Here is a 142565-nt window from a genome sequence, read left to right as displayed (position 1 = left end):
AGGGGGTGGCAGAGATGGCAGTAAGGGGAACGGAAAAGAGAGAGGCCAGACTCATTCCACCGCTTTCCCTAACAGGGTATATTCAGTGGATGAAGGGTCCTTTTTTAAATGAGGATAATTTAAACTGAACTAGACAAAAGGAGAAGAAAGAACACTTGCTAGAACCAACGAGATTATATTACTCGTCGTTGCTTTAAAAAGTGTTTTGCTTTTAATAGGGCTTCAAAGAAATAATTTACTAGAAACAATCCAAAACCATCCACAGAACTGATACGTTTTATGTCTTCGTTGCAGCTCGTGACGAACCCCAAGTGCATGCCGAGAATGCTTTCCAATAAAACTGTTTCTTAAATATTCATAACTTATAACCACAAACCGCCAGTGTATATCATATACTTCTATATTTATTTATTTATTTATTTATTTATTTATTTATTTATTCATTTATTCATTTATTCATTTATTCATTTATTCATTTATTTATTTATTAATTTTTTAAATTAATCACTTCATTCTTTAAGTGTATTCTACTCCCTTTTTTTTTTATCTTCTTCTTGTCTTACTCTGCCCTCTTCGATTAGCTTTCGTAACCAGCGGTCCAGTGTATTCAGTTAAAGAAGTTGCATTTCTCTGTATTCATACATTTAATGTATTTATAAATTTAATGTGTACTTACTGATGAAATAATCAGTAATAATGATTTTATATATAATTTTGTGAATGAGCATCGAACTAAGCCCGTTATTTCCGTCACGCGTTACTTGAGATACAAATTTTGTTAATTTACCGCTGTCAAGTTAAGATTATTCGTGCGTTTCTCAACTGAGCCATTCCGATCTTTTTTTTATAATTACTCGAGTGGTGGATTTTTGGAAAGAAAACATGCCTCTGGTAGAAGAAAATTGGCAAACAACAAGATCCACCATCAGAGAAAGAACCATGTTTGTGTTCAACAACGATCTCTTCAGCGATATGAAGTTTGTGGTTCGTAAGAGCGATGGTGAAAGTGAAAGTAAGCAAGTGATTCCCGCTCACAAATTTGTGCTGTCGATTGGCAGTCCTGTGTTTGAAGCCATGTTTTACGGTGAGCTAGCGGAGACTAGAGACCCTATTGAACTGCCTGACTGTGAATACGAGAGCCTGTTGGAATTGTTTCGTTACATGTACAACGATGAAGTGAGTAATGTGTTTGGAGTGTTATACTTGGCGAAGAAATACATGGTGCCTTCACTCGCTGATAAATGCACGGAATATTTGCAAAATAATTTAGATCCATCAAGCGTTTTCAGTATTTTACCATCTGCGCAGAAATCTGAAGAGGAAAACCTGGTGGATCGATGCTGGGAACTGATTGATTATCAAACAGAAGCGGCATTTAAATCGGATGGATTTGCGACAATTGAGTGGTCCTTACTTGAAACGCTGGTTAAAAGAGATACTCTTGATATCGCAGAAGTGGAATTATTCAAAGGAGTCGTCGAATGGGCGACAAAACAAACAGAAAAACGAGGTATAGTGGCAGATGGACAGGAAATGAGAAAAATCGTCGGAGAGCGGATTATCAAAGCAATACGTTTTCCAGTGATGAAGCAGGAGGAATTTGCCTCTGTGGTCCTGGACACTAAAATACTCACATACGATGAAGTCACTGATATAATCAAACTTTTCAATTCAGTGACGAGCTCCCCTGTAGGATTCCCTGCTTCAAAAAGATCCGGACCTTTTAGTGAGTTAATGCGCTGTCCGACGTTTACATGGTGTTCACATGGTTGGAAGAATGAGCAAAAACAGTTGCTATGTTTTTCAGTGGACCGTGACATACTTTTTCATGGAGTCAACTTGTTTGGCAGCAAGAACAATACTTATTCAGTCGCTCTTACACTCTCAGTCTACGTTCGGGGGTTTTGCACCATTTATGCCTCTACAGCCGGTACATTTTGTTCGTTGCCCAACAGTTCAGGAAAGTTTTATGCTTTTGATGTTCCGTTTGAAGAACCGATACCTATATCGAAAGGTGAGGAGTACCTTCTTACAGCTCAAGTCACTGGTCCTGAATCTTGGTATGGTACCCAAGGACACCAAACAAGCAAATGTTCTGGCGCGTCATTTACCATGAAAGACATTCTAATGTTTTCTACAGATCCAAAGCGGACTAGTCCAGAACGAGGACAATTTAATGAATTCATATTCAGCATTAAAAAGTGAACATCAAATCCTTAAAGACAGCCGCTCTTTTTAACAGCCGGTTAACTTTTTTGGAAATGTTTGTTTTAATTGAAACAAAGTTACAGATTTGCTTAAAATATTTACTTAAGATACAAATTCCATCTACAAATTCAATTGAATAACAGAAAGGTTGCAAAAGTAAAAGCACAGAACGTTAAGCAAAATAAATAAATAAATAAATAAATAAATAAATATGGACACTATAAACTTTATGCAATGATACACTTGAAAAAAGGGCACTAAAATATCTGTCTGTACCTTGATTTTTATTTAAGATGATGTTTAGAGTCATACACCCAATATCAAACATAACATTTTCTCTTTCCTTAGAGGAAAATTTGCTTCAAAGAAAGACTTCATCATTCGAGTACAGTTGTACATTGTCGCTCAGTGATTTGGTCTTGATGACGGAGTACTGATGCACAGCAGAACTCGTCTCTTCCTTCAACTCTAATGATCCCAAAAGTTACCAATTATTTTAGTTTTAGCATGACATTTTGCAGTATAATAGGATATCATCGCCATGCTCAAAGATGACCTGAGGCCGCATAAAGATGATCCTTAGCAAGTGAATATGAAATTCCAACATAAAGCCATCTATACGGTAGTTTAGTTTACGAGACCCATGTATTGACATCGCCGCACAGAAAAATGTGGCGAGAAATGAAAAGAGAGCTTCGAAGACGTTATTGACTCGATTGTACCGCGACTATTTTGCATATTAAATATCGGCTAGTTTTGAAATAGGTGCAAACACGGCGTGAAATACACTGTTTGTGTTGGATGAAAAACCAAAGTCGAGTGTCGAATAAGTTCTGTTTGATTTGAAATCGAAAAGAAATGATTGTAAAGTTAAGGTAACTTGCGATGTACCAGATTAACAGATCTTTAACTATTGAACAATTAATCAGGAAGATCGAAGTCTGTATTGGTTGATAATGCGCCAAGATATATTGCAGTGAGGTCTGAAAGGGGTTGGGAGGGGGATAAAAATAATGTTCCGGACTAAAATTTTGAGGGAGACCCCCTTTTCTCTAACCCTTGAGATGAAGGTTGTAAGCCAAATAGGGCGTTGCTGCTGTTTGTAAATGAACTCATGATTGATTGTAAAGAGAAATAATGAATGCAAATACAAAGTGAAGTCAATATTTTAACATTAGAAGCAAGGTGTTTATAATGACAGATTTTTGTGGCGTTATTTTAAGAGCGTTAGATTTTTAACGTATGATACATATTTTCTTCAAGTGAAATTTATATTCTACGCTGAATACATTGTTCGCTTAGCCGCAGTTATTAACAAAAATGCGCGGTTCTTGCTTGTGAAACGCTATTTGAAAATTGTAGAAGAAAAAATAACAAAAAAGAATTAAAAGTGTGAAACGGTTTATCATAGAGTGAAGTTATGTTATCAATTGAAAGCTGTAGAAATGTTGGCCATCAAGCCATTTCTCATTCATTGTGAGTGTGTAGGGGATAAATAAAGATAGAATGGGACAGGAACAATAATATGGGAAGGCAAGAGGCTAAAGAAATATGACAAAAAAAAAAACTTAAGATTGCCCGAAAAGGGATAAGTATTTGGGGTTGCACCCTGTCGCCCAACTGTTCATGTGGTTCACGAACATTTATGAGTCCACTAATGACGGCAAAACGGAAACTCTGGAAATTACGCTTGAAATAAGGGAACTTACTTTTGGAATGAAAACGATCAATTTGGTATGGGTAATATCTACTGTAGTGTGAATAGTTTCGACAGCTGAAGAGTAATCAGAGTGGTACTTTAAACGGAAGTGGAACGGGGAGCCAGGAAGAAAACAGGGGGGGGGGGGGGCGGAGACGGGAGTAAGAGGGAAAGATAAAAGGCCAGACCCACCCCTCCCCCTTCTTCAAGGGCGGACGGTGCCTCCTACAGGAGAGGTATTTTTGTACATTTTATGACTATGTCAGAAACGTTGATCTGAGCAAGGGCTGTTGAAATCCAAAGAGAAAATTGGGGGAACCACTTATTTTCAGAGATAATTAAGGTTTAAAAAAATATGTCGTGCATTGTTATGTATCTAGGGCTTTCTAAAATTACATACCTCTTACTAACCGAGTTCGAGGTCGGTACTGTAAGTTATGGACCCAGTTCTTCCCCGTTGATTTATGGCCCCATTAATAAAAGGGGAAAATCGAGGATCCGTAACTTACAGAGAAAATGAGGTTAGTAAGATATTTATTATATCCGTCTTAGGTTATTATAATCGGGCGTGCGGGAAAGGAAACTTTCATATTTCGCGGGCCATACAGTGTAATACGGCCCACAAAATTGACTTATCACCCTGCGCTTACTAACGGCTGAAAGAGATAATAAAGTTACTTAATTATCTCTGAAAAATGTGTGGTTAACCCCAATTTTCGTATTTTCATTTCGATGGCCTTGAATATAAAGACCTCTTTTCCAGCATAATCATAAACCCGCATAATAAAACCTTTAAATAGTAGACGCCGTCTTTATAAATTAATTATGGTTCACAGACCATCTTGAGATGCGCAGTAGCCAAAGGAAGCATTAAAGGAGGCCGGTTAATACTCAAGCAAGAAGACTTTGGCGAATTGGTTATTTCGTTTAAGAAAAAATTGCACTGTAACGAGAGAAAACAAACTCGTAACGATACTGAACTCGAATCGACAGCTGTATTTAGTCACCCGTAGTGTCGACGTTCGTATGGAATCCTCTGCTTCAAAATCTGATACAGTGTGACGGCCTGCCAGGGGTTTTCAGAAAAAAAAGAAAAGCCTAATTTTCCTCTTAAGGCTCCCAGTCACACGGCAATTACGTAAACCAGTTACTTTTTACTATAATATTTTTAATGTTTTTTTTATATTGTACTGATGATTTTCCGTGTATAAATAAATAATTTAAAAAGCTTAGTTGATAAACCGCACTGAAAACAATTGAAAAGTTGTCGGAAAGAAAACTTCTTGTCACTCACAAAGAAGACAAGTTTGCGACAACGAGAAACGTTTGTGAGGAAATACGCCCACAAAGAAACGTTTGCCTTGTTATTTAGAAAACAGTTCCAAATGTTTTCATGTGCATTCGGCCGTGTTCCTAGAAACTTTGAATTGCATGAGCCTTTAAGCTATAATTACTCTCAAACTCGTTTTGTTGTTGGCTATTAGCGGATGTGAAGTGCGGATTTCGGGTTAATTAGTGTACAAGTATCTTAGTGCATAAATGGAGGAAATACCGACACAACACAATTCATGGCAGTTATTTACACTTCGCTGATAATGCGGCCATAGATTTCGCGGTTATTTCTTCTTTGAGTGTTTTTTCTTTCTTTTGATATTATTTTCGTTGTTTCTGGTGATAATCCTTAATTAAATTACGCCGCAAATTTGTTCATAAAGAGATGAGAAGACAAACTTATACGTTGCTGAGAAACAGTGATTCACCTTCGTTCTTGACAATTTTCGTGGCACAAGAGGCGTTAATCGTAGTTACACAATTAAAAACTCCGGCCTTTCATATGATTTAACGCTTCGGCTGAGAAAAACGTTACTAATGTGAAAAAAGTGTAATTCGTAAGAGTTTTACACGAAGAAACTCAACTGAGAAGCGCTGGAGTCTTAAGCATAGCCCTCTCTTTTCGTCTTCTATACGGAAAACATGCCTTCCTTCTAAGCGGCCGATTCACGGCTTCCGTCGTGAAAATTCCTTTAAAACGTAACAGACAAAAACTAAGCGACCATAGTCTGATCTTCTGAAAAGTGCGATAGTTTTTCTGTTATAATTAATCGCGAGCTAAACATCGGGAAAAAAACTTTGACCCTATCCAAAATTGATCAAGACCGCCGCCAAAATTGGCGAGACTGATAGACCGAGAATTCAAACTATTTGAGAATTCGAATGGATAAACTCTCATTTCTACATCGAATCTGCACCGCTTTTTTATCTTTACTGTCATTCCCTTTCACGGTAAGGTGATTATTTGTTGTGTACTGTGTTTAAGATCTTTTGCTGCGGTTTTTGCCATTTTCGAGATCTGAATTAGATTCGGATCCGACGAAAGTGCGATAATAAATTTTGGCCTAAGACTCCATGCAAGCACGTGAGGATTGGAGAGTAAACTGGCGAGGGATTGAACTCTGCTTCCTTCTTAGGAAAAAGAATCGAGCAGATTTTAGCCTCTTTGTAAGTCCTGGCCTCTCGCTCTCTGTCACGCAGCTCACGACGCGGTTGCGTGACATAGCGGAGGGGCCAGCACTGGACCATGCAAGCCCATGAGAGTTCCTCGACATTTGGTAATCAACTATCATTGACATTTGCTGGAAAACAAGCTTAAAACGTTTTTTCTCATGCAATTTGCAAAGCCTTGTAATAACAACTAGGTCCAACTTGGCTTGCGTTCAAAAGGGTTACACTAACTTGATGACGTCTTTGTGGAAGCTCCTTTGCTTTATAGAGTCCCCTTTACTTTAGGTATCGACGACAAGAATCACTTCATTCCTTTTCTTCCCTATGTGCAAGAGATTCTCGTATCTCGCTGCAAAGAATGCTTCTTTGTTGTACTTCATTCCTTCGCCGTCCAAAACTCTTCGCAGTTTGACCACTTCGTCGTGCCACATTTGTTCAGTGGCGAACCCGTCAAAGCTTGACACGTAGGCGAAATGTTCCGGCATTTCCTGAACAAACAGCCCAGCTTCGACGGGAGCCGGTGGCCTGTTCACATTTTCATAGGGTAGATGAAGCGAGGCTACCACATCCTCGTCGCTCCACGGTCCGTATGCGTCTTTCCCAAAATGAACCCACAGTTTCATCGGGCAGGTTAAATCCATGTCCTTATTAGGACCATTTCTGCCGTTGAAGTAGCGAGCTAGGATTTTTTCCCCTTTGCTTAGCCCCTTGTTGAGGTGCGCGCCTTCAAACCGCACGCAAATCCAAGTGGATCGTTCATATTGCCTGTACTCATAATGACTGGTGAAGTTTAGTACACGAAACTTAGGGCCATCGCGATCTCGGTAGTACCTAGGTTTGAAAAATGTCACTTCTTGATCATCATCTTCTTCGTCTATGTTTGCTGACAAACAAATTCCCATTTCGAATATGACTGATGAATTATGAGTTCAGCTACGTTTCTTGGCTAGCCACTGATGCTTAATTACTATCAGCTACTTCTGGCGAGGAATGAGAGGCGCTGGCTGAGTCCGCCAAAGTCTTGAATTCGCGTAACTAAAAACAAGTATTTCCATATTGAAATGGCAATTAACGCCTCGAGCGGCCGCGACCAACAACAGACTACAATAGATGTTTCTAATGTTTTATTAATAAAAGAACAGAAAACGGTTTCAGTGTTTCTATGTAGAAGATCTATAGCAACTAGTTTACAGAACGAAATTCTTGAAGCTTTTGGTAACTCAACACACATCGGGTAGAAGAATTCGGTAACACACCCAATTTCCTGGCGGACTGAATCATTCGAAACAGATCATGATATAAGCGCATCATATTCACATTGTTTCCACCCCATGGCTTTTGTTTACACCACAGCTAACTGTTCATGTTTTGGATTCACAATGATTCTGGATTTATCAAGAGCAAACAATGCGGATTAAATCGCAAGCGTTAAGGCGTTCGATGACGATTCTGGTTTATACTTGTCCTGCAAAGTTGATAATGCGCACTTCTAAACAGTACGTAGCTTACATTAATTTTCGCCAATTTTCTGTTCTGGTAACAACTTGAAGTTAACGTTAAAAGTGAGGATAAAAAAAAACTCAGATCGACTGTTCGAATTTCATACGTAGTTGTGGAGGGATGATGGAAGAGAATAATTAATATAATTGTCCTATTGAGAACTCGCAAGTATCGTGCAAAGAATTGAAAATGTAGTGGAAAGAGTAAAAGCAAGTTTAAGGACATGCAAGTGATATCAATCATTCAACCCATCGATCTGTAAATATTATATAGACTGCGGCAAGAAAATCCCTCTGATACAAAATTTCTTGGTACAGGTTACAATATCTCACTTACAATTTTGGTAGAGACTGTCTTGTTCGCTGCAAAGAGTGTAAACGTTCTATTTTTCCCGTATACCCATTCGTCTCGAATTCATAAACCTTGCCAGTACATAGCTGGAAATATGCCTTTCTCTAACGAGGAATTTTCAGCCAAATAAGTATCTTTTCATTGTAATTATATCCCATCGGCCGGGTAATTCCGTTTAGTGTAAAGAAGCCTAATAAGTTTCATAAAATTGAAAAGATTTTAGCACTGACTGCCTAGTTTGCAGAATCGATGCGAACTGAAGAAATCATGTACATGAGACACTTTTTGCGTCCGACATGTTTGCGATCTATTGGAGTTCCATTGGATATATATCATAATTGTTGTAATGTAAGTTGTTTACAATTAGTTTAATGCATGAGTTTAAGTATCGCCAAAGTTGCCAGAATCAATCGTTTCTAGTATAGATTTTTCTTAACTCATTAAAAAGGAATATTAGCAATCTGAACAGTAAAGCCAACTTCTTCAGAGCACCGGCCTTAGAGACAATCGATGGGTGGGTTGCGGTTACCTATCTTGAGGGAATGAAATTTTTTTCATGATAAATTATTCACATATAGCTAATTAGTATGGCGATCGTGAAAACAAAAACCGCAGCAATTTTGAACTTAAAGTTTTCAGCACCAGTAATACAAATTATAAATCTGAGAAACGAAAAACAGAGGTTCAATCATTTATTTGATCTTTCAAAACGAGTAGGAAGAAAATACTGCAGTTTCATTGCAAATTCGTAAAACCTAAGGATACAGTCATACGCAATCTTTCAAAAAAGCTGAGCTAATAGGGAAGCTATTTTTTTTGTAAACCCAACACAATACAGCTCATTATGCCAGCTATTGGCCAATCAGAGGACTGATATGGTAATTAGATACCGAGTTGACCGCGGTCAAAAACGTAAGCAAAAAGAAAGAAAAAAGAAAAGAAAAGAAAACCCTCCGAAAATTTGCTGTTTACTTTGATAACTCAAAGATAATATTTGTAAGTATGTGAGTTTACCGAGTTATCTTGCGATTTGCTAAAAAAAAAAGTCTGAAAGTTTTAAGTCTTACTTTTTTTTAGTAAATTATATGGACACTGGTGCGCGCGCTGTTTGTCTTTGTTTAGGCTGTTTGAATGTGCGGCAACTAGAAAACCATTTTGCTTAATGATTCCACAAGCCTTTTTTAGTATTTCGTGAAATGATTTAGAAACTCAAAGACTCACAAAAAATTTACCAAATTTGAGTAACGGATTTTTTTTTAACCGCGGTTAAGATGCCGTTTTTGACGGGGTTAGTTCCATTTTGTACCACGCGTGAAGTGAAGAAAAGAAGGGGGTTGATCAAACGTAGGTATTTCAGTGACATGCCAAACAGGACTCCCTCTCATCGCTAAATGTACCTTATATAGACCCCAGAATAGAGCTCCCCCGAGTACGCTTCTGAGAGATTTTCCCTCTTGATCAAAATGTGGTAATAACGTTCTGTTCGAATGGTCTCGAATAGTATTGAACTTTTGATCTTTCAAGTTCATGAAGTGAAATAGTCTAATCTAGCTCTGTAGTATCCTCGGAGGCCCAAGGGCAGATAGTTGGGTCAAGGAGAAGTCAAAACTGGTACGGTTTACAAGAACGACTCGCTCGTTTCTTGTAAACTACCAGTTTCGGCTTGCCCCTGACGCAACTATCTGCTCTTGGGTCTCCATCTCCCGGATGGCTCTGTAGTAGCATTGCTTAGGTTTATCGGCTCAGATTAGCTGCAGGACTTCTGATATCGCTAAATAAATGTTTCTGTAAAGACTTAGGATCTGTAGCTTTCTTACTCGTGATTTCATCATGTTTAAAAGCTGTTAGTCTTACTGTTAACCTGCGGTAAGATAACAGGATGTTTGTTTATCACGGTAAAGAGAGTCTAATAGATCCACGCCTTTGCAAAGTCATTGTTGTCTCTCAGTATCAAGAACTGATCTGAATCCGGTGTATTGAAAGCTTCGCCAGGTGTCGCAGTTCCAAAATAATAACAAAGGAAATGGGCAAAAAAGGGATAAGGGTGTTTTCAAGGTGTAGACTTTGACGACATACCATGTCAATTAATTTTCAACCCGAAAAAATGTTTAGAATGGGCATCAGTAGAATCGGCTCTTAAGTTCTCGGATGTGTTTTGTTCTTGGCCAGTCTAAGAAACAGGTCTTTCATCAAACCAAAAATTTATATGATATCGTTTCGTAGTTCCAGCTAATGAGCAGTACTTGCCTGTGGTGCTGTTTACTATGCTGTGCCAGGTGGTTCTAACTTTTGAGCCTGTGGATCGGAAATCCTCAAGTGTGATCATCATTCAAATTAAAGCCAAAGAGCAGTCCTTTCCTATGATTTTGTGGTTTTAAGTTTTGAGTCTATAAATGAAATCCTGATGTGTTAACCTTCAAATAAAAGTTTCTATAAGTACTACCAGCAGATTCTTTCCTGTGATGCCGTTTATTACGCTTACACTTTTGCGTCTGTGGATGAATCCCTGTGGTGGGACCATTCAAATTTACGTTATGGAAAATTCTCGGACATCTTCCGTTGCAAAACGACAACATTGTTTTCACTGTTTTCGCTTTTGCTTTAGATTTGACGTATCAGGATAAACACGCATCCGTTTCGTCTTCCGCTGCTGTCAGCTAACCAGTTTGAAATGTTATTTTTTAAAGCTTTACGTCCCTGTGATATGTTTTACCATGCTCTCTACAACGTGTTCCTGCCTTTTGGACGATAGGCTTCTCGATACAATGTTCCTAGGAAGTGTCAAAATGTAATGCCGCGACACATCCGGGAACTTTTCAAGTACGCTGGAGCTAAATTTGAAAGGCCCTTCGACAAAAGAGAACCAAACAATAAGGAGAATGGTCACAAAACCCCTACTTGCGCCTACGTTTTTCTGTTTTACCCTCAAACTAGTTGCGGTAGCCATTTGTGAGGATATGGATTTTGTAGAAGAGAGTTCAATAAACAAATGTATACCAAAATTTATTTTTTGAGGTTTCTATTACGCCTTTTTTGACTGGATTGCTTGGAATCACTATAACTTAGCAGGCTGACTTGGGGTCTATTCGCTCTGACGACGGGCTAAGATCTCAGATTTCAGATTTTTTTATTTATGCACTATTTCATTAGTTTACTACAAAAGGAAATTACGATACATCACAAAAGTAACATAAAGACAACATTAAATTACATAAATCATCAAAGGTAAAATGTGCGCAGTGACCAAAGGAGCTTAGGCTTTCGAGTTGGTCACTGCCACGAGCAGCTAACTGGCGTATAATGTGCAACTAACTAAGTAGCACAAAACAAAGACAAGATCTAGAAAATTAAGAGTGCATAAAATCATTCTACAATTTTTACATAAAACACAATAGAAATGATAATTAAAAGTGAGGGCAGAAAAATCAAATACTCATTGGGTATTTAAAAGGTGCGATTTGTATTGCTTGTAGAAACTTTTATATGAGAGTTTTAACGCTCTAAACGTCAGCACTCGAATCTCTTTACGGTGGCCAATCTACCTTTAGTTATTAACTCCGTTGATGAAATCGAACATTAGGGACCTTAAGCAGTGACGACGACGACGGCAACGAGAACGTAAGAAAACAATAGTTTTAATTAGCAAAACACTGGCACTGCACGTGCGTTATAAACTTTGGTACATTTCTTTGTCGTCCTCTGCAAAACAACAACGTGAAATGACCACATTCACGGTTTTATGGAGAACGTGAACGCATGATGATTAATTTTCATTTCCACTTTCTGGGCCCAGTTGCTCGAAGCATGGTTAGCGCTAATCCGGGTTAAACACCATGACAACCTATAGGTTTTAATACCTCTTAACCAATGGTTAGCGCTAACCATGCTTCGAGCAACTCAGCCCTGAACGTTAAAGCCGCCCCTACGGCGTAAGCTTCTGGAGAGTTCGGCCACATTACACAAGCTTAATGAGTAGAAATTATCGCGAATTGATTCAGAAAACGCGAATGTAATTTTTCAAGTTCCGTTTTCGTCGACGTCGTCGTCGTCTCTGCTTAAGGTCCCTATTCACTTCTACTCGCCTTACGGCGCAGTCCACAGTTTCTTTTGAAACCAGCCCTGTTATAGACTTAACTGTCAGCGCCTACTTAAAGGGGAAGTATCACGCAAATTTGCTGTCATTTTAAAACCCAAAAATGTTTGTCTGTCAGCAGAAACAAAGAAATATAAATTGTCAAGTTTGTTATAAATTATCACCCCAGTGCAATAAAACTGTCGATTAGTGCCTCTGGCCAGAGACAGAGTAGGCCGGTATGGATTGAAACTTGAAGAATGCTAGGCTAATGTTTTTCAAGTTTTCGTATTTTTGTTTCCAAAATGCGCTACGGCTCCTGGTAGTCACCCAGTCATCCCAAGTTCCACTTCCCACCTGTTCAACTTGTACCGTGGCTCCAAATAGACCATTCAAATTTACAGTTGTGTGATTAGGCCTTGGGGCCTTTGAGATGCAGCGAAGCTGAAATTGAGTTTGATCCAAACTTCACTGCCTTTAGTATGAAAATCCTGCTTTTATTATGCTAACGCAACTAGCCTGCATTTATACATGAAGGGCACTGAGGTTTGCATCAAAAAAAAAAATCAATTCAACTGCAGCCTCGCTTTCACTCAATGGCCGGGTCACTAAGCACAACAACAAAATAGACTATTGTCTAAGAAAGCTAACATAACATAACATAACATAACATTTCAAGTTATTTAAGAGGCTTCAACACAAATACAAAAAACATCCTGAATAGGGAAATCGTGAGGTTAACCCTGTAAAAAAACAATTTCCTTAACTAAAAACTTCTAGAACTAGATAAAATTCGATGGCTACTGATTCAAGTGAATATTCAAGTAAATTTTAAGTCTACTCTTATAAACAGTTAACGATTCGGCATGTACAACATATCCTGACAAGTCATTCAATTTCCTTACAGTGCGAATAAAGAAAGAATATTTGTAGCTATTAGAAACCGCCCTTCGCAGAAGCAAAGCATTTAAGCACAGAGAACGAGAAAAAATTCACTGTTATCTGCCCTTGCTTCCCTTGAAACTCTGAATTTGATCATTCTCAAGTTTCTGTTTTGCAGAGGGCGGCAAAGAAATTTATTAAAATTATAGGGCTATTATCTTGCTCATTAGATCTTTTGCCTTTTGACGTTCTCATTGCCACAGTCGCCTCCCAATTTGCCTCGGGTCCTTTTTTTTTGCCAGACTGACAGCTGAGACCCTATGCAAAGACAGACAGATTATATAAATTAAACGGCTGTGTACGCTTCACAATCCGGTTGAGAATCTGCAGGTCTACGGCAACGCTCGCGCAAAGTTTGCCGACTTCGAGTCAAGTCAAAATTACCTCAGAATCTGAATTCCTAACCAACGGTAAGAATTTCTTTCTAAATTTATAAAAACAAAGATTTAAGAAAGACCCAAATCTTAAAAATATATGAAATACGGGCCATACGGAGGCTGAAATTGGAACTTTCTCGAAGTACTTTCCTGCGACACCATAGTCAACTCCCTTTATTACGGACCCCTCGGGATCGCGAGTTAGTGTCCTTAATAGCGAGATTCCGTAACAGCGGGAACTTATATCAGTTAAACGTCTGTAATTTATTTTTGCCGGGGATTTAGCTGCTGTCCGTATTATCGGGGTGTCTGTAATAGCAAGGTGTCCGCAAGGCGAGAGTTCGACTTTTGTTCTACAATGTAGTTCTTTGAATGAAATCTTTAATTATAAATGTGACCGTTCAAATGAAAGCTTCTGAGAAGGCATTTGGGTACTCGTGTGCGGTTTATTATGCCGTGGAAGTTGGTTCTAGCTTTTGAGTTTGTGGATGAAATCCTAACTGAAGTGTGACCATTCAAATGAAAGCTACTGAGCGGTACTTTCATGTGGTGGTGGTTATTACGCTGTACAAGGTGGTTTTGTGGATGGTATTCTAATTAAAATTGTGTCCATATTCAAATGAACGGTCGTCCCGGTAGTGTTCTACTGTGGTGTGTTTAAGTGTGATGTAGAAGGTTGCTTTACAAAGTGGCTCTTCCATCCACAATTTCCAGATCAAGTTGGAATTTTGAAATGTTGCTCAAGGAACGTTTGCCGGGACAGGAGACTCATTTTCCAGTGGAACCCCACTGACCATCCCGCCTGAACGGCAGACCTGACAATTTAAAAGAAAACAAATTGACAAAGACACTACATCAACCAGGGCTAGCTGTCGAGGATTGTATTTTTTAACTGATTTTAACAATCGATGCTTGACCCTTAATATTGTAGATCGGTGCTTGTGTTAATCTTGTCTAGCTTCTGACACTCTCAACGCTCTTTCCATCCAGACCTTATTATTAGTTAATATCGGCCGTCTAGCAAATGTTGTCGTTACGGACAATTACAGCTTGTTTACTAGAATTTTGAAAGAACGGAAAATCTCACAGATATACATGCACGATGAACATATCAGCCAACGAAAACATGGCCGCTTTCAAATCTTCTGTTTCGGGAAATTTTCTTTCTACTCATGCATTTATCTCGCCCTGAAAAGTTAGAATAGTTTTGAGTATAGCGACCTTTCCAAGGCTGGATTTCTTAGTCTTCTTGTAACTGAGGCGTCGTCCACACGTATCCGATAATTTGTGAAAACGCAAATTTTTTTTTACGAATACGGCTTGCGTCCACACGTATCCAGCGTATTTTTCGGCCGTATCCGGAAATTTTTGAAAACGCTCTCCAGAGTGGAAATTTTTTTATCCGATACGAATACGTATACGTGTGGACGGTCGTATCCGGAAATTTTTGAATACGCTTTCGTCATTCTCTTGGATCCAGTCTTCACGGCGAGCATTATAAACAAACATGGCGTACAGCAAGCCGGGTTGTAGCTTCTTTGTTAGTTGCTCTGATTTCTAGTTTGATATCATGCGTTCAGATAAATGCAGCTGTGATAGATTTACACAACCAATACGTTAGAGATCGACAGGATGTTTTGAGATTGTTATTCTGGACGCGACCAGGAAGGACAGGCGCATTGTGGGACAATTTTATCAATGGCACAACGATCGAAGAAGAATGGAGAGAGAATTTTAGAACTGGGCTCTAGAGCAAATCAGAAAATTTCCGGGTACAATCGGATACGTGTGGACGGCTGAAAACGATTCGAATACGCTGCGTGTGGACGCGAAAATTTTCGCATCCGCAAAAAAATATTTGCGGAAAAAAAAATTTCCGGATACGTGTGGACATGGCCTGATACTCCTAGTCAGTAAGCGAATTAAAATTCGAACCGCATAATGAAACAGGCAGATTACTCCTTTTTAATATTTACTCCTCCCAGTATTGAACGTTTTTCAGTCAAGAAATGAGTAATAAAGGAGGATGCTTTTCAAAAAGGACAAACATCATCGGATGCGTCAAACAATATGTGGCAATTTGTGGCAACGCTTCGAGCCAACAGACGCTTCCTTGCATCCTTTGTATTTCAGCAGCCGACTGCCGGCTAATCTCCAGACAAAGAAAGGTGGTTCGATCGCATGAAGGAAACTAAACGGCTGCAAGTATCAGAGCCTGCAGGCTAGGTAATGCCACGCCCTAAATGGAGATATTTTTAAGCCTCAACCCATAGACAATTAGATACGTTCAAAGCCCCTCATGCACACGAAGATAGACAAACAGATAGACTAATGGTCCGCTAGAAGTTTAGACACTGTACTAAAGTTTTTGATTGATTGGACTTCCGGCTCAACTTCTAATGGTTTGTTATTGTGTCAACTGCTAATCATTTATCCATTTGTAATTGTATCAACCGTCTCACACACCATTTTTTTTATTTTTGTAACAGCACTGTAATAAGAAAGCCTTATTCGATCTATATGAGCCCTATATGGTTTCTCGTAGGACACCCTCCCTCGGCTTTCGTTTTCAGCTTTTCTCTTCGTAAGTTTTTGTAACTTATGTGTGGTGAAATAAAAAAAAATTCAACCTAACTCAGAGACCCGGCGTAAAGGTTAGAATGGACAGCTGAGAGCCTTTTATATTATCAGCGAAGACAGACAAAACACAACAACAGGTGAAACTCGACTGCCTCGAGCTATAGGCGCAAGCTTTGTTAGGAAAGGTCCTGGGGGCCTTTTCATATATTGTACTTTGATTCTTTGAAAAAGGTAAAACACAAAACAAGGTGTTTGCCGGATATGCAAAGCATGAACAAAGATTACGGAACCTCTTGGTCGTTCCAGAAGGATAGAGGTTTAAATCCACGAAGTTGTCTTTTTATTTTCATGTTTCTGAGTTCCGTTGCTAGAGATCTAGATTCAACTTCTGACTTTGTAAGCGACAGAAACCATTTACAACGGAATAGCGTTTTTAAGAAGAGGGAAACACCTTAATTGAGGTGTTTCGATACAGTTTTTTAAAAAGAAATTTATACAAGGTATTGGCTTTGGATTGAAGATTGATATTGCAGTAAAATCGATACTACTATAACAACGATAAAGACATCTCGAAATCAGTAAACGGTAAATTTTATTTGTTCCAGACTCGAATTCAGTTAAAATTTCCTTGCAGTTTTTAACTTTGTGTGTTTTTGCAGAAATCTCAGGAATTCGTTAAGATCCTGATGATCTGAACAATACTATCCCCATGTTTTATTGAAATTGGTTGTCCGGAACAATTTTCAATTGAACGACGAAGAGGACATCTCAAAAATAACGACGGAGTTTAAGTTACAAAGGCAACTTCGAGCCCTGGAATACAAGACTGACATTAGGTGAACCCGTTTTATCATACTTAAACTGAATAATGGAAGACAAATCGGCACTTGCCTCAAATCGAAAAAAAAATTTATTACCACGGAATTCATCAACGACAATGACGTCCTTCATTTGCTTTGCTTATAGTTTTACTTCAGATTGTCCCATCCTCGGAGACCTCGGGGTCAGTTAGTCCGGTAGAAGAGATTTTCGTTGGCGAAAGTTTACTGTAAGAACTGGAGAGCATTTGTTATTCTCGTTTTAGCCATATAAATTTACAATACCTTCGATACGTCCACCGTGGAAATTTCTCGGTGAGTGTTTGTTTATAGCTGTGGTCATCATAAAGTTTGCGATTTCCTTGACTTCGCTGAATTTTTGTCTGAAACTCTCGTCGAGAACATTCCCGTTGAACAGTCCAGGCAACTGTAGCGATCGATGAGGAAAACAACTTCGTGTATTAAAGAAGGCACCAAAGTCGCCCGGCTAGTCCTCTTCGCTGATTGGCTAGAAAAATATTTTTCTGGCCAATGAAAAGTGGGGAATTAAAATGCTTCTGGAACTGGTTTGGTAAGAGTAATTGCCCATGGGCTCTGCCGTTCTGCCGTTCGCCCGGCAATGGAATTGCACCCTGCATTACGCCGCTCATCGCGTCTCGACCGCCAAACTTTTCATATTCGCGCGCGCACAATACCGCCAGCTACGTAACTATTTTCATTATTAAAACATCGATTTTTAATAATTTTTAAAGTACGTTGTTGAAAATTTTATAAGATTAATTAACACATTTGGCTAGTTTGCACGAAAAACTGCCGCCAACTTGATAGCCACCCTGGAAAACTCATTTGAAAAAAATGTTTTTTGGACGGAAAACTCTTCTGTGAGTTTTGAGAAACGGACCCGGGCCTAATCGAAACAGGAGTGTAACAGGAAGCCAAAAGGTTAACAAGTATAAAAACAAACAAAAAGCGATTTAAGTGAAAGAGTAAAACGCCATGTCAAACGGGCCTGTGACTTGAGGCCACTCCTGTCTAGTTTCTAGACCTCTCTCTGTCTTTCATTGCGGTCAGTCCGTTTCGAATCACTTGGTACGAGCGAAAAAGCGAGGGCTTTTCCTGTCGGTTACGTCCCGAAGCGAATAGACCATTTCCGAGTTGCGGTGAACATAATTATGAAATTGAGGCTATGCCGCAAAGCTTTTCATATTTGTTTTGTTTGCATATGAATGAAAACTAGCCCTAATTTTCATAATAAAAATTTAGCACTTAGCCTCGCTTTCGTAACGAGGTTTAACGCAACTCGGAAATGGCGTATTATTCAGGTTATTCGTTACTGCCTGGGACAAAGCCGTACAGGGGCAAGGCAAAGGTCACTGGTGAAGTTACATTTTCAGCTGTTTGAGCGACTTTGCAATTTTTTCAAGTTTCTTGTTCCTATCCATGAAAGAAACAAAGCAAGTAAACGTGTAAAAGCAAGATATAACGTACTATGTGAAAATGTGGTTCACCGGCGAGGACTCGAAGCCCGGTCTCCTGCATTCAAGGCAGACGTGATAACCACTACAACTACACCACAGGCGAACTTACAGTGACAACGGGCGAAATAGCACAGCTTATTCTGGTTTACCTTGAATGCAGGAGACCGGATTTCGAGTCCTTGCCGGTGAACCATATTTTCACACAGTACGTTATATCATCGCAACTGGTTCCTCTCCCGACTCTCACGTGACTGCCCGTGCCACCGTTCGTAATCTTCGTGTTTTTTATTAGTGTTCTCATTTGTAATTTTTACTTGATTTTTCTTAGGTTGGGGATGCGCCTCGCATGGGTATCATGTCTCGTTCGCGCTAACCCTTTTTGGTCTCTATTTTACTAATCATTTATTTATTAATACTCACTTGTTCGTTTTGTAGTTTATTGTTATTAATTGACCAATAAAGCTGGAAAACATCTTGCTTTTACACGTTAATTTTCCCGGCAAAACCTGCTTTCAGGCCTGATATCTAAAATCGATAACTGCACCGTTTTTCAAACTTTAGACAAAATGTTATAACAGGAGCCGGGCATACCTGTATGGCCAGAGGTACCCAGGCTCAATATAAGAGAATGGTACCCAAATATTAGGCATAGCGGTATTTGTTACAATGATTTGAATTGCGTTAACACGGTCACGGTTAACTGAAAATATAACGATTTGTATGGGATTGTCATAAATTGGTCGAAGGACATAGAAATTGAATAAATCTCGCAGTAAAAATGTCTTTCTGTACTTCCATATATGGTGTAGTTCTTGCTGTCTTTGTAAACATTTTGCTGATTTAATGCGTTTTGGCGAGGGTTTTACTTTCAGTTCTCCCTCTACAAAAAGCTACAAAAGAGAAGGATACGGCCTCACACTGCCGGATGACATGGACAGCTCGCCGAAGCAAAAAATCCCGAAAATCACATCACTCACGTGCCTCAAATCCAAGAAAAATCCAAGCGTAGTTTTCAACTTGAAATGAAACGGTAACATTTGCGCTTGGCGTTTTCTTGGATCTAAGATTTTCTGATTCAGTATTGATTTCGTTTCAATAGATTTTTCTGGGTAGCGTTCTCTTATATTGAGCTTGGGGTGCCTGTGGTATAGCATATAGCGTAGCGGCTCCCACTCCCGGGTTTTCGGACCAATACGACAATCCCGTACTGGTATTAAAAACCCCTAGCGATACGGGACTTTGCTACAATATGTATTGGGTCCCCACCGATTTCCTGCAAAACCCTTTAATGAGACTTTCGCACGTGCTCCTTTCACGTGCTGAGTACTGTACACGCGATTGATGTCTCGTGTGTGCGGGGGCGAGTAAATGACTGGCTTAGCAAAACAAATTAAACCAACCAAGCCTTTTGGGTCGAACAGAAATTCAAAGCTTTCTCGGAGTCCGAAAATCTGTTAACCAGGTAAGCTTGAGTGAATCTTTTTTGTAGAGAATTCCATAGTACCCCTAGTCAAATCCGTTGTACCATGTAAAAACCAGTTACGGATCGGAAGATAGCTTACAGGCTGCTAGGTTGTGTCCATGTGTGTTACGCCGTTCGGCCCACTGGTAAAGCAGTGCTCAGGTAGCTTCCTGGAACTTGCCGAAGCAGCTGTGTCCTGCGCTCGATTCGTCGATCGCCGTGCTTGAAATAGCCTTGCCTTAGCGCGATTTTTACTTTTGACAGATTCAAAAGACAGGCGGTTGCGAAAAACAGCATTCGTTTTGTTTAGTCTAATGCTGAGCGGGTTGGAAAACTGATTTGTTCCGAAACATATAAGCTTACATGATAACTAGAATGAGAAAATGCTGGAGTATTTTCTCGCGGAGAAATAATTAAGACCGCCTATTTTGTGCATTAAAATTTTGAACCAAACGAAGCTCCGTTGCCGAATAATTTTCAATGAATATTTAAGCTTACTGTGAAACTTCATTACGAAGTATTCTACAAGGAGTCAGTTTTGATTAATAATTCCTTTGATCTTGCAACAGGTTTGTTAAGGTTTGAGCATGTAGCCGATTAGACTTTTCTGAAAAACTGGGTCTGTTTTGAGTTCGCCAAAAGCCAGTAATGGGCCTTTTTCTGATCTGAAATGAAAGTCAGTAAAATAAGCATAAGATGCGGTTGTTTTTTGGCCACAAGTTGCCTTTTGACATTTAATTTCCCTCATTTCTATTTTTTACTGGCTGCCTGCACGCTAGGCAGTGAAAATTTTCGTACTGCTCGTCCTGTATTATAAAATATATAAATATATATAAGCTGAAATCAAAGATGCATGTAATACAAACTCCGAGCGGATGTAGTATTATATTCGTATTTAAATTGTATTAGGTAATTTCAGGTAAAACTTAAATCTAAAATACACACCAAGTTTAATTTTATATAAAGGACTCAACCGAAAACGGCTAAAGCCGTGAGCAGGTAAAAAAAAAAAACCAAATATAAACAGAATCAAATAACAGGCCGTAAAAGTACGGTCACCCGACATGCTCTCCCAGCAAAGGATGCTCACGTTTTTGTCGTCAAGTCGCGTGCCGTGCACGGTTTTGTGCAACCTTCTACAACATTACTTTTTCATGTTTTAACATCAAGTTTGAGCCAGGAGCCATAATCAGGCTGGCTCCATTTATAGGCACAGAAAACTGTGTTTGTCAGGAATGGTGCGAGGAATACCCCGCATTTTGGTATGATAGGATAGGAATTATTGTCTTTATGCAAAATTAGCATAATCCAGCCGGTCACGTTTGTCTTGCTTCGCCGTCACGTTTCTGTGTGAAACTCGTGTGCCGGTAGCGCGTTTCTCTCAGTTACGTAATGGCCCAGAAGACCTTCGACAACAACGCTCAGTGTTAAGGGCATCGCGTAATACTTTTGGCATCAAATTTGACGATAAAAACGGCTGGACGTCTCATATTGAACAAGAAGTATTTTGTCTTCGCAGTGGAAAAGCAGACCTGAAAAACTGCCTTCTGCAGAAAATTTGTCGTTGTTGAAAGGTTTGTTCGATCGCTATTGAATAATCACAACTGATGTTACTGTACGATGTATTCTAGCGGCCGTCCTATGTATTTAACCTATTAATAAGCTTTTGCCTGAGTCTTCAGCTGTTACCCAAAAGCGTAGCTTAGCGTCCGGTGGAAAAACCACTGCTCGTAAGGGATCAGCTGTATTCTAGATCAAAATAAACTACAGTATTTAAATGCACGGTTCAGCTATTACAGAGTAACTTAAGCTTAAGACTTAAGTTTTAAAGCATGTTTGATCCTAACTTTTTGTATTGCGTCTCGTCTCAACGAAACTGTATTAAAGCTGAAGTCGAACGAAGACAAGAAAGTTAAGTTGTAACGAAGTGACATGTCTAAATCTTTCATGCACCGGCACCTTACATTCTAAAGGATTTAATATTATCTTATTAACTTGTTTCGTTCTAATAACAAATATATTTTAACAGGAAGCCCACGTCACAAATGTTCTTGTTTTTTTAATGGTTTGCCCTCGATTTCTTTATACAGATATTCTTAATGATGCTCTATCTTTGAACGCTGTTACAAGTGACTGTATGGCGGAAAAATTTCAAGACACCAGAAGCCAGTTTCAGGTTAGGAAAGATAAGCTTAATTCCATGACAAACAGTAGAACATGAAAGCACTTGACATATTTAGACTATATAGCAGGGTCGCAGATGGGCTGGAGGGGGGGGGGGTCTTTTAGACCCCTTAAATTTTTAACATGGATTCCAGAGCCCAAAGTCCTTCTCTTCTAGGGGCCCAGACAAATTAAAAATGATGATTTTGGCTCATTCTCAGAGGCCCACTATAGGGAGATAGTCGGCACGGGATGAAGATTTCACAGGTGAAAGTTTAAAAGACTAAAATGGAGCTCTGGAGTAAAGTCATGGTGCCCTGGAGCCCCGACTTTTTGGTCTTAAGTGCAAAATTATTCAAGTGCCGACTTGAAGTGGTACTGCAACAAAAAATTTTATGATTTTTTATTTCACCCCTTCCCATACTTCAATCCATCAATAATCACCATCCTTGATTGCACAAAGACACGTATTTGAATATTTCAAAGAACGTGTGGCATAAACACGAAAACTGCGCTAAAATACCTTTGTGTTAGTAGTAGCCTGGGATCGAGATCATTGAACACACTCCCTAAGCTTTGATTATTACTAGTTAATTGAAATTAATAATAAGTGATTCTTACTAACTAATTGATTGGCACAATCCTATTATTTCTAATGACTGAATGTGGAAATTACTGTATTTCCATTCAATTGATTCCCATCGGTCTTCATTTAGAAAATTCTTCCTGATGATCATACTTTTTGGTCACACAGGGTGACGTGTTGGTTGAAAGATCCCCACCACCAATTGTCAATGGTATTAACCACCACTTAGTGGGCAGCAGTGGAAACGCAAAGAACAACAATATGCATTCTTCATCATCCAAAGATCCACCACTGGCTGGAAGTAACAACCATCACCACAACCACAATTATCATCATAAACGGCACCATGGCAAGGGCAAGGTTAAAAAAAATTATGGGAGCAATGCAGATCGCTTTGGTCGAACTGCTGCTGTTTTACGTCATGCGGGCCTGATGAAACTTACGCTTCAAATCGCGCAGCTGATCAAAACAAATGAAGATCTTCAAAAAGAAATTGATGAACTGCAGAAAGAAGCTACGGAATTTAGTGAAAATTTAAAAAAGCAGATTCAGCAAAAACTATCAGAGCAAAATGATACTTAACTTTGCTTCATGAAGAAAAGCTAATTATGTTAATTAAGTGTTTTTACTTGTTTTTATCTGTAAGCTTTATTTCCGTGGAATTCAATTACTCTGACTAGTCATTTTCTTGTATCATATTTTTTTTCTAATTTATTATTACTCTGGCTTGTTGAAAACTAAAGATTATGTATCAGGATCTCGAAAATGCACGATTGTTTTTTTTTTCTTTTACATGTATATATTGGAGATTGAATTATTGTCTTTCGTCTTGAAACTCTGTCAGTAGAAGAAAATAAACATAGGCAGTCATTTACTTTTATGAAAGTGTGTACCGTAGAAACCAAGGATTTGTGATTAAAATGACTTTCGTCTGGGTTGAAAGCTATACATAGGTCAAAGTTAAATAATAAAATGAAAAACAACACTGGTCATGGCAATTAAGTCTGTTCAAAGAGGACCCACCTTGTTTAGGGTAGGGGGTTTCTTGAAGACACCACCTATCTCATGAACATATTTAGTAACAAAATTTAAGTGGCTTTAAAATTTGAGCTGATACAGAAACATTCAGCTTGCAAGAGTCAGAATTGTTACATAGACAAGAAAACTGAGGTTTGAATCTCATCGTCACTTTTTACTGCTGGGTAGAGGGGTGGCTATATGCAATAAACACACCATCGTTTGAGGCTGAGGAAAGGGGTGCAGGCAAAGACCAGGTATTTTGTGGTTTGGTGGGTCCTGTTTGAGTATAGTAGTTTTAACCACTTCCCTAAGCCCAGTGTTCATACAGAGAGTTTGGAATTTCTTAAAAAAGTATGGAAATATGCAAACACAGTTTCCAGACCTTGCAGAAAAGTATGGAAAATAAAGGTAAAGTCTGGAAAAAATGGGAAAAAAGTCTGGATTTTTTCTGCTAAGTTGAACCTTTGTCAGCTAGCAAATTTGATACTCATAACGTTGAGCCTGCAAAAAAGAAAATAATGGTTTGGAAAAAAGTCTTGAATTTTGCATACAAAAATGTGTAAGAATCCTGTATGACTAAAATTTAACGTGGTGCAAGCAGTACCCTTATGGTTAATTGTTTTACTGTTCTAACTCTATGTCAAACGTTGTGTGAGGATTCAATAAATGCAGTGATGTTACACTGGTGTGTTGATTTATAATTATAATAAAAATGTAAATAGTTAATGTTTTTTTTTAGGGGTGACAAATGGTCTGAAAAAATGTGGTGCAAATATTTTCACAGTGACGGGTATCAGTCTTGTGCAAAGCCATCTCTGAGTTTTGATTTCTTTTGCAAGGTAAAGAAAGTCTTGAGCTTGTAGAAAAATGCAAGCCTCGGCAAGTCTTGAATCAAAACCATTTTTTCAACCATTGTTTTACCATGCACTGCTACTGAAAGAAAGCACTGAATATTTTTTCAAAGGTATGGGTTGTAATCTTCCACACAGTTCGTTCAACATATCACTGAGTTTAAGGGTTGCCAGAAGTTCAGAGAATGTTGGGGCCAATTTATAGATGTTATGACTTTACATTTGACTGTTACAAGCTTAAACTTTTGTAGCTCACACTATTTTGCTAGACAGACCAGAGGGCAACATTTCTCAGGCATGGTGTAATGGCTGATATCTCATGGTCACTAGGCCAATCAATACTCTGGAATTGTACTATATCCAAAGATCCAGTTTTTAATAAAAATAAATATAACGACACTAACTTGTTTGAAAAGCTCACGTTTTTTTTTAAAAAAAAAAGGACAAAAATTCTACTTTGCTTCTCTAGCTTTCCTTTATTTTCTTTCAAGTAACATATTTTGGCATTTTATCCTTTTGTTGGTACTTGTTTAAGTTTGGCATCATAAAACAATTTTTAAACTATGGTGTATAACTCAGTGCTTACCTACCTCAGCACTCACAAAGCTCCGAAATATGGCAGAGTTAATGAGGTATCTAAACTTAAAGCTTGGTGCCCAATGACCAGAAAATAGTAAATATGATGTACAGTGAAGAAGTCTTACAAATGTACTATTAATTGTCTACAGATATTTGTTATTTCCTCAATAAAATATTTTATATTCTTTGATTTGTTCCCTGCACTGACCTATTTGAAATATTCCTGCCCTAGTTACGGCGCTCTTTCTAAACCTGTTTTGTTTGCAGTGAGATTGCGTGACAGTTATCCCTTCAGTACCAGGCAGTCATTCATTCAATTACTGAGGGGCTGCCATTTCTGTTTGTTGAGGAATTACAGCTCAGCTGATTGCCTCGCGATGTCTCGCAAGACAGTTTGCTCAGCTCTTTCCTCATTAGTCAAGTGTGCGGCAGGCTTAATATCACAAAATAACGTCGCCTCAGCGCAATAAGATCGCGAATTTTTCACCTTCGAGCCTCTCCAGAAAATACCTTCTCAAGCCTTTTCAGTAGGCTGTCACCTCGCCGAAACTTTCTTTTCTCTCTAGAAAAAAGTGCTTCAAGAGCTCTGCTGTGTTGTCTTTCATGGTTCAGGTCTTTCAATTCGATTTCCTTGTTGTAGCTAGCGTAAATTTTTTGCATTTTCTTTGTTTTGACGTAAAAATTAGAGCCAAAAATTCAAATAACCCGCCCCGAGAAAAAATTTCGCGTGCGGCGGGATATTATGGCTACAGTTTGACTGAAGTGAGAATTTCTCTTTCAATCAGCGCACGATTTGTACTTTATCCGTTTACTCTCTCCAAGAAAATGTTTGTATCACGATAAAAAACAATACGGAATATATTTTTCTCCCAACGCCGTCGTTATAAGGGACTTATAAAGTCGTAATGTCGTCTCAAAATCGAATTTAGCTTAAAATAAATTACCTGTGTTTTCGCGGACAGCAGACAACTTCCCGTGCTGTATATAACTGATGAATGGTGTCTCTCGAAAGGTCTCCTCCAGTAAACTCGTCAGCAAACGAATTTATTACTTCCCTGGATAACCAGTATCTTTCTATTATTTCTCTTTCTTCTATTTTGTCTAAAATCGTTCGCTCTTGGTAAGCACGTGGCCTCTGCCACGTGCACGTGCCCCAGGCCATCTTGGTAACCGAGATGGCCTCCGGCGGCCATCTTGTTTTGATGCAACAAAATATTGCTTCCCGTAAATTACCGGGCAAGTTACCGGGAAAAATACCGGGATTGAAAATAACGGGAGATTCGAGAGAAACAGCCGTAAAATTATCGGGGACTTTTACTTTATACCGGGCGGGTTGGTACCGGGACTTGCCCGGCACTTTCGAGAAACGGGCCCCTCCAGTTCCCCACTTCCCCCCGACAAATAAAAATGGCGTCTGTCACCGATGAATTCCCGATCATCAGTAGCGGCAAATTTCTGGAACGGTCGGGAAAAAGTGAAATCCCCGATAGCCTGGGATTTTCAAGACATATGAAAACTACGCTTAAGATCGCGACTTACTATAGCTAGTATGGCCCTGGTTAGTGGTATCAGCTAGTATAAGTAGAAACTTGCGATCGCGACTTTATAGCAACTTACGAGGGCAAAAATAGATGTGCCCTTTAACATGATGGGCCAGCTTAGCTTCAGTATAAGTAGAAAAAAAATAATAAGGAAAACAAGAAAACGCCTGGTAGCATGTGTAAATTTTTTAAGAGATGTATTAGTTAAAGATTGCCCGAGTTGCCTGTGGTGTTAACTAAGTCCGCCTCCATACTGTAAGTTTCATTGCACGTTTCGGATGCACGCGGACCAGCATTGTTACCTGCACGTGCGGGCTCCACGTGAATCGCTGCGCTGAATACATCGCTTCCATAGTCGTTACATTGCAGGCTACGTGCCACACACAATATTTGCCAAAGCAAAATAGATTTACTGTAATAATGATATCAAAGGGATTTACTGGCACACGAAGAAATCCAACAGTTACGGGTAGAGATGTGTGAAGTTCTCAACGAGACAACACTTGACGGGGCAGCCAAGACAAGCGAATGGCTTATGAACAGTAATTTCGCTGCAAATAACAGCGATCAAACCTCGACTTCCTCAGAAGAATTGCCCGTTAAAAGGCCAGCTGTGAAGGTCCGAAGGAACAGTACAAAACTTGTAAAGGCGAGTCTCAGTGGACCTTCAGCTTCTCGACACCTCAGTCGCAAGCACAAAGGCAAAAAACATGATCATGTCGTCGGCAACTTCGAGAGATTCAACAACACGGTCGAAGTTTTGCGGCTCTCGGGACTGTTAGAAATCACACACAGCATTTCTCGGCTCGTGAAAGATAGCGAAAACTTGCAAACTGAGATTGACAAGCTGCAACAGGAAACGAAAGAGCATGGCAAACAGTTACAAAGACAATTACAGAAGAAACTTGAAGCCGAGAACGAGGCGAGGGGCTCGTCCAACCCCGAAGGTCATAAATTGTTAACAAAACTCTCTCAGTCTTTACTCCAGTGGGACGAATGACAAATTTCTTGGATTCAGGGAAATAATACCGAACTCGATATATACCATGTAAAGTAGCGTTCCTTTAAGCAAAGGAGGCGGGTGGTGGGTGGGGGATGGAAGGAGTTAATACAGTCAATTTACATCACGCGTGACCAGTTTGAACGGAGTTTTGAAATCACCTGTCACTGATGTCAGTTTTGAACATCCCCAACGAGATTTCAGTTCCCGTAGAAATTTTCTTGACGGTGTAAAGCTATAAATTTTTCTTTACATTACCGCATTAGCAAGTAAAAATGAACTATAAAATCGAACGACGGTTCGGAGTCGATGTCACGACACTGTATTCTATATATTTAAAAATAACAATTGTGTCGCGAATATTTTAATTTTGTTTTCAGTTAATCCGTCCTTTTCGAAAAGATTTTCATAAAAATCTTCAAGATTTCAAAGAGGAATTCGAATGTTCATTTCATTTTCGGATATACTGGTCTCATGCGTGACGTAGCGTGACTGCAATGATTGCGTTTGTCATTTGATCATTCATCGCGGCCAAACCAGTCTGTCATCATTGTAAATTATAAATGGAGGTAAATTGAGTTTAGCCTGTGAACAGGTTCTCAAGTGGGGTATAGGGCATAGAAGAGAAAAATCGAGCTTGAGGAGGGAGCAAAAAAGAAAGGACTCCCTTTCTTTCTTGCCCCCATACCGCTCCACTTGCCTGGCTTGCCAATGTTTCTTTTTGCCCTATACCCCTCTTGGGAGCCTGTTCACAGGCTAAATTGTGTTAAAAGAAAAGAGAAACATCTGTAATGGCCTCAACTCAGACTGAAAATTGAGTTGGATGTGAACAATCTTTGCAATTTTATCTCGCAAGTAGGGGAACACAAAAGTTCAAACTTTGCAGCAATTTTAACTGTAAATAATTATATTTACAAAAGTGATCAGTACAAATCTTGTACAGGTTTGGAGATAGTGAGGTAGGGGCCATTTTAGGTCCTGATTACCCAGTTAAAGAGGCCCAATTAATGCAATTTGGGTGCGTTAAATTGTGGCCTAATTTGTTCATTTAACCTCATACCATTTAGAAGAGAGATTTGTGAACAACTCAGAAATACTTAGAGATGAAGGTTAATATAGGACGTGTCTATAATTTGTTCACATGTAAAAGTGTTTATAATTTACAGTGCGACACGCCATACCATGGCCTCCCGACACTTTTTTTACAAGTTAGCCAAATCGCGTATCCTGATTGGCTCACTTGTAAAAAAAAAGTTTTTTGTATAATAATGGTGGCCGTGGTTAGATGCGTCGCACTGTGAAAATGTCTATCAACATGCATATGAGAGTTATTGTTTCTCTCCCTAAAAAAAAACAATCTTAAAAGTAAATAAAAAATAAGTATTGAAGGACTCAGGGTATTGCTGACCTATATGCGTATCAGAGGTTTTCTAGAAGGATTGGTTAAATTGAGAGAAATAAGAAATATTGAGGAATTAGTGAAGTTTTAAAATTAGAATTTGTAGTTAATAATTAATAGACGGACACCATATTAGTCCACTAGCAACCTGGGGTGCTCTTCCGTGGGTATCAACTGTTTGTTAGTGTTCCAAAAATCATTTTCTTTCTTTTATCCCTTCTTAATCCTTTCCTGCCAAAGAGTGCCATATGGCACAAGACACAATAATGAGCTCAGTATTTGGTCAATTTGTGTGAAATTTGCACAACCAAAAGATCTTGGAAAGATCTATGAATTGAAGGCATAAAATCATGACCCCCCTCCTGTATGATTTACCACCCCTCAAACTTTTAGATATTTCTTTTGTACGTTAAGGGTCCAGTTGATACCTTACAACAAGCAGTGCACTGAGAGCTGTACATTAAGCTATAGTTTAGGGGGATACCCAGTATGTACATCGAATAGGAAAATTTTCAAAGTTTTTCTTCTTTCGTTTTGGACTTTTCTCACTCTAATATGTGACCTCTTCCATCTCTGTTGGTGTGATTTATAGCACACCCCAGAAAATACCTTTTAAATTATATATACACATGTGGTCTTCCAGTTCATAGTTAGCAATTTAGAAAATTCGGCATTTCCCTCGGGCAGGAAAGGGTTAAAACCTCTTCAAATTTCATTCAAATTTAGGTTAAGTCCCCCCTTAATCAAGGCCACATGCAAAAACTGTGGTGAATCTGGGATAAAACAACAAAGAGTGATCTAGAATGCATGTACTCGGTTGGTTATATATGCTCTGAGCCCAATTCAATTACTTGAAAAAATGTTTTAATATTTTTTGTGGAAAATAATCTTTTATTTAAAATCCATCCATTTTTAATTATTGTAGACACTATTCAGTATGTACCCTCTTCATTTAATTCCTAAGGCCCATTTACACACCTTTTGACGCAACTTTTGTTGCACTATAATCACTGCATTAAGTTTTCTTGTGCAAGGCTGCAACTTAACAAATCACACATGTAAACCACCTGCAATTTTTAGTGCCAATATCATTGTTGTATATGTTTTCTGAGAAAAATTCCTGCAATATCATGGTGATAATTAAATCAAATTGAAGATAACTGCCAGTTAATTTACCTGCACAGTTTAAAGCTACAACTTTAAAATAAGCATAACAAAATATTGCACAAAAATAAGCATGTGTAAACAGGTCATTTATTATCAACATCATGGACTGGTTCTCCTGCGAATTTTTAGTGGGGTGGGGTGACCAATTTCAGCCCCAAATAAATTATTCTTTTATCCATAGGTTTTCAAGCCTGGAAATTAAAAATAATAACAATAATAATAATAATGATAATTATTATTATTATAAATAAAACCATACCTGCTGTCAGGTCTGCCATTCACAAATTTGAACTGGCAAATTTAACCTTTCTGATGTGGAATGATACTTTTTTTTCCATTTGTTAATGCTAAGAACAGCATAAACAATTTCTGACCAGAAAGCTGACCCCCACTTAGTCATAATGCCCAGGCCTTTGTGTCTGAGGTTGTTTGAACATTTACTTTAGTAATATTACTATTGTTAAATTTCCAACATATTTCAAAATACATTTTCTTTCTCATTTCGCTTTCTATCGTCTCAGAAAACTGTCATAATCCTATTTCCCCCTCATCTTTTCCCTTGAGTTCCAATCTTATACAACCTCTGTACTTCCTATGGAGTGCCATTTCCATCAGAATTATTGTTTTGTTACCATTAGGAACTAGTATGTTATTATTAGGCTTTATTTTCTTTCACTATTAGGCACAATTTTCCAATATTAGGCACCAGTTTCTCATTATTGAGCATTTTTTTATATTATTATTATTATTAGTAGTAGTAGTAGTAGTAGTAGTAGTACCCGACGATATCAATCAATCAAAATCAATAATCGATGAAAATCAATATAATCAATAATAATCATTATTAAATTCTCAGCCTCGTTCACTAAATCTCGGTTATCAGCTCATATACCGTAGTTTGACCTTATATGGAAAACGAATGCCACAGGTGTCGGTAAGCTAAATTTTTTTTTCTGCGGGAAGCGAAAGTTTCTTCGGAAATATGTACAGAAAAAAGAAAAAATAAAAGAAAGAAATACCAAAGAATGCCATCTCAATATAACAACAATAAAAGCCACAAAGTTCGGTATGACACTATTTAATGGTACGTATCTCTGAAGTTTCCTTTAAAATCTTGAAAATTGCAAGGTTTTACGATTTTTTAGATCACATAACAACAACAATAACAACCGGTTACCTTCAAAAATTTCAGGATGGCTTGCAAATCCTGGCGGTAAGACGTAAAGCCAATCGAAGAAATTTCTCAGGAAAAGCTTCATGCCTGGCTTTTATGTTTTTACGAAGGACTTCAGATGGTTCATCTATGAAATCTGTACGGGCGGCGGCCATAATGTTCGTTTCCGTCGCTCGGCACCACTCAGCAAAACATTTGCACTAATGTGCACAGCTCTTACGCTTCTCAAATAAGCTTGAAGTTTAAAAACTTGCACTGAATGCTTGTCTCAGTGAGGTTGTACCTCGTACACTTGGACTTGCCTGAGGTGTTTTAAATCGTCCGCGAGGAATTCAGTTCAGCATAAAAAAAGCCGTCCTTGCCCTGATCTCTTCGATTCCCACACAGCAGAACATTTGCTCAAACGTGCACAACTATTACGCTTCTCGATGAGCTGGAGCGTCAAAAGCACTTGAATGCTAGTGTCAGAAAGGTTATAATTTGTACATTAAAATGTATCTTGAATTTTACATGTCCGACTGTGTCCGATTTTCTTCGCTTTCGATTTTTCATTCAACTCCGTTTGCATAGCGCTGCGCGTGACATGTGATCATTAGGTTTCGCGCGTTGCCTCAACATCCGATCGTTTAAATTTGAAAGAATTTTTTTCTTAAAATATAAAAATTCAGTACACTTCAACAGCAATGTCCAAACGCGGAGAATTTAATAAAACAATTATTCCATTCGCGCTTGTTGAAGATGAGATCAGTTATAGCCAACTCGGCGCTTCGCGCCTCGTTGGCTATTTTAATACCATCTCATATCCAACGCGCGCTCATGGAATCATTGACAAATTGAGTGAGTTTCGATTTTCATTGATTATGATCGATTTGCATTGATTAGTATTGATTATCATTGATTATTCAAATCTCGGTTTCCTTTTCAATAAAACGCATCACATGAATTGACAAATAATTTTAATAAGTTTATTTGTTCAAATATATATCATAACTAAACGTATCCTTTAATTTTAGCATCATATTATTATTTATTAATTATTTAAAATGAGTGATGGTCTCAAAACAACATTTTTATTCCCTTTTCCTATATTTCTTCCCCGGGGGGGGGGGGGGGGGTACTTGGGTTCAGTTTTGCTGGGTATGTGCCGCTGGCCTCTCAGAGCCCCTACCCCATTATAGTCTTTTTTTGTGGCCAGTTATAGACCCCATCTTAGTCACTTTTTGGGAAAATGTAATTTTCGCGATCCCAACTAAGTCATTTTCTATTTATTTTTTTTTTCTTACCCCAAAAATCCGAAAATGTGCGAACCCATTGTAGTAACCCTACTGAAAATGCAACCCCATTCTAGTCAATCCAGTCGTGAAAATGCGACCCCATCCAGCGGCACATCCCCATTAGCCTCTTATAAGGGAGTACCCCCCCCGGGATTTCTTCCTCCAACTCAAGTGTAGTGCAATCGGAGTACCACAGGGTGCAAAATTCCGTCGTATATGTATATATGACGTGTGACGTGCATACGTCGTTAGATCAATCAAAGGTCAGGTTTTACTCAGATACCGTTGCATAACCAATTATTGATTATCTATAAAAATCAATAAAATTAAGACGTGTCGGTGAGTGAGTTTCGATTTCTATTGATTGGTTGAACCAATCAATATCAATTAATTATTATTGATTATTATTGATTATATTGATTGCAATCAATGATTGATTTTCATTGATTGATATCGTCAGGAGTAGTAGTAGTAGTAGTAGTAGTAGTAGAGGTAGTACTACTACTATTACTTCTACCACGGCCACCACCACCACCACCACTACTACTACTACTACTATGGCACACCACTGACTCTATTGCCAGTTGTGCACTTGGCTGGGACTGGACCCCATCCAGGGGTGGGGTTGGGTTATAATATTATTATTATTATTATTATTATTATTACTTTATTAGTAGAAAAACAAACAACAAATACAGAAAGGTGATTAAAAATAGCGGTATCGGAAAAAAAGAAAAACGCTTCATAATTCTGCAGTTCATGCTAAGAATATCTATACAAAAACTTTTCGCAGACGTCGGATCGATCAATAATATATACAAAGTTAAAAATTAAAAAAAAAAAAAGGCAATAGACCTTAGAAGCAAGGTATGTCATTTTTGTTAAGAACTTTCCAGTATTTGTACCTCCTAAACCCGATCGTTAATATTCCCATACAAACTCTTATAATTGCGCCGTGACCGCTATTACGTAAGATGATCTTCGCTCATAGCTTGAACTTGGGGCACCTGTGTTCATCGTAACTGCGATCACGTTCTTCTCCCTCGTGACTCTTTACGTGACTGGAGCTACTGTTCTTTTCATTGGTCGAGACCAGAAAAAGGCGCGCAAAGTGTTGATAATGAATTCGGAACCCGTGCGCCCATAAGCAAAATCCATAAATGACCCAATAATGGAACAACGCGTAATATAAATACGAAATAATGCTAAATAATTATAAAGTAGTAACCAAAAATATGAGATTGTGCCTAATGTATAATAGAAAATAATGTCCATGAATAACACGCTAGTGCCTAATTATAACACGTAAAATCAAATGTACTTAAGGCTGATCGGGCCAATTTTCGGTTAGACAAAACTAACGTTCTTCAGGGGCTGCAAAAAGCTAAATAAAAATCGGAAATAAACGGTTACAACATTCAAAGATGATACAAATGAATAGCAGAGACATGATTGGCTGACAAACACAGAAAACAGAAACGTGTGTAGACGCCATTACATGTATTAGATTTCTTCTTATTCAAGAGTTACCTAATAATAACACACCAACTCAAACGTAAACTGAATGAAACAATAATTTTGGTTGAAATGGCGCACCCACAACTTCCTGCACGTGTACTAGCTATTTTTGCACACGAAGTGTCCTCCAATGGCCTCTTGAGTCTACGGTGGGAAATCTTATTGGTAGAACAAGCCGAACTAAGAAAACAAGCAATGTTTTGACTATCCAGTGTGTATAGATATATCTTCTATTCTCTCTGCTTCATGAAACACGTGCACGCTTATCGGGGGTTTACTGATGAAACCAAGACCCAAGTAATGGCTTTGCTCGCGAAAGCGTCTCACATCAAAGTAATCTTTTGTGTCGGATTTTTACAACTCAGATCTCGGATTTTTATCAGTTAGATGTCGGATTTTCAAAGACTTCGATGTCGGATTTCCAACAACTCAGATGCCCGTTTGGCACCTATCGCGAGGGAGGGAGGGGGGGGGGAATCTCATATGAAAGGGGCGGGGATGCTTGTCGTCTCGCTTAGGGGTGTAAATTTCGGATTTTGATCTCACTTAGGGTGTTCTGGGTAAAACGCCATTATATTTAGCCGAGAAGGTCTCGTTTAGGGTTGCACGCGAAAAGTTCCTGTATTTTTTATTTGTCTGTGTTTTAAAATGGTCTCTTTTAGGGGGTCAAAAAAGTTTGGGCCATGCCCAGATTGGTCTCCTTTAGGGGTTTAATTCAAAACTTCCGATGAGCATCCCCGCCCCTTTCATATGAGAGTTCCCCCCCCCCCGGGGGCAATTATAAGCTTCCGTAGTACGACATACCCGTGATGCAAGACTCGTGCTTTTCTAGTCACTGGCGACCCAAGCTCAAGCTGTAAGCGATGATCATCTTACGTAATAGCGTGGCAAAGAAGAGTTTGTATGGGAATATTAACGATCGGGTTTAGGAGGTACAAATACTGAAAAGTTCTTAATAAAAATGACATACCTGGACTCTAAGGTGTATTGCCTATTGTCTGTTTGCTATTTTGTGCTAAGTGGGAAACCTAGGAAGTGATAACTCGCTAAAATGGCCCCAAATCAGCACAAAATAGCGCCGTGACCGCTATTACGCAAGATGATCATCACTCACGTCACAGCTTGAGCTTGGATAGACGTCCCCCAAAGGAGGAGGAAACGCGTGACGAACCCCTAAGGACGTCTGCATGGCAGGCTAAAGCTTGGACTGCCTGTACTAGAATTTTTAAAACGATCAGACAAAGTTATGCCGTTGATAGATTGACACCAGATGAATCGATTGTTAACATGTGTGGAATTTCGACACCAAGCTAAGTTTGTCACGCTGACATGCCACGTGGATCATACAAGTCTGAAATTATTTTTTCAAAATTTATATAGGTTACAAAAAACAAACATTGATTGATTGATTGATTGATTGATTGAGTGCTAAAATAAAGGCTCTCTGTCTGTCTGTCTGATTGGTCGATCCAATGGTTGGTTGGCTGGTTGATTGATTGATTGATTGATTGATTGATTGATTGATTGATTGATTGATTGATTGATTGATTGAACACACCGATCGCGATCGTTCGTTCAGGCGAAACACCCAGCTAAGAACATGAAAAAAGAAGCAACTGCTCCAGCTGTCCAGATACAAACGGTCGGAAATTGTGGTATAAATTTTCATAAGTATAATCTCGAGTGAACAAACACTACTAGCTACTGCTAACAGAAGCTCTTCTACCCGAGAGCAATGCAAAGGCGAAACACCCGACGCTGTGAACACCTAGATAAGAACAGTACTGGGTGTGTGTGGCTAACGTGTTTTGTACTGGAAATGCGTGGATGGCAACAAAATAGTAATAATTATGTAAATAATTATACAATTCAGCCTTTTGGCTGCCATATGATTATCCATAATAAACTATCTATAAGTATCTATCTAATTACAAGAAGCTGTAGAGTCAGTCAGGTAATACTCGGGAGGCCTTTAACATTGGTTCTTGTACCTTGTCAGCGAAAGGCGAAAAGCGGTTACCTGATGGCAATGAGAACTGAGTATGATATCTTAGCCAGCAGAATTGTTAGTTAAGGTGATCCCCCAGAAATTAAAGTTGTTGTGAAAATTTTCTCAAACTTTCTGTGATTGTTTACTACTTATATGTACTATTTCCAGAAATAAAATAAAAAAGATTAGTCACTATGTCCGCGAAGGAGCTACAATGTACCCAATTTACCCCATACATCGCTTGCAATTTGCGCTTCCAAAAATGATTTTATTTGATCACTGAGTTATTGCCATGTCTGGTGCAGGCCCGTAGCAGGGGGAAGGGGGGGGGGGGGGGGGCTTGAGCCCTCCCCCAGAATTTTTGGAAGTGAAATAAACAATGTGCCAAAAAATATATAATTAAAACAAACTAATGTGCATCGAATCAGTCTTCAACTCTGACGCTGTAAGTGCCTTTTCACAACCGTCAATAATTTGTTTACTACCTGTCAGTTTCCTTTGCTAACAGTTTGTTTTTATATACAACAGCAACAAAGGCACTCCTACATTGTGAAATCGAAATCGAAGTCAACCAATGTCAAGCCTTGAAAGCTGTTGAACTAAACTTCTGTTGAAATAAACTACTTCTTTTTCATTGATAGTAATCAAATGAAAATGTAGTAATATAAATGCCCTTAGTTTATAACAATTTAGTCATTTCGTGCGTTGTCGAAAGCCACACAAATAAGTCCTCTAAGTGCCAGAGGAAAAAAATTCTCCTGCGGTCAGATTCTTGCTGCCTGATTCCAAATTTAAAAAGAAAAAGAAAAATTTGTCGTCGTTTGTTTACGTCCCCCTTCAAACGCAAAATTAGGAAATTTCACGTGGTAGCCCGCGGAAAGAAACGGCAACGGAAATGTACCAAAAAGTGGCAGGTGCAAAGTGCTTTAAAGTGACGGGCCAGGGGAGGGGTAGTTTTGTTTGACTATTTTGCTCCCCCCCCCCCCCCCCGCCTCAGTTGTTTTAGCCTTGCTAAGGGCCTGTACGAGAAATTCTCCCGGCTCTGGTCCAATCACAAAGAGGACTTTTTATTTCGACCTTTACAATCTTTATTTCTTTCCTTTCCCGATGTTTACAATCTGCAATCTTTTTCTGTTCTGTTTCACTATCTTAGACGCTACAATCATTGAATACAGAGAACAATACAAACGCTCTATGTTGACAGATAAGTCTAGACAAATTCAAACATGTCAATCAAACTTTGTCATTCTCCCTAATCTGTCTGCTTTTGAGTGACGGGGCGGGGAAAGAATAGTTTTGTAACAAGGGTAACGAGGGCTCTGGGAACGAGATTGTCGCCGCCCCCCCCCCCTCCCCCCCTCACAAGTTGTTTTAGCCTTTCTAAGGGCCTGTGGTGGTAACAGAAGTTACATACTTAGATAAAGTTCAACTTTGAAAAACGTTGTACATAGAATGTATGAAGCATAATCGGCAGCTAAAACATGATAGGATCAGTCAAAAGTACAGGCCCCAAAATTGGACGAAGAATTATTGTTTGTGAAAGTAATGTAATCTTCATCGATTATTTTACATTTCTGGTACCTCAAGCAACCTATGATTTCTGCAGGAGCCATAATCAGGGATGGAGACCGTAAGCGTGGGGTCCACGCGTCCCCATGTGTTGTACTTAACAAATAGATCCCAAGTTGCCGTGCGTCTGTTCAGTAATAGATCACAGATGACGTCAAAATGTGGTAAGAACAAAAAAGGGGCACACGAGCCGCAGGCGAGTGTGTCACTGATGTTCTTACCACATTTTGACGTCTTCTGTGATCTATTACTGAACAGACGCACGGCAACTTGGAATCTATTTGTTTTATACAATGAACAGAAAGGAAACACGACAAACTTGCCTCGTAGTGCTTGACTGTTCGATTTGTGCCAGTTCAGGCATTTTCAAAGTCACCAACGCTACTTTCCGTGTCGGCTTCTTCTCTTCTTCTTTATCGTACTCGTAAACAGCTTCCTCTTACTTTTTTTCCGAGGCCTTCACTTGCTCAAAGCAGAATAATCTAGTAAATATTTTCAAAACTGTGAGCCTTTTCGTAACGCTAACAGCTGTTTTGAAGATTTGTTCCAGTTTAGGCATTTTCAAATTGACAAGAACACTTTCGCCTTGGTTTCTTCTTTTTCTTGTTTGTAAACAGCTTCTGCTAAACTTTTCTCGAGGCCTTCACTTGCTCAATTCGAATTAATCTCGCAAACATTTTCAAAACTGCGCGCCATGTTGTACAAAAGAAAGAAAACAATTTTTCCCGTGACGTCATCCGTGTGTCTGTACTTTAATAGATCATGGGCAACGACCAATCACAGCACGCGTAGTATTCAGCGCATTGTATAACAAAAAATAGATATTTTTAGAAAAAATTGTACGCCACCTTTCACGTCATAAACCCGCGCGGATAAACGCAAATTTGTGTGGGGCTACTAGCAGACAAACGACAAGTTTTCATGCATGTCCGCGGGAGTGAAAACAAATATTAAATGACAGAAGAGATTTTTTACCTTATTTTGAAGTACGCGGTCTTGACTAAAACTCAGAAACCAATCCAAATGTTTCAGCTCGGTGTCGGTCACAGTCAAATGCATCCTCCTGGCTCCACTGAACTGTTTTATATCCCGGCATCAGTAATAGGCTTTGTTTATATAGCCAAGAAACCGGCTGCGGTTTTACGAATGTGAGAATGTAGCCGGTTGTCGTTTGCTTCTTAATAATGATAATAATCCTTTGTATGGCCACGGAACTTGATTCCAAGCAGCAAAAAGCTCTTTTTCCAGTTCAACATGAGCAAGAAAACAGTGAAAGCTGACAGGTTCAATATGGAGGTTGCGAAAACTGCGTAACAACTTTGCAGCATCATAACTTTCCACAACTGTTTAGACTTTCTCCAACAACAAATAACTCAGTGAACTTTAGACATTTTCGGGTACTATTTGAACCATATCATACCGGCAAACGTGACACGGAACTGAGCAGCTGAGAAAAAATTCACTAAAGTTAAGTACTTACGTGTATGAGTACACATTCGTAAATTAAGTGTAAGCTTCTTTCATTCATTCAACTGTAGCGCCATCGTTTTGTGAGTCATGTGATCAATTTGCCACTTATTCCAACTCTCCCCGTCTTCTTTCAATTGTTACCTTTTCGTTGCGAGAGTCTAATTTTTTCATTGTGGGCACCGAGGATATAGTCCATGGCAGAATTTTAAAATTTGTACGCCATTTTGAACTGGTAGAAAAAAATTTCAATTTCACCACGCGCGATCCTGGCCATTTGCACGCGTGCGCGCACGCGCGTATGGCGCATTTTTTTCTAACAATAGATTTTTTGGGACAACACATGGGGACAGGCCCACAAGTCAAAATGGCATCTTGTTACAGTCTCCATCCCTGATTTATGGCTCCTGCTTTAGCTATTTTATAGCCAGTCTGCGTTTTATACGCAGTCCGTGGTCCCGTTGTCCATGTTTTATACCTCAGTCCGTTTTCAATGCCCTTTTTGCGGTTGTTTCGGTGTAGCATCGCTGTACTCGTTGTTTGTATTTTGACTGGCCCGCAAAATGCTACACACCAAACATCCTTATGTGTACTGGGAAAGAAAAACGCTTGGCATGGGACTCTGGTACACACATTTCCTAATTACAAAACCTGAAAAACAGGTTCCAGGAATCGCGCCAACAATCCCCCAACAACAATACATGTCATCGTTATGAAGCATCATGTAGGCATGTGAAATCCCGCTTGTGGCGTGAGTACTCTTCCAAAATGGCGAGGAAACTTGTGTGCAGTAGGGCATTGCGATCTAAGATTCTCTTCAATGGAAGTCCACCGATTGCTGCTCGGTCTTTGCTTCTGGCAAGAACAAGTAGTCAAAGCGTTGCGGAAGCTACAAGGACAGATCCGATGCCGGCAGACATGTATCAATTGGCTGCCGATGGTTCACGATTAAGTCCATCTGCGGAACTTCCCGGATTTACTTTCGACGATGGGAAGAACGCCTACCGATCGAAGACAAGTTGGGAGATTGTCCGAGCCTTGACAGTCTTTAGGCTATGTTCTTTCGATTTTCTTATCAACAGAAATAAACAGGTAAGCCGATCAAGTTACGTCAAAACTGGTACTCCTTCGTCATAATTTTGAATGTGTTGTACCTGCATGTGCCAAAGGTTTGACAATTGCGTAATATTTTGAGAATGCTATGTTCACAGATTGATTTTGTTGTTGCAGTTATGTCCACTTAAAAGGTTCCAGTTGCGAACTGTCTTTACAAATCTTGAAAACATTCTTGCAAGCTTATATGCTTAATAATTAAGCATATTTATAAGCTTGCAAGAATGTCGTTATGTAGCTTATAGGATGTTTTGCTTATTATACCATTGCAGTGTCGCCCTGGCGTTCAACGTTTCAGTTGGTTTATAAAGAAGTTATTTTATCAAGTTAGAAATCGTATCGCTTTAAAATATGTCATGTGAGCAAAATTGATTGTGACTCGCTGAACATCTTTTCTTTATTTTCTTACATAAAATTCAAGTTCGCCACTTGAAATCTTACTGAAAAATTTGTTTTTCATTTCCGTTTACTCTGCCAGACAGCTGTGCATGCAAATTGAGTGTTTTCTTTTAAATTCTTGTCAGGGTTCAACTATGCTTGCACAAGTGTGACCAGATACGTGAGGGGATGTCTGATGTCCTGACATTAGCTTGACATTAGGCAGGGTTTTTATTGGCGTCAAAAGCTGAGCAAAAACATACAATTTTAAGGTTAATAATATATTAAATGAAAACGGGCAAACGAAAGCATAAGCGAAAGGGCAATAAAAGGGAAAATTTGTTGATCATTATATGCGTTATTCACTGCTTAAGCCTCGTTTTCATATGTCAGGAAAATCCCAGACAATCGGGGATTTCAGGTTTTGCTGAGATATTGTGAAATTGCCAGATGTCTGTCCCAGATTTGAGGCATTCATGGGTGACAACCATTTTTATTTGTCCGGGGGAACTGGGGAACAGGAGTGAAGCGATTTAGAGGATTGGTAACGAGCTAAAGCCGTCGCCAATGACCCCGACAGTAGAAATTTGAGTTTTCATGAGTCGGGAATGATCACCCATGCACCATCACAGAAATCTGGGATCGTACATCATGATAATAGAAACACTCCCATTTTCCTGATTTGTCTGCGACAATCCCAGACGATCGGGGATGTCTACAACTTCCAGTTTTCATCAGTTGGGAAGCAATGTGGTTATGTACCAGTCAAATCCAAGATTGCCATCTCCATCCCCCCCCCCCCCCCCCCCGAGCAAACTTCCGAGTACTAGACTTTTTTGAAAAGTTTTGGTCAAATTCTCTACTATATTGGCAGTTTAACGGTCAAATGCCACACTGGTTAGGGCTTCACAAAGCATCAAATTCCCCACTCTTTAGATATGTAGGTAGATAAACCACCCATTGAAATAAAATTTTTCATGTTTTAGATTTAATATTCAAACTGTTGCATGCTTTTAAATGTAAATAAATAATTAATCACCATTAGTGAAAAAAACAAGAAAAAGTGCTGAAAAACCAGAGCTGAGTGCGCAATGATACTATTGGCCAGGATTATAGTTAGTGTCCTTCTTTTATAGTTTTGTTAAATAATTATTGCGTAAACACTGTTATACAACCACTTTTAATGTGTATTTTAAAAAATCTTTAAAGCCTGCATATGCATAATGAAATTATTGGAACTTCTTTCATTTTCAGCTTCTCAATCTGGGCCAAAAGATTCTCGGCAAGCAGCTGTTCAGGAGATTGATGAAAGCCACCTTTTATGGCCACTTTGTTGCTGGTGAAGACCAGGAAACAATAAAACCAGTGATAAAAAATTTGGAAAAGTTTGGTGTGGGAGCAATTTTGGATTATTCTGTGGAAGAGGATTTGTCTGAAAGTGAAACAAAAGGTCACATGGGTGAGGATGGTGAGGAGTCATCTGATCCTGCGGATGCACATGCCCGATATAAACCCCACGTAGAATTTGCTGACAGGAGAAAAGGTGTTTACAGTGCCAGGACATATTTTTATGAAGGTGAAGAAGAGTGTGACAAGAGAGTTGAAACATTCCAAAAGTGTATTGATGCAGCAGGTATGAACTATTAAACTTTGTTTCCTTACTATGAAAGGTTAATTAAAATTCCTTGTGCATACCATAGGACAGCCCAGCTTACACAGCTAGATGTTATAGAAAGCAAACTCGTAAGAAAGGTCATTGCCTTCGACATAGCAAAATAAATGCACTCCTAATACAGATTGGAGTGGAGATTGTATGGGACGACCTTGATCAATGAATGGATCTTGGGATGTGTATCTGGCATCCCCCGCAGATTTTGCATGGGCGGATTACATCATCACCAACTTGGCAAAGGAGAGACTGCCTGATGACGTTGAACATACTCCCTAATCTTTGATTATTACTAGTTAGTTTATATACATGGCAGGATGGGCTTCTGCAAGTTAGTCTGGAAAAATCTCTCTTACTGGCTTACAGAGATGACAAAGGAAATTTTTTTTCTTTTTCCTTTTTGCCTTTAAGGGCCAACCACTCTAAAGGCTCCAAACAATTTTCAAAATTAAAACTTCGTTAAAAAATACAAAATTTTTCAAGAAGCTCAACCTTGCTGAGGGAACAGCTAAAAATCTAAGCGGTGTAGGATGCGGAATAAAATGCAAGTGAGGGCCCTTATTCAGCCTTTATGGCTTATATTCTGAGTCCTGTGCCAACCAAACACAATGCCAACAATGTTTTATACCTTAGATGCCACTATTTACTTCAGTCTGCATTCACGAGTTGGCTCACAGGAGCCTTTGATTATGAATTTAGATTAAAATACCATAATTCCCTATTTGGCAGCATATCTATGTGTGGAGACCTATACTTGGCAGCTCCCCCCACCCCCACCCCATGGAGGCCAGACAGCTCAACAGCTCAAAGGTTGTTTCACCACATACATCTGACTATGCCCAACTCTCCATCACCAATGTGTGTGTGTGTTTCTTTTTGTGATTTTTACCAATGTGGGTGGGTGTAGTACTGCTCAACTTGTGCGTGCCATTATCTGTTCAGAATATAATAAATAAGATATTTTAACAGGGAGCCCACGTCACAAAATGTGGTTTTCAGTGAGGCCCTGCATAAATCTAACGTAAGAATACAAAAAAAAAAATTACAAATATAGCTATCTAAAAAATAAAAAGTAAAAAGGATAAGATCGATAAAAAAGTCTACATGTTTCTAATAAGACGTCTAAAAACTAAAAAATTGGAAATGTTCCTAATGCCGTCTGGGAGAGCGTTCCAGTCATCTACCGCATGACAAATAAAACGATGCTGTCCCCATGAGCGCTTTGATTGTGGTTTACAGATGTTATTACTAAAACGAGTGTTATAATCATGGATGTCTTTAAAATGATTAAAATTAAAATTCCAATCAATCAAACCATTCAAGGACTTAAAAACTAAAAATAGGCGATGAGATCTTCGCCTTTTTTCCAATGTATCCCAACCCAGTAGATCAAGGGCTTCTGTTGCTGATGAATGTTGCTGATGAATGTTTCTGATGTTGAATGTATCTGAACAAAACCGTCATTGATTCCTTTCTAACCATAGGTGCTGCATCTGACGATGGTTTTGCAGCCATTAAAGTGACAGCTCTAGGAAGACCCCAGATACTTGTGAGTTATAAGTATTTACCATTTACACAAACCTCAGGGACCCTAGCCTGCAAGAGAAGACGTCTTTTAGCGCTTTTGTTGTCATCAAAAACCCAGCCCGAGCTTGGTTTTGCAGGTGCTCTTTTCACAGTGGGTGAAACATTAACCAGAAAAGGTATCTGCTCTCGCCAGCTAACCTGGATCCAGTTTGAAATTTACGTATTATAGACGTGAACATGAAATGGAGTCATTGAAGCACAAAAGTCCCAACATCTCACTCCCAAATTGCAATAAGATGCTGATTTTTGGCAAGGAGGCATTTTTCATTATGCTCTTTGCAAACATCTTATTAATAAATCTCATAATTTCAAAAGTTCTAATAATTGTGATGTCATACTTTAGTACTCTATTTCAAAGTAATTTAATCCCTTATTTGTTTTAGATGAGAATTTCTGAAATCCTGAATCAAACGCAATACTTCTTTGACCACCTGGCCGCTGATTCTGTGAAGATGGACAAGATTGGAAACATTGTTGCTAGAGACAAGTTCTTTGAGGGCCTGGAAAGACTTGGGGTATGAAGTTAAATAATTACAACTAAGTTTTATGGTGAGAATGATGTATTATTGAGAAAGCGACACAGGCATACTCGGAAAAAAGAATTTTTTTTCCGAGTATGCCTGTGTCACTTTCCAGAATAATACATCATTCTCATTCATTCACCAGGCTTGAAAATTATATACCATCACATTTATTTCATAAGTTTTATGGTGTTATAAATAATTACTTATCAGCAATTATACATGCTGCCTTGGAGTCACTGTACATGTGAGATGTTCAGTAATTCTGGGGTTTCTGAGTTCTGAAGACACTGTCATCCAAACACGATAATTTAACTCATGCTTTTCTTTGCAGGTTGAAATGAGCCTCGAGGAAGCTAACAGGATATTTGAGTTGATTGACACCAACAAATCTGGGTAAAATAAATTTTACGATTGATTCCCCCTGTTGAATTGAGAGACTAGTCAAGGCTGTTGCCTAAGAAAAATTTCAAGGAGCCAACAAGGTCAAAAGCGGAGAAGTTAGGAGCACAACATGTAAAGTGTTAGGTGCTGTACTGTTGCAAAACATTTAGGCACCCAGAGCATTTTCGTGGGTGCCCCAGGCTACCGGGCATCTGTTAGGAAGCAGCCTTGCTAGTACTTGACTGTGTGATAGCTAGCAGAAATATTTTGTGCCATTCTTCATTTTACCCTTTAACCCTAATTTCAAAGGACAAATTCTCTTATCTTGTCTCCACACTTTTCTTTTAAAAGTATTGGGGAGAAGTTATTAATTCACCTTGGGTGTCTGTATGCTTAATTCTCATGGCCTCAGGGGTTGAATATATAAGCGTTAATATTAGAAGGAGAAATTTGATGCTGATTACTGTTAGGGTTTAAAGGGTTAGTTGTAAAGACATACAACTTAAGCATCCAAGACCATTTAGTTCAAAGCAGGGTTGGGCTTGTCTAGTTGTGCATATAATATTATAGGTTAATGATTGAAGTAATTAGCATTGAAAATGCAACTTTATACCAACTTCTATCAGTGCTGAACATTACATCATCATTTTCAAAACCTCTTTCTCCCCCCAAGTTTTGAATTCTCAATGATGTATAATTATAATAAGTTCCTGGTGAATTGTGGCATGTGGCACCCTCAGGTTCAATCAGCTCACTTCAGTCTGTGCCACTTTGTGCTAGAAGTTGTTTCCAGCATCAGAGTGACAGAACATTAATTTTAATGTACTTATATATGCTTTATACTGCTAGGAACCAGCTCAAAGAGCTGTCTTGACAACTAAAATTGACATCTCTCCAGATGAGAGTATCAAGTTTCTAAATGGTCACTAATAATAATATAATAATTAATGATATTTGTCCATTTTCAGTGACATTGATGTGATAGAATGGCATGAATTCCTAACCCCACAGCTGAAACTGTCTGAGCTCTTTAAGGCCAAGCCAAAGGGAGATGTAAGTCACATCATGTTTACTTCTGTACACCAGTAAATAAAAAAAAATTGTTGCTGAGTCCTTGTGGAATGTAAAAGATTAAAAGTTACTCTGTTTGATACATTGTCTGCTTTTATTTATATTCATTTTAATGGCAGGGAAGATCATGTTGACTGCTAATTAAAATCTCGTCAAATTTATCGAGAAATTCGATCCTGAGATTTCTTTCTTTTTTTCTGCAAAGGTCCAAGGGCGGAAACTCATCATTGTGTTGTGCGTAACATACACATAATTACATGTATTTCCACTTCCAATACCCATTATTTCGAGGAAAACAAAGGATAAGTCCTGCCAATTGCCCCACCCAAACTAGAATGGGAAAAACTGTTGTTTTGTAGACAATTGTGAATGCTATTTACGCGGGATGCCCTGAGGGGGCATACCGTGTCTAAAAACGGGTCGATTTCTTTTTTTTTTTTTCTTCGTCGTAGCTACAAATCAGTACATTAATTTATTCATTAAACTCTCCCCTCTCCTACTCGGGATGTATTGTTCTGATTGTCTTCAACAACAGCCGTCCAATCAAAATCCATTCTTGTCGCTTATATCGCTAGGGAGGGGACCCACTCACCCTGACCTGTGTGACGTCAATGCATCATTTAAATTCTTCATTAAAACTGCATTAAATTGTGGCGCCATATTGTTAACATGTTCTGGACTCAAGTGTGCCGTTTTCAAACGGAAATTTCATTTTGAAGCGGTAAATCAAAAGAATAACTTCTAAAAAGCACTCGACATCTAAAACGGTGGAAATCGGAGAGTTCCTGGCGAAGGAATCGTGCTTTCTTTGACAGTCTTAGACCACAATTGCAGACAGAAAGGAGGTCATTGAGAAGCTTACGTTATCGCAATGGAATTCCCGCAATTTCCCTTGAAACCCTGAGTAGCGTAACACAAGGGAAACAACGTAACGCGATCTTCATGACTCAGACTATTCCATTGGCAAGGATGGTTTTATAAATCTGCAAAGCACACAGTTGGAATAAATAAATCAGCCACAGCATCTCTCGTAATGCCAGTATAGCAGGCATCTTGTTTTTGCAAGATTCAACTTTCATTCAGTTAATTTATTTGTTGAATTTTAAGGAGGAGTTAAAACTAATTAATTTTGCACTTCCTCATTTTTTAGGATGGTTTTAACATACATGTCCTTGTTAATTTCAGGAGAAAACAGGAAGGCCAATCATTTCAGTTCTCAAGGACGAGGAGCTTCATGAGATGAACAACATGTCAAACAGACTGACAGTTATTGCTGAGGTCTGTATGGAGTGGCTGACGTATCAGGGATTGAAATAGCCAATTCCAATATGGCGACAACTTGAATGACTAGAACCTTCCCCCTAGCCTCTACCCCCTCCCCCCACCCCTAAAAAATTTTAAGTTGAAGTGCATTTCTATGGGGAAAATTTTTGGATGTTCTGAAATCAAAATAGATTTGAGATTCTTGAGGCACATCTCACTCCAAAATTTTGAAAGAAGTTACAAATACTATGGTTAAAGTACTTTTACTGCATGGTTGTTTGAAAACATAATTTTCTGTAAATCCTAGATATTAAGCACCCCACTGCCCCTACCTTTTCCTTCACAAACAAATTAATAAACAACAGATGACATTATGATTAATTTCCAGAAAATGTGACTAAGGGCCTTTGCTTGAAATGTTAGACCATCTCATTCCGTACTACTTTAATTTTACCATAATTCGGACTAGTCTTTTTCCTCTTGGTACTGTTTTTTGCTAAATCAAGTAAGCCCTCATCCCCTGGGCACCCCCCTCGAACATGCTTGCAAGAACTATTGAAATCCAAAAAGACAATATTATTGAGGGTAACCACATGTCAATCAATTCTTAAAAGCTTTAAAATATAGAACAATACATGGCATTTTTCATTGAAATTGGAGCTTAATTATCTCTGAAATTTGCTTGGTACATTACCCCTTGTTGGATTGGGCTTCAATAACCCTTGCTGTGATTTTCTTTTCCTGCATAGTCATGACTAAAACCACTCTAAAATATTTAGTTTGAAATGCTAGGCACTCCCCTTAAGAAATCAGAGTTTTGGCCGTGGACTGTACCAAGATGTACAGAACATATGTGCTGTAGCAAAAGGTGCCCACCTTCTTTAAATGATTTGTGAATCATATCTGTGTTGATTTTAGCATGCCGTGAAAAGGGGAGTGAAGCTAATGGTAGATGCAGAGCAGACATATTTTCAACCTGCCATAAGACACCTGACGTTAGAACTGATGAGGCAGTTCAATAAGGAGACGCCACTTGTCCTCAACACATACCAGTGTTACTTGAAGGTAAAACATCTTTCTTTTATAACTTACACCAAGCATGCCACACCTAATCACTATATAGTGTGCATCCTGTGCATTAAAAAGTCTTGGGAGGGGGGTGGGGGAGAACAGTGTAAAACAACTATTTGGTAACTTAAGCAATTTGAAGGTTGACAATAATATTGAAAGGCTTCTCTCAAAGGAGCATATTTTTTCGCAGGATTTCGCTAAATCATTACATACAGACAAGTTTGTATTGACATGAAGAATGTGGTTTCAGTGATTTTTTTTCGCTGTTTTGTTTTTTCTGCCGACTCCATTTTTTGGCCTCGTTTAGCAAAAAAAAAAAAAAACAGCGAAAAAATCACAGAACATTTTTATGTAAAAACAAGTGTCTGTATGTAAAGATCTAGCAAGATCCTGCGAAAAAAAATCGAAATTTCACCAAATAAGTCATCTATGCCCAATTTGCAAGAACCCCTTCAATTGGTACAAGTGTACATTTCTTGTTTCCTTCCAGGACACCTACCGTAAAATTCAGACCGACATGGAACTGGCACGACGGGAAGGCTACATGTTCGGTGCAAAACTAGTCAGAGGAGCCTACATGGAACAAGAACGACTAAGAGCAAGCTCTCTGGGTTATGAAGACCCTGTCCACCCAAGCTACAAGGCAACAAGCAAATGCTTCGATGAAGTTATGAATGCAGTGTTGGAGGAGACCAAGAGAGGAAATGCCAATGTTTTGGTTGCTACTCACAATGAGAATTCCATACAGGTTGCCATTAAGAGGTACATTATGTCTTATAATCAGCAAGAAAGCTTTTTAAAGGGCTTGAGTGAAAAATTCCAAAACATCACGTTAGGTTGTGGCAGAACTGCTTCAGAGGACAATAAACTAACACTTGTGATAATAAACAGAATGGCTTTGATGTTTATGGAACTCTGCTGGTCAAGCTTGCAACAAGTTCTTGCCATGTCCTCCCAGGCCCCTCCGACTCTGGGGTGGGAGGCCTAGCTGGTCTAGAATGAAAATTATTGTACAAAACTGTAAAACACCAAACGATTAAAACAGTAAAATTGAAATAGCCAGACATCACGTTCTCATAATTGTATGTGTTCCTTTTAAATGAAATATCTTTTCATTCAGTTGTATATAACAGGAAAACTTTTGCAGCTTTTTTTCCTTTTACATCATTAAACGTTTTTGGTTTTTAAAAATGATCTGCCAAAAATACCAAAATTAGACTTGAATCGAGGTGGGGCTGAGTACAAATACAGTTGGATTTATAAACCCCCTCACCCCTAAAATGAATACAATCAACAGTCCCTCATGTAAGTAGTAAAGGGATGAGAATGGCTGATTGGACCCAAAATTAATGGTGATAAAGTTTGTATACTAATTAATTTTGATGTTAACTTGCAGGATGCACGAGTTGGGAATTTTACCAAAAGAAAGGAAGGTCTTCTTTGGACAGCTTTTAGGAATGTCTGATCCAATCTCATTTACACTAGGTACGTGAAAAAATATAATTCATGAATTCTCTTGAAAGTGTTTTGAACACAATGGTACCATTTAACTGCAATCACCAGAATTGTGGCACCTACTGGGTAGAAAAGGCCACCATATACATGTGGCCTAGCACAAATAATTTATTGTAAACCTGTACATAGCTGTGGGGACAAGATATCAAGCTTAATATTAATAAGCGGTTTTACTCAAGATGGATTTACAGGAATAAAGGGCAGTATCTCCATGGTTTGGAGACATTTGGAAGCTTACTGAAATTTTCAAATTATTCCAATAGATGTGGGCAAAACCAAAATACACGTTAACAAAATTCATCTTAAGATACCATTAATTTCTTCAGTTTTTGCTGGTAATGATGTATATTTTTCTTGACGTTCTGGTTCTTTCTGCCCTGTGAAAATATCTGGGTTCAAACATAGTTTGAGTACCTAAGTCCTTATGCTTTGCTATAAACACCGTTGCAACTGTTAAACCTCATTTCCATGGCAACCATCCGAGGATACATCTGTTGATTCCTTCACTCCTAGCTAGTTTCAAAGCAGGTTTGTCCAAATTTCGCGCACGCCAGTAAAATTTCACTATTTTTTTGTGGAAAGAAGAGAGAAACTCCAAAGTATCTCCTTGTAAAGTCAAAACAAATTCTGAACATACGTTTGGCCAATTTCTGCAATTTTTTTTGCCATTTATTGCAGTTGTCCATGTATAATTCTCCCTAAGATTTTTTGGAGTACAAATACCAGCTAAATCCTAACATCAAGCCAATTTTCAGAAAAATTCACGTTGAAAAACTTGTTAAAATAGCTTTACTTTTCAGCCTAAAACTGGCCTCCTTTTGCATGCCAGCATAATGATTTTCCCCGTAACAGTAAGAAAACTGCGCGTGCTCATACCATTTTAGTACCCAGTTGCCACACGCCAAACAACTGTATGGAGTCACCTTAAAACAGCAAATGCAAGAAAAATTACTCAGAATTAAGTTGGTCAAAATGAAAAATTTCTCAATTCTTGCAAAATAGTTCATAGTAATTACTACCATGGAATATGAGTAGTCTAGACAATAGAAATTTAAAGACAGGTAATTGGAGTGGAGTTTAATAGTGGAAGGGGCTTAATATTTTGTAAGTGGGCTGATACTTGCAACTAGTCAGAGAACTGTGAATACTAAAATTAATTCCCAACAAATTTCCTTGAGTTCTTAAATTCTGTTTTGACTCAGGTAATGAGGGATACGCCGTGTACAAGTATGTTCCATTTGGACCTGTAGATGATGTACTGCCGTACCTCTCCCGTCGAGCCATGGAAAACAAGGGCCTTCTCAAGGGAGTGCTCAAGGAGAGGAAACTTCTGTGGGGTGAACTGAAAAGAAGGATTCAGGAGGGAGAGCTGGCTTATGACCCTGCAAATGTTGAAGTCCATTCCTGAACTTCTTGATGCCAAACTTATAGAATTCAGCTGTGTTTATCTGTGAACACAGTTGAGATAAAATTTACACTGTAAAAGGAGGTAGCCTTAAGGAAGGGGTGGGGGGGGGGGGGTTGGGTGTAACTCCCTTATATAACCTATATGGGTATGTGCTGCTGTGAAGGGTATGGTTTTCAAGCAGTTTAGTGTGGGATAGGATATACAAATCAGCAAGTTTTCAACAGTTACTAGAATAGGGTATCATTTTTCAGGATATTCTACTGCTCAATTGTTTGAATAATTTAGTGTAGACTAGGTTTCCCAGGAATTGACACTTATAAGACGTGTTTTAGTTGCAGTTGTACATGTAGATGATTGTTTTCGTTGGTCTGATAGTGACTTGAGTTTCTGAAAAATAGCGAGTCTGGTGGGGGATTTTTGGTCGTTAGTCTAGGATTACAAAATGAAGCTGAACTTGGTCTGGACTTAAGGGTAAGAGTTTCAGAGTCCCAGCGGCACAACCCCAGCCAAAAACCACCCCAGGGAGGTAGCCTCCAAATTAGTGTTCATCTAAGTTTATGAAATGAGTCATTAAAAATTCCCCCCCCCCCCCCCCCCCTTCAGCACCAACCCTCTGGAAATTCCAGTTTAGCTTCACACTTTTCTTGAAACTTTGGCTTAGATAACACCCTCTCTCGCTCCCCTGCCCCCCTTCCCCCCCAACTACCTATTCCCCTTGGAATTTCAAAGATATTTTCTGGAACTGCAAAATCACTTAAAGGTGCTGGGTCATCTTTCTTTAATACCACTTTGAAAGTCAAACAATACATTTGCATCAATAGAAGCTAAAAACATAATGGTGTTACCACATACATTTTAAAATAATACAATCAAGGAGACATGATTACATTTACGACATTTAATTGTGTTGTACAGTTTATGTAGGTTTGAACTGAATTTATTATACAAATTCAATAATTTTAATATATAGTCTTTTTAATGGATAGTGCTCAGTGTTTCAGGGCAATTATTGCCAAGAGTCAAGTATTTATTAATGAGAAAATTGTTGTCAAGTACAAAAATTATTTAACTTGTTTTTAATGAAAATTTTTTTGTAGTGGCTTGAGTAGCATTGTCATGTGAACACAATGGGCTTGAATTCTACCCATGATGAAAATACATGCGTGAATTACATGAGCAATCATTCAAAACATGAAGCTCATATTTTTTTTTTACACCCAAAACGATGGGAATTTTGTTTCTATTGAACTTTTTTTTTTGTTGGTAGTGTCTGGGAACAGTTTTTCATTTATGCCAGGGTTCATCACTGTGAATTTTTCGTTTTTATGTAGCAAGACTGGTGTTAAATCAGTTATTTTGCAAAGTGGTGTATTCAAAGGGCACAACATGTTGAACATTATTATTTTGGTTTTAAGGGATGTAAAAAATGCAGCTGGCTCAATATCGTTTTTACACAAGCTCGGGTAAATATTTTGGTTTTTAGCAATAGGTACAAGTCTTCTTGAATTCAAGTCAGAATCAGTTCAATAAATTGAATGAAAATAATGCAGTAATGAAATAAAAATATTTACAATAACACAAGGTACAGGTCAAAATCTTTTTTAAAGAGTGCACCAATGAATTACAATAATTATTAAGGTAATGGATTACAATGGCATGGAGGACCCTTCTGTAAAGCACTTTGTGACTTAGGCATTCTCAAGAATGATTACAATTATTATTAATGTGGGTAGTTGTAAAGGGTACTCTTGCAATTTTTCTGGGGTTGTTGCAGATTTTGTTTGGAAGAAAAATAGGTTTAAATTTATTCACAACATATTGAGAAATAATGCAAGTAATTATACTGATAGGTGATTGTCATGATGACGTTATTTTACTACAAATACCAGAATCCTCTTCATTTTTCCTCTCTTTTTTTAAATTTTGTAATGCCAGTGAGGTTTACTGGATAACAACAATCCTAATTTGCAAAAGAAAACAACAGACCGAAGGATTCTGGTAGTTGTAGTGAATGAGGCCATCATGCAAAATTGTCCATTAAATATTTGCTGTATTTGGTTACAAATTCAGTATCAATTTACTTTTAATATTTTGTGACTCGACAACCGTGTATAAATAATTTTGTAAGCAGTATTTGTAGGGGTAAGTTGTGATATAAACAAAATTGTAAGTGGGCATTGGTTGTTGCTGGCAACAACATGGAAGAATAAATTCATGCACTACAGCTGCATGACTGTGATTCAAGTTTACTCAAGAATCTCTTGTTGAGTTGATAGAAAGCAAGGTTTCTGTTTCCAGTAATTGAAAGGCTGAGAGTAGAACTGTCTTACGTTGAAAATTTGGTTGATTTTTCATCTCCCTCAAAAGTGCCTAAATTTTTGTATGTGGCATTTTCTTGCTGCATAGTATCTTTTTTTCCGCTTTTTTCCCTCTTCTTTCACTGACTCAATATTTTGGCCCTGGTCTTGCAGGTAGCCAGCACCAAACACAACCGAGGCTACATGTGAAAATTCAGACACTTGAGCAAAACGAAAAATCAGCCTAAAATTTGACATGAGACGATTAGTCGGTTATCTCAGCCATCCAATTCACACACTGGCTCCCTGTATCAGTATGTTGGGTGGGGGTAAGAAGAAGAGGAAGCAAGGGTTAGTAGGCTCTGGTACATTATACCGGCAGAATTTCAAGCATAGTACTTACGGCTTCAGGAGAAGAGGAAAAGTAGGAAACAGAGGGAGCCAGCAGGTACAGATCCGAGCAGTTACCACTGTTTTATGAAAAACTATCAGATCATTGATGATAAATCCATAATTTTAGAAAATAATCATTTTTAAGTATGATAAAAGAATGTCAAAGTGACTTTAAAAACCCAGGAAATCACAAATTGACAGGAGAAGTGGAGGGGGGGGGGGGGGGTTGGGGGCTTCAAATGACAGCTGGTTTGCAACACTTTGAAAAATAAAAATTCAACTTTCTGGGCCTTATTTTCGTTGACAAAAAGGAAGGGGACTGACTGACCATGCAAATAGCATTTCTTTCTACAGAAGAAAAACTGAGATTGCCTTTCACATGATTGTTTTGAGAATTTGGTTGAATAAAGAAAATTGTGAGTAAAAGGAAGACCACAACAGACTTCTCCAGATAATGATCATTAACAATAAAGATAGGTCTTGGAAGCAAGCTTGGTATAATTTTATTGGAAAGTGGCAAGGCTCTTGCTGTTTATCTAATGTTAGTGTACAAAGAAGGCTTATTATTTTGCTCTTTAAACAACCAAATTGTACATAGATATTTAAATACACCTTCACTTTTTTCTTATACATGTATAAGCTACATAAATAACTACAGTAACTTCAGATTCTGTGTTTGGTATTCTGTGTTGTTGAGAACATCTGTTTTCATAAACTTGACAGTTGAAACATTCATCTAGAAGGTCAAAATAAATAAGCTTTTATTAAACCTTTTAAAACCATCAAGGGAATTCCCAGTTATTTTTTGTTAAAGAAAACATAATTTGCAAGGAGTAAGCAATGTGAAAAGATAGATGTTAGAAATGAAGAGGTACAGTGTACATACTTAACAAAAGCGGACTGATGACATGCTCACAGGATTCTTACAAAAAAAACCTCTAAAACACTTGCAGACTAGGGGAAAACAAACAATATGAGGTGCGATTGAGATGACCACCACAAAGTTGAAAAATTCATGGGTTTATTTTGCAGTGTTGGAAGGTAGAGATGCCAAATCCATCAGATGGCCCCTGTGCCTGTTTTGTCATCATATGTGACTCAGGCAGGGTTTTTGCACCCTGCTTTGCATAGCACATCATCATATGGACATCAACAGAAATTTAAAGACATGACCTTCAAGGTTTTGAGGTCCAAAGAAAGTGCTTTCAGATCTATTTACATCCTTTAAGTTTATCTTAACTTTAAGCATATTGACAAGAAAATATTAATGGTTTGAACAGGAAGCCAGGATAATTTATCAATAGATTAGCTTGCATATTCCTGTAGTCGTTTTGAGCCTTAATTTGTTCTTCTACAGGTGGAAAGTGGTTTGTCTGGCATCTGGTCTATTTTCTGAGCCAGTGAGAGCAGACGCCTTTTCTGGCCTTCGTTAGTAGTGGGTGAAACAAAAGCGAAGTCTTTTCTTAGCAAATCTTGGAAGGATTTCAAAGCAAGATCATTAGAGGCAATGAGAATTTAGACTCTTGAGAGTGAATGAAAGTCAACAATAGCAACTTAAATAGATTCTTAAAAATTTCAGCTAATCTTAACCCTTACAAGCACTGCTGCTGTTGTACTGCCCTTGAGTGCTCATTGACTCCTTGAATTATTGGAAGCTGGGTTATTGGGAACATTACTGAAATTACTTCACATGAAAAATGAATGACTACAAAAAAAAAGAAAAATTATTTAAAAAAACTTACAGATCTTGCAGCTTGCTACTTAAAAAAGGCCTTTTCTTCATGGTAGTTTATTCAGATGACTTGGCACCCGCTAGACAATGAAATAGGAATGGAAATAAAAATATAAATGATACCAAAATGAAACTCATTTTTATTGGGATTAATTATGCATCCACACACCATCCACACACACTTAGCTGTGCTGTGCAAAAAACAACGCAGTTCTTTAGCAGGAACCTATTAATAAAATATATGCCAAACCTGTTGCTCAGATTTAAAAAGCTCGTTTGTGAAGCCACACAGCATATTCAGCACACAGTGGTTGATCATCATTGCAACAGGAAGTATTCCACAGCGACAATAAAACACTGAAATGACACTTTTGTCCTAACTGCATTGTGCAGCCTTCCCATTTCCAACACCATGGTTTTTATGGTCATTTTCCAATTTAGCCAAAACTACTGGTGGTAATATTGTTTGTAACATATACTGCACACAACATTTTTAGGGAGTTTGAAATTCACAATTTCGGACTTTTTTAGGTAGAAAATTTGGCTAGTATTTGTTAGGTAGTACAGTAGAACCCCGCCTTACGACCACCTCGTTATTACAACCACTTTTTTGTGCCCTGATTGAATTGAAAGTCCAGTCATTTCCTTAGTTTTGCAACCTCGTTAATCCGACCATCTCGTTATTACAACCACATTTTCACGGCCCAAAGGTGGTTGTATTAACGGGGTTCCACTGTATTATTTTACCAGGGATTTTTTGGGGGTATTCTGAAGAATAGGAAGATTTGCAGTAAAAAATTGTCATGGTATGTTAAGCTGATGTTAATCATTTCTGAGTGTTTTAATTTACAGTTTGGGGTTTAATTTTGGTCCAGGATATTTATTTGGGTGTTAATTTATGACCCCATTTGCACCTCCCTGTCATCTCCCCACCCCGTGGGGGAATGGCCCAAAATATTGTTAAGGTCATTCCAGAACCTCTTAGATTACATCAAGAAAAAGTTACATGATTATGGCAATGAAAACAAAATTGTCCACTTACAGTACTTAATTTATACAATACAACTGAAAGACTTAGAACGACAAGAAAGAAAGAATTACTTTCACTAACCTAAAGATAGAGTGTAACAAGATTGTAAAACATTTCCTCTTTTTCTTTCATCTGAAAATATAGCAAAACAAAACAAAATTATGGTTTCAGGAGCCATGAAAAGTAAATCACCTGCAGTAACAGTGATTTATTTTTTTGCTACGGCATGCTCAGACTAACTTGCGTTAAATGTCTTCATGAGTAAAGATCAGGTGAAGAAATTCATACCATCACTGCATGCCAGAAAAGGATGAAGCATATTAAACACTTGCTTAGAATATCCACAGGCAGTAAAGTGCTCCATGCCAGTGGTATATCCTTTACATGTAAGCTCCAATGCAACCAGCATCTAATTTCACCTTACAATAACACTGCATGATCAAAACATACTGGCCCCAGTTGTTCAATGAGTGGATAACTTTATCCAGTGGATAAAATGTATTGGTTGGAATACATTTTATCTGCTGCCATAGCGATTTAACCACTGGATAGTTGTCTATTTTTTGACCAACTGTAGCCTGGGTGATAGAAAAGGGAAATGATCACCAAAAATAATAACTTAAGTCTTGGTAATGTTTTATAATAATATTTACAACAGAGGTTTACAACTACTACTGTGACCCGGGACTGTGACAACTATATGGAGAACAGTAACAGTGTGCAGGGTGATATTGGGACTGATGAGTTAAGCATGTTATACTTTATATCAGAAGTTGGGAGGGTCGTGCTGGTCTCTGGCAATATAACATAGCAGAAGCCCTCCCGCCCCTCTCCAACCAAAAGTCCAAGAACACCCAAAATGCTCAATTGGGATAGACAAAGTTTCCACCAGACAAATTGTCCTGCTGTCAATATGATTTTGTCCTGCATCTCAAACAAGTTTATTTCTCCAAATTGGTTTAAGTCACACAATGAACCAGCACTAAGAGCACAGATCTTGCAAAATTTCCTATCCACATCACCCGATCACTTGGTTCCACTGTGCCCCACCCTCCTCCCAGGATGGAATGCTAGTCCATCGCAGGGCTACCCCCAGCAGTATATCACTAGACAGTATCCATTTCTATGCCTGGCCCCTGTTATTGGAAGAGCAGATAACTTTATCCAATGGATAAATCACTATTGAGTGGATAAAATGCACTCCAGCTAATACATTTTACCTGCTGGACAAAGTTACCTTCTCGTTGAACAACTGGAGTCTGGATGAAGGGAGGCAATGTCAAACAAGTTTTCTTGTCTAAGGCAGCAGAGGCTAGGTGTCAAACCACAGGCCTTCAAATCTGACATTAAAAACAGTAACCACTGCACCACTGTACCTTCACAAATGTGTTTTTCTTAAGTACAAATAAGTTAAATTTAATAATTTAAATTACCTTTCTGAGAAAATCAATATCCCTGCTGGTCAAACAATCTTTATAACAGGCTCCATTTATTGTTAGCAATCTTGCTACCGCATAGCACCTTGGGTAGATGGGCTGTGTTGATTTGAACTCCACAGTCAAGTGATTCACTACCACACATTGTAGCTGTGTTTTTTGAAGCAACAACTGCCACATTTATCCACTTCCTCGCATTCCTAGGATGAAAACTTGTACATTACTTATTATAGAGAATCCAATTGAGTCACTAGATGAACTACTACTGGTGGTGATTCAATAAATTATTACCACATAAACACCACCTGGTTGACCAAACAAAGTTAAAGTAGATTGTAAATCAGACAATTGAAGGGTTTTATGCAAAACTATCGTAAGTGACGATTTTGGCCGTTTTTTAAATGTCACCCAAATGAGCTGAATTTTTGCATGTGGTCTTTCATTTAATAGAAAAACATTGCCCTGTATTTTTTTTTTCGCAAATTTCTGCTTCATTTTGAAGAAAAATCTTAAGCAAAAAATGCGTCGGCGTTCATTGCATTCTTTTATTCAAAGAGGAAACAAAAGAAACCAATTAAGTTTTTTGTTTCGTAAAATCAACATTGTCCAGTTTTTTTTTTTGACGATTTGTGTTTAATATTAGAGAAATAATGTATGCAAAAACTGCGTTTATTCGTTCCGTGAGCAGTGTTTTGCAAATTGCATCACGTCTTCTTGGCTCAAGGTTTAGCTCTTGTTCTCTCACTTGAGCGTTGAAAATAGCCACAATTTTTCTACGAAGCAATTAATTTTGCTCAAGAAAACATAACAAACCATTTTATACACGCCTCGAAGTCGTATTCATCCAGAGGAACGAGGCACACAGCGTCAAAAAAACCATGAACTAAAGAATTTATAGTAAAAATTTCACACTATTTAATAACGTTTCCTTTGTGGCACACGTGTAAATTACTTGTCCCAGACGCGATGTACTTATGAGGTTTTTTTTTTCTCTTTAACCTTTGTTTATATACCATTTTTCGCACATTTAATTTGATCTAAATGACCCTTCGCTCTGCAAAACTTATTTGGCTGGTATTTGAGTAGAATCGATTCAACAGCATCAGTCAGCTTTACGGAGCGTAACCGTTCGAAATCAGTTAAGCCCTCCAGAGAAAGCCGCTGTTTACATGTCTTTGTCAATAGCAACGCGAATGCCTTCTGCGTTAAAGTTACATAATATTTACACTGTTTTACAGCGGTTTTGCCAACGATAAGCTTCATAGTTTCCTTCAGGTCTCCTCGCCATTGTTACATCTATTTTTTTCTATTTTTTATTGTTTACATTGTATTTGTGGTGTGGCAAAATAAATAAATAAATAAATAAATAAATGATTCAACACAATATTTTCTTTTGTGCTTATAAATAATCTTTTGCAAAGCAAAGCTATAACGGGAACAAAGTCAAAACAACGGGAACAAAATCTGTTCTTTTCGGAACAGCGAGCTGGTCTTCTCCGATGGTAGAGTGATAAGATGCTGATCGATCATTCCTAAAATTGAGCTGATTTTAGTTCACGGCTTACCTCCTACATTGTCGTATGCCAAGCCTAAATGCTACACCAGATAGAAGTTACATGGGTGCATGACAAAGACATCGAAACACTGTATCGAATCCGTCGAGATTTAAAACACAGAACGCCAATGTTTACATTGGGTTGTTCCAAAAAAAATCCACTCCCCCTAGACGGATGGCATTCCGGAAAATCTCACGGGAGGAGGGGTTCAAGGGGTTTGGAAATCCAGACGCGAGGGGGGGGGGGGGGGGGCGAAACCTAAAATCCATGTCTTCGGGGGTTAATTTTGAGCGATCAATGTTTCGATGACTTTGAGATATTCGGACCACTTATCTTCTTTTCAAATTGTATTATCCTTCGAACTGTTCAATGCTTACCGCATTTTTTTTAAGTTTCCTTCCACAGGATCCATTTTTAACCTCATACTCGAGAAGGAAAACCGAGAAGAAAAACGAATTACTTTGCCAAGTGGATACTCGAAGTGTTCAGCGTACGCAATTAACGCCTGGAACTTTTTGATGTTGTACCCAGGCCACTCGTGCGTAGGCTCAATTACCAGCCGCTCGATTACCAGTCAAGCTTTCTTATCCGATTTAGATTTTAGTTTTACAAATAATTTTGTGAATTTGTTTTGTTTTGAACTAAATCGACATAATTTGGTTACCGCGAGTTCTCTTCGCGCTTTGCAAATCGATAGCCAGGAAGAGGTTTAGCTCAAGTTAGAGTTTATAACTCTTAACGACGGTTTATCAAGATGGCCGGAATAACACATGAAGGAAGCTTTACTTGCATTTCAGCTTGAATATGTTTTCTTGCGTCGACCATTTTGGCCGTCTTACTTTGAAAAAGAAGATTAAGAGTGTCAGTTGACCTATTGACCCTTTGAGGTAAACAATTTGAGTTTTGGGCCAAAAGAAAAATGATGATTTATTTACATCTGTCTGATGACTTGAATTGCCGTGGGTTTATAAGCTGCATAATTTTACGGAAGGTCTAGACAAAATTCTGCACTCATTGTTCTGTTTTCTCAAGTAGTCTGAAGCCTTTTATTGTAGTTTTTGACACAAATATCACTTGGCCCTGAACCTGTGTGTTTTTCGTGGTCTGAAAAACAACAAGAGAAAAGAAGTTTACTCCGGCTTGTAAAATGCCAATGTAACACGATTCAACACAAAATTAATGATGTTAACTTAAGTTCCGTGCAAGGATGCACTCAATACGCATTCCACTCTGAAGAAATGGCTAAGTTTTAAAACATGATGCTTTAAATCCTTTGTTTTTGTGAACCAAAATAACTCATTTGAACGACAATTTAAATACGCCGAGTACGATATAGTGCGCTATCGCCCACATTTGAAATTTTAATATGGCGTTTTTGACATAAAATATAGCTTAGCTTTCGCGGAAATCGAGGGTTAAATAATAAAAACAATTATCTAAATGCATTTACGAGTCTTCTGCATTGACTTTATTCAAAATTACCACCTCAAGAAATTTCTGGAAATCCAGACGGGGGGGGGGGGGGGGGGGGTCTAGCGGCCCTGGAAATCCGGGTAGAAGGGGGGGAGGGTCAAAAAAGCATGCCATCCGTTGGGGGGTGTGGATTTTTTTCTGGAATAACCCATTTGATCACGGCTTTCTTCGTAAGTTACAAAATGAACTTTTCAGTAAAAATTAATTTTACTGCCCACCAGCAATCCTTTTTAAACCGATTCAATGTAAGTAGCTTTTTGCTGAACGTTTGCGTGTTTTGTTTAATCGAACACCCGAAGTGGAACTCAAGCAATACATCTTCTTATTTAAAGAGCGCCTCTTTTTTTTCTTCCTTCCTCCTTTTTTATACGCCTTAAGCTTCCCTTTTGATTAGTACTTTCAAGTGAACAGGCCGATTTCTCTTGCAAAATGGTAGAAAATATCGTTTTTTCTTTGAAAAGTCTTCCCGCGATGAAAATTAAATTACTGCCTTCTGCGTATAGTTACCAAATAAATTTGCGCGGTTTAAAGCTGACGATAACCTAATCTTCTAAAGAGAATGATTAAAAACTAAGTTCTTGGAATATAAAGTAAGAAACACGTTTTATAAGATCGCTTGCTTTTTAAATGCCTGAGTGAATGCAAAATCTTGTCATTCAAGAGAAAGTCACGCACGTAGGTGGGAAAAATATAAACAATGAAAAGTTGACCAAACCACTCGCAAAATTTAATGTTAGGATTGTTAGCTGAAGTGAATTTCGGGAGTGCTACTTCAATTACTTTTGTACCCTCGCCTTTTTTTCCATAAGTCTGTCAAAATCCCAGTGTCACATGGTTGCATATTGGTGATTAAATTGACAGAATCGGCACCGAGTATTCTTAGGGCCTCATTATATGACCTTTACGTCGAAGCGACAATCGTCGTAACCGGGTAAAGTCGGTAAACTGAGGTAACTCGAGCCTCCAAGAACTTGTTATTGATTTTCAACACCATTTTCACTTTTTTTCTTTTGTTTGTGAGTTCGATTTTGTTCGATTACCGAACTCAATCGTACTCTTTCCGCGGAACCATCATTTCCAGGTTTAGTGTGCGCAAGGACAGTAGTTGTAATGGACCACCTTTGTAACAAGTAAGAGTGGTCTTTAAAATCAATTACAGGAGTTTCAACCTACAAAATTTGCAGTGCTTGACTGTCCTTTTTCAGGTGGCTTTGAGTTCTATTCAACGATCATTAATTATAATGTAAATTAAACACAACTCACCCAGTGCTCAGCCTGCAGAACAAACTTTATTTATATATTTATTTATTGCGTTTTTCAGGCGAGCGTTGGCAAGCGCGCACTTCATGCTTGCCTCCGCTTGCCTGAAAAAAAAAAAAAAGCTTCTTCAGCATGCTATTAAAAATTCAGTGCCGGCGGGTTACTTACCACCTCTGTATGTAATCCATGTCTTGACGAGTCTGAAATATGAAAATGACAACGATTGAGTTATTTATCGATTGCGCAGTGTTGTGGGCGTACATAAATTAAAAAAACTAAACAAGCTTAATAGCTAACTCTACTCACCTGGTCAAGGACCATAAGCATATTTTGTAGGAAGCTTATCAGCTCCTCCAAAAAATCTCTGACTTGATCATCATGTACCTCGAGCTGATCAATAGCAACAGAAATAAACTTGCATTAATTTTATAGGTTGTTAAAGGATTACGGCTTGTCAAGAAGTCTTGCTAAATAAAAATTACCGTGAACAGTGTTGAAGGCGAAGCCATTGCTTGACATACGAGCGATGTGTTGTGATATCTGTGAAACAACCGTAACACGCATGAGTTATCCTATGCTGTCAATGTTCTAATAGGCGTGATTTCCTAATGGACCTCAACGCGTTGTTTTCATAGTTTTGTTGGTCACGTTGGGACATAGGCCGCAAAAATCTTACATTTAAGCTACATACTAGCAGTTATCATAGATTATGTAGAGTGTTCGGCACCTTAAATTGAACAAAGTTGGCAAAAAGGTGCACTCTTTCATGTTCGTTTCAATGGAGGTACCCCAAGCTTTATGAGAGATGTAGACAGTGACCTTTACATGGTTACGTTTTCAGCTATAAGAGTTTGCTTGTTTCGAGGTGCAGTAGTGATGTGGATGGTGAATTTTGCAAGGTCTGTGCTCTTAGTGCTGGTTCACACTGGTGATAGAATTGAAGAGGAGTCCAAATTGGAAGCATAACAAAGGAACCTTCTGTTCCACTAAGAATGACAAAATGGAGATGGAATTGCAATCGTAAGCTTGACAGAATCAGAATTGCAAGGATCACAATGTTTCCTTTCACTTCTGATTCCGTCGCTCATGATCAAGTGTTAACTGTTTCATCAGAATTGGAAGCACAAGCCAAAGAATCAAGCTCATTCCCAATCCCTTACCGTGAGATTTAGAACGGAAAAAATGGCGACTTTCTGCCATGTTGAACAAAAGCGAACCTTCTGTTTCTGCTTCTGTCGTATCGATTCACACTAAGTCGGATGACTTTTCTGATTCCAACTCCAATTCCGCTTCCTTCGCTAGTGAACCAGGTTTTCCTGAAAACCTTGATTGCAGATTCTATCACAGAGACACTGTCAGCGACTTAAATACAGAGAATCACTCTGCACTGTCACACGAGTGACATGCAGTCAACACCTCTGCAGTGTCTCATCACCCAGTGTCACAAGTTTATTAAAAACAGAAGCACATTGCATTCATCAAATTTGCCACGTCGTAATTTTTAACACTATGTACACAACCTACAGGGCAAAAAAACCAACACCCCTTTGATCTAAAATAGTTATAATTACTAAAATTATGGAATAAAATACACTAGTTGCCAATTAAAAATTTTCCAAAAAAAAAAACTTGAAAATATAAATTTAAAAAAGTTCAATGAAATTTGATCCTTGCGTCACATGCCAAAATTTGATCCATCTCGAGGGCATGTGTTTACCCAAGATTACACAGTTATCACATTTTATCCATGAAAATAGAAAGAAAAAAAGCAAAAAGCTTTCCAAAATGAAAAATTTATTCAGAAAACGCCTAAGATAGAAACGCATATAATTCTAAATGCAAGACGAGGGACGTGCAAGCGACTTGAAGAAACTGTAGACAAGTTTATTTCGAAGCCAATTTATCAACTCGTGCAGAGCATGTTTTTCCAAAACACTGTGAGGAATATGAAGAACACTGTTAGGAATACGAAGAATCGGTCAATATTAGAGTAGTATTTCAGTACAAATTCACAATCAAACCTGTAGTTTTTTGGCTGTTGAATTCCGAGAAGTTTCACAGAAAGTCTGTGGCCTGTATAACAATTTGAGATGTCTGCTTCCTTGTCGCCTGGATAAAACGACAATTTGTCCTTGAAGCACAATTTCTTCAGTGTTGTTTCTCGGATTTCTGCTGTTAAAACTGTTGATTATTCCTTAGCAGTTCATCTTTCGATTTACCATTTCAAAAAGGTGAGTGTTCTCCTTCTGAAAATGCGAAAATCGGCAACTAAAAATTTAGGCGTCTGGCCCACGTCGGCAACAAAAACTGAAATTTGAGATCGCTCTGCGTAGACGAAAAAACTCTTTTGCCTAGGCCCCCCTAAGATCTATAAATATATGCGAAGAAAGTGGATTCTGATTGATCAGTCCTTTCTGAAGACAATGAGAACAATAGAGGACAAAAAATTCCGTTCTATGGGAGGCAGGAACCAAACGTGAACCAAATGTGAGCGTCAAATATCATAAAACTCCATCAAATCCACATACCCTATAAATTAATTCAAAGTCGACATATTCTCAAAAAAGTCAACCATGCCTCCCCAGGATATTATCTTGCCTTACGATACTATGAGCTGATGAAACATGAGCTCCCCTGGAGTCAACTATAATGGAAAGAAATTTGTGGGAAACTGATCACATTGCTGGCACAATTTTATCTCAAATGTGAATGGTAAATACCGCAGCTTAGTCCTCAGCTATGGGAAAGTATTTTTGATCCACACGGCAGGTATAAAATATACACAAGCATAAATGGAATACCTTGCCATTCTCACAAGATACATGTCATTCCCTAAAGAGCAACTCATCAAGCCTTTCCCTGCATTTAATAAGATCCAATGGAGTATGGAAAACTTGGTCTTGCCTATTTATTTAAAGATGCACTAAACAGACTGCTGGCATAAATAAAAGGAGGAAGCTATTGAGCTCCCACAACAAAAAACTCACATAAGCCATTTCTGAGTTGCCGTGAACCTCATTATGAAAGCGAGGCTAAGTGCAAAAACTTTTCATATGAAAATTAGTTTTGTTTGCATATGAATGGAAACTAATTTTCATAACAAAAACTTTTCACTTAGCCTCGCTTTCATAATGAGGTTCACAGCAACTCGGAAATGGCCTCTTATATTTTACCATGCGGCTTACCACTGAATTGAATGTTTCGGCCTACTCCTCTGCATCTGAAAATGGAATTTAATAAAATGGACAGTAAGTACTTAAACTGATCATTTTTTTTATTATAGTATTGACATGATAATTTATAGATTAGTCACATCCACTGTTCAGAAACTTTCAGTATTCATCATTGAGTGGGGTAATACTCAATTCATACATTAAGCCTTCTTTTATCATCAGTACAGTGAAAAAATACCTAACAACTCAATAAAATACTTGCCTATAGTCAAGCTGGCTACACAATAACTAATTAATTATTATCACAATCTTGGCCTCCTACTAAAACTGCAAGCAAATTTTGTTGGTGCATAGCACATGCATGTACACTTGGTAGTTATTCAGGTAATAAGGAAAACCGCTTCCAGGAAGTCCGCCATTTTAGAACTCGTGTGGAAAATAAAAAAATCTAGTTGGGTGGGCGATTCTCTATCATAAGATTAACCTTGTAATAAAATTATTATTGTAGCAGGCAAACTAAACAAACAATGGTATAAAACAGGGGGCTCACCACTGAAGAGCAAGTAATATGGCTTCTTGTTCTCCATCTGAAAAAGAAATTATTTTTCTATTGTTTATTAATAGTTGCAATAGTATTATAGCATTAGATGCTGTAAAACATTATCTGGTTTGATAAAGAACGATGGTAAATCTTGCTGTGTGTTTTCTCAGGATGTTGTCACTGCTCAGTACCTTTTGGTATTCACTGTTAAGTGGGGTAATACTCAACTCATACATTAAGCCTTCTTTTGTCATCATCACAGCAGCTACATCACTTAATTTACTTTACACAAACCATGCATCTACTCTTTAAAATAAAAAATTAAAATAGTCATACATGTATATTGAAAGAGCATAATGATTGTTTGATGTTTAAAGTGAACCTTTTTCTCGCCTGTTGTTAAATTCATTCTCTTCCCTTGAGATGCCATGGTAGATGCTGCATTATTTTCAATCAAACACTTTATGCATATTTCAGCTGCCATCTTGTGATCAAGCCCTGACAAAAGATGAGTTTGCAGTTGTGAAGTACACGTAACATTGTTTGGAATACACACATGCGTATTAGAAAATTAGGGCGTAACGTGTCGATAATTTCGAAAGTCGATAAACATCGATTGTTGTCGATCAAATTCAATACCTATCAATCGACAAATATCCGAAATCGATAAAATTGATCGCAAGATTTCTTGTGATTATCAATTTTGATCGATTTTCAGTGTTAAAATTAGATTTGATCAGACAAGTCTCCAAATATGAAAAAGATGCCGGCAAAATGGTGCACTCTTTCATGTTCGTTTCAATGCAGGTACCCCCCGCTTTATGAGAGATGTAGGCTGTGACCTTTACGTGGTTACGTTTTCAGCTCTAAGAGTTCGCTTGTTTCGAGGTGCAGTAGTGATGTGGATGGTGAATTTTGCAAGGTCTGTGCTCTTAGTGCTGGTTCACACTGGTGATAGAATTGAAGAGGAGTCCAAATTGGAAGCATAACAAAGGAACCTTCTGTTCCATGAAGAATGACAAAATGGAGATGGAATTGCAATCATAAGCTTGACAGAATCAGAATTGCAAGGATCACAATGTTTCCTTTCACTTCTGATTCCGTCGCTCGCGATCAAGTGTTAACTGTTTGATCAGAATCGGAAGCACAAGCCAAAGAATCAAGCTCATTCCCAATCCCTTTACGTGAGATTTAGAATGGGAAAAATGGCGACCTTCTGCCATGTTGAACGAAAGCGAACCTTCTGTTTCTGCTTCCGTCGTATCGATTCACACTAAGTCGGATGATTTTTCTGATTCCAACTCCAATTCCGCTTCCTTCGCTGGTGAACCAGGTTTTCCTGAAAACCTTGATTGCAGATTCTATCACAGAGACACTGTCAGCGACTTAAATACAGAGAATCACTCTGCACTGTCACACGAGTGACATGCAGTCAAAACCTCTGCAGTGTCTCATCACCCAGTGTCACAAGTTTATTAAAAACAGAAGCACACTGCAACTACATCATTCTGCAGGATTATCTTGTTCCCGGAGGTTTTTCAAGCATTCATCAAATTTGGCAAGTCATAATATTTAACACTATGTACAGCAAATAATACACAACTTAAAAAAACCAACACCCCTTTGATCTAAAATAGTTATAATTGCTAATTATGGAATAAAATACACTAGTTGCCAATTAAAAATTTTCCAAAAAAAAAACTCGAAAATATAAATTTAAAAAAGTTCAATGAAATTTGATCCTTGCGTCACATGCCAAAATTTGATCCATCTCGAGGGCATGTGTTTACCCAAGATTACACAGTTATCACATTTTATCAATGAAAATAGAAAGAAAAAAAGCAAAAAGCTTTCCAAAATGAAAAATTTATTCAGAAAACGCCTAAGATAGAAACGCATATAATGCTAAATGCGAGACGAGGGACTTGCAAGCGACTTGAAGAAACTGTAGACAAGTTTATTTCGAAGCCAATTTATCAACTCGTGCAGAGCATGTTTTTCCAAAACACTGTTAGGAATATGAAGAACACTGTTAGGAATACGAAGAATCGGTCAATATTAGAGTAGTATTTCAGTACAAATTCACAATCAAACCTGTAATTTTTTGGCTGTTGAATTCCGAGAAGTTTCATAGAAAGACTCTGTGGCCTGTATAACAATTTGAGATGTCTGCTAGCTCGTTGCCTGGATAAAACGACAATTTGTCCTTGAAGCACAATTTCTTTACCGTTATTTCTCGGATTTCTGCTGTTAAAACTGTTGAGTATTCCTTAGCAGTTCATCTTTCGATTTACAATTTCAAAAAGGTGTGTTTTCCTTCTGAAAATGCGAAAATCGGCGACTAAAAGTTTAGGCGTCTGGCCCACGTCGGCAACAAAAACTGAAATTTGAAATCGCTCTGCGTAGACAAAAAATCTCTGTTGTCTAGGCCCCCCTAAGATCTATAAATAATGCAAAGAAAGTGGATTCAATAGAGGACAAAAAAATCCGTTCTATGGGAGGCAAGAACAGAACGTGAAACGAATGTGAGCGTCAAATATCATAAAATTCCATCAAATCCACATACCCTATAAATTAATTCAAAGTTGACATATTCTCCAAAAAGTCAACTATGCCTCCCCAGGATATTATCTTGCTTTACGATACTATGAGCCGATGAAACATCAGCTCCCCTGGAGTCAACTATAATGGAAAGAAATTTGTGGGAAACTGATCACATTGCTGGCACAATTTTATCTCAAATGTGTATGGTAAATACTGCAGCTTAGTCCTCAGCTATGGGAAACTATTTTTGATCCAAATGGCAGGTATAAAATATACAAAAGCATAAATGGAATACCTTGCGACTCTCACAAGATACACATCATTACCCAAAGAGCAACTCAGAAATCAAGCCTTTCCCTGCATTTAATAAGATCTAAAGCAGTATGGAAAACTTGGTCTTGCCTATTTATTTCATGAATGATGTACTCAATAGACTGCTGGTATTAATGAAAGGAGGAAACTATTTTGATCCCGCAACAAAAAAATAACAGTTACCATGCAACTTACCACTAAATTGAGTGTTTCTGTCTACTTTTCTATATCTGAAATGGAATTTAATAAAATGGACAGTACATAAACTGATCATTTTTATTATAGTATTGATTGTTCACTACATGATAATTTATAGATTAGTCTCATCCACTGTTCAGAAACTTTTAGTATTCACCATTGAGTGGGGTAATACTCAATTCATACATTAAGTACAGTGACAAAATACCTAACAACTCAATAAAATACTTGCCTATAAAATCAAGCTGGCTAGACAATAACTAATACTAATTTTTATTATTGTTTTTCTGATTAAGTTACTAAAACTGCAAGCAAATTTGGTTGGTGCATAGCACATGCATACATACTTGGTAGTTATTCAGGTAATAAGAACAAACTGCTTCCAGGAAGTCCGCGATTTTAGAACTCGTGTGGGAAATAAAAATAATCTAGTTGGGTGGGCGATTCTCTATCATAAGATTAACCTTGTAATAAAATTATTATTGTAGCAGGCAAACTAAACAAACAATGGTATAAAACAGGGGGCTTACCACTGAAGAGAGACTAAAATGGCTTCTTGTTCTCCATCTGAAAAAGGAATTATTTTTCTATTGTTTATTAATAGTTGCAATAGTATTATAACATTAGATGCTGTAAAACATTATCTGGTTTGATAAAGAACGATGGTAAATATTGCTGTGTGTTTTCTCAGGTTGTAGCCGCTGTTCAGTACCCTTTGGTTTTCACTGTTAAGTGGGGTAATACTCAACTCATACATTAAGCCTTCTTTTGTCATCATCACAGCAGCTACATCACTTAATTTACTTTACACAATATACAATAAATAAATAAATAAATAAACACAAACCATCTATTCTTTAAAATAAAAAATAGTTATACATGTATATTGAAAGAGCATAATGATTGTTTGATGTTTAAAGTGAACCTTTTTCTAGTCTGTTGTTAAATTCATTCTCTTCCCTTGAGATGCCATGGTAGATGCTGCATTATTTTCAATCAAACACTTTATGCATATTTCAGCTGCCATCTTGTGATCAAGCCCTGACAAAAGATGAGTTTGCAGTTGTGAAGTACACGTAACATTGTTTGGAATACACACATGCGTATTAGAAAATTAGGGCGTAACGTGTCGATAATTTCGAAAGTCGATAAACATCGATTGTTGTCGATCAAATTCAATACTTACCAATGGACAAATATTGGAAATCAATAAAATTGATCGCAAGATTTCTTGTGATTATCGATTTTCAATGTTAAAATTAGACTTGATCAGACAAGTATCTAAATATGAAAAAGATGCCGGTAAAGCAGGAGATAAGACTGCAGTCGAACGCAGACTAACAAAGCGAGAGCCGATCAGCCATAGCAAGACTTCATTAAACCGGAATTCAGCACACTGTATTACAGTAGAAGCTCAAACAAAAATGAGCAGGGGTTTAGCAAAAAAAGCTGAACGAAATAATGTTCTACCTTGAATAACAACAACTCTAATAACAAACCACTTGGTTGCTCAGTTTTACTTTCAAGCTATCTGATTATTGGCTTGGTTAATTTTGCAGCCGATTGAAAATTGGCCCAATTTCTGTTGATAACAATCGAATGTCAGTTTAAAATCTTGTGATTATCGACTTTTATTGACAAATTAAACTTGTTGATCAACAATTATCGATAAATAATGAGTACTATCAACTTATCAACTACGTTTTCTACGATTGATTTCGATCGACATGTTACGCCCTCAGAAAATGCAACCCTTTACTTCACTGGTCAGATTTTAAAACAAATTTCATTCATTTCTGATGTCAGAAGAACGAAAGTTTTATTTCCTCATCATTCCAGTGTTTAAAAGAAGTGTATACTCCCTAAAATTGGCCCTTTTAGGGTAAATTCGACAACAATTGCTCTGTTTGGTTTATTAATTTTGTGACCATAATGGACCTCTATAAACCCGCAGTCTGCCATAGAACACACACTATATACACTCGTATGGATGGCCCTGTATGCGTGAGATCGAGATCGATACTTTCCATCAGCAGGCGTGAGACCGCCTCATGCATGCATGTTGTTTGTATGCAGGAATGATAAAAGCCAATTTCTTCATTTCAGTTCTCATCATAAAGACACTGACAAAACAGATATTGTTGTACAGACAGATCGACAGATACCATAAATATTAGGTTCAAAGTTTCGTCCAGCTTTCCACTTATCTGTGGCAATTAAAAATTATACTGTCGGCCATCACAACACTTATATCACATACATCTTTGTAGCGCACCTCATTTACCATAAATAGGTTGAGAATTCATCCCCATCGGTTAGGAAACCTTCAAACTACAATAACAGAGTAGAAAAACGCACAATAATTCAAGAAATTACCACAAAAACTGCACCAACCTCCACGACCTGTTCCACGTGCTCTTTGAGACCAAGGGTTTACCTGACCCAGAATTCTTTGCAAGATTATTTAGGCCGTTGAGATCTGGGGCCCTCTCGCAAATAGCGCAGCGTCGGGAGGCGTCGAGGGTACTGGGACCTTCCTACAGTACAATACGGATCATTCTCGTCCCCAGAGCCTCCTGTCCCTCTTAGCCGGCGGGGCCTTCGCGGCTAAGAGGACCAGGCGAGAATGAATACGGATTATTATCAACGGCTTATGCACTAGTCAATTGAAACCCCCACCCCCCTGAACCCGGGACAGATAGGGGGACTTGACAAAGGCCCTGATAAAATCATACCAAAACCTCCAGCCCCTGGGGAAAATCTTGAGATCAAATTCCCCTCCCCCTGGCAACAGATTGGCAAGGGATTAAAAAAAAAAACCCAAACCAAACAAAACAAAACAAAATGAAACCGTTCACACTGAATTGATCAGGAGCAAAATATACTTTAATAAGGCAATAGTTTTTCTTGTAACACATCTTAACAAAACTTGCTGCAGATTATTAAATTTTGCAAGAATATGAATTTCACATTGCAACAGAGCATTTCTGAACAATGATAGCTTTGAAAATGTTAAACAGCACATTTAGTGTAAAGCCGCTTTTCACTTGGTGCATCCACAAGTCCCACGCATTCGAAATGGAACCACTCTATAGGGGAGGCAGGATTATCACAAGCAATCATATTGGGTACAAGAGTAACAGGCCTGCACGGCTCCCTAGCGCATAATTTGGCTCTCACTGGCATATCTTTGATTGACCGCCCCCTCAGTGTAACATATGAGGCGGGCAGGTCTTTGCAGATTTCTTTGAGCAATGGTTGTTGCTCTATTAAATGCCAGTCTTTCATGACTGCTGGGTGGTGTTGTGTAACGAAAGGCAAGATTCGTTTGCTCTCCTTTGGGTTTTGAAGGAGTGCTAGTTTCCTGTTTCCAAATTGCACTTCTGAGAGGGTCCTTTGAACAAGGTTCTTGGGATGACCTCTTTCCTGTAGGTTGCTTTTCAATTTCATTAGGTAAGAGTTTCAAGTCTGTTAAAACTACACGTACGTCGTTTGAGAACGAACGTCCACTCCCGGGGGGGGGGGGGGGGGACTCCCATATGGAACAGACGGGGACGCTCCATCTGGGCGTGGCTAAAGCTTTTTGTGACCCCTAAAGGAGACCAATCTGGGCGTGGCTTAAGCAAATTTTGACCCCTAATGTAGTAAACAAAACAAGATAAAAAGAAAATTTGACTTCTGTTTCTCTTCGCATAATTCTGTGTTTCTTCACGAAACCTTAAACGAGACCTTGGCGGCTTAAAATATTGGCGCTTTGCCCGGAACATCCTAAGCGAGACCAAAATCCAAAATTTACACCCCTAAGCGAGACGACGAGCATCCCCGTCTGTTTCATATGGGAGTCCCCCCCCCCCCCCCCCGGGCGTCCACTATGTTGACAAATTCTGCGACATCGACCACAGGCAGACCACCCTCTGTTTGTGTGGTGTAATAACTGTTTTGAACTTGAGACTTTATATTCACGCGACACGATCGATTGAAATTTTTACTGAGTGGAGATATTTCAAGTCTCCTTTTACCTTTATATTGAAATAACGTTTCAAGGAAATGTTGATTGAGTCATGCGTGGTGCTTTTTTGCCATTCTGAGCCGTAGAAACCGTTCTCTGGCGAGGTTACTGTTCAACAGTGTTGCCGGCCATCTCAGCATGTGCCCGTAGTAGACCAAAAATCTGGAAATACTATAAATAAAACACTTAGCTACTTTTTCCTTCTTTTTTGAGTTAGAAAAAGAAGGGTCGAACCTGGGTCGTCGGATTCCCAAGACGAACTTTACCACTAGACTACCGACGACTGACTACCGAAATTAGCAAGTTTTGGGCTAGGTATCCTTACCCCAAATATATAGGCTAACTACAAGCTATCTGAGCTAAATTAGGCTAAATTAGTTATCCATTATCTTGAAGTGGGCGTAAAAAAAATTACCCGGGCGTTGAACTGAGGTGAGGTGGGCCAAGGGTCGTGGGGCCGTAAACTCGGAAATGAGGGGGGGGGGGGGGGACAGGGGGCGGGAGCCCGGGAGAATAGGGGGCGGGAGGGGTACGGGAGACGGGAGAGGAAAGGGTGGGAGGCGGGAGTTCTAAGAGGACGGTAAGCGGGAGAGCAATACAAAACGGTGAATTTCTTTACTCATTAATGCGTTAAAATACTATCAAAAAAAGAACTTAACAATGTTGTACAATGTTATTTGTCTTCCATTTAGCGTCCTCCGAGGCTTTACACAATATTTCATATCCGAGGACACACGAAAATTCGTGTTCAGGCGATGAACAGGGTTACTTCCGGTGAAATTTCAAGCGTGGCATGTGTACACATGTGTGAATGCCGCGCAAGTTTTTAGAAGCAAGGCGAGCAAGTACGCGTCTTGTAAATTTAGTATCAGAGATTCAATGTCGTCAAAGACCATTTTAGTAGTTCTTAGTATTTTTCAGTGCGGTAGTGAGAAATCTGGGGCATGGACGACCTCTCCTAATGACTGTCAATCGGACCGTACTAAAGATTTTGCTGCATGGAGTATGGGAATTTACTAACGGAATGCTGTTTCAATGAGCACGTGGAGAGTGCGGAGTGGTTCGTTTCACGACACCGTTTTTCGTTTTGGACAAGACAAAATCGATTCCTATTACAATAGGCAGCCAAACAGCATGGGAAGCAATCAGGAACGACTTTATAGAAAAGGGGAGTAGGATTAGGAGTAGAAGGAGATCAGTGCAGCCTCCTCGGCACATTGATCAAGACTTCTTTTTGATGAACAGTTTGTCCGGCCTAATTTGCATTTAATGCAGTAATTCTTTCATTAGAGCAGTAGCAACGAACTTAGAATTCACCACCAGTAACCCACAGATTTAAACCTTGGATTGAAAGTAGGTCCTAAAGTTTCATTTTACCTTTTCTCGAACTAAAAGCAATTTTTTCACGCAGTTTTAGGGAGTAAGGATATCGAGAAAGATATCAAGATTATAATTAGTGTATCAAGTAAACGCGATGGATTCGCAATAAGGCGCCGAGAATTAGGGAGATGTACCGAACTCTAAACTGGGGCGTTTGGCTGCCAGCTCGCCATGTTCTACTTCCCTATTTGAATAACATGATCCCAAAAAATGAATAATTAAGAAATTCAACAACTATTACACTGCACGATGGACTAAGACTGAGTGTCACTGAAAGAATGGTTAAACCGTCAAACAAGACGAACATGTTAGTCAAAAATTAAATACAAACAGCGGTGATAAACATAATAAACTTGCGCATTTTAGCTTGACGTAGCCTATGAAACGTCAAGGTACATAAAATGCGCAAGTTTATTATGTTTATCACCGCTGCTTGTATTTTATTTCTGATCAAGCTACGAGGCAAAGGTACGGGAGGCGGGAGGTTCTGACCCCCCTGTTCCCCCACTGGGAAATGGGCCGCGGGCCGCCTTAAATTTTAGCAAAACCCGTGACAACTACAGATTTTCTTTGAAACTAAATCCGGATTTGTGACGCAGATTATTCATTAAGGGTGACCCCGTGCATTCCTAAGACGCTTACCGGAAATTTTTTTCCCAAGTTCTATTCACTGAACTTATGACCTCACCACCTCTAGACAAAAAGAGAGACAACAGAGCTTTTATTCACAACCAGTCATTGTGGAAGAAAACTGCTTCAAGATGACAAAAGCGGACCGTTCTAAGAATGTGCCGTCAGATATTGACAAGAATGCTAATATGGAGGTGGAAGTTTCTCGGCAAGACACTGAAAACACGGAATTGAAGTTATCGGCTATCATCAGGAAGGCTAACAAAACCAACTCTGTCTTAAAAATAATTTGCACTCTTCTCGCTCTACTGTCTCTTGCTCTACTCATCACGGTAGGTGTGTTGGCAACGAAGAACAACACGGGGCCCTTGGAAAATGAATCGTCCGACGGAATTAAAGACTTCTGTCCAGAAGAAACACAGTTAACACCTTCACCAGCACTGTCGGCAGGTCTTTACGATGATTTATCAAGGGAAGAAATCCTAGCCGTACGAGATTACATTCTCAGTCAATCCTCGCTGAATGTTACACCCTACCAAGACGCCGCCATCAACGACAACTACATTTACCTGATCGAGCTACAGCAACCGCCCAAAGATGAAGCGCTTTATTTCCTCGACAATGAAAACGCCCACAAGCCTGAGCGCACCGCTAGAGTGGTAATTTACAATGGAGGAAAAGTCAACCCTGACGTTAGAGAATACCTAGTGAGTCCTGCAGCGAAACCCACTCAACAAATAGAAACAAGCGGCCCTGGACAAACGTACCCGATTCCATTTGACGCTCGCCCATCAGATAGTAAAGAAGAAGACCTTATGGACGGCTTCATCGTTAACGTGACAACACAAGTACGTGACTTGTTGCGTGACAGCTACGATGGGTACACCTACGCTGACTGTTCGGATAGATGTCTAACATATTCCTTTAGCGCGCCAGGGGAAAAGGGTGAACGGAAACATTGGGTGTGGTTTATGAGGGACTTGCCAGGCTTCTTTCTCCATCCTGTGGGTTTTGAACTGTATCTCAGCATGAAAGGAAGTGATGTGTCACTATGGAAAGTGGAAAAACTCTTCTATTTCAACACGTCTTTCGATAGTGTGGAGGAATTGATGCGTGCTTACAACAGCGGATCTCTTCATAAAGTCTTCCTTCCCGCCCCATCTTACTCAATTAAATCGCCCCTGTATTCATCCTATGTCCGCCGCGGGAAACCCCAGCCGCCAAAACCGTTACGACCGCCACAGATGGTTGAGCCCGATGGTAAGCGCTATACGGTCAGCGGACATCACGTGGAATACATGAAGTGGAGTTTTGACTTCCGGTCCAGAAGTTCATCCGGTTTACAGCTATTTGATATCAGATTCGATGGACAAAGAATCGTGTATGAGCTCAGTTTGCAGGAGGCCGCAGCTTTTTATTCAGGCTGGAGTCCCATGCAAATGTCGACAGATTATCTGGATACCGCGTGGGGCTTGGGAAGCAGTAAATTTGAGCTAGTGCGAGGTGTGGACTGTCCCAGAACCGCTACTTTCTTTGAGACGGTGCATTTTGTGGCTGCGACAAATCCCTCCAAGAATAGAAACTCGATCTGCTTGTTTGAGCTTGATCTTGGCCTTCCGCTGCGCAGACATTTTAGCAACAATTTCGAAGGTGGTTTCAATGTCTATGGAGGTATGCCTGGGAGCGCGCTAGTCCTGCGCTCGATTTCCACAACATACAACTATGATTATATTTACGATTACTTGTTCTATCCTAACGGTATCGTCAAGGTGAGGGTATCGACGTCTGGGTACGTGCAGGCGACATATTGGGCATCCAACGAGGCTCCGTACGGTAACCAGATCCATCCAGGCGTCGCAGGTACCATCCATGATCACTTGATCAATTACAAAGTGGATTTAGACATTACTGGACGCAAAAACTCTTATGAAACCATAGACATTAAGCTTGAAAACATCACAAATCCTTGGTTTCCTAAAGCGAAGCGAGTACAGAAGGTCATTAGTCGCAACTTAAAGATGACCGAGAAAGCAGCTATTTACAAACAGAACTTTGAGCATCCCAAGTACCTGAACTTCTTTAGTGAGGGAAATGTCAACAGGATGGGCGTGAATCGAGGATACCGCATCCACATCCGGGATATGATGAATCAGATGTACCCGAAAGACTGGGGACTAGTGAGAGGGGCTGATTGGACCAGAAACCAAATGACTGTCACTAGACGGAAGGAAAAAGAGGACAGAAGTTCTTCAATGTACAACCAGTACAGCATGTTAAATCCAGTCGTCGATTTTCAGCGATTCACAGCAGACAACGAAAGTATTGTAAACGAAGACCTGGTTGCCTGGGTAACAGTAGGCGTGATGCACGTGCCTCATTCCGAAGATATTCCGAACACTGCGACGGCTGCCAACTCGGCCAGCTTTTACCTACGACCGTACAATTACTTTGAGGAAGATCCCTCCATGGCTTCCCACGATGCTTTGATGATTTCACCAACTGAGGAAGTGGTCGCAGTCGAGAGGTTTGGAACTCCCCAGGGACCTGCGTGCGCAGTGAAAAACAAGCCTATGGACTTCAAAGGGACGTATGGAGATATCTAAGTCGAGATTCGGAATTAAACGTGATTGACTTTAGCGGAAATCATTGATTACCTTTTAGATATTATGTTTTTACTTTTGTATGTATCATTCATTGCCAGCTGCAGTGTCCATTACATCCCTCCCCTTCCCGGGCTGATCCTGGGGCATTAACATTTTTTGTAAACATCCATGCAAATGCGCCCATGGCGGGGTCTGACGAGCTGTTCAAATGCCCCACAGTAGCACACTACAGTTAAGAATAATTAGTCGATTCTTCGTTTCTGGAGTTACCTTAATTCTAATGAATGTTATATCATTCAGGCCAAAACCTTACTCTCAGATAAGTCTTATTTTTCTCAGTATTGCACTAGTGACTGTGGATCTATCATCTCATTTTATTTTTTTTGTTCCCCTTAGGCATACTTAATCACAATTTTTCGACGACCTTATCATTGAAAGAACGTGACAGTGTGTGAGGTAAAACACTGCACGAAAAAACGCCTTTGCGCACATCAAATGTGTGGTCGGAAGACTGTCAAAGGCCGCCTTTGATTCGAATCACAGGCAATCTCGTCCCCAGAGCCCGCGCGCGTTTTAGGCCAGCGGTGGCCACACGTCCACGAGCTCTGTGCTAATCAGAAACCGGAAGCAAGGATCCTGCTTCCGGTTTAAAGGGGGATACTGCTGACCGAATTAAAGACAGCCACTGGTAAAGAGCATCGAAGGCCAAAAAAACGAGTGAAAAAGGTGACAACCTCCATCCCTCCCGTTTGCCAGTGATTGTCATTCATGTGAGATTTCCTTGAAAACAAAACAACCGAAACAAAGGCTGCGTAAAATCTGGGTTTGGTTTAAGGATTTTCGATGATTTGCCTCTCTCAACCACGACAAATGACAAATTCATTTTGCACATTTTCAGGTCGTTAAAACCCAAACATTTTCCATAGACAGGGGCAAAAAAAAAACAACAAACATATAGGCTATGGCAATTAGAAACCATTTGTTGTACTATACTCATTTGGAATTAAATTAAGGCGGGGGTCTACCTGAAGGCCGTTTTCACGCCGCTTAAAATCGGTTCAACGGAAATATCTCGTTCGCGTTTCAAGCAATACAAAAACCCTATGCTCATGACACAAATCAATGTTTTGGGGTGTTTTGTAAATTTGTGGGTGATTTTTAGGTATATTTGGGAGGTGATAGTTTTTCTCAAAAGAGTAGTAAAATTAAGAGAAATAAGAAATATTGAAGATTTAGTGAAGTTTTAAAATTAAAATTTGTAGTTATAGACGGATATCAAGTAAGTCCACTAGAAACCCGGGGTGCTCTTGCGTGGGTATCAACTGCAACCAACAAATACCTTTAAAATGGGGGTGAATATTCGCAGTCTACGCAGTATCAGATAGCCAAGTTTTTTCATGACACCGTGGTAAAGTTAATAGCCAAACGAAAATAGAGCCTGTTCGGAGGTTATATAAGCCTTAACCCGAACTAACTAAAACAGGGTAAAGATTTTCAAACAACATTCGAGAAACTTCAGCAAGATACCGTTCCTAACCTGATTGCCGTCGACGACAAATACCAACAATTGTTTACAAATGTAAGCTTATTTTTTTCCGCCGTGAAATTTACAAAAGATAGGTTTCACAAGATCAGTTTTTGCTTACCCAGTTACCATGATCCCAGAATAAATACAATAAAATGGCAGAAGTACATTTAATAACAGGACACAACTCTGTAAACGTTAAACTGAAATAACCAGCAACTTGAAAATCTAAGCTTACCAGAAAGATCGCGATTTTTTTTTTCAATTCACACACTCAGTGTATTAAAGCTTAAGAAACTCACCCTGAAAAAAAATATATTTTACCTGCATTCGATGTGGTTTATCAGTCCTATAAGCTGCAAACTTACAAAGCTCAAAAATGAACTGTTGTGTAAAGAGTGACAACGATCGCTATTTTTGTCTTTCTGTCCGTCCGCTTTCTGAACCACTTTTTGGGCCACGCATTCTTGAACACTCAGCTTTTAACGCAGTGGTAACAAAGGCCGTTGGTTTTCCTTGTTCAAGTTCAATTATGTTTCTGCTGGGCTGCTGAAAGAATGTCTGTTCCTGTTCAACAAAGTAATCCCTCAATAAATTCTGCTCCAGTCAGATCAACTCGCAGACTCCGCGGTGCGAATGGATTACAAGTTTGGTTCTTTCAGTTCCTTCAACAGCACGAGAAAGGCTGTTAAACTCTTATCCGCTTTAAACAATGTTAAGAACGATTTTAAACGGCCATCATTGACTATGAACCACATTTCAGAGTCGATAATTAGAGGAGTTTTTCCGAAAATTGTCAGGTCCATCGCTAACTCGACCGTCGCAAGTGTCAACTGTCATTCAGCTTTGTCAAACGCTGCAACATATCGCAGAGGTTTTCGCGCCTTTTCCGTCTAGTCATGTGATTTGACTTGCTATCTTTTTCGTGCTTACTCACGGCAAAAAAAAAAAAAAAAAAATGGCGTGTGAAAATTTAGTTGCATTTCGATTCTCAATGGCGGTTTTTGCTTCGATATCTTTGACAGTCTATTTCATTTCTTGTTTTGAAACCTCCGATCCAGTTCAAAGACCCTTCCGGTAAAATGTATTAGCCAATCAGATTTCGATTTGCTGGATTTTGACATTGATTAGCCCAGAGGTCTTGCTTCCTTGGTGCTGACCAAAAGGAACGCAGCCTCTGGGAACGAGATTGAATCACAGGTGACAAAGGCCGCATTTGATTCACGCGCGTCAAAGGTGGAGTCAAATTTGATTCGAATCAAAGATATCACATATTTGATCCACCTTTGATGCGCGTCATAGGCGGAGTCAAGGTTGTTTGATTTCAATTTGACGCGCGTCAAAGGTAGGGTCAAAGTTGTTAATACATTTGAACTCACTTTTGATTTGAGTCAAAGGTATATGCAAAGGCGTCACATATTTGATGCGCATCAAATGTGTTGTCAAAACTATTATTATATTTGACCTCATCTTTGATACGAATAAAAAAAAGAGCAAATCCAATTTTTCGTGAAGTGAAAATCAGGGCCGGGTTGTTCGAAAGCCGATTAACGCTAATCTACGATTAAAAGCTAATCGATGTTTTCACCTCGCTCTTTAAATGTGGTTTCAAAGTCTAATTTCAAGGTAAAGGTAATGGAAGGTATAAGTCCAAACTGAGGGACAAAAATGTTTTGGACGAATCTTTACCGACTAGTAATTAAACTAGAATCAAACTTCACGTTAATCCAGGATTAGCTTAATCGGGCTTTGAACAACTGGGCCCTGGGCCCGTTTCTCGAAGGTCCCGGTAACTTTCCGGGCCCGATAAGTATATTTTGAAATGTTTTTTCTCGCCGATTACACAGTGATCACAGACATGGTTCTTGGCTAATGTGTTCATAGAATTATAAGATTTTTAAATTTGATATTCAAAGCTAACAAAACTTGACTTCATTTCGGAAACATTTATCGGCACCAAAGACACTTATCGGGCCCGATAAGTTACCGGGTCTTTCGAGAAACGGGCCCCAGGAGGCCTTCAAATATCCTGGGTTAGATTCATGCCCAATGCCTGGGATTAACAGCCTGGAATTGAAAAATACCTCACTAATGCACCCCCCCCCCCCAACACACACACACCCACACCCGAAGGAGGGATGGGCACTGCGGGAATCTCGGGGTGGACTGATGCACTGCTTACTCATATCAAGCTCAAATCAAATCAAATAACTTTATTTATCCACGGTTTTCTCATCAGTTACAATTCAAGTACATCAAGACATATTGGATAAATCAAAACACTATTTACAAGAATTCATAATACTGTATAACCAATCTAAAACAACATATAAATAAAGTAAAACTGCTTACGTTTCAATATTTGCTTTTTGACCTATCACTTACCTACCTACTTAGCAGCATCACTTACCTACCTACTTACGCTATTTACAACGTTAAAATGTCATGCGAACCTTTTCCTTTCTTTTTGATGTATCAAAGGCACCTTGATAAAATTACCTTACGAAAGAGCGGTTACACGCGCTAAATGCAATTTTCAATGGCAAAACGGTCTTTTGCCGTGGTAAAAATGTCCCGTGCAACCGAGATATTATGTATTGTGCAGCTCCACTAGCGTATTCTCTGGATGTTATGGAGTGTAGGTCGCATCAACTCGAGCACCTTGCGCCGCGGCCTTCCTACAGGTCTTTATCCCGTTATGATTTACGGCGAAATAACAAGAGAATTCTTCTTCTGTTACCACGGGGGATCGATCCTTCATGGCGGCAGCTCCACGGCTTTGGAACAGTCTTCCCATAAGCATTAGATCTGCTTGCAGCACAAGTGATTCAGTTTAAACAGAAACTTAAGACATTTTTATTCAGTAAGGTATTTTCTTAGTACAATTAGCTTATAACAAGCCTTTTAGCTTTATATAGTTTTCTGTAAATTACCTTTCTCATAGCCACTGTAAATATTAACGTATATTAACACTGTAATGTTAACGGGTTCTTCTTGTTCTTCTTTTTTTTTTCTTTTGGATTTTATTGTAATGTCTGTTATGCGCATTTGATTATTTTTATAGAAAATTCGCAATATAAATATTATTATTAGGTCTTTCTTGAAAAAAACCCCACAATGCTGGATAGTATGATCATAAAACAAACAAAAATACAACGTTTTCCGACATACCTGTGCACGGTTTAGCCACAAATTAGAATTTTGGCTCTTTTCGATTACCGTAAAATGTTTTGGACGTTAACAATTGCGAACAACTGAAACTATTTTCGACGATTTATTTTCAACGTTGACGCTGTCGAGGCATTTGAGCCGAAAATGCGTCACATCACTCTGCAGCCTCGCTCCCGAGGTCTAGGGAAACGAGGTTTGGCCATTTCTGAGTTGTTGTGAACCTCATTATGAAAGCGAGGCTCAGTGCAACTAATATTAATATCAAAAGCTTTGCACTTAGCCTCGCTTCCACAATGAGGTTCAAAGCAGGTCGGAAATGGCCAATTTCCACGCATAAAGTATATAGGAAACGCTAGCACGCAGGGGTTTATCAGTATGATCTGAACATGCAATAACAAAGGGAACTTGAATTTTATTGAGATTGTTCTCGAATTGAGAGCCATGCATTTCAGGCTACGCAAGGGCCTACGTAATTTTATTGCAACACGAGAGAGATCATGCCAAAAGCGAACGTGTCATGTGCGGAACGACAACGCTGAATTTCATGTTGTAACAAAGTTGGTTTGTACGGAGAAAGAAAAGTGTTTCACCAGTCAGGCCAACTGTTTGGAATTTCCTGAGAAAAATCTCAACTAATGCTATTATTTGCCGTCATAAGACTAACACATGTTCAGGGTGTTATGGAAAGGAGAATACAGTGGAAAATTAAAAAAAAGTCGTTTTGTTTTTGAATTTTTTATTATTATTATTAAATGTTCAACTATTCGAAAGTTTAACGATTCAGGTGAAAGAAGTCGAGTACTACTTTCCTGTGGTACTGTTTATTATGCTGTACAAGGTGGTTCTAACTTTAGAGTCTGTGAATGAAATCCTAAAGTGTGACCATTCAAATGAAAGCTGCTGAACAGTACTTTCCTGTGGTACTGTTTAGTATGCTGTAAAAAGTGGCTCTTACTTGGGAGTCTGTGAATGAAATCCTAAAGTGTGACCATTCAAATGAAAGCAACTGAGCAGTGCTTTCCAGTGGTGCTGTTTATTACACTGTACAATGTGGTTCTAACGGTTCAGTCTGTGTACTAAATCCTAATCTACAAAGTAGGACGTCCCTATCGCGCTGTTCGCATTTCAATTTCTGTAAACAAAGAGTTCGTCTAATTTGTGCTTTGTCACTTGCTAACCATCAAAAGCAAAGAATGAAGAAGATTTGCCGCTGAAGTCTCTTTCGCGTTTGACAAATGATGAGAATGACGAAACACAGTTGCCAATAAAATGATCAGCTCTGCCCAGGATAGCCAGGTCCAACTGAGGTAACCACGGGTTAAAATGGAAAACTTGCACCTGAAATCAAAGAGGAAATAGTGCGTCATACTTTAGAACAGCACCTTCTTTTGCTACTGCGCATGCATTCTGCGCATCTTGGGATGGTCCTCTCTCGTCCCCAGAGCCCGCTTTTCTTTTGGTCAGCACCAAGAACCCTTCCCATCGTCAGTCATGCGCAAAAGGGAAGAGCTCTGGGGTCAAGAGTGCTCTGATGACATTTTACGCGGTTGGTGACTCTGCGACAAAAGAAGGTCTTAGCAAGGGCTTTTGAAATCCAAAACGAAAATTGAGGGTAAACCTTTGTCTCAGTTTCAGCACAGTTGGAAACAAAGAAGATAAAAATCCCGGTGATATAGCGCCTTTGAGGAGATTTTTTGACTTGAAAATGGCCGCACGAGCTGATTTGTTCAGGCCAAAACAAAAGTGAAAACGAGGTAAACTCGTTCCCAGGGTCTCTCTTCTTCTCACCCCCTGGTTGTCGTAACGTGCGGGCGAAAAGCGCGGTTTTCACTCTCACTGAAAATCTCTGAAATAAACGACTAAGAGCGATTAAAATCATAACAAAATCCTTCTTTTGGCTTCTCGAAAATACAAACGTTGTGTATACGCAGAAATGGAAAAAGTACGTGAGAAACGTTTGCAAAGGTCTCAAAGATGGAAAAGGAAAAAATCCATAAGAATACCCGGCAAATTTTGTTTCCATCGTTTTCTAGAATCGACGCTTTATACGTTCAGCTTTTTACTGCGCTGTAATCATAACTTACAATAATCTCATGGCATTCACTTACATTCAACCCTTTAAGTCTGAACTTCAATTCGTCTAGCATTGGATCACTATCCGTAGCAACGAACACAGCCTTGGCTCTGTGTTTCATCACAGCTTCCTCGGTGCGATTAAGAATGTCTTGCTTGGGTGGAAAACAAAGATCTCTTGTAACGGTTCTGTATCGCGAGTATCCAAGGCACTGTGGTGAGGCCATGAAACGGTGGATTCCTTCCGTATGTTCACAAGCATTTTTCTTGGAAAAAGAGAAAAAAAAACATCATAAACATTACGTACAGAATTGATATTGGTTGACAGCTTGTGTGGAAAATTTTTCGATATACCTTTCGACCTGATTACATTAGGCTTTTTTTTTTCTTTCTGTGCACATGTGCTTGGTGTCAAATATAGAGTTAACGGTTAAAAGTAAGATATGACATCTCAGGTGTGTTGCCGCTATTAACAATAGTTTTAGCTAGGTCAATTTTCAGTCAAGCTCTGGCCGACATCGCTGCCAAAATGGAGGAGAACGCCAGTGTTATGTGGTCCTCTTGTCTCTGTTACCCAGTCAATTCCATTGCGCAGGTGAATTCCAACAAACGGTCCCACTGGCAAAGTGCTCTGAATATATTCGTCTACTTCTTTGTTAATCTTGTCAGACCACTTTAAGAAAGCATGTGCTTGACGATTCTGCTCTTCCACTGGAAAACTAGCCGGAGCACCCCTGAAGGCGAGAACTGGGTGCTTTGATGGAGGAAACCTGCCTCAGAAGAAGAAGTGAAATATTAAAGATGATTCTAATCAAACGTTTGAGTCTGTGGATGAACTGTGCTAAAGTGCAACAATTGAAAGGAAAGCTACTAAGCATGACTTTCCGGTGGTGCTGTTTATTTTACTGTAAAAAGTAGTTCTCCTGTAGCATAATATGATTATGTAAATGAAATCTTAAAGTAAGATCATTCAATATACACTTTTCGGCAGTACTTTCCTGTGGTGCTGGTAATGTTATGCTGTACAAGGTGGTTCTAACTTAAGAGTCTGTGTATGAAACCCTAAAGTGTTGAAAGTTAGTCAACTTAGTACTTTCACATGGAGCTGTTTATTATGTTTTACAGTCAGTGTACGTTACGCATGACCAGTATTTCCTTGTAATGTTCGACATTTGAATGGGATCTTGAAGATTTCTTTGGAAATCTATCTGAAAAAGACGTATTTATTTAATAACTAACCCCTTCAAAAAAATCAAAATACTTGGGAAACAATATTTGAGAAATACTTAGTTCTGTATTGTAAAGACAAATTCAGTACTATACCGTAAATAAACCTGAGGGTAACGCCTGCGTAGGAACTCTGAAATCTCGTTGGCAGTGTTCAAAACTGGCATGTTAACGTCAAAACTACGTTCAAATTTCAAAAATGCTGGTCACACGTAATACAGATTGATTGTAAAGGGTGCATGGTTATAACTTTCAGTTTTATGATCTCAATCTTGTCAGGAAAAAACAACAACACGGACAGCTTGTGTCCTGAGGGGCTTTTCAGTATTTTTCAGACGAAGACAACTTTTCAAAGCTTGTATGAATCAAAGACAACAGGAAATATAACGCATTACAATACCTCAGAATACAAAACTGAACCATTATTTTTAATTAATATTTTCACTGAAACAAATATATTTTCTGCCCTTTGAAAATGACACAAAAACTAGGTGACACAATAGGCCGTTGTTGAGAAACAAGATAAGATACATCTTAACTGAATGCAAATATATGAAGCATATATTAAATTTTGAACTGCGGATGAAAGATCAAATAGAAGAAAGATCCTCGCAGTTACTATGCAACTTAACCCTTTAAGCCCCGAAGGAAATGCCAAATTTTTCTAAATCAGTAACTATGAACCAAGAGACCACATGTGATATACCATTTGAAAGGTATTTTTTGGGGTATGCTATAAATCACACCAAAAGAAATGGAGGAGGTCACAGATTGAAATGACAAGTGCCCAAAATGAAAAAAATAAAAACGTTTAAAATTTTCCTGTTCCTTGTACAGATTGGGATTGCCCCTAAACTATAGCTTGATTTGCAGCTCTCAGTGCATTGGTTGTTGTCAGATATTAACTTGGCCTAAAAAGTACAAAGATAAAAAGTTCCAAAAGTTGCAGGGGTGGTAAATCAAGTCTTATATAGGAGGGGGGCATGATATTATGCCTTCCATGTGATGATCTTTCCAAGATCTTTTAGTTGTGCAAATTTCACGCAAATTGACTGAATACTGAGCATGTAATTGCATCTTGTGCCATATGGCACTATCCGGGCTTTAAGGGTTAAGCAGCTACGAAAAGAAAGCCTGAAAAAAATTCAGGCTTAAACGGGATTGAAACCCATGATCTCTGCGATGCTGGTGCAGTGCTCTACCAACTAAGCTCCGGCATCGCAGAGGTCATGGGTTCGAATCCCGTTCAAGCCTGAATTTTTTTCAGGCCTTCTTTTCGCAACTGCTTAAGTTGCGTAGTAACTGCAAGGATCTTTCTTCTATTTGATACATCTTAACTATTAAGGAGGGCTTCATTAAACTGGCCCCAGAACAGACCAGTACAATAGAAGAGGCTGAGCATTTGCCAATGAATGCAAGTGATTTAAGACATCTTGCCTGATACATTTTCCTCAATTATCCCTGTTAACTAAGAAAATTTCCCACCCCCAAAACAAAACAAAAATTGTGGATATCGGTAATAATAATTGTTACAATTGGGAGAGCAAAGTGGAAGGGGTGAGACTGTTAGATGCACGAGACAAAAGATATTTTAAAAAATGTGCATAATCAAAGAGAACACTTACTCCTTCACCCACTGGTCTCTCTCGTAAGGGTCCTGAACTTGAATCCCAAGATGGTAGACTATTTTCTCATCAAAATCAATTCCAAGTTCATCCCAAAATGGTTTGAAAGGATTTCCTTCCTGAATAATAAAGTAAAGTTAGAAATGAAAACCTGAGAGCATGACCACCCTATATATGACAAATTTTAGGTAGTTTTTTCATTTGGCTCATTAAAGTGCTTAATTTTTGCAAGTAGTCTTCAAATTAGTCAGAGAACAGCGCTCTGTATTTTTTTTAAAGTTTTATTTATTTCTTCTTTTTTTTTTTTGCTGGTTTATGCTCAGATTTTCAAGAAACCCACGGTCACAATATCGAATTAGCAAAAGAAAAGACAAGAAAGAAGCAGAATAACAGACCGACCCTGGCCTTGGAGTAAAAGAGACAGAGCGTCATGATGGGTCGGCATGCAATTTAAATTCAGACACTTTTAAGCAAAAGGAAAAACCAACCTTTGGCTAACATTATTTTGACATAAGACACTTTTATTTAGCACTTCCAACCCTCTCTCCTTCATTGAGGCCGCTTTTGTACTTGAACAGAGACAAATAAGGGACTGGAGAGAGTAAAATGATGAGGAGTGCGGTTGTTCTTCCTGTCCTTCCTCGCACCCCCTCCTTCTCCATTTTTATTTTACTTCCCATTTTCAACTTTTTGCTCCTTTTTTTATGAAGGAGCCTCTGCGGAGAAGAGAGCTCCAACCTGTGAAGAGACTCCTTGAATGGAATTAAAGGATGGACGTAAAATCAATGAGAGGACTGGGTGGGGCCAATGAGTCCTAAAAAGACAAGGGGGGAGGGACATTATTCCATAATGCTTGGCTTTTTTTAGTGCTGACCATCGTTTCGTCTTGTCTCTCCTATAGAGTACTTAAGTGTGACGTCACATATTTCTCACCCTCAAGAGTACCACATGGCACAAGAAGTCATTAGTGCTTAATACTGGGTCAATAGTTATTCACTATGAGAAGGGTAAATACACTGATATTTTATTTTACTGTCATCATCATCATCGTCATCATCATCGTCATTATCATCATCATTAAATCCTACCTTCATAATACATTTTTTATCAGACCCAGGGGGAAGCCAGCAGTACCCACGCCTTGTTCCTTTGGGCCAGTGGGTGGATGCCAAATGTTTCATGAAGTCTTCTGCTAGAATAACTCGGTGATAGGATTGAAGAGGCTCAACTTGAAAAAAATCAGAGAAAGGTACATTTTTCTGTTGAAAAAGTAAAATGTTGATGAAAAACATATATTATTAATAATATATATAATATACGGTAATTTAAAAGTTTCTGAGAGTATATTTGTAGGCACTGTAAGGGTGCATTTGATTGACCCTACTCCAGAATAGGAATACATAGTAACTGTGGTACAGTGATTGCTAGAAATCCCTCATAAGAGGTTTCTGGAGTTACTGGTCAGGAATGCATTTAATGGCTCTTTAATCATTATCAATCAGTGAAAGTATGTTTAATGTGTTTAATTTTCCAAATTCACCCAAAAAGAGAACTCTAATGTCAGCCAATTCCACTTATTCTTATTCCAGAATATGGTCAATTGAATGTGACCTTAACATTTAAAACTAACATTTCATGGAACAATCTATTGAAGGGCTTGCTAAAAAAAAAGGTCGTCATGCGATGATTAGTATTATTAATAAAGAATGAAGGAAAGTAAGCTAGGTGTCATGTACATAGACATGTGACATTCTAAGAAGAGTATGTTGATGATTCCAAAAGATATTTTGCAGAGAAACATGTCTGAATCAAACATTAAGGAGGCAACTTTCCTTTTGAAACTGATGTTTAACTACCGGTATCAAGTGGTCACAATTATCTGCCAGACAAAAACAGATGCTGTTGAATTTTTAAACTGCTGGGCCATGCCTACCTGAGAAGCTAGGAGCATTAGGGTTGGGGGAAAAATGATGTTATGACATCAGCTATGTAAGTTTTATATATTGCCAAAATGGCTCCCATTTTTTAACAATTAATATCCTTTTATTTGCATTCAAATTAACCCTTCTTGCCTTGATCAAGGTAAGTATTCTTTTGATTTTTGAGCCTTAAAAGAGTGAGGTAAGAAGGGATTAAATTTGAATACTAACAAACAAATATTAAAATGTTAGCCATTTTGGAATAAGCTCTAAATCTTAATTAGAAATTATCCAGGAAAATGAGATAATAATTATTTCTTCACTTACATATGTTCTCCAAGGAGGAAGAATCAAAGTCCTGTCAAGGGCTTTGGCAAATGCTATTGCTCCTAGAAAATGTTCAGCTTGGTTTCCAAATCTTCCTATATCAAAACAATAACAACACTGAAAATATTTTAACTGGAAAATTATGGATCCAGGTACAACAGTGATCTAGTGGTACAATTTAAGTATCTTGGTTAATTATTGGTAATAATATTGAAGGGCCTAATGCCAATCTCGTACCCAAAGTCCTCAGGCTCTTAACCAGCGGTTTGTCACCAGGAGAGACTCTGGGGAACTGGAATTTTATTACCGCAGGATTTCTGTGGTAAAACAATGCATACTGTTACAGGGCAGCCAATAAACAAAATTAAATTTTTTTGAATTCTCCAGAGTCTCTCCTGGCGCCTACCCGCTGATCAAAAAGCCTGAGGACTCTGGGTAAGAGATTGGCCTAGTACAAGAAGAGTGTAAATGATGATGGTGATGATTCACCCTTAGCATCCAAATTTCACTGAATTCGCTCTACAGTGAACTCTCCCTTTGCAGACACCTCATTATTACAGACAACCCGGTAATGTGGACAGCAGCTAAATCCCCATGGCAAAAATAAATTACTGACAGAAATTTGACTGACTCACGCTCCCGAGGGTGTCCGCAATAAAGGGAGTTTACTGTAATTTGACTTGCATACAGACTGTGTCAGAAACATAGTTCCGAACTATAACGTTGGGATTTGCGGGCTCGAATTCACCCAACAAGCTTATACCTTAAGCCTGATATGGCTTAACAAAACATCCAACCGGTGATAACAACTCTCTTGACCAAAGTAGAGCCTACAGACTTGTTATCACATTTATTTAGTTGATTTAGAACTTAACCTTCATCATACAGTAAAAGGACATAACGTAACAGTGTTCACACAACATCTGGAGATGAAAGGAAATGAAGACATGAATAAAAAAGTATTTCTAGAACTGCATGTTTCCAAATATTTCAGTATAAGTTAAATTTTTAGTCCAAATCACTTAATGAACTTAAAAATGTTTATCCCGGAGATTCAGACTATATGAGTGCAGAGGTCAGGAGGTACAATCAAATCTAAGAGACTCCTGGATAGTCTGGTTGATTTTGTATGTGTAATGTGTAGTTCAATAAATTTTATTAGTTGTATTAAAGGGAAATGTCAGCTGGTCAGGGCACATGCTCAGTAGAGTCCGGTTAAGACTAATTTGCATACAACTTGTCTCAGGATTTTTGTATTTCCGCCATTGCAAATATCACAACAAACAGCTTCTGTAATTACTAAAGAATGTTTGTAAATTGAGTGACAGACCTACCCGGTAAATAATTAAATAAACGAATAAATAAATAAAAATTTAGCTAACTTTCCAAAAATAAATGCAATTCAAACAGATGAAAACAGCTTACTGAACTCTCTGACAGTATTTGAAAAAGTTGGGTCAATAATTTCAAGGTGCTTCTCATCAATGCGGGCATGCGTATGGGGTGACATAGTCCCTTTCATTTTTACAGTAGCTTGAATTCTCCTTACATACAAGCTTTTCTCTAGACACTGACAGAGTTTGAGGCATGGCTTTTTATCAGCTAGTATACACAGAGGAGACTTATATTGCGGCTCAGTATTAAAAGCTTGTAATTCATAGGTCCTGGGCACAAATCCTCCTGACTTCCCAGTGCCAGGATTTTATAGCAGTCGACCCAAATTCAACTGGTTGATCCATGCTTTGCAAATATCCAACTGGTCAGTCCCATGCCGTTACGTTGGGGAATTCTTGAAAAAAAAAGTGACTTATTTTTATTGAGAATTAACATTATTTTGCTTGATGTACATGTCCCTACGAGATTTAACCATGTAGGGTTTATTCTCAAAAATAGTATTTAAGAACCCAAAACTAGGCCCCCTTAAGCTTCCCAGATTTTTGAGGGCCAGTTGCAAAATGATATTAAAACCTCCCAGCGGGAATGAGGAACAACAGAGAGGTTTCTTCGTGCTTAAAGAAAACAAATTGTCACAATTAAGATTCGTTATCGATTGCTAAAAAGAAAAAAAAAATTTATCAAGCACTTACCCATACATGGACAATAGAACACATAGCCTCGGAGATCCCATTTGAAATCCGATGAATTACTCTCAATTTCCGAAGCTAATACCTGATGAAGCAGCACAAACAAAGAAGAAAAGAACACAAGTATACTAACTAGATAAGGATTCATTTTAAAGCAACAGAGAAATCGAGAAAATAATCATTGAGCACTAGAAAAACTTTGCAAAATTAATTTGGCAGCTGAATCAATGTTTTCAAGGTAGTTCCGCTTGCAGAAGTAATTTTCCCAGTTGCCTGTTCGCGGGTACAGCAAACATGGCGGCGGCGGTTCTTTCAAAAAGCAATGAATAGTTTATCAGCTTCTCCTTACAAAATACACAAGTACAAAGGAGAATTATCAGGTATGAATCTAAGTAAAATTAATTACATGATTTCCGGCATGACGTTATAGTGTTTTTGTTTAGTTGAGGATCATGCATACTATAAGCCGAGCTAAGGCCGTACTTTGTCTACTTTACTTTACTTTTTTAAAATCAGTAAAAAATAAGCTTACAATAAGCTTAATTATAACAACTAATTCACTCACAGTTAAAATAATAAAACTAACTGATTTACAAGGTTGCTGTGTGGGAGCCTGCTTGACCATAATTGTTAAGGCTGATTTAGACGGTACGACTTTGTCGCATACGACAAAGTCGTACCGTGTAAATCGCCCTTTAGGTTATCCTTAGTTATTAAAAACTGTCATGGATCATTGTATAATGCAATTCCAGGCATTCGATTGGCTTAGTTGCCATGGTACATGAGCCATTATACCATGCCTGAGAAATATCAGCCATTAAATTATCTTCTGGTTGTATTTGCAAAGCGAAATAAGCAAGACGTAGCAATGGGCGATTCCAGAAAATATCCATACCATACCACGGACGGCTTTTAGGATTTCCGAAGGGGAGGGGGGGGTTCACGATTATGAAATTCTGAGGGAATGGGGGGGTATTTACGATTGGATATCCGAAGGCACTGGTGGATTTCACAGGTGGGATTTCTGGAGTAGAAAGTGTAGAGTGAGGTTCTTGAAAACGCTATTGTAGTGGACTTTTGTAGCTCGTAAATAAAATTATCCACGAACGTATGACCGCGGAAGCAGAAGACAAACATCGATAGATCATGATACATTTCATGTACACTACATGACGCATATGGGTTGAGAACACTTTTTGTGCACACTACATGATTGTATAAAAGGACGCAACAAAGCCTCGACGGCTTCGATGACCGCTGAAAGATTATAACTGTCTGAATTTGAGCTATTCTGCCTTGTAAACGTCAAAACAGCACAAGAAAACAAAGAGGAGTAAAACTGCCGTAAATGGTGTTTATTATTATTGCCAAATTCGGACTTAAAAAGAAGTTTTCACAGCCTGGCCACTAGCGGTAGGTTTTTCTTGTCGCTGAAGAGTAAAGTTTGTCGCCTAGCGCCGCTAGATCACAGCCCTGAGGAGGCATAAATTCATGTTCGTTTGTTCATATAGGCGTTGCTAAAGTCTAAAAACTGGAAATTCTGAAGGGAAGGGGGGGTTCACGATTATGGAATTCTGAGGGCATGGGGGGGGTAACGCATTTTGGAATTTCCGAAGGCAAGGGGGGGTTAAAACATGGAAGCCGTCCGTGGTTGGGTATGGATATTTTCTGGAATTGCCCAATATTTCTTAATTGATTCCACCCACGCTTGTTGGATATGAGATGATTATAACCAACTTGGCGCTACGTGCCTTGTTGGCTGTCTATCATTTTCGTATCCAATGTGCGCTCACGGAATAATTGTTAATTACAATATCGTTTGATTTAAAGCACCCTAGCTGGTGCGCAGGTTCTCCCATTCTCCGGACTCTTAGCTTGTCTCTGCATCGTTTTAGTTACACTGCGTGGTACAGATCGTAAATAAATTTTGCAAGTACTCCAGACAAAGCCCTTTTCATAATTATTCTAAACATGAGCAAGCAGTCCCCTAATAATCAAGCTTTTTCCGGCATGTTGAAAGAATGACCCACTTAAGCCTATTGAGGAGGAATACTGGCACTAGTACATATAACAGGGGCAGCCCATGGAATATTTCGGTAACATATCTGTTCGGATGGAAGGTCCCCTAAAAATTTGGCATGTTTCTGCCTTGTAAAACCCTAGACTTTTCTAGGTTTTTCGGAAAACCATCAAGTTTTCTTAGAATTTTCGGAAATGATGTGCTCACGTTTTATATCTCAAATAATTTTTGGATGGTTTTTTGTCCGCTAAATTTTTGTCCGTTGAAACTATTCTAAAAGCTGCTAAATTTTTGGTGAGGAATTGAGATATCATCAGGAATTTACATTATTTAGGTCTAACAGAGAGTATAATTTTATCTCCTAATGTTTTTGGATAAAAAGGTTATACGCTATAAGATTCGGATGAACACTTATATTCCCTAAGATTTTCTCTTCATTTTCGTAGTCACAGGTATAGCAGAAAACGTCCCCTCAAATTTTCTAATGAAACTATGGCTACTACGTGTCCTTGAACTTTCGGCAAGACCCATCAGGATAGCTAAAACTTTCGGATGAGACAAAAAAGCCCGCCCAAACTTTCGACATGACCAAAGTCCCGCTAAGATATCCAAACAGATAAATATTTTTTAGGGCACCTCCAAATTAACCAAACAGGCTTCTAAAGGCATACAGAAATCCATTTTAGGCACTTCTGACGTATTTAGGAAGATTTGGTTCTTGCCGGTGCCCCTGATAAATGACCCTGGCAAATCTGTTCTGCAGTTTTTGGGTTTTTTTTTTGCAATTTATTACTCAATGTTGCTCATCCCAAATGGAGCTGCAATAGTGAAAGTGTGGTTAGATTGATTCTTGATTAACTTTAAGAGCAAGAATCACTACTTTCATTTACGAATGGTATGATGCCCTTGAGTACGCCAACGGTCAAAGATGTTAGTTGTTTGCCGATTCACAGACCAAGCAATTTCGGCTGGATATTTCTGTTACCATCAATCTGAATATTTATTATTAATCTCGACCATCTGGACTGTGCTCACTTGATGATGTTCCAATGATTAGTACTAGCTGTCACTGCAAAAAAAAAAAAAAAAATTCTTGACATAATGTTAACTAAATTCTCTGCAATCTGGTACACCACTCTATTTTATTTTATTGGAAATACATTTCACCCAATAAGAGAAGGAAACATGAAGACTTTTCAATGCAGTCAAGATTTTCTTCCGTGTTTCCAGTAAGACCTTCTGCCCTTCCGGTGGTGAGTCAGAAAATTCTCCTGTTAAATGGATTGACAACATCCAAAAATAAATTTCTGTCCATTCTCTGGATCTCTTTCTGGTGAACTTTTTTCTGCAGCTAGATTATGTGGCTTTGAGCCCCTTTCCCCCCCCCCCCCCCTGCAAAGGGGGTACTCAGTGGATTTTTGGCTACTTTTTGCTCTACACTATCCTAGACTTGATTCTTATTGAGTCTTATTCCAGGGAGGAAACTCTCTGATTTCTGTAGCCTATCCCAGACTGAACTGCGTGAAAAACATACCCTTCACAGCGGCACATTACTTTCTAGCATATATGATGATCATAAATGGGAGCACCCTTTCCCCATGCAGGGTGCTTATTCTTCCTGGTTCTGGCAAAGGACTTGCTAGCCACAGTTGAAGGGGTGCCTGGAAAAAAGCCCTTTGAAGTGACTTCTGATAAATAACCACAGTTGACTCCCGATAACTCAAACCCTCGCTAACTCGAACCAATTTTCCTTTCCCTTCAGGTCATCTTCCATAAAACTTTACCCTCGATAACTCGAACTCCCGATAACTGGAACTTTTTTCAATTTCCCTTGGAGGTTTCCAGTTACAGGGAGTCGACTGTAGATCCTTCTTCCAAATTGCTTTGTATTCACTTGTGAAACAAAAGGAGAATTATGGCCTTACAGCAAAAATCGCTTAAGGCCTTTTTCCACGCACCCCTTCAGTTGATTACAATATCATCCTTGCTCCCAGTATCTACAATTTTGGGTCAGAGGTTAAGTGCCCCTGTATTGCGCTATCATCACTGTCAGCATCATCATCATTATCATAGTCATTATCAGCAGCAGACTGTAATTTTCTCTTTCTTTTTGTATATTGACCTTTCCAGTGTGATGGAGCTTACCACAAGCTCTGCTCCTGCCCGTAAACTCCTCAAGCCAATAGAAGCACACAAGCACCCCCATCATGTCAAGGTGGCCATCTGTTTAAGAAGGTATTGTGTGATCACCTTTTATAAATTGATATTGGTGGCCAGTTCTGTAAGTCCGTAAAACTGTTTCTTACGTTATTAAGGTTAATATAATCTCTGTAAAGCGGTCGCTGTCATCTGTTTTGAAAAGTTCCAAAGGGAGTTGGAACTCAGGCAACAGCTGTTTGTAATGGGGTACAAAGATCACCTTCAGGGACTGATAAGTGGTTTCGCTCCATATTTGCTGGAGCGCGGTGGTGTGGTGGTTAATGCATCAGACTTTTGAGTGGATGATTGGAGGGTTGGTGGTTTTAGGCTAGGTTGGCATGTCTCATTGCTGTGTTGTGTCCTTAGACAGGGTAACCCTGCACTGATTATCTGAAGAGAGGTTTCTCATACAGTGGAGCTCAGTTGTGGAACAGTTTACCCTTCGAATTATGGCAAGCGACTTTCTTGAGCGATTTTAAGACTAAACTGAGTTGCCACCGTACTGTTTTAAGAAAAATTTTAAGATTTTAAACACGGCCTAGCATCACATCCAGTGGGGAAGGGGAGGGGGGTTGGGCAGGCAATGCTCTCTCTTAGTTTTATGTTGTCAGAAAAATAGTAATTGGCAGGGAAATACTTGCTCATAAATCACAGTATTATCTTGATATGAGCAACATTACGAGTTTTAAGGTTACCCTATACCTTCAGAGGTGTCTCTGAACCCTTATATCAAATTAAAGCTTATAGAGCTGGCTATCCAACTAAACCAAGAATTTTGGAGTAAAATGAATTGCAGAATTTTTAGCGCTGTTTTCTCAAATCAATGTTTTCACTTGGAGGAGCCACTTCAAAGAGCTAAAACTCAAAAGGAATTTGTTCGTTTGCTCTAAAAATTTTCATAGCGATTGAATATGGCAAAACGCAGACTTGTTCTTTTAGCGCTTTGGGTCCGGAAACTGAGGAGCAAATTAAATTAGCGAAAAACAAAATTCGCTTTGACTTGTAGCTTTAAAAAAGGTGATTCAGACGCTCGCATTTAGAGGTCATGAAAAATTCGACAATTCATTTTATTTCAAAATTCTTGGTATAGTTTGATAGCCAGCTCTATAAGCTTTAATTTGATATAGGGGTTTAGATGTCTTCAGTTTAAACTGGATGTGCTACATCGCTTAAAGGCGAGACACCTCTGAAGGTATAGGGTAACCTTAAAACTCAAGGTTTTATTGACCTCTGCCAATCAGACAATTGATTTTTTTGGGGGGAAAGGAAGAGGGGGAGGGGCAAGTCTCCCTTCATCCCCTCCCCCCCTGCTAAGGTCCTTCATACTGCTGGAGGTAGCCCTGTCATTGCCCAGCATGCCATTCAAAGGGGTGTAGTGATGCTCATGGTACAGAAACTATGTGGCTTCGCACTACACGAAATTCCTTAGTCGCAATCTAGCATGCTGTTTACACCAACTTCTCATTGAGAGAAAGGAAAGAGCCTATTACGAGTTACTGTTTCCACTGGCTTTTCTTTCCAGTGTTCAAAATAGAAAACAAAGCTAACACTTGGATAGTTTGGAAATAAATAAATAAATAGATAAATAAATAAATAAATAAATAAATAAATAAATAAATAAATAAATGGTGATTGAGTGAGTCAATGAATGAATGAATGAATGAATGAATGAATGAATGAAAACACCAGTCACTTATCAATCTACCTCAGTTTATTCTATACAAACATTCATTCAAAAAGGTTACAATAAATTTTTACTTTCTATCGTTTTGACCTTTGAAACTACAATATTTATATATACTAAGGCACAATAAAAATGTGCAAAATTAATCAATATCACAACTTATTCATAGTTGAAAATCAAACATACATTACGAACTTTGTAAAACGAGATACAAATGTTAATTATTTGCACTCCTTTGTCTTTTCAATGTTTACGAATCTGACTATTATTAACAACTAAACCGTTAAGTAAATACGTACATCGCTGATTCAATATATATTTACTACAAAAACTAAAAATATGTTATCAAACGACGAAAAGTAACGAGAAAGACTAAAACTAAGACTATTTGTAAAAATGCACATGTAATACTTACTTAAATCTTTCTTTGGAGCTTAATTTATCGGCAGACTACCGACCCGGCAGACCACTTGAAATAATTATGGAGTTCTGCTTTTCAGTTCATTAAAATTCAATACTTATAGTTTTCTTAAGTTGTTATGACTAGGCTCAACCTCTCTTGAATACATTTAAAAACTATGATACATGAAATTTAAGTATTTTATACTTGAAGCGTTACTATTGGGAACCTTTGCATTTTTTCCAGGAAAATGTTTTACTTAAATCGAAAAATTTCGAAACGTTTGGGCAAGTCAAAGCATTCAATTTGATTTATGTAGCATTACACGGTACTTATTCAAAAATCTGAATACGGTGATTATTTAAGTCAGACACAACTATCCTACCGTCACTTAGGATAGCTGTAGAAATTGGCCCTTTGAACTCTCCTTCCTCGATGCCTTTTCTTCCAAACTGTGAGACAAATTTTCCGTTCGAGTCAAACACCTGAATAGTGTGAGTTCCTCCATCACAGACAATCAGATTTCCAACCTTGTCCACGGACAAACATCGAGGTGTTTCTAATTCTCCGTTCCCGTCTCCCTTTTTGCCAAACTGGTGCGAATACTCCTCCTCCATATTAAATACTTTTATACAGTGTTCATGACTATCTGAAATTACAAAATGGTTGCCCTGTTGGATGCAATGGAAAGGACGTGTGAAAGAACCTGTTGTGCCAATTTTGCGCAGAAACTGGCCGCTAGTTGAAAAGATCTTAATTGAACGGTTTCCTGAATCAGCGACAATAATGTTGTCATCACTGTCAATAGACAAACCATGAGGAGTGTTGAGCTGGCGATCAAGATTTCCTACTCCTCCAAACTGCCCAAGGTATTCACCCTGACCACTAAAGAGTTGAACGCGGTGGTTAAGAGTGTCCGCCACTATAATGTTATCATTATGAAAAGCTATCCCACGGGGGCGGTTAAACTCTCCCTGCTGATCACCTTGCCTACCAAAAGACCTTAAGTGGGTTCCATTACTACTAAATACCTGGATCCTATGGTTATAAACGTCAGTCACTACAATCTCATCTTTTTCATTCAGTGCTACCCCCCAAGGACCGTTAAACATTCCAGCAGACGAACCTTTTTGTCCAAAAGATAACACGGGTCTGAACTGTCTGGGTTTGACTTGAACCTCAAAAGGACTGCCACGAACATGTTCTCCATTTACCTTCACTGATGCCTGGCATCTTCCAGTTTCTTTCGCAAAGTAGCTGATCTTGTAAGTGCCATCTTTGTTATCTTGGACTTGCGCTTTAGTCGCACAGTCATGGCCTTGACGATTTGTGATTTCCACTGTTACGCAGTCACGCTCTTCGTAACATTGTTCTCCTTGAGCGTTCCTTGTTGTCAAAGCAATCTGCGCTTCAAGTCCAACAGTCGCGTTAGTGTTTGCTTTTCCCTCGACACTTGATTGCTTAGCTATAGTCGTGCTCAGGAGGAAGGTTTCTAAAGAACAAATTCCCTCTGAGTTAGCTTTGCGCATCAGCGATTCATTCTCTTTGAAAATAAAATGATGAAGTCCTCCAAAGTGACAGTCTAGTTCCTCTTCGTCTTGATCGAATCCTTCCTGAAAGATTGTGTTTAACCGCACAATCTCAGCGTTTGTGCTTCGTTTTAATAACGCTTCACTTTCTTCAATAGCTGCCTCAATCACTTTCAGTTCATTTTCCACCTCGCGTTGTTGAACTTCCAGACGCTCGATAAATTCGTTCCCTTTCTTTTCCGCACCATCAAATATCTCCTGTTTTTTCGCTTCGATGACCGCGATCATTTTGTCCGCAAAGGTCTGTGCGTTTTGTTTTACGCTCTCGACTTGCGCATGAATGTTGACACAGTTCCTTTGAAGCTTAGCGAGTTTGTTTCTCTTCTTAAGCGCCTTTTGTTTCTGAGCTTCAATTGCAGACTTGACTTGCATTTTGCGTTTGTTTGCGGCCTCATTCAAAAGTATCTTTGGGTGACCATCGTGAAGTGTTGCAACACAGGAATAACAAATGGCAACTTGGCAGCTTTTACAAAAGAACTCCAATTCCTTCTTTTCATGGCCGGCTTCTCCACAAAATGCTGGTCGCTTTAAAATGTTCTCAAAGTCTTCATCTTGAAAGTCTTTCAAAGCCAGCGCATGATGTTCTTTATTGGCTTTGATGCCATTATGCAGACCGATGCAGTCATCGCACCAGAAGGAGCAACACTGGAAGCAGTAGGAGCTTTCTCCCCTTAATCTGTCGCAATTTCCGCACTTCACGCCGCTTGTATTGCACTCTCTTATGGCCAGCACATCCAACAAACTATTCAGACGGAAGTTTGTCGGCAAAGCGTTAAGATCACCGTCTCCAGGGATCCTGAAGTTCTGCCTACACTCTGGACATGAAATGGTTTCTCGAATTCCGCTCGTTTGTTGAATCCTTTGCAGACAGTGAAGGCAAAAGCTGTGCAAACATGGCAGCTGCTTTGGATCAGTGAACTTGGTCATACACACAGAACAGGATACCTCTTCATGAAGATTGTGCAACAAGGTTTGAATATCCATGATTAATGTCGGAAACAACGAAACAGTTTCGAACTGAACACACCTTAAAAACAACCGAAGTCTTAAAACAATGAAGCCTTGTGAATTGTGATCTTGTGATGTTTGTGTCTGGTTTATCAGGATATTAACCAATCGGAAAGCCTGTATTGAAGTGTCTTGACGTCGAAGGCTTTGATTCTAAGAAATATAAAACATCCTGGTTTTCTAAGAATTATTAATAGCTGTCGCGAACAGTAAATAGGAAATTGCTCGTTGAAATACATGCCGCCCTGTTCTTATGTGATGTGTATAGAGTTTTCTCGTGAAGTCTTGATTAAAGTAATGGCCTAATTTGTGACTTTTCCTGCATCGACGCTGTTAAACATAAGGGAATAAAAACGTTTCTGAAAATGATTGTAAAAATATCTCTGCTTTCCAAGAATTGCTTATAATCAGGATTTAATGTATGATATAAAGGTCAAGGAGTATATTTTAAGCTCAAATGAAATGCTTAAGAGATTTGCTTAACGCTCTCGTTCGCCGGGGCAGTTGCAGACGACCGTTTCTTCCACACCTGGCAGGGATATGTTTATGGGGAAAGATAACGGCAATCAGCAAGTTCCTGTTCCCAGGATCTCGTCTCTCTTCGTCAGGTTTCCAGCGTTACGCTAGAAGGATTGGAAGAGAGATGATCGCGGCGACGACGAGGTTGATGCATTATTTTCTCTGTTAAATCAGATGCATGCGCGTACAGGATGATCCCCTGCCCCCATTAGAAGATAATTATGCAATCTAGAGGTCATAGAAGACTGAGTTTTGAGCGCATGCCTTGTGGTACAGTGAAATTTTCAAGACGTTATTTCCCGTATTTAGACTGGCGAAAAAGCTATTTAAAGATTCAAAATCAAGAAAAAGCACAAAAAAGGCCACCTTCTTAACTGGAGTGCTTGAGACGATGAAAGTGTCAGTTATTCGGGAAGCAGAAATTTGTTCAATGAGAAGTAAAAACCAGTGACAAACTGTGTTTGCAAGGACCACCGTGACAAAATAAAAGTACCGGATCCTGTAGTGAAGGATCTAATCAGCAAAAAAATTGTAAAGCAAATGATCTAAAAAAAAGAGCAAGGCTGATTTTAACCTCGTTCCCAGGGCCTCTCCTCTTCACGTCCTCTCTCGCTCCCTGGGACGTGAAGAGGAGAGGCCCTGGGAACGAGGTTGGGCTGGGAAGTATATTTTCCTACCCTGACCGTGAAATCAGCCTTGCTCCTTTTTTAGATTATTTGTTCAATGAGAAGCCAATTCAGGGAGCGGAAATGACAACTTGGGCGTTATCTTTAATCCAGCCCCCACCCCCTCCCCCCATCAACGTTAATCACTTTGATTGCTTAGCGGCACAGCTATCTTTTGGATTCCATAACGAGATACTTTTGCCCAAGGAGACGGTGTGGTCCAGCGGTTTAGGGTGTTGGACTTTAAATCCGGAGGCCTTGGGTTCAAGCCCCGTCCTTGGCTACGCTTGTATACTAAGCTAGCTGGTTTACCTCCTGCCAAATGGGATTTTTAACCTGTTATGTTTAATTTGATTATTTGTTTCCGTTATTTCCGAGTGGAATGCCTGTAAACTAACTTTGAGTAGCCAAGTGCATTTCCACTATAAAAAAATACATTTTTTATTCTACACAAAAGATTCACAAAATAATTTCTGCTTCCAAAGAGGAAACCGCGTAACACGTCATAAAATCTAAAATGGCGGCGCGCGGGAACTTTTATCGCGAAAATAGGTGATAATAAAATCCAATTCCAACAACACTAAAATGCTATCTCCACTTTGTAAATTAGACACTATTTCCAACAATTGAACGTAAATTTGCAGTTAGAGTGCAGGCTCTCTTTAAACCCAATCCTTTAATTAAGGAGTAGAGTGCCTTGAAAGTTGAAATATGATGAGTGCTTTGACCTTCCTCGATACGAAAGCTTTGGCAGAGCGTTATGATCACCGTATCCAGGGATCCGAAGTTCTGCCGCCTACACTCTGGATATGAAATGGTTTCTCGAATTTCGCTCGTTTGTTGAATCCTTTGCAAGCAGTGACGGCAAAAGCTGTGTGGAAAACTGACATGGCAGCTAATTCGAAGATTTGCAACATGGTTTGGATAGCAATGATAAATGCAGCGATGAATCAGAAGAGCGACTGTTTTTGCTCAGTAAACCTATTGTTTTGTGGCGTTTTCGTTGCGGTCGCCGTCGTCGTTTCTTAAGTTCCCAAATAATTAAAAATCGTTCCGTGGGATGACGCGTAAAGGGAATTGAGTAGGGAGGGTCTGGGCAAGAAAAAAAAAAGCGAGCCACCTGCAGCTAGTTACAATTGATAAGAAAAGTCGAAAGACACATTTTCTCCAATATTTGTAAGCTAAACTTAAACCCCAGTTTCTTTTTAAACGGATATGCTAAATGCACTAAACCTTTCAGTGCATTATCAAATAAATGTTTTGGGTTCGGTTGGCTAGGGTGAAGTTTAAAAAGTTCAGTTTAAAAAGGCAGGCCGGTAAAACTGATTATACTCGATTCCTTTTCTAATTGTCTTTCAAAGGCACATTCTTTAGGGGCAGTTACGGTAATTCTCATTCCGGTTTAGGAAGAACAATATAAGTTCCCAAAAAGAGCATTTCTGTTGCCATTGATTAAAAGCCTTCCAATAGAAAGGCAATTCCTCTGAGTCTGAGTAGCCTGTATTCCGTTCTCTCCGTCCCTGACAGCAGAATGAACGAAATACCATTCGGTTCATTCTCAGAAACAGATCAGGGCCGGGTTGTTCGAAAGCCGATGAACGCTAACCCACGATTAAAAGTTAACCGAGGTTTTTGTCTCGCTTGTTAAAAATGTTTTTAAAAGATAATTTTAAGCTGAAGGTAAAGAAAAGTCTACCTTAAAACTGAGAGACAAAAATCTTTTTGAAGAGTCTTTATTGGTTAGTAATTAAACTCGAATCAAAGTTTACGCTACACGAGAATTAGCTTAATCGGCCTTTGAACAACTGGTCCCAGGTCCCAAAGCTAACACAAATTTCATCCACTCCGTGTATAATTCCTATTCCAGAATTTTCTAAGAAGACCTCCTATATGAAAACCAAGACAGACATGCGCTTGTCCACAGAATATTGCCGCTGGTTTCTTGTAACAGACGGAACATCGCAGGCTCACCACAACAATTTCATTTGCGTTTATTGGAAGTATTCACGCGGGTCAGTTTTGTGACCAAACACCCAAACCGCCGCACAACCTTGAATGACGGCGTAATGGACAAAATATACGGAAAAGATGGGAATTTGCCTTAGAGGTAAACAGTCACCACTAGCTTGATCGATTCATAATTGTTATTAATGATAGATTTTTATCAGTTTGGGATCACACGGTATAGAAACAATCAGAAAATTTAAGTTGCGTTGTAGCTGTTAATAGTGCGATTGATCACTGATTTTTACAGTATACTGGTGATTGGTTAATTGTTTTGCATCTGAAAGGATTCTATCTTGAAAAATACCAGTTAAGGATTTAGTTTTGTTTCCTTGATTTCGTGTGTTTTACTTTTCACGTTGTAACAGGTACTACAGGTAAACTACTATCAACTTGACATTACTAACCCAAGATTTTTAGCGCGCACCGGCCGGGGAACGCGATTTTACGAAAGAATGTTGCGACGCCAGTGTGCAGTGAAAATCCCACGCGAAGCTACCCAGGGACAGCGAACGCCACGGCAAGAACTCTCGCAGTAAAAACGGTCGGAAGAAATTTCACGACCTTATTTTTTTGCGAATGTCTCGGGTAGTCACAATGCCCGTGGATGGCTAGCTTCATGCGCGATATTTGCCGCTCGCTGCGGACGCGAGTTGTTTTGAAAAATCGCCCCACTTTAATTTACAAGCAAAGCCGAAGGTACCACATTTAACGTCCGTTAACGTTAACCACATTTAAAAACAGGCGACTTTCCCAGTGATTTAAGCATTCTAGGTGCGATTTCAAATCGTCTTGGTAAACCACTGGAGATTTTCGTTGTGAATATTCAGGATTATTTGATTGATTAGAGCAGGGCGTATCAATGCAGGTTAACATAAGACGCATCAATTTCCCCGAGATTCAGAGATCCCGCAAGGCGGGATTTATACCGACATCTACATCTATATCTGTATTAATGACTTGCAAAATTCCTAACTGAGGGGACATACGGCATGTTTCAAAACTGCTGTGCAAATAAAAACGTAATATATTTAGAGTGTAACCAGTGCAAGTTAAGTGCTGTGTTAAAACTTAAACTGAAATCCAACCCAGCGGCAACATTGCTGCTACTGCCCCCCTCCCCACCCTTCTGTTATCTCCCCGTTTAAAAAAAAAAATTTAAAAAAAGCAAAGGAGAGAAAAAAATGTTTACAGTTTCTTGTCAACTTACAGTGCGACGCGCCTTACCGCGGCCACCCAAGAAACTTTTTTTATTTACAAGTTAGCCAATCAGGATACGCGAATTTGATTAACGGTCACACCTCCTTGCTAAGTCCAACAAGCAAGTGACGCAACAACGAATTATTGAAAATATGTCGTTGTGTATTTTATGGCTAACTTGAAAAAAAATGTTTGTTTGTGGCCACGGCAAGGCGCGTCGCACTGTAATAGAGTTTGCTTCTGTTACTACTCGTCAAGGAAGCTTATACTATGTTTATCCCTTGGTCTCTAAGCGTACCGACTGCTAAGCGCTTCCTTGTACCTTCAAGGATTATTTTATTGCTTATCAATTACGTTCCACAACGGTCGATCTCAGTCCTACAAGCCTTTCTTTCTGTTCCACCGTTTAGACTTTGCTTGTACGGTTTTTGTCATAGCCGGCGGCACCAGACTTTGCAGGGGATGTTCTTTTCAAAATTAAGGCTTAGGCCTCGTAGAAACTGTGCCAGCTTCAAGAAATGTTTGATGACCTCATGCAAATGCAAAGAGGTGTCATGGGTCAATGAGCTAAGAAGTCCGCATAATATTTTAAAAAGCCCACCATTAAAACTACTTTAAATAATGGCTTTCCACAGCTTGTATAAAATTTATCATTCGTACAAATATTTTATTTATGTTTTATTTTTTTTTTTACTAAACTTTAAATTATGTTAATTTTTTTCTTTTTTTGTTTTTACATTTTAGTGTGCGTTCAATTGAGAATAGAAGTAGGTATACATACAATAATTTCTAGAAATCCCTCATAAGAGGCTTTCGAGTTACCGAAATACAAAATTTGTCTTGAACATCGTGTGCAAACAAACATTTGCGGATACCTTTTCTCCAATTTACCACAAACGAGGAATGAAGATGAGTCACTTGGTCGCGATCTAATATTGTAAAGCGCCCTTGGAAAAATGGAGACCTTATTTATTGTTAGGGTCGTGGGTTCGAATCCCATCTGGGGCTTAGATTTTTTCTGTGTCTTCTTATGGTCGATTCTTTACATCGTCCTTTAATTCCTTTATATTGCTTTTACCATATCAAAAAGCGACATAAACTGCAGGCTACACGAAATATAATATAAATATTTGTGCACAACGTATAGAAACCATGATGCAGTGTCTCTTTAAACTCATTAAGGTTTTGTAGAAACCCAGGTGCGCCTGTTTACTTTTGAAAAGTCTTTTGTGAAATGACGATAAATTAGAGTGCCCCAGCAATAAGAGAAAATTAGTGAGAATTACGTTTACCGCAAACGGCAAAGGACAGAAATGACCACGTGACCATGATTGCCCTTCATTTGTCGTTCACTGTTTTCAGTTTCTCAGTAAAATTGAGTAGTTTGGCGTTAGCATCAAAGGCCATGAAAACAAAAACACGAATCTCACATTTTCCGTCTGCCATCAACGCGATCTGTATTATCTTCCAACTGAAAACGTGACCACTTTGAAAGCCAGTATAACAAAAAAACAACAACAACTGCATTTTAATCTTTGTTGCCTTTACAATAAAAATTTAAATATTATTAGAATTATTTGATTACCGAACATTTTGCTTTTCAGAAATATTCATGAGGACTGTTACTTGAAGTCACTTTTCTGTTAAAACAATTGACTTTTAGTTGTCGATGCATTTCCCGATGAACTCAAGATTTCTATGGTGACATCGCTGCTGGAAGTTATCTAGTGTGCAAAGGTTCTAGACAGAATTCTTTGCCTGGCATTATAATTTATTTGGGCAACTCTAAGGAATAATACCTTTATTTTCTCCTATCTTCTGGCAGGAGTGATACTGAAATACGTGGCCTGTGCTCAACCGTCCCCTCCCCGACGTTTTGGAGGAGAGTACGCCACGAAGGTCAGGCTTCTGCTTGTTACACAATTTCGTATATACACGGTGACATTTTTGACAATGTACCTTTGACAAATTTGAATTTTTTGAGGGGATCAAATTTTAATTATTTTAGAAGGTAGATATTTCCTAGGGTTTTGTAGTCAGTTCTTTGCCGAAATCTGGTAAAACAATGATTATTGATCGCAGGGGGCAGCGAGGGCTTGTAGAAAATATGGAAAGATTTTCGATCACGGCCGCCATTTTGAATGAGGGGGGCAAACTGGGCGCGCGGAAGACAGTATTTATCTGGATATCTGGTGTCAAACAATTTCCTTGAATTTTCCTTTATGAGTTATCTTGATCGCATGTATTAAACAAGCCCAGAAGGATAGAGATTTTAGTGGCCGTTTTTATACTAGAGACGCATAATCCCTTTGAGAACGAAGTAAATTGTGCAAACATCGTTAGTGCTTCTGGTTATGCAACTCGTAGTTCATCCTAGCTGTATAAAGACTTTCACCAGACGGATTGCGAGTCTCGACGCACCGTGGTTCGAAGAGCACAGAGGCATAACCTGTCTTGTACTGTCTTAATAGTAGACGCAAATCAGATGTTTGCTATGCCACTAGCAGAGAATTAACTATGCAGTGTATGTTAAAGTGCTCAAGTGAAACCATGGGGCCAGTTATTTAAACAGAGTATAACTTAGGCCGCGGCTTAAGACAATCAGTGGGCCTCCAAATCTGTTTATGAGTGGTTTATTTTAAGTAGATAAATATTTTTCTAGTCTGGGATGCAAGGCTTCTTGTTACCGTTAACAGCAGACAATGCTTAGATATGACTTGGCAAAATTGAAAACGTGGTTTTGTTAAACACCGTCTTAGATGTCTTTAAATAACTGACCCATGAACGTCCCACTGAGCAACTTGCCGCTGAGCGTTAGCCCAAGTAAGGAAATAGAAGATCTTATACTCAGTGGGAAATTTATGGGTTCATTTTAGCACTTTAACATACACCTCTGATCCATCATTTGTGTCCTTTGTGCTAACGGCTGACATTAATTTGTACACCATAATCACCACCGTCTTGCTCTCTTCTGGCCTCGTAGTTCAGCTGGTATGAATGAATGAATGAAATTCTTATATACCGCACATATCACCAAGTCTCATGGCGGTAGAGGGACGGACGATCAAATGAAATCCGGAGGTTGTGGGTTCCAATCCCGCCGAGTTTGGAGATTTTTTTTTCTCTGCTTCGTGCGATTCCCATTTCTTTACTTCGCTAACGCTCAGTGGGAAATTCAATGGGTTCACTTTGGCACTTTAACCTACACCGCAGAGGTAATTCTCTGATCCATCATAGGTGTTTTTCCGACGTGGATTTTGTCGGTCTCTAAGTTTATGAATAGCCCGATGAGAACTTCATAGAGGATATTACATACAAAGTAGGAAAACTGAAAATACGACTGCACTAACTACAGTAGAGCGGCTGACCAAGTTTAAAATTTACTTTCTTTCTTTATCATAATCAGTATTTGTTTTAATTTCAGATAGCGTTCTCCAAAGGCATGATTTCTAACTGAAGATGAGTCACAACCAGACAAGAAAAGCTGCTTTCACATAATTCTACGAGAGACAAATTAATGTATAAAATAATCTTCAAGTTTGCATTTTTCTTTCTTTCGCTACTTTTCGCCGCGGCTTTCGTCGGGATATTGACAAAGCACGATTTTCTGCCATACTTTACTGAGCATGCACAAGAGTTGTCCAAACACCGCACAAGAGAGGAGCTGAAGTTTCATTTTGTTGACAGAATTGAGAAATTCCCTCATGGGGACGAACGCTTACCAAAGGAGTTACAACCGCTTAGCTACAAACTCAATTTGCGAGTGAATTTAACAACACTCAGATATAGCGGGGTTGTTGAGATTAAAATTCTCTGCAAGAATGCAACTCGATTTGTTGTCCTCCATTCCGGAGATCTGGACATCTTAAACGTTTCCTTGGCAACGGCAGAGAAAACCCGAGAGAAAAGATTGGTTGTCGAGAGAATTCTTGCGTTCAAGAAAAACCAGCAACTTTGTATAGAGCTAAAACAGGCTCTTCGCAAAGGAAAGGTTTATTTTGTTACTTTGGAGTTCAAGTCCATGATTTCCGACAGATTAGAGGGATTTTACAAGAGCGTTTACGCTACTGAAACTGGAGAAAAAAGGTATGAGTTCCTTTCATGGCGAGTTTTTGTCGAAACGACTGTATGTTTGTCTTTTTACTGTGGTCAGGTCCAATACTGAAAACGAAAATCATAAAATTCCTATTTGTAAGAGATTGAAGAGTAAACAGTATTTATTTTATAGACAGCACGCCGAAAGGAAAGCGCTGCTCAGTAGCTTTCGATTAATGTTCGCACTTACGAATTTCATTCACAGATTTACAAGTTAAAATTACCTTTTTACGGCATGTTAAACAGCACCACAGAACATTACTGCCCAGTAGTTTTCAGGATACTAAGGAGTACTTTCCAATGGTACTTTTTCGTATGCTGTGTGCTTTACAAGGTGGTTCTATCTCTTGAGCCTGTGTCTGAAATCCTTAACTTTCACCGCAAAAAAGGATAAGTAATGCAGTGCCGGTCTTTTTTGTTCTCTCCAAGTAAAACTTTGCCAAATCTGTACTTAAGTTTTCATTCTTAGAGATTAGTAGTGTTTCTAAGTGTGTTTCTTTCTATTCCTTTAATCAGGACCCTAGCGGTGACATATTTTGAGCCCGCACACGCCAGGAAGGTGTTTCCTTGCTTCGATGAGCCCTCATTTAAAGCGTCCTTCACCATATCTTTAATTCATGACCCTGGGCCGTATTACGCCCTCTCCAACATGCCCCGGGCCCGTCTGATGACCAGACAAGATGGACTTGTGGAAGAACATTTTGCACCAAGCGTAAACATGAGCTCGTACCTCGTGGCTTTCGCGTTACTGGACTTCAAATATAAGGAGAGCAAGACGGACTCGGGAGTGGTGGTAAGTTAGTGTGTGGCTTGTCAAGGCTGGTCCACTTATAAAGTGGACCCCTCCCCGCCCCTCCCCCGCTTTACTTAAGGCCATCTTGTCGTTGGGACCATTTCTTCAGGAAATAAAGCACTCCACACAGGGCCCTCGCATCACTTTTGAAAAAAAAAAGTATAGCAAAAGAATGATTCCCTTTGCTGGTAAATCGTGCCTATACCGCGAGGGGAAGCCATTTTGAATACAGTAATTTAGGCTCGGACATCTATCACGAGGAATGGCCAAGTTGTAAGTTAAGGAAATCCGTAAAATTTTCGACACACACCTAGAACAATTACTTGGGCTTCCCACAGGGAGACCAAGTTGAAAATTGCCCTTCGTTTTTTTTTGTTTTTTTTTTTCCTCATCGCCGTCTGGGCCTTAAAACGCATGCGCAGGTAATCTTGTCGCTGCGTGGGTTTGCAAGGGTCGGACACTTATTTAGTCGCCGATTTTCGCGTTTTCCGAAGGAAAACACAACTTTTCGAAGTGGTACATCGAAAGAAGAACTACTAAGGAATACCCAACAGTTTCGATAGCGGAAATCCGAGGAATAACGGCGAAGAAACTGTGCTTCGAGTACAAATTGTTGTTTTATCCAGGCGACGAGTTAGCGGACTTTCTACGAGATTTTTGAGTACTTCTGGGAATTCAACGAAAAATTACAGGTTTGATCGTGAATTTGTACTGAAATACTATTCTAATTGACCGATTCTTTATATTCTGAACAGTTTTTGCGAAAATTTAAAAAACGTGCCACGCACGGGTTGATAAATTCGCTTCGAAATGTACTGGTAGTTCTTCAAATCGCTTTCCCGTCTCTCGTTTGGCATTTAGAATTATAAGCGTTTCTTTCTTAGGCGTAATCAAAGACTTTTCTGAATAAATTTTTCCTTTAGGAAAGCATTCTGTCTGTTTTTCTTTCTAGTTTAATTGACAAAACGTGAAAACTGCGTAATGTTGCGTAAACAAACACATGCACTCGAGACGGATCAAATTTTGCCTATGTGACGCGGGACAAATTTCATCGATTAATGGGTTAAAGATACTGATAAAGAGAAATTCCCGCGAAACACCAATTTCAATCAGAATTCCCTTTTTTCGAAAAACAAAAACTTTTGCGAGGGGGGAGGGGGGGGGGAGGGTGAAGCCAACACAAGATATCCCTGCCCGCTTTGCTAAATCCTGTTGGCCAGATAGATGCAAATTTAGACCAGGAATATACATTGCTTCCAATATACTTGCTTGTACTATGCTTGAGCTGTTAAACAATCGACAAATGACAACTGAGATTTTATCACGTCAACTTTCTGGCGTTTACAGCTGGATATGCCAGGAAAGAAGCCCCCGAGAAGCCAAAGTTCACGCACATATGCGTCTCGTTGAAATGAGATTCCGAAGGAAACTCAGTCCCAATCCTAGGCTCGATTTCCGCCGTCTCCCGGGTCCGGTCTGTGGCTGGTAATCGAGCCTATCCCAATCCTCACGTTAGTCGACCACGCGTAAATTATTCAAAATGGCCGCCGATCACCAGAATTAAAAGCGTAAATTCTAAAATCTAGAATAATTGATGTGAGAGCCCCCGGTGTGTCACCCTGTGAACTGACTATTATGACCCGCGTGGGATGTGTGAACGGGAATTCATCGTGCCTTGATCCCGGCCGAACCTTCGACCGTACAAAATATAAAGGGAAAGTACTAGGCTGGCCAAATCTAAAGGAGAGGAGAGATAAGCATAAAGCCTTTATGACCGTAATGGTTTATCGGCCCATACATTTATACTGTAATTTGTAATTCGTTTAGGTAATGTATTATTTTGTTAGCGCACCGGCCTTTGTATAAACCAAAACAACGATGGTTAATTTTTACGCGGGATGCCCTGGGGCAGACCGCGTCAAGGTTTCGCGGTCGAGTATCTCTCTCTTCTTCTTCTTCTTCTTCTTCTTCTTCTTCTTCTTCTTCTTCTCCTCGTCCGCGTCCTCCTCCTCCTCCTTCTTGTTCTTGGTTTTTTTTCAAACCTGGATTAAAACCCACATCTCCCCTCGAACAATGTCGAAGGAATACTTTTCTCCTTGGGTAATAAAAATAATTAATCCATCCATCGCTTCATATGTCCGTCCATCTATCTATTTGCCTACCCATTTATCTGCCAGAGAAATAAGAGGAGCATGAAGACTCTTGTATACTGCCCCGTTAAACAAAGTAATTGTCATTACTGCTTATGCTTTTTTGATTGATAGGTTCGTGTCCATGCCCCACCAAGTGACTATGACCGCTTGGATTATGCACTGGAAACTAGTGTCAAGATACTGTCTTATTATGAGAAGCTGTTCGGAGAACCTTTCCCTCTCCCTAAACTTGGTGAGTGGAGCATTTGGATCGAACGTTTCTTTGTAAGTTAACTGAAGTATAAACGTGACAATACGGGTTGACTCTTAACCAGAAAGCCTACGGGCAGGAACAGGAGATGTCCCAACACAGGCTAGTAATTGCGGTTCTTCTTAAATCCTTCTTTCCCTCCTATTTTATCGACCTTTGTCACCAGCCAGCGAAATTCCTAATGATCTGACGAAGTTGCGAGATCGACGAAATTAAAGTTGGAAACATGGTTTTACTAGTGACTGCAATTACCTTGCAATGTAACGCTGTTTCGAAGCAAGTTGTGGACGAATAAGCGAGGCTAAGTGCAAAACTTTCATTTGAAAATTAGTTTTTTAGTTTTGCTTGCAGATGAAAGAAAACTGATTTTTTTCGTGTTAAATTTTCTACGCAGTCCGATCAGCCTGGCAGAAATTTGAGTCATGCCCGAAACCACTCTTTCATGATGAGATTCAAAGCAACTCGGGAATGGTCTCTTTGCGCGTGTAACATCCTCTCTTCGCAACTTGTCTTCGAACGAAGCTCAACGAGAATTCGCGTCGCGGGTTGCAGGAAAAAAACGCTAATCTTCTACTTTCTGCAACTTGCAATGCATTGCTAAGGAGAGCATTGCGTTGTAATCATTGAGCAAAACTGCGCAAAATAATTGCCTCGTACAGTTAGCGCTTTAGTCCTTCTAACCGCGCTGCAGAATACATTGTTAACTCCTCAGCAGAATACATTTAGTTAGCAAAAGGCTCGCAAAGATAAAACAAAAAGTATAAAAACTGGCTGGCAAAAATACTCACTGATATTATTCAACTTTTGAGGGGAATCATCTTTCTTTCTTTTTTTCCAGATTTACTAGCGGTACCGGACTTTCTGATCGGCGCCATGGAAAACTGGGGACTGGTGATGTTCCGGCGAGGCCATCTTGTGTATGATAAGCGCTATTCGTCTAGTGACACCAAGCTGACCATAACTCAGGTCATAGCACATGAGCTGGCACATCAGGTGATATTACACTTCCATCACTTTTTAATAAATGTAAGGTGATAACAGGGTACCCAGGGTGATAACAGGAACACCAGACGGAAAAAAACTTTTGTTAACAATAGGATCACCAAAGCCAAAAAGGTCAAGAAGAAACTGAAGAAGGATTAACGTTCATTATATTACGATTGTCATACAACGCGACGTGTACTAAGATAACACTGAAAAAATTCACATTACACTCGCTCCACGCATCCTACAACACTCGAGTCTTGTAAAAGGTCTGAAGAGTTTTGTGATATTGTAACATGTGGGTTGATTTTCCTTCTTCATATGCTTTATACAACAGAAGTAAAATAAAAAGAAACGATATCTCAAAGCTCTAGTTCAACAGCAGGGTAGCAGTCAAATATTCTGAAGGAACAAACCTTTTTGGGCAATCAGAGTGAGCGCAGCATCTTTCGTTGCTCTTTAGTCGCTCGCGATCTTTCCTATTTTACGAACAAGCGTAACAAATTTACCATCTTTCTTGTACTTTGTTTTCATTTTCATTTCCAGTTACTTATTTCACCACACAAAACCAAAATACGAACGGATGAAAAAAAGGTTTACGTCGAAGGTGGTGAGAAAGCCTTAAGAGAAACAATAGGGCTTATAAAATAAGGCCTCTCATTGTAGTGTTGTTACATAAAAGATTTAGAGACTGTGAGACGGTTGATACAGATCCGTTGATCCGTTTGCAGCAATATTTTCTGGTTTCACCCAACCTAAATGAACGTGTTTTATAAAAATTAACTGATGTCTTCAGGGCCGGGTTGTTCGAAAGCCGATTAACGCTAATCCACGATTAAAAGTTCATCGAGGTTTCATCATCGTTAAAATAGGTTTAAAGGCTAATTTCAAGCTAAAGGTAAAGAAAAGACTTAGTCAAAACTGAGGGCCGACATTTTTTTGGAAGAATCTTTGTTGATTAGCAATTAAACTCGAGTCAAAGTTTGCGTTAATCCAGGATTAACTTAATCGGGCTTTGAACAACTGGGCCCAGACGTTCAGCACCTGAGTCAACCACATCAACATTTTAGCGCTAGCAATAGGAGCTTAAGCGTTAAGGTTTAAGGAAACTCTCCCATGAACTTTATTTTGTCTACCATCAGTTTACATGGTCTTATTATCGTTTTTTGTTTCAGTGGTTTGGTAATCTGGTGACTATGCGATGGTGGAACGATCTGTGGTTAAACGAAGGATTTGCCAGCTTTCTCCAAGATGAATTTGGAGTAAATCATGTGATGAACGGATGGGATATGGTAAAAACGTAATCTTTATTATTATAACGCTTTCACGCGTTCAACAAGCTTCGAACATTTTTAACACTTTCGACAAATATAGAACGAATCTTGAAGTAAAGGCTCAAACCGTTTAAACGGCCCTTGATATTAATTAATTAAAATTAATTAGTTTATTTGTTTATTCATTTTAGCGTGAAGGGGTTGTAGCTACCAGCTGGTTGTCTGCCTTACAAGCAGATTCAGCGTGGTCTTCTCATCCAATCAGTGTGCAGGTTCACAGACCTGAGGACATTGATGATATATTTGACACCATCTCTTATCAAAAGGTAAGCAAACACCGGCTCTGCATGAACCTTGACAGAGGAAGGGCAGGGGTTCATTCGCCCTAAAATTGCGATTTTCAGATGGTTAGTTGAATAGAACTTTCCCTTCCTTTCGCAAGTTTGTAGCTTCTTATACACAGACGTTGTTTGGCTCGCACGTCACGCACTCCTCCCCACGAACGTGGAGAGGATTGCGTGACGTGACGAGCCAAACAACGTCTGCATAAGAGGCTAGCAAGTTTGTCGCTCCAGCAGAAAAACACAAGCACATAATTTCTCTACCGGGAAATGGAGTAACGAGAACGAAGGACGAATGAGGTATACCGGAATTTTGAAAGTTTCTTTCAAAATTTCATTTCTTTTCTATTTGATTTCGCCAAGAATTTTTGGCGTTTCTTGAAGGGGGAAGGGAGGAGACAGGCTGGGGTAGAAGATAAGCCTTTCATATTATACGAAAAGAAGTACCGTTTTGTCCTTATTTTGAGAAGGGATGTGCCGTGTTGTTCTTAATCCTTGCAAGACTACAACTCATAAGAGGGTCTGAATGGGGGGGTCAAAATGTCGGTTGTCGGTTAAAATTTCATTACTTTGTCGGTTGTCGGTTAAGATTTTTGACCTTTGTCGGTTGTCGGTAAATCTCAGTTAATAATTAAAAATGCACGTTAATTATTCACATTTATTATGCAATTTGCCCAAACTCTAGACGGAGTGTAATACTTGTAATAATTCAATATTTGTTTTCACTTAAACCTCGTTAACGCTGTTTTTTAATTTAGCAACGTGCTCATCTACTCCACTTTTGTTTGCAAATCTAGTATACCGATAAAATTCACCAAAGCTTTTATTAGCTTTTATTATAGATGTGAATTTGTTTCCTGTCGACTACGGGGCATCGAAGTAAATCAAGAGAGGTAAATTCTACAAAGAATGGAACACCCACTCTAGCCCCTGGGATAACTAATTTTAATTTGTAAGCTACGGAAGTCTTTTTTCCGAGACGTCCACAAAAACTCACTACACTTATTATTCAACGGCTCTGGTGGCTTTTCTGCGAGGTTTCTTTTTTTTCTCTTTTTTTTTTGCCAAAAATTTGGTTGTCATACGTATCAATCTGCACCGTTAAATGGATTTTTTAACTGGTAGTACCTCTTACATGTCGAGACGCACAAATGCACGAACAGCCCTGCCGGATCGGGTAACACACGCTCTGTTGACAACCTCTGGATGTTCTTCAAAATCATGATCTGATTCCTCGTCATCCGAATCTGTCTCATACTCATCGATTTGTACTTCTCAGTGATCCTCAAACACCTCAGTAACATCCCCTTCGTCCACAAATTGTATGCTGACAACGCGTTGTGCATTTGCTGACGATACAGTGTTTTCTTCAGGATATCGAAGCCTCTCTTCAGTCTCGTCGGTGTGGTGAACGGCGTAGACAGCTGGCGGCAAGGCCCCAGCCTTATCTTTTGTGGTCTCACTCCTAACCGTCCGTTGGCGTACTGGTCTGTAACTCTCTAGCCACTCTTTGATCTGTCCTTCCATCCCTGGTGTTATGTCCTCACTTGGCAAAGGTGTCATGGTAGCTATAGCAGAAAGGGGCATTACCGGATAGTAGGATTTGTCATGTGTGTAGTACTTTGCTGCCCATCTAGATGTGCGCTTCAGAGATTCCTTGCAAATTGTTCCAAAATCCTGGGCATATGTAAGTACCGTAAATGTCTCGTGTTTAAGGTGCGAAACAGCGTGCAAATTTTCCACTACTGTTGTGAGCAACGTTTCGAGCAGCAGATCATCTACAAATTGGGGGTTAATGTCCACCACGTTCTTGTATAGCCTTTCTAAGCCCTTTTTAAAGTGCCCATATCGGAAAATTTTTTATTTTCTTATCTGAATCTAAACATCACCCTAAGAACTTCAGTGAAAAAATTTTTCGATTTGCATAAAACGCGAATTTTTTATGAATTTTATAAGACGTTCAAATTTGCCGCCATTTTGGCCCAGGATTCGCATTAGTCTCCTCTCGGTTTAGCAAGAGCTGTGACGTAGATTCAGGAACACGTGACTTCAGCCTTTCTCTGGATCTCACTGAAAACAAGGCGCGGTATTTCTGCACGTTTCTCGAAAATGCCGGAAAGATGTGTTGCAGCGAGATGTGGAAACATCAAAGACGAAGCAAATGGAATAAGCATGCACAGGATTCCTTTCTTTGGCACTACATGCCCGCAAAGACTGAGGAGGCGAAAGAAATGGATCGATTTTATGCTGGAGCGGAGGAAGATGTGGACGCGCGCCTGGAAAGACCTCGTCCTTGTGCTCGATGCACTTCAATGACGAGGATTTCACAAGGCTGATGAAGTCAGGTTTAAACTTAAAACGTGAACTGAAGTAGGATGACATCGCGTTTGTGTTTATCCTTTAAAACAGCTAAGCGAAAGGAAGACGAAGACCGAGAGACACCTTCGAAGAGGAGCAGGGAAAAGCGAATGGTAAGCTTTCGATGCTGAATATTCACACCCGCTTGTGACATTGTAAGCGTTGTAACCTTCTGAGGTTTATAGTTTGACCTCACTGTTAACTCAGTCGCAAGTTTTATAAAATATAGCGTAATTGTTTTGGTATATATTCTCATAGATCGTGAGATCCGCGAAGTTTCGTTGAGACCAAGCTCTCAAAAAATACTAGCACAAATGCTACCACTGATGTAAATAGATCGATGCGAGAACGGTCGCACTCGGCGGACACAGAAAACATTGTAAACCACGATGTAGATAAGGTAGATAAACTGCAGCAAGAATTCAACGAGCTCAAACAAATATTGTACACACATGTGTTGCAGAATTCTGCAAACAATAAAAATGTTGAAAAGTATAACAGCTTTATCTCTGAAAACCTAACCACCACAACGGGGGTTCAAAATAAAAAAGGGCACAAAACAAATAACAAGCGCAAAGAGCGCAGAAAAAAATTGGCAAAAAAATGGATTGAGATACAAAGAGAAAAACACGAGAAATTCATGAAGAATTTTTCAAACAAACAACTTAGCGACAGCCTGTTAGCGTTATTTCTAAAGGGCTCAAATTTGTCCCGACACCGGTGACAGACACGAATTACATTAGACGCCAACTCTTGTTAGACTTCGAACATTTCGCAAGACGTATGCGCCTCAAAGATACAATGGATTTTGTAAACTGTGGGACAGTGACAAAAAGGAAATTAACCTGTTCATTGGACAAGCTAACAACTTCCATCCTACAATTAAATTTACGGCCGAAATTTCAGAGAACGAGACAAGCTATTATTATCACAGTTCAACACGTGTCCTTCCTGTAGTTCCGCGAGAACAATGTCGCGCTAGTCAGCGCTTCCCAATTGCCTTCGAGTTCCTTGCAGCAGTAGCACTCGCTGATATTTGCTAGCAGATCACGGCTACAGTTACCACAAGTACATCTACATGGAAAATAATTCGCTCGAATGTTTGTGAGTACTTGGCCATAGTTTTGACAGATGATAATGAAGAGCGCGTATGCAAAATGCAAGGTGAGAACTTTACCATCCACTAACACGCACTCTATTCTCCGAGCGTTTCGTTAAATCTTCCTCGAGTCGTCGCTTCTTCTCTTGTTCCTTGCGATATCTTTTTAGCCATTCTTCGTCTGCTATCGGCTCGTCCGCGTACGGTTCGAGTGTATCATCATCTTCACACGTATAACTTGTTTCGTGGACGCCATCTATCGCCTCGACCTCGACGCTTTCAAATTCGTCCTAGCTGCTTTCTTCAGCGGTTTGCTCACTTTCCGTGTCAGATAAGTTTTCTGCCATGGAATATACTTATTTGGAGCTAAGTTTTTCCTTCCTACCGGTGAATGTGACGATTTTCTTTCTGCCGCGAATGTACTTTGCTGAAGGTCAAGTGAGTGCATAGACTCGAGAGTTCCTGAATGTACGTCACAGACCATGTCACGTGGCCCTATTGTGAGCCCGTCGGCATTCTCATCAGCGGGGCGGGTGGACCGCAATAAAATAGGATTTTAAAGATTTGTAAAATTCATAAAAAATTGGCGTTTCATGCAAATCGAAAAATTTTTTCGCGGACGTTCTTCGTGTAATGTAAAGATTCAGATGAGAAAATAAAAAAAATTCCGCTATGGGCACTTTAAGCAAAGACACAGATACTTGCGTCTTCTGTGATACAGTTCCCTGTGGACCATTGGTTGCAGACGTCTCGCTCAACTGGTAGCGTTCTTTCACCTTACTCACAGTGTCTTTTACATAGCTGTCAATCTTTGTCACGTTCTCTTTTGCTTGTTTCAAGGACACTCCGTCTGGTTTCATACCCTTAGAATGAATTCCAAAGGTATCGTAAAGGGAGCCAAGAATCCCCAGAAAAGATACCGTTTCTGAGAGGCTCGTCACTATCTTCAGTTTTCCAGCGGAAACATCTGTAACAAACAAGTTCTTGTCTACAGAGCACATCCCTTCGATTTGTTTGAATGAGCATGAGTCTTGTGTCCCATCGGAAGAACTGTTGTGGCCACTTCCTACCAAAGTCCTAACCGATTTATCATCAGGGTTGTATTGCATAACCTTTCCCGCCTTTGTATCCGTGTAAACTACCCTCCCGTTCAAGTTGCTCACTGCTACTTTCATCCGATATTAAATTTGGAAGTTCAAGCTGCCATTGCCCATCCGTCACAATTGCAAAATTTTCGCATTTGCCCGCAGGCGATTTCGCCAGGCGAAATAACTTTAACGAAAATCTGCCAATTCCATATTGATGTGCCTGCTCCTTTAGTCCTAAAAACTCCGTAAGATGTCTTTTTAGTTCAGATACTCCTCTATGAGCTTCTTTGTCTACTGGGACCCTGCTTCGATGACGTTCGATGGCGACTTCTTCACCTTTTCGAAAAAATCTCACGATGACTTTAGCAATCCCAGTCATGACCCGACCGCATGAACAAACAACGAGCAATAAAAAGGCAACAGCGGGGCGTCTCGCCGGCTCGATTGTGATCCGCTGTCCTTGAAATGAGACAGCAGGGCGTCTTGTCAGCCCGATTACGAGCCGCTGTTCTAGAAATGAGCCCACGCTGCTCACCGAAAAGAAGGATCCCGTGGATTTAAAGTAATTTGAAGACGAGAAATTCTATAATTCGGCTAAATTTGGAATTAATGTGGTTACGTCGGGTGAAAAAGGATTTTCTGAGCTAGAAATCATCAAAATGCTGTTCTTTCTGAATACAAACATCCCTATCACGTCTGACCATGTCGGCTGTCGGTTAGAATTTATTTGTCGCTAGTCGGTAATTTTTTCCCCGTTTCGTCGGTAGTCAGTAATTTTTTACGCCCTTTGTCGCTAGTCGGTCAACCCCATTCACACCCTCTCATAAGACTAGCCATTAATGAGGTATTCTCACTGTAGCCAACGCACCGGTAGATTTATTGAAACATCCTTGACAGTTCCCTCAAACTGTAATTAACACGAAATCGTAACTAGTGGTTTCTAGAACAAAAGAAAAAAACACGCTGACGCTAACCATTGATTACAAGATGACAATGCGAGCGAAAGGCAATAAAACAACAATACGAAAGACAAACGGCGAAATGACAATATGAACGTACCTGGCAGTTTGGATACATGGAAAACAACAAGAGAAATTGACATGAAGACGATCTGCTTAACATAACCAAATTTTGGCGCGAATGAAATATTTAAATAGTTCCACGAGGGGACTGGCACTAAGCGCCTACGCGAGTGTACCGCTGAACAATTGCCTCTGATGTTGCAACATTCACATTATATAGGCATCATGTTAAAGGTACTAAGGAACTTCGGCAACGACAATACCACAAAACAAAAGGTTTAATGAGCAAAAAGAATCCCTTTGCCCGTGGGTTTTAAATTTTGGTACATTTTTTGCCGTCATCTGCAAAACAACAACGTGAGATGACCAAATTCAAGGTTTTGTGGGGATCGTGAACATACGACATTATCAGTGAATTGGTAACAAATTGTTGGGGGAACTTAAGCTTGCAATAGATCAGTTTTCCATCCGGGGATGGAAATACTCCTCGTTGTTTCTTGAATGTCATGTAGCAAAGACAGAACGCAGCATCAGCATTGAGACAGATGACGGAAATTTGCAAATCCACTTTCAATGCCTTGTTTTTTTATTTTTAGGGAGCCATGATCATTCGAATGCTAAAAAACTTTCTTGGTGAGGAAAAGTTCATGAATGGAATAAAGGTAACTTTCTAATGATACCCTACTGTGATTTTTGGAAGAGTGACCCTTATATTCTCAAAGCATATGGTTGTGTTTATATTCGGGTAAGCAGGAGATCTTTCACTGAGGGATCGCAGCTTTCTTATATATATCAAGGAAGTAACTCGCTAGAGCGTCACTGCGTTAACGCTGAAGTTCAAAACGATAACAATCGACTACGTTTTATACTGCCGTCAATCATAGAAGGTCTAGCTGATAGCTGAGAGTTGGCCAAAATTTACACTGGTAGCTGGGAAATGCCGCAGTTTAAAATGATACCTGGGGGGCAGAAGCCTGTAAACTATGATAGCTAAGACGGTGGCTAAAATTGTAAGTGAGAGATGACTATAATGACCGAAAATTTCACTGATAACTGAGATTCCTTCACCACCATTAAGAACAAAGTTTATTGGATCGAAATTAACCAATCACAATTACCAGGCAATTAAGGCGGGGGTTCACCTGAAAGCCGTTTTCACGCCGCTTAAAATCGGTCAAATGGAAATATCTTGTTCGCATTTCAAGCTATACAAAAACCCTCCATTCATTACTCAAATCAATGTTTTGGGGTTTTTTATGAATTTTTGGGTGATTTTCAGGTATATTTGGAAGGAAATAATTTTTCTTGAAGGATTGGTAAAATTATAGGAAATAAGAAATGTTGAAGATTTAGGGATGTTTTAAAATTAGAATTTGTAGTTAATAATTAATTGACGGACACCAAGGTTAGTCTACTAGAAACCTGGGGTGCTCTTGCGTGGGTATCAACTGTCTGTTAGTGTTCCAAAAATCATTTTCTTTCTTCTATCCATTCTTAAAACCTCTTCAAATCTCACTCAAATTCAGGTAGAGCCCCGCCTTAACGCACGTAACCCTCGTTACCAGGACCTCTCTACCTTTCGCCCCTAAAGCGAGATGTCAACCGGAAGAAGGAAGTCCATGAGAACTTCCGGTAAACCTTTTTTCCTGAGACGTTCGCCAAATAAAGATAACTGACGGCAGCTTAAAACACAACCGCTTATTTTCTGTTTCCAGCTCTACATACAGAAGCACAAATTCGGAAACGCTAATGCGGAGGAGTTGTGGGAGGCCATTGGCGAGGTAACAGTTATTTGCCTTTACAAAATGAGGCCATTTAGGTACCACCTTTCAATGCGCGCCCTCTTTCTCAAAATTACAACATGTTTTATAAGTAGCTTTCGCTTCTTCGGTGAGCTAAGTATTCTCTGCTCCATGTAGCAACTCCGTCGACACTGGGGTTGCTGTTTGGTTCAAAGACCTCCGCTCCCCCCCCCCCCCCCCACCCCACCACATCCCACATCGTTCGGAGTGGTACATATCTGGCACATATATGGACCCTGATTCAATTGATGAGGATGTTTACACACTAAAAACATCATTAAACGTCACCATGTGATAGTAAAAGATTGCCATGATCGACGTTTCCCTGTCAACACCTAGTAAAAATGCATTTAGATTAGAAGGTTTCGCTTTCAAACGTAGAGGACATTTTTGTCCATATCTGCAAGTAGACCTGCACCTTTAAAATACCTTATTTTAACTGGACCCTGATAACCTGCAGCTGCACTGGGCCGGGAGCATTATTCTGTTGTTCGTTGTTTTGTCCTCTCGACCAACCGTGTAAGACGTTGCAAACAGTGCAGGTCGTCACACACTAGCAAGGCGTTTATTGCGTTATTAAATTTCCTTTTTTTATGTCTTCAGGCAAATGGAAATACCGATGTGAAAGGAATAATGAACGTCTGGACCGGCCAGAAGGGCTTCCCGATCATCAATATCCGAAAGCAAGGAGATGTGTTCATCACCGAACAGGAAGATTTCCTCGATAAAATCAGTTTAAAACAAGACAAGCGGGCAGTTTCGTCAAAAAGGTAATGAGACGGAAACTAAATTGCTCACTGACATTTTTCCCCAAAATTTCACAAGAAATAAGATGATGTACGTAATTGCTTGTTTGTCTTGCTGTTTAATCTTTCTCTGCTTGACGTAATTAAGTAATTAAAGGGACACAGTCACCCGGTGCACATGCGCATTAGATATCATTTCTTAGCTGATTTGCATATCGCACTTCATCCGCAAGTCTCGCACCGAGAAGCGCATCCTTTGAAAAATCTAAACAAGCCTTGTGGAGTCGAAGTGTTTGCCAGTCAAAATTCAGTATTATAGTGATTATAGACCTAATGTCATATTAGAACACTCATTTTCTTGCTACCATGGAAAATTTACTGATGGACGTCTCCAGGGAAAGCCAAACGTCAACGAATACCTTTGAAGTCGAAGAATCATTTAATTGTTTATTTCGATATCCGGTCGAGTGAAAAATTATCGTAGCTGTTTCTACGTTTCACAGTGTTTGCATAAGAAGCAAATTGAGTTTAAATATTAGAGAATATGTCAATTTTAAAACGTGGCGAATCGCCTGAACTGCAGTGTAGCGAAACGACTTTGTAGCAAAACTACCGGTAAGCTTTATTTCTGCTTTCAATCGGCATATATTTTGCGTTTATAATTTCGTTTGTACAACTTCTCCGTTATCTAAATTTAGGAACCAAACTCATGTCATTACAAGAACGCTTGCTCGACCCGTAGAAAACAAGGTTCTAAGAGAGGTTTTCCTTGTCGAGGAGATAATCGACTGCGTACCAAAGCTTGTCTTCGCCTGAGCTCCAAACCAAGCGGCTATATATGTGACGCAAAGTTCGAATCGTTTACGAAGATTCCCTCCGCACGAACCTTTCGCCAGGGTGAGAAAATGCGATTTTCCAAATATATATAATGGATATTTGTTTTCCAATGTATTTGATTTACTTTTCTCGTTGTATTGCTCAACGCAGGCGACTTCTTCCGCCCGGCGCCTTCACGTTTCCCATCTCTTCTTTCCATGTTCCGTTGGAGACACGATCCATACTGTATGATAAAATAATACCATAGGATGAGCAAAAGCATACTCAGAAACAGTTTTCCAGTAAAAGATTGAAAATCCAATGAAACACTGGGAAGATTGAAGCGGATTTCTAGATCCATTCGACGCGTACTTTTGATTTCGGGTTGAGGTTAGCCTCCCACGCAGTCGTTTTTAGGGGAATCGTATTTCCTCCTCCCCACAAACGCCTGCTTACCCAAGCGCCACATTCCTTTCCGCCGCTAAGCCAATCACAGTGAACCTTCTAAAATCTGGAAGGTTGACCTTGACCTCAGAACGCCTCTCTCGGGAACAGTGAAAAACATCACAACGGAGACAGAACTTGACCGAGCTTACGTGAGCTTTTAGCACCGTGTGCCCTACGTTCAAAATTTCTCGTGTAAATGCCTATTAACTGACTGCAATAAAAAAAATTCGTGACGGGAAATAGCGATATTTTCGTAAATTTGCCGACTGGTTACGCAAAGTCGCTTTAATATTTATCAAGCTTTGCCTTCAATCTTGTCGACCTTGTCGATGTGGAGGAAACCGAAATATTACCCGATATGTCGGTAAACTTTAAAGATTTTGCAGTTGAAACTCGCTTTGTTGTTGCAATTTGTTTCACAAGAAGCGCTTGTATTCACATTCGATATTTGTTTTGTGTTTCAGCCATGACCAGCCATTCCAGTAGCGAAAAAATATATATATATTCCAACTTAACTCCCGCATCTCTCAAGACTGTATTAAACAGAGACTGTAGACACTGTACAAAGCTCGCGGGAAACGGAAGCGACCATTGTAACCAGCAATTTGATTTGATGTCATTAAACAATATCTCGATGGTAATTGGCTAGGATGCTCGGGGAGTAAAACAATGGGAAAGGAATGTGGCGCTTGGGTAAGCAGGCGTTTGTGGGGAGGAGGTAATACGATTCCCCTAAAAACGACTGCGTGGGAGGCTATACGATTCCCCTAAAAACGACTGCGTGGGAGGCTAGGTTGAGGTGGACGTTTTTCAAAATTGACAAAACTAGTGTCCAGGTCATCGCGGTCACAAAGGTGACTGTGTACCTTTAGGTATAGCCTGCGTAGCAGTCGTTTCCGTTTCCTTCAAGCCAAGCGGTGCAAGCTCGCGAGGGCATTGGGAAAAAAGGAGCAAAAAAGTAGGAGCGGGGGGGGAGGGGCCCCTCCCCCCTGCTCCTACTTTTTTGCTCCTTTTTGCTCAATGCCCTCGCGCGCTTGCCCCGCTTGGCTTGAAGGAAACGGAAACGACTGCTACGCAGGCTACTTTAAGTATGATTAGAATTGTCCTTTGATGCATTGCGAAACCTTAATCACGTCATGTATGTCGTTAATTGTGTCTCAGGCATTGACATAAGATGCTCGATAGTAAGGAATGATTATTTTTAGCCCTCTAAAAAATAATTATGCATGTGTTTGATTACCCGTGGAGGTTTCGTTTGTTGTTCGTTTGCTTTGCACAGGTTTCGCGTTTGCTAAGCTTTGTAGCTAGCTTAACTTGCCTTAACTGTTCAGTGTAAAACATGTCTTTGCTTCGATCAGTCATGACGAAGAGAAAAAAAACCAATCGTTCCTTGTCCCTTGATATCTGTCAGTCGTGACACGTAAATCTGTTTTTTGTTTTTTGTTTTTCATTGTTTCCTTAGGAAATCATGGTTTGTTCCTGTGTCATACATTACGCAGTTTCATCCAAAACCACGCTGGATTTCAATACCACAAAACAGCAGTAAGTTTATGTATTTAAATAATGTTGAAATAAAAGGAAAATGAGTTTCATCTTCGATTTGATTACATCGGCAAGTAGGGTAAAGACGTTAATCTCTGGAAAGTCGATTATATCTCAATAATAGGCCACTCCCGAGTTGCTGTAAAGCTCATTGTGACAGCAGGGCTAAGTGCAATGCTTTTCATGTGAAAATTAGATTTGTTTGCCTATGAATGAAAACTAATTTTCATTTTAAAAACCTTGCACTTAAGTTCGCTTTCGTAATGGGGTTCAAAGCAACTTGGAAATGGCCAATTAATCTGTGGCTTCACTCGTAACGCATAATCTAATGCCTGGTAAGGTAGCTCTGAACTGTATAAAAACAACTCATCGTCTTTGATTATATTTTCTGTCTTGATAGAATGGTACGCAATAAAAGGCGTGTCCACAGATTCCTGGATAATGGCGAATGTTAACGCCACGGGATTCTTTATGGTGAACTACGACCAAGAAAACTGGAGAAAGCTTGCAGCGCAGCTCAGAATAGGTCACCAGGTAGATATTTATCGTATTCAGAACGTTTCATTCTCAACAGTCCTGACACTCACAGCACTGAAAATTCTCAAAAAATTGAAGACCCTGGAAAACGAGCAGTGCCTCATGAAAGTTCTGGGTTTACACTTTACACTTAATTATTATTAACAAGTGTCATTTACATAAGGTCCATTTCCGCCCGCAAATAGCAGGTGCTAGTCGAGGCGGGCGGAGATAAGGGGTACAGCAGTCATTCAATTCTGCTCGGTAGCTTGCATTTGAATGGTCACGCTTGAGGATTTCATCCATCCACTTGAAAAATCAAAACCACAAAGTACAGGATTAACAACAACACCAGAGAAAAGTACTGCTCACTAGCTTTCATTTGAATGGTTAAACTCAATTGCTGATTGGTCGCTGATTTGCATTCCAGCGCAGTTACTTGAGTGCAATTTATCCGGAGATTACCAAAGTTTACCAAACATTTTGGTAAGAAAACCAAGATATACCGAACAATTCAGCAATAGTTGGGTTAATTATTATGTTCTTGTATATTATTTATGAATTTCTTAAAGGTGTTCACTCCATCTGATCGAGCTGGCTTGATTCACGACGTTTTCACCCTTTCTTGGTGAGTTATATTCACCTTCACATAAATTACTTCAAGTTAATATCGTGTTTGACTGACCGTGTTACGGAATAAGAATAAACGAAATGAGTTAAGACGTTTGCTTACGCACGATCATTAGCTGCCGTGATTACAAAAACCGCTTGTATGCGAGCTATTTTTAGTAACCTTATTGTATGCATTCTTGTTCCGAAGTACGGCCAACTGGGGCACTCAAACATTTTGGCGCAAAAACACAATGAACCAGTTAGAACTAGATGCAAATGTATGCAGTCGGTGCGAAAGGTGACAAATGATGCAACAAGTGCCAAGCACCGGAAAACATGTCGCCGGTGTCAAGCGCGGGAAAACATGTGACCGGTGTCAAGCGCGGGAAAACATGTTACCGGTATCAAGCGCGGGAAAACATGTGACCGGTGTCAAGGGCGGGAAAACATGCGACCGTTGTCAAGGGCGGGGGAAACATGTTACCGGTATCAAGCGCGGGAAAATATGTTACCGGTGTCAAGCGCGGGAAAACATGTTACCGGTGTCAAGCGCGGGAAAACATGTTACCGGTGTCAAGCGCGGGGAAAACATGTGACCGGTGTCAAGCGCGGGAAAACATGTGACCGGTGTCAAGCGCGGGAAAACATGTGACCGGTATCAAGCGCAGGAAAACATGTGACCGGTGTCAAGGGCGGGAAAACATGTGACCGTTGTCAAGGGCGGGGGAAACATGTTACCGGTATCAAGCGCGGGAAAATATGTTACCGGTGTCAAGCACGGGGAAAACATGTTACCGGTGTCAAGCGCGGGAAAACATGTTACCGGTGTCAAGCGCGAAGGAAACATGTTACCGGTATCAAGCGCGGGAAAATATGCTACCGGTGTCAAGCGCAGGAAAACATGTTACCGGTGTCAAGCGCGGGAAAACATGTTACCGGTGTCAAGCGCGGGGAAAACATGTGACCGGTGTCAAGCGCGGGAAAACATGTGACCGGTGTCAAGGGCGGGAAAACATGTGACCGATGTCAAGCGCGGGAAAACATGTTACCGGTGTCGAGTGCGGGGAAAACATGTGACCGATGTCAAGCGCGGGAAAACATGTGACCAGTGTCAAGCGCGGGAAAACATGTGACCGGTGTCGAGCGCGGGAAAACATGTGACCGGTGTCAAGGGCGGGAAAACATGTGACCGTTGTCAAGCGCGGGAAAACATGTGACCGGTGTCAAGCGCGGGAAAACATGTGACCGGTGTCGAGCGCGGGAAAACATGTGACCGGTGTCAAGGGCGGGAAAACATGTGACCGTTGTCAAGCGCGGGAAAACATGTGACCGATGTCAAGCGCGGGAAAATATGTTACCGGTGTCAAGCGCGGGAAAACATGTGACCGGTGTCAAGCGCGGGAAAACATGTTACCGGTATCAAGCGCGGGAAAACATGTGACCGGTGTTGAGCGCGGGAAAACATGTGACCGGTGTCAAGGGCGGGAAAACATGCGACCGTTGTCAAGGGCGGGGGAAACATGTTACCGGTATCAAGCGCGGGAAAATATGTTACCGGTGTCAAGCGCGGGAAAACATGTTACCAGTGTCAAGCGCAGGAAAACATGTTATCGGTGTCAAGCGCGGGGAAAACATGTGACCGGTGTCAAGCGCGGGAAAACATGTGACCGGTGTCAAGCGCGGGAAAACATGTGACCGGTATCAAGCGCGGGAAAACATGTGACCGGTGTCAAGGGCGGGAAAACATGTGACCGTTGTCAAGGGCGGGGAAAACATGTTACCGGTATCAAGCGCGGGAAAATATGTTACCGGTGTCAAGCGCGGGGAAAACATGTTACCGGTGTCAAGCGCGGGAAAACATGTTACCGGTGTCAAGCGCGAAGGAAACATGTTACCGGTATCAAGCGCGGGAAAATATGTTACCGGTGTCAAGCGCGGGAAAACATGTTACCGGTGTCAAGCGCGGGAAAACATGTTACCGGTGTCAAGCGCGGGGAAAACATGTGACCGGTGTCAAGCGCGGGAAAACATGTGACCGGTGTCAAGCGCGAGAAAACATGTGACCGGTGTCGAGCGCGGGAAAACATGTGACCGGTGTCAAGGGCGGGAAAACATGTGACCGTTGTCAAGCGCGGGAAAACATGTGACCGATGTCAAGCGCGGGAAAACATGTTACCGGTGTCGAGCGCGGGGAAAACATGTGACCGGTGTCAAGCGCGGGAAAACATGTGACCGGTGTCAAGGGCGGGAAAACATGTGACCGTTGTCAAGCGCGGGAAAACATGTGACCGGTGTCAAGCGCGGGAAAACATGTGACCGGTGTCGAGCGCGGGAAAACATGTGACCGGTGTCAAGGGCGGGAAAACATGTGACCGTTGTCAAGCGCGGGAAAACATGTGACCGATGTCAAGCGCGGGAAAATATGTTACCGGTGTCAAGCGCGGGAAAACATGTGACCGGTGTCAAGCGCGGGAAAACATGTTACCGGTATCAAGCGCGGGAAAACATGTGACCGGTGTTGAGCGCGGGAAAACATGTGACCGGTGTCAAGGGCGGGAAAACATGCGACCGTTGTCAAGGGCGGGGGAAACATGTTACCGGTATCAAGCGCGGGAAAATATGTTACCGGTGTCAAGCGCGGGAAAACATGTTACCAGTGTCAAGCGCAGGAAAACATGTTATCGGTGTCAAGCGCGGGGAAAACATGTGACCGGTGTCAAGCGCGGGAAAACATGTGACCGGTGTCAAGCGCGGGAAAACATGTGACCGGTATCAAGCGCGGGAAAACATGTGACCGGTGTCAAGGGCGGGAAAACATGTGACCGTTGTCAAGGGCGGGGAAAACATGTTACCGGTATCAAGCGCGGGAAAATATGTTACCGGTGTCAAGCGCGGGGAAAACATGTTACCGGTGTCAAGCGCGGGAAAACATGTTACCGGTGTCAAGCGCGAAGGAAACATGTTACCGGTATCAAGCGCGGGAAAATATGTTACCGGTGTCAAGCGCGGGAAAACATGTTACCGGTGTCAAGCGCGGGAAAACATGTTACCGGTGTCAAGCGCGGGGAAAACATGTGACCGGTGTCAAGCGCGGGAAAACATGTGACCGGTGTCAAGCGCGAGAAAACATGTGACCGGTGTCGAGCGCGGGAAAACATGTGACCGGTGTCAAGGGCGGGAAAACATGTGACCGTTGTCAAGCGCGGGAAAACATGTGACCGATGTCAAGCGCGGGAAAACATGTTACCGGTGTCGAGCGCGGGGAAAACATGTGACCGGTGTCAAGCGCGGGAAAACATGTGACCGGTGTCAAGCGCGGGAAAACTTGTAACCAGCTAGTGTTAAGCGTGAGAAAGCACTCAAACAGCGCGGAAAAACTCGTAACTGCCAAAATTGGTTTAATTTTGTTTTGCTCCTTTTTTCATGAAAAAGAGCTACTTTGAATACTCAGTCCATGATAATTATAGTGTGTGTTTTGTTCTTTCTCAGTCAAGGCCTATTAGATCCCATCTTGGCCTTAAACCTGTCAAGGTACCTTGTACAAGAATTACACCCACTTCCTTGGTCCGTGGCGAGAAAAATGATGAAACGTCTCACGGGAGTGTTCAGTAAACCTCACAGAGTCCTGTACCAGGTACCTTCCATTATTCTTTCGAGCAAGTAGGGTAATTTTATATTTTGGCTAGAGTGTGTTCTGTTTCTTGTTTGGCTTTCATGTACCCGGCTGTTTTTTTAGCGAGCCGCAAAGAATCAGATCCCACAGAAATCTAGTCCACTGTAGAAATCGCCACAACAATGTCACAAATTCCACACTTTTATCCTGCTAAGTAAGTCAGTTTATAAACATTATGAATGTCCCTGAATTCTCATAGTATAATTGTGGATTAAAGGTTGTGTAGCCTGCATAATTTATAAATTCAAAATTGAGAAGCTGACCAGCTAAGAATAAGAGTGTGGCTTTAAACTGAGTGTCGTAAATCAAATTGGAAGTAAATACCCGGCCAATCACCTCAGACGCAAGCAGCGAAAATGAACAAATCAGAATTTGAAACAAATCCATGTAACCGGCGCCAAGCGCGGGAAAAGACACGAGTTGACGCGAGCACCAGCACGAGCAAGACACGATTGCATGTCGTTTGGCTTCTCATTGGTTGAGAAAGTGGTGCGAGTTTTGTTAACCAATGACAGAGCGAAGTGAAGCAAACACGAAGCAAACGCGAAATTACTTTGAAAATCTCTCTGATAGTAGACCCCATAGTAGTATTTATATGACTAAAATTGGTGGTGAACCAGTTACCATGATTACATAGCGCATTATTATTTTACCTAACCGCTGTTTTGTTTACAGAAATTTTTATGGGCACTTCAAGATCATCTTATTAACTACCTCGGCACAGAGGACACTGGAACCGAACAGGAAAGGTGCTTCAATATATTACTCATTTAACCGCTGATTTACGGGCTAACCTTTGGCTATAGCTATACCTTTTAAGTAACTGAGCTGAGTAATGTAGTCGCTACGTCACTGGCATGCAGCCAGAAACGTGGGCTCAAGATCACGGGGCTCAAAAATGACTTGAATTTGCGGGAGACTCGCCGAAAAAACAAAGTTTGGTATTCAAGCTAAAAAAGATCGCGGTAATTGGAACCACAAGACTACTGATGTTAGCAACATTGGTAGCTTAAAGAATTTTAATTCTTTTGAAAAAAAGCTCGCCAAACTTCAGGCTCGAAAAGAAAAAAAGGATAATTCAGTATATTTGAGCCCTGGGACGAACCCTGCTGCGCTCAACATATGCCCACAAAATGTAAAAATTACTGATAATATGTTTAACTATGTTTTCTTCTCAGGTCTTTTAGATACGACGTTTTATCCGAAGCTATGAAAGTCGGCCAAAGAAAGGACATCAATGAAATTTTCACTCGCCTGTTTAGCAAGCTAAAGAAAACGTCTCTTGGAAGGTACATTAGCCATAATCGCAACATTCTAAGCCGAATAACATCGTTACCAATCAACTAAAAGACAGCATGCAGCAAAACAAGCTCTACATCTGGTGACTGAAAATCTAAGCTACAAGCCCTGACAAAATGAAGTTGAGACAGACGCAAAACGCGCGCATATTTCTCGTGGAAATGCTTTTCTCTGCGCATTTCCTCACCCAAGCTAACAGTGTAAAAGGGAAGTAAGGGAAGCCGATGCAAGAATGTCCACAATCAAAACTATAATTCAGTTACAAGTATCCGAACACCTGACACCCGTTTTCTTTTTTTTTCCCTTTTTTTTTCTTTTAATGGCTCTTATGGTCAGAGAGTGAAAGGGTCACAGAAGGGCTTTTCATGTAGGCAAGCAAGTTGAGGGGCCCTTTGTTAAGAAAAATCATTCCTCTCTCTTATGTTCACTTCCTGTCCCCAGTCTTCCAAATGTCGGCTCAAACTTCCGGTACCTGGCTTTCTCATTCGGAGTGAACAAATCAAACGAGGAGGACTGGAACTATCTGTGGTCAGTTTACCAGCAGTCTCCTTTTGACGCGGACCGGAAGCACGTGATGAATGTTATTACGTCATTTGACACCGACAGCATCAGAACGAGGTAACTAGCAATAAGAAAATGATTACAAAAGTTGTTTATGGAACACGTAGAACAAAGTGTCTAAGGGCTTATCCAGGCGCCGCTCCACTGATATGCTGAACCCAATTGATTTATTAAGGACAGTGCCTACTAATAAAGAAGTATTTTTGTTTGGTTTATGACTATGCGGGAAAAGCTGATCTTAGCAAGGGCTATTGAAATCCAAAAAGAAATCTGGGGGTAACCACGCATTTTTTAGAGATAATTAAGTAAGCAACAATAAATTATTAACTTTAACTTATTAACTTTGACAATGTCTGCCGCATTGTGCGACATCGTTAACTTTAACAATGTCTGCCGCATTGTGCGACACTGGAGCGGCAGTTGCCTCAGACGCCGCTCCTCTCATGTGCCGAACCTAAAGGATAAGTTACTCATTGTTTTACGGCGCTTGTGATTGGCTCAAAGCCTAATAGCGTGACAAGTCACGCATGAAGTTTTCACCGTGAAAAAAAAGCCAAACGTTACTATGGCTTGATACTCGCGAATCTTATCCGGTTTTGGCTTTCTTCAATTCGTTATGTTTTGCACGGTGCTTCATTTAGAGAGAATTGCTTTGGCATAAATCTGTTTTGTTTCATTTGTTTTTTTACTTGCTGGTTTCCTCCTGACAGGAGATTTAAAATTTACAGCTAAAATTATTCGAAAAGTCATGCAAAATAACTGATCAAGTTTATTTTCTCTTATCCTATTGCTATTTAGCAATGATTAAACTAGATCAGCCAGCCTCGTCCCCAGTAGTCCTTGGCGCGCGCCGGATCGAACGTGACGTCACACGTTTTTCTGATCAGAAAGACGCTGCCAAGCCTCACACAAGCAGCTAAGCTCGCTCGATCAGCCCGATCAGGACTGGGAACGAGGCTGTAGGTCACTGAATCGTCGTCCAGTTTAGGAAAAAAAATGATGGCTTACCACAGAGTTTTCCCTCAACAGAAATCTGCTCCTTAGTTTGGATGAAAGCAAAGTTCGGCCTCAGGACAGCCTGTACTGGATTGAGCAGATTAACAAGGGAGGAGGGAACACTGACCCGAGATGGGAGTTTATTCTGAAACACTGGAAAACCTTTGTAAGAAGGTGAGACACAGAAAAATATATTCTACACCTGCTGGAACTGAGGGTGGTCTTTTACGTAATTGGAGACGGGACCGCCCATTTCTAAGTGGACATTTGAGTGTCAAAGTAAATGGAGCACCTTCTCCTTAGTTATTTTAAGACCCTGAATGTTGGTCCGGCCTGGAATCGAATCCGTGACTAAAGGATAGCTTACTACAGTCCTGTGACCTCCTCCTCAGCACTTCAGTGCTCTACTAACTGAGCCAACCGGCGGCAGCCCAAAAAAGTGCTGAACCTGTGTCAAGCGCGGGAAAGACTGCATGCGTGAAAACTGGTTTCTGATTAGTTAAAAATCCAGTATCACGCCTGTCGAATTTGTGACCCAAGTTTAGAAGTCTGTGTGCGACACCCCTATAAACGACTCTGAGCTCGACTAATTGAAAACCTGTAGGACCTCTTGTATAAGCGCCAATGATACTGAAAAAATGCCTTTTGGTTTTTTCAATCAATTTTTTCAATCAATTTACAGTCGAAGAAAGCCATCACGAGCGTTAAAATGGATTTTCCTCTGTTTGGTTTGGTATAAATTTACCTGGATTTTTGAAAATGATTCCGCTCAAGTCATGCTTTCTTGACACAACGATGCAAATGGTTGCACAGTCTTTTTTTCCCTCTCCTCTCTCTTCATTCTCCACTCCTCCCTCTTTTACATCATTATGAACCTTCTCGGGGCCATCAAACCCATGATTCGGTGTCATTTCACGAAAAGCGCTCAAGTTTTCATCGCCCACCTTTTCAAAAATTCGAGTAGCCATATATATTTAACAATTGTTCGCTCGTGGATATGAGATGATAAATAGCACGCGCCGAGTTGGCGTTAATCCTTTATCCAACAAGTCATGTGCGAGTGTAACAATCGTTTCATAAAAAATAAAAATAATAAATAAATAAATAAATAAATAAAAAACAAGAAATATTCGTAGGTAAATCTATAGCCTGTGAATAGGCTCCAAAATGGGGGTATAGGGCAAAGACAAAAATCGTAATTTCTAATTGTATTTTTCAAAAGGGCCAGAAAACAATTTCACGGCCGTTATTTCTTACTCGTGGTATAATTGCTAATATCCCATGGGCGCTTAGCCAATTTAATCTCTGCCAGTGGAACTGCATTATTTAATGATCCAAATTTAAATAATCACAAACAATTTATGCTTCAGTATAGAATTCCATCTTTTGGATGGATGCTGGACTATCCGGAACCCTGAACTTAAAAATGTTGCCAGTTTTCCTGGATGTATAACCGTGTTTTGCTTTTAAGAAATTTCGTGATGTATACAATGTGTTTCTCGTGTTTACATTAGGTATAGTGGGAGCTATAAGCTTGGAAATCTTGTAAAAGCCGTTGCCGGGAGCTTTCGCACAAAAGAGCAACTTAACATGGTAAGTAAATCTTTTTGTTTTATTGTCGTACTTTTAACGTAACTAACAAAAAGGAAGATTAATCATTGCGTTCTTTGGCAACGGCACAAATCGTCAGCTTGTCGTTTGTTAATGTCAAATTCTAGCCGTTTAGAAACGATTTCTGTTACTTTCGCAGACTATCACTAAGCCACTAAACCTCAGAAAAAAATTTAAGGAATGCTTAGATGTGATCGCTAACGATCGCCAAAGGTCGCTACCTTTATCAAACTGTGAAATCGTCAGCCAACTTATGGAGACCAGGGCCGAGTTGTTCGAAGCCGATTAGCACTTATCCTGGATTAAATGTGAACAAAATTATAAGTTGTCATGGTACTTAGCCTGGATTAGCCCTAATCGTGCCTCGAGCAACTCGGTCCTTACTAAACGTTTCTCGAGCGCCGTTGGCGATCATCGTATTGTACTGTACCACATATAGACTAAATTTGCAGTTTGAATTGAGTAAACATAAACTGAAATTTGCCAAACAATTTCAAGTTACGAATGTTTTGAGCGTTTCGCTCTGACGAAGTTTTGCAACGAAGATTCTGATCACTCTGACGAAGTGCGTCGTTTCCGTTCTAAATACTTTCTCTTCAGCTTGCGATCAACGGCAAGAAGTTAGGTTTTGGACACATGGGAAATCTCGGTGTTGTTTCAAGCCAACACAATTGTTTTTCTCCAGGTTAAAAACACCTTCAAGTCCTTACCTACTGGCGAACTGGCCCTCAGAGCGCAGAGACAAACCCTGGAAAAGATTCGCCGCAATATAGCTGGTACGCCGACCCTACTGAAGACAAATGAGATACGAATGATTCAGTGGTTAAAGGAGTACGGTAGAAATTCTTCATAACGGGAAGTTTGAAGCCGCTACGGAGTGATATCTCTGCCGAACATTACTGATGTAGCTGGGACAAGAGGTTCGTCGTTCGTTTGGGCCACCCTCTGTGTTTTGTCGGCCGTGCCGCTTAAACTCATTGATCTTTTTTTAATCCGCACGTCTTTGCTTGATGATTACATACATACATACATACATACATACATACATACATACATACATACATACATACATACATACATACATACATACATACATACATACATACATACATACATACATACATACATACATACATACATACATACATACATACATAAATACGCACGTACGTACGTACGTACGTACGTACATACATACATACATACATACATACATACATACATACATACATACATACATACATACATACATACTTTATTTATCCTCGAATTTACAGAGTAGATTGATGATTGAGAACTTCTGCCACGGCCACCCTTTGTACATTCCAGCCGGTTGATATAATTTGGCTTTTGAGCCCTCCAGACTTATACCATCTTTCATGGTATGGCTACCAAAAAGTAGCCGTGAAGTGACTTTGCTTTATCTTCACGAACCTTTCTTCTAAACGACAGTCTTCACTCTCGTGGTGGAGACGATTTCGCTATAGAGCTGTTCCTGGAGGTTTCATGAAGCCGCTTTGTCGATGGTTAAGGCCTTGACAAAGTTTCTCGTTATGAAAGCGTCACCCAACTGGTGGTTATTGATCATGATGTAGTGTGTGGCTGGGTGAAGCTTTCACCTGTAGCGCGTGTTTGGCTGAGATCCTATCTTCTTCCTAGCGTTACAGATTTTTGGGAGTTGTCAGAAGATTCAGTGTTTGAGACTACAGATGAACGACCTTGGCTCAACTGTCCCTTCATAAAATTTTCCTATACTCACTGAAAGAAACACTTGTAGTAATTGTTCCAATAACTAACTTCAATCACCATTAAAGCTTTAGTGATGAAGCCTGGAAAGTATATAGTATATCCGAGGCTGTGTCCTTTGTGGTCCGCAAAATGTGATAAGGACGTCACGTGACGTAACAATTACCTCAGCAGTCATCTTGGATCCGCCATCTTAGATTCGAGAAAACATCAGGAGATAGTCATAATTTACTCAAAAAAATTGTTAACTTTTGCATTTGAGTTCTTCTATGATCATACTTACTGATGTACGTGATCGATAGAAATTACTGATTTCATTTATCAATAAAATTATTTTTTGGAAGCATTTCAGTTTTTTAATGGAGGGTTTCTAAGGGTGGCGCTATAAGGATGATGGGACGGAATATTTTCGATTTTTTTTCTAAGTTGTGCAGATTGTAAATATTTAAGATATTGATTAATGTGTGCATAAAATTCCAAAGTATGAGCATTCTATTGAGCACTAATTACTTCAGTATTGTTTTTTATTCTTCGCTACATATGTCTCTATCTAACTTTTCAGGAGCTTAAATTCAAATATGTGACCATTCAAATACCAAGCTAATAAGCTATTCTTTTCTGTGGGACTGTTTGTTATGCTGTATAAGTTGGTTGCAACTTTCCAGTCTGTGGATGAAATCGAGAAATGTGACCATATGCATATAAATGAAACCTATTGGGCAATACTTTACTGAATGTCTGTGATGCTGCTTATTATGCTACACAAAGTGCTTCTAACGTTTGAGTCTGTGGATGAAATCCTCGAATGTAATCTGAGTCATTTGAAAGCTACTGCGAGAGACGTTCCTTTTGGTACTATCCGTTTTAAAATTTATTCCAATTTTAGAAAATTTAACAGATTTATTTTAATTATATTTACACCGTCGCGCTCACCATATGTTACGAAACCAATTATCTGATTACGTTTTTACCTTTTCTTTGGATTAGATGAAGCAAATTAATAATACACAAACAATCGGCAAACACGGGAATAAAGCATTAAATCTTTACTTTGAAGTCTCTTACAGTTTTAAACTCAAACACTTTACTTAAAACATTTGGACGCAAAGCGATTTCTAAAGTATTCATGTCCAGCTATAAATTAGTATCTACCTACAGATGCTGTTAAATTAATGTCAGTTTTAGCTTCAATCTGGAATCGGTTATATTGTCTAAAAAAATTATGCATGCACTTAGCCTTAAAACAAGAAATTTCTAATTAAAAATTGCCACGGCAGTTTTTAAGTCATCTTTCTTTCTTTCTGCAGAATTGTCTATTTCTGCTGTACATTAGCAAAGCTGAAATGTTGAAGTCTGCGTTCAGCTACCAGAAGTCAGAACCGCTTGGTTTTGCTACTTCTTTCATGTGATATATTACTCAAACCGTTTCACGCCCAAACTGGACAAAATTCCATATGAGTTCTGAGTCTTGTTTGAGAACGAATTCTTGCGTATCTTGAGTAGATGGCCCTAAATTTGAGTCTAAGCATAGTTTAACGTCTACATCCATCAGTAACTATATGCTTAGTGCTTGCAGTCAACTCTCAAAAGTTCTCATTCGGCGCAGTTTCTTATTCCTCGTCTACAATACATTGTGTTGCCATCTTGCTTCCTTTTACAATCACAGGATCAAGGAAGCCATCTTTGATTTTATCAATGGGCGCTCCGCTCTGGATTAAGAGTTCCGCGCATTCAAAATTCCCACTGATAACGGCGGCTTCCAACGGCGTAAAACCCTCAGAGCACTCCAGAGTCAAATTCGCGCCATTTTCGATCAACATCTGCGCGCATTCCACGAAACCTTCCGAAGCGGCTTCGTGAATCGGCAGCCTTCCGATCGAGTTCGCTTGATTCACGTTCACATTCCCCTCTCGTAGTATCTTCGCTAATTCCTCCGTGTTATTTTCCATGACTGCTGAAAGCAGCAAAATCTCCGGACAGAAGGATACTGCCCTTGCGGGCCTCTGGCTTTCTTCGACGGCCGAGAAAATCGGCATAGTTTGATACCTTCTCCGCACTGCGCCTTCGACATTTCGTCTGCTTCGCACGATGGCTTGTGTCAGTTCTTCGCCTGCAGAAACTTTTCTCGCAATTGGTTGGGCTTCAGGTTTTGGACTAGCTTCTTCCGTTTTCGTTAGGACTTCGTCCGGACAAGAACACTTTCTCTTCTTCATCTGTCCCCGGAAAGAGACTTTTCCTTTGATTACTTTCATGGTAGTTTTGTTCAGTGTTTCTGTAGATCTTTTAAAACTTATGATCGCTTTTCGTGTCTAAACAAACGAACTTAGTCGTTTTGGTTGTGTTAACAGCCAAAGGCAGAACTTTTTGCTGGGCAAGTGCTTCAAGAGAACCAAGCGACGACTTTTGTGGAGTTAATACATTGAGTACAATAAGAACTTCAAGAGAATATGCAACACCCTTTACAAGTAAACCAATTATGAGAAGTATTTAGAAACAACAATCGAATACACTATCGTTTGTACTTCGCTGAGTGCGCTAGAGCTCAAACAATTGCACGGGAAGAAAAGAGCAACGGGCGGTCGAAGAAAGTTCGATAATTTACGTCTCATTTGGATCCATCTCTTTGTGCAGCCATGCGCAGAACAATGCACTCCATATTGGGAGCAAGACGGATTGGCGCGTGCCCCGCTGCGAGCTGAACAACCCAGAAGACTTGAGTTTTAAAATAGTCATTCACAAAAAAGGAAACTATTTGTATTTTTAACACAAGATGTAAACAGCACTGGTAATTGAGAACTAATAAACACTTGCGCGCTTTTGTCTTCTGGGCCGCAAAATGTTCTCCAAGCTTTGTTGCGGACTGAGGGTCATCATTTGCGGTGATGAAATCATTCATCGGTTTGTTCATTACAGGTCTTTTGGCAGTGCGTTCACTTTCCGACAGGACGCAGTGTGTTGTTTGGCACAGATTAATTAATATCATTAATCTTTGTAGAGAATGAGTGCGCTTTTAACTTTTCTACAGTAATTAAAGCGCAAAGTTGTCTAGCTTAAAAAAAAAATAAATCTGTTGTTTTGAGGGTAGTTTGTTTGAAATTGTCTCCCGACAAAACAAAACAAAAATGAAGTGTGCAATGAAACTAAATAACAAACTTTAAAAGATAACAAAAATAGAAATGACTTCATATGTAATTTTTCCTCCGGCGATCGGTCAATTTTGTTTATTAATATCTGAATATTTTCTAAACAAGTTTGTACACAATCATTTTGTTTATTCCAATCTGCAAGGCTCAAACCTTTTTTTTTTGGCGCTTTTACGGTCTAGGCTAACAAAATCCTATCAATTGTTCATAACCATCCTTTCCCAGGAGACAAATGTGAACTTGATTCTTGTAACTGATAAGTAGATTTGTCAGTCCTCGGATAAAACCATTTCCCGTTTGAAAAGCTATCGATCTCTTTTGTCTGGGAACTTGTTCCTTTTCCACTGGTTTTTACCCTAGCTGGAAAATTCTGGAACAGGAACGGTCAAACTTCCTCGTTTACACGCGTAGGAGGTACAGATAAGTTAACCAACGGATTCAGTGTTAATTTGATATCGTGCCAAGCCTATGGGCTCCTTATTCATTCGACTACCACAGCAATTGTGTCCAGCTCTCACGCTTTCGAAGTTCCCTAGCACTGTCTGCGCCACCAAATCCTCTACTATACTTTGCCTCGTTGCTCTGATCAGCGTTACCCTTGTGTTTTATCCCGAAAGAAGTGGCAAGACCCTGGGAGGGGAGGGCAGGATAGTCGAAAAGCACCCCCTCCATCCGGATACTGGGTGGGATTGTGCGACCAACAAGAGCTGGAAATTCTACCCCTGCATCAGAAGACCAAATATGTAGCCAAAAGCCAAAATATGCCTACGTAGTGGTCCTAATCGGGGAGTGGGGGGGGGGGGGGGGGGGGGAGGAGGAACGAGAAAAAGGAGGGATTGATCCCCCCTTTTTTCTCAGTTTTTTTCTCGCCCCCAAACCCCTTCCCCCTCCCGATTACGTCTGCTACGCAAGCTTAAAAAATGTCATTTTTCGCACTGTGTATGATTCAAACTTTGAAATGGGTCCCCTTATTTTAGCAGGTAAAAAAGCAATGAATTTATGCACCATTTTAAACCAGAAGAAACAACATACCCCCAACGTTCATTTCGAGGGCCGTAATCGCCTCAGAAATACAGATCTGATTTGGTGAATGGTGAAAAATGGAGGAAATACATTGCTACCTCACTTGTTATCTCAAACTTTTCTAACATCATGAAAATTGATTCCCGTTGTTTTGGGAGGGACATAGACGACGTTTAGAGTCTAAAGCTGATGTCCAAGATCGAGGTGCGTTCTAATTAAGACACACATCTAATTTACTCAAACTACGTCTAAAATTGCAGTACAAAACCAGCATTACATTAAACTTGCAGAAGCAAAGCTAAAATTATTCTTGGTTTTCTAAAGCAAATGCAGACGGGCCAGAAGGAGAAAGTCTCTTAGAGAAGGATCCCATTGAAATTTCAAATTTTCGTTTCATTAAGGATCTGATTCAATTGTTGAGCACCACTATAGCTATAACTCCGTCAAAATTTCCGTCGAGTCCAGGTAGAAAAAGCTTACTAGAGGATTTGCTTTTAATTAAGTTTTCTCATGTGGTGTCCAGGGGCCCGTTTGTCGAAAGTCCTGGTAACTTACCGGGCCCGCTAAGTATATTTTTCAATGTTTTTTCGCCGATTACACAGTGATTACAGACATGGTACTTCGCCAATGTTTTCACAGAATTATAAGATTTTGAAATTAAGCATTCACAGCTAACAAAAATTGACTTCTGTTAAGAAACATTTATCACCAAAGACACTTATCGGGCCCGTAAGTTACCGTGTCTTTCGAGAAACAGGCCCCAGAACGCCTCAAAAATCGTACACTTTGGTACCGTACATACGCTTACCTAGTATTTATCCCATGCCATAGAGAATACAGCCAATCAGAAAGCTAGAAACCCGTTGCATGTTCCGCGGTATGCAACGGGTAGTATTCCACGAAAAAATTCCGGCGTTCCTCGCGGCCTATAAATTTTTCCTGAATATACTTCTTACCTTTTAATTTCCTTACCTTTTAATTTTTTATCAAAATTATGTACTTTCAAGAAACGTTGCCAATGTGTTGAATATTTCTTCACTGATTGTATTTGCTGTTAAAGCATTAAAGAGTGACGTTTTGTGTTAATTCAATGAGTGGCATGGGATAAATTAGTTATGCAATTTGTTTTTTCGTGGTATATCGTGAATATCCCACTCGTGACTTGATTTTTCTTTGTATACACAAAGTGTACACTAAGAAAAAGTGTATACTAAGAACAAATCAAGTTCACTCGTGGGATATCTCATGGTATACAACTCGAAAGCACTGCATAACTAGTATAAAGTGAGAAGTATTAGAGAATACCCTTCCGCTCCCCTTCCCGAAGATTCATTTCATTTATGCCAATATAGAATTAAACATGTAGTTGTCACGTTTGTGAATTAAACCGAAAATGAAGAAAATTATACCATTAAATTTTAACCCCCTTGTACAAAGCTCCCTGACTCCCCTGATAAATTCGTGGTATAGATTTCCGGTCCGGTGATGTGTAAAAGAACCCA

At 39.6% G+C, this 142565-nt stretch overlaps 9 protein-coding genes, 2 non-coding genes and 1 pseudogene across 29 annotated transcripts; 5 read left to right on the top strand and 7 right to left on the bottom strand.

Annotated features, from left to right (window-relative positions):
- Positions 1–827: 827 nt before the first annotated feature.
- LOC146479580 (BTB/POZ domain-containing protein 6-B-like) lies at positions 828–2988 on the top strand. Its single transcript, XM_085110436.1, has one exon. It carries the CDS (start codon positions 883–885, stop codon positions 2203–2205), a length of 1323 nt encoding a protein of 440 aa, XP_084966562.1. The 5' UTR covers positions 828–882; the 3' UTR covers positions 2206–2988.
- Positions 2989–4371: 1383 nt separating this feature from the next.
- On the bottom strand, positions 4372–7477 carry LOC146479579 (heme-binding protein 2-like). The gene has a single exon (XM_085110227.1). It carries the CDS (start codon positions 7309–7311, stop codon positions 6691–6693), a length of 621 nt encoding a protein of 206 aa, XP_084966353.1. The 5' UTR covers positions 7312–7477; the 3' UTR covers positions 4372–6690.
- Positions 7478–19832: 12355 nt separating this feature from the next.
- LOC146479578 (uncharacterized) lies at positions 19833–25035 on the top strand. 2 transcript variants are annotated; one of them, XM_085110423.1, is made up of 4 exons: positions 19873–19989; positions 21509–21563; positions 22080–22165; positions 22907–25035. In XM_085110423.1, the coding sequence occupies exons 3-4, from the start codon at positions 22127–22129 to the stop codon at positions 23318–23320; spliced, it is 453 nt and encodes a 150-aa protein (XP_084966549.1). In that variant the 5' UTR covers positions 19873–19989; positions 21509–21563; positions 22080–22126; the 3' UTR covers positions 23321–25035. The 2 variants fall into 2 exon arrangements, with proteins under 2 accessions (XP_084966548.1, XP_084966549.1); XM_085110422.1 differs by lacking the exon at positions 21509–21563 and having other exon boundaries at positions 19833–19989.
- A 14695-nt stretch (positions 25036–39730) lies between these two features.
- On the top strand, positions 39731–53511 carry LOC146479577 (proline dehydrogenase 1, mitochondrial-like). Its single transcript, XM_085110407.1, has 11 exons — positions 39731–40379; positions 42033–42411; positions 43932–43996; positions 44418–44549; positions 44890–44951; positions 45908–45992; positions 47196–47288; positions 48192–48338; positions 48835–49106; positions 49741–49829; positions 51062–53511. The coding sequence occupies exons 1-11, from the start codon at positions 40056–40058 to the stop codon at positions 51265–51267; spliced, it is 1854 nt and encodes a 617-aa protein (XP_084966533.1). The 5' UTR covers positions 39731–40055; the 3' UTR covers positions 51268–53511.
- A 193-nt stretch (positions 53512–53704) lies between these two features.
- Positions 53705–71649, bottom strand: LOC146479574 (uncharacterized). 14 transcript variants are annotated; one of them, XM_085110415.1, is made up of 11 exons: positions 71607–71649; positions 70138–70253; positions 69743–69779; positions 65630–65664; positions 62927–62984; positions 62751–62834; positions 62613–62644; positions 58241–58355; positions 56801–56851; positions 55700–55769; positions 53705–54693 (listed from the first exon to the last, which is right to left on the bottom strand). In XM_085110415.1, exons 5-9 carry the CDS (start codon positions 62951–62953, stop codon positions 56801–56803), a joined length of 309 nt encoding a protein of 102 aa, XP_084966541.1. In that variant the 5' UTR covers positions 62954–62984; positions 65630–65664; positions 69743–69779; positions 70138–70253; positions 71607–71649; the 3' UTR covers positions 53705–54693; positions 55700–55769. The 14 variants fall into 14 exon arrangements, with proteins under 14 accessions (XP_084966541.1, XP_084966537.1, XP_084966538.1 ...); XM_085110411.1 differs by having other exon boundaries at positions 71473–71637; XM_085110412.1 differs by having other exon boundaries at positions 69743–69782; positions 70152–70253; positions 71473–71637.
- On the bottom strand, positions 55942–56016 carry LOC146479576 (small nucleolar RNA SNORD36). Its single transcript, XR_014864931.1, has one exon. It is a non-coding gene; the product is annotated as a small nucleolar RNA SNORD36 (small nucleolar RNA).
- LOC146479575 (small nucleolar RNA SNORD36) lies at positions 56945–57018 on the bottom strand. Its single transcript, XR_014864932.1, has one exon. It is a non-coding gene; the product is annotated as a small nucleolar RNA SNORD36 (small nucleolar RNA).
- Positions 71650–75310: 3661 nt separating the features above from the next.
- On the top strand, positions 75311–103702 carry LOC146479571 (diamine oxidase [copper-containing] pseudogene; annotated as a pseudogene). The gene is made up of 2 exons (XR_014864852.1): positions 75311–78290; positions 103432–103702. The product of XR_014864852.1 is annotated as a diamine oxidase [copper-containing] pseudogene (transcript).
- On the bottom strand, positions 81558–92031 carry LOC146479573 (GDP-fucose protein O-fucosyltransferase 1-like). Of its 2 annotated transcripts, none has more exons than XM_085110404.1 (7): positions 91789–92031; positions 89702–89796; positions 88544–88714; positions 87456–87574; positions 85178–85373; positions 84639–84869; positions 81558–83868 (listed from the first exon to the last, which is right to left on the bottom strand). In XM_085110404.1, exons 1-7 carry the CDS (start codon positions 91931–91933, stop codon positions 83704–83706), a joined length of 1122 nt encoding a protein of 373 aa, XP_084966530.1. In that variant the 5' UTR covers positions 91934–92031; the 3' UTR covers positions 81558–83703. The 2 variants fall into 2 exon arrangements, with proteins under 2 accessions (XP_084966530.1, XP_084966531.1); XM_085110405.1 differs by having other exon boundaries at positions 89702–89792; positions 91789–91912.
- LOC146479570 (endoplasmic reticulum aminopeptidase 2-like) lies at positions 92070–137237 on the top strand. Of its 3 annotated transcripts, XM_085110401.1 has the most exons (23): positions 92074–92165; positions 95936–96040; positions 103737–103976; positions 106899–106972; positions 108498–109159; positions 109685–109961; positions 112226–112346; positions 113203–113357; positions 114524–114640; positions 114814–114948; positions 121127–121192; positions 122246–122311; positions 122936–123102; positions 125804–125883; positions 126284–126417; positions 126972–127027; positions 130501–130645; positions 131360–131433; positions 131863–131973; positions 132425–132601; positions 133574–133714; positions 135055–135133; positions 135837–137237. In XM_085110401.1, the coding sequence occupies exons 5-23, from the start codon at positions 108591–108593 to the stop codon at positions 136002–136004; spliced, it is 2838 nt and encodes a 945-aa protein (XP_084966527.1). In that variant the 5' UTR covers positions 92074–92165; positions 95936–96040; positions 103737–103976; positions 106899–106972; positions 108498–108590; the 3' UTR covers positions 136005–137237. The 3 variants fall into 3 exon arrangements, with proteins under 3 accessions (XP_084966526.1, XP_084966528.1, XP_084966527.1); XM_085110400.1 differs by lacking the exon at positions 95936–96040 and having other exon boundaries at positions 92070–92165; XM_085110402.1 differs by lacking the exons at positions 95936–96040; positions 106899–106972 and having other exon boundaries at positions 92070–92165.
- LOC146479572 (E3 ubiquitin-protein ligase TRIM45-like) lies at positions 97698–100887 on the bottom strand. The gene has a single exon (XM_085110403.1). It carries the CDS (start codon positions 100659–100661, stop codon positions 98421–98423), a length of 2241 nt encoding a protein of 746 aa, XP_084966529.1. The 5' UTR covers positions 100662–100887; the 3' UTR covers positions 97698–98420.
- Positions 137238–137920: 683 nt separating the features above from the next.
- On the bottom strand, positions 137921–139939 carry LOC146479569 (uncharacterized). Its single transcript, XM_085110226.1, has one exon. The coding sequence runs from the start codon at positions 139147–139149 to the stop codon at positions 138508–138510; it is 642 nt and encodes a 213-aa protein (XP_084966352.1). The 5' UTR covers positions 139150–139939; the 3' UTR covers positions 137921–138507.
- Positions 139940–142565: the final 2626 nt, after the last annotated feature.

Source organism: Pavona decussata, unplaced genomic scaffold, assembly GCF_977016875.1.
Source record: "Pavona decussata unplaced genomic scaffold, jaPavDecu1.1 SCAFFOLD_58, whole genome shotgun sequence".
NCBI classification, from domain to species: Eukaryota; Metazoa; Cnidaria; class Anthozoa; order Scleractinia; family Agariciidae; genus Pavona; species Pavona decussata.
This window is presented reverse-complemented; position numbering and strand designations above follow the sequence as displayed.

Bases quoted from the DNA above. Each gene is read 5' to 3' on its own strand.
- LOC146479580 (XM_085110436.1), top strand. From the start codon at position 883: ATGCCTCTGGTAGAAGAAAATTGGCAAACAACAAGATCCACCATCAGA.
- LOC146479579 (XM_085110227.1), bottom strand. From the start codon at position 7,311: ATGGGAATTTGTTTGTCAGCAAACATAGACGAAGAAGATGATGATCAA.
- LOC146479578 (XM_085110422.1), top strand. From the start codon at position 22,127: ATGGCGGAAAAATTTCAAGACACCAGAAGCCAGTTTCAG. The intron at 22,166-22,906 runs GTTAGGAAAGAT...TTGGTCACACAG, and splicing joins ACACCAGAAGCCAGTTTCAG to GGTGACGTGTTGGTTGAAAG.
- LOC146479577 (XM_085110407.1), top strand. From the start codon at position 40,056: ATGGCGAGGAAACTTGTGTGCAGTAGGGCATTGCGATCTAAGATTCTC. The intron at 42,412-43,931 runs GTATGAACTATT...TTCTAACCATAG, and splicing joins AAAGTGTATTGATGCAGCAG to GTGCTGCATCTGACGATGGT. The intron at 43,997-44,417 runs GTGAGTTATAAG...TATTTGTTTTAG, and splicing joins TAGGAAGACCCCAGATACTT to ATGAGAATTTCTGAAATCCT.
- LOC146479574 (XM_085110415.1), bottom strand. From the start codon at position 62,953: ATGGCTTCGCCTTCAACACTGTTCACG. The intron at 62,835-62,926 runs GTAATTTTTATT...GCTATTGATCAG, and splicing joins CGCCTTCAACACTGTTCACG to CTCGAGGTACATGATGATCA. The intron at 58,356-62,612 runs GTAAGTAACCCG...TTTTCATCCTAG, and splicing joins ATGGATTACATACAGAGGTG to GAATGCGAGGAAGTGGATAA.
- LOC146479573 (XM_085110404.1), bottom strand. From the start codon at position 91,933: ATGAATCCTTATCTAGTTAGTATACTTGTGTTCTTTTCTTCTTTGTTT. The intron at 88,715-89,701 runs GTAAGTGAAGAA...CTTTTTCAACAG, and splicing joins TTCCTCCTTGGAGAACATAT to AAAAATGTACCTTTCTCTGA. The intron at 85,374-87,455 runs GTAAGTGTTCTC...CTTCTGAGGCAG, and splicing joins AGAGACCAGTGGGTGAAGGA to GTTTCCTCCATCAAAGCACC.
- LOC146479572 (XM_085110403.1), bottom strand. From the start codon at position 100,661: ATGGATATTCAAACCTTGTTGCACAATCTTCATGAAGAGGTATCCTGT.
- LOC146479570 (XM_085110402.1), top strand. From the start codon at position 108,591: ATGTATAAAATAATCTTCAAGTTTGCATTTTTCTTTCTTTCGCTACTT. The intron at 130,646-131,359 runs GTACCTTCCATT...TTTTGTTTACAG, and splicing joins CTCACAGAGTCCTGTACCAG to AAATTTTTATGGGCACTTCA. The intron at 131,974-132,424 runs GTACATTAGCCA...TCCTGTCCCCAG, and splicing joins AAGAAAACGTCTCTTGGAAG to TCTTCCAAATGTCGGCTCAA.
- LOC146479569 (XM_085110226.1), bottom strand. From the start codon at position 139,149: ATGAAAGTAATCAAAGGAAAAGTCTCTTTCCGGGGACAGATGAAGAAG.